General features: G+C 44.7%; 2 protein-coding genes and 2 long non-coding RNA genes across 4 annotated transcripts; 1 reads left to right on the top strand and 3 right to left on the bottom strand.

The window, feature by feature from the left end:
* Positions 1 to 1,619: 1,619 nt before the first annotated feature.
* Positions 1,620 to 10,265, bottom strand: LOC147108114 (uncharacterized). Its single transcript, XR_015080524.1, has 2 exons — positions 9,614 to 10,265; positions 1,620 to 6,992 (listed from the first exon to the last, which is right to left on the bottom strand). It is a non-coding gene; the product is annotated as an uncharacterized LOC147108114 (long non-coding RNA).
* Positions 10,266 to 35,637: 25,372 nt separating this feature from the next.
* Positions 35,638 to 43,262, bottom strand: LOC147108113 (uncharacterized). The gene is made up of 2 exons (XM_086004601.1): positions 37,263 to 43,262; positions 35,638 to 37,104 (listed from the first exon to the last, which is right to left on the bottom strand). The coding sequence occupies exons 1-2, from the start codon at positions 37,324 to 37,326 to the stop codon at positions 36,155 to 36,157; spliced, it is 1,014 nt and encodes a 337-aa protein (XP_085860727.1). The 5' UTR covers positions 37,327 to 43,262; the 3' UTR covers positions 35,638 to 36,154.
* Positions 43,263 to 44,219: 957 nt separating this feature from the next.
* LOC147108112 (uncharacterized) lies at positions 44,220 to 59,461 on the bottom strand. Its single transcript, XR_015080523.1, has 4 exons — positions 59,372 to 59,461; positions 58,568 to 58,701; positions 55,451 to 55,583; positions 44,220 to 45,971 (listed from the first exon to the last, which is right to left on the bottom strand). It is a non-coding gene; the product is annotated as an uncharacterized LOC147108112 (long non-coding RNA).
* Positions 59,458 to 120,642, top strand: rnf126 (ring finger protein 126). The gene is made up of 9 exons (XM_086004600.1): positions 59,458 to 59,573; positions 84,879 to 84,940; positions 89,159 to 89,222; positions 96,998 to 97,239; positions 97,676 to 97,744; positions 101,387 to 101,456; positions 103,290 to 103,383; positions 107,812 to 107,927; positions 116,572 to 120,642. Exons 1-9 carry the CDS (start codon positions 59,502 to 59,504, stop codon positions 116,722 to 116,724), a joined length of 942 nt encoding a protein of 313 aa, XP_085860726.1. The 5' UTR covers positions 59,458 to 59,501; the 3' UTR covers positions 116,725 to 120,642.
* The last annotated feature ends 23,537 nt before the right edge of the window (positions 120,643 to 144,179 follow it).

The raw sequence follows: 144,179 nt of genomic DNA, 5'->3' as shown, positions 1-144,179 counted from the left end.
GCCTCAGGAAGCAAGGACTGTAAAGTTCTAAGCCTACATTAGTCTGCTTTAGTGGAATCGGGTCGCACCGTTGCTGTGATGGGAGTTCCATCTGCCACAAAGATGTGCCTCTGACCCTGACTAATTTCCTGGCCTTGGAGTTATTTGCATTGTGTGGGCAAGCTTCGCTGAGGAGTCTGCCTGGATCGTGGCTGGAGATTAACTGCAAAAGGCCTCAGAGTGTCTCCAGTTAGCCATATTCCTGTCAGTAAAAAATTGATGAATATTTTTTAATTTTTCTTGAATTTATTGCCAAACACTACACAATCAATTGGTCAGTGATTGATTGCACAGGCAATACATTTTAAATGACCCTCATTCTGCCTATAATGATGCTGAATAGGCTGAACAGGCATCCCCTGCGCTGGGCAGTTACACAGAATTTACAGCACAGGAAGAGGCTATTCGGCCCAACTGGACTATGCCGGTGTTTACTGTTTATGCTTCACACGAGCCTCCTCCCACTCTACTTCATCTACACCTACCAGCATAACCTTCTATTCCTTTTTCCCTCCTGTACTTATCCAGCTTCCCCTTAACTGCATCTCTGCTATTCACCTCAACTGCTCCTTGTGGTAGCGAGTTCCACATTCTTACCACTCTCTGGGTAAAGAAGTTTCTCCTGACTTCCCTATTGGATTTATTAGTGACTATCTTATAGTTATGGCCCCTAGTTTTGGATTCCCAACAAGTGGAAACATTTTCTCCACATCTACCCTATCAAACCCCCTCATAACTTTTAAAGACCTCTATTAGGTCACCCCTCAGCCTTCACTTTCTAGAGAAAAGAGCCCCAATCTGTTCGGTCTTTCCTGTAATTTATAACCTTTCAGTTCTGGGGTCATCCTTGTAAATCTTTTTTGCATCTTCTCCAGTGCCTCTATATACTTTTTGTAATATGGAGACCAGAATTGTGCACAGTGCTCCAAGTGTGATCTAACCAGGATTCTATACAAGTTTAACATAATTTCTCTGCTTTTCAATTCTATTCCTCTAGAAATTAACCCCAGTGCTTTGTTTGTATTTTTAATGCATTTGTAACCTGCATTGCTACTTTTAATGATTTGTGAATCTGTACCCCTAGATCTCTTTGTTCCTCGACCCTGTTTAGACTCTGTGAGGTAAACTCAAGTGTCAGATTCAGGCCTTGAGGTTCTGGGAGAAAATGAGTTACATGAAGACATTGAGCGATGAGTCCGGAGTTGAACACAATGAGAGGGGAGAAAGCATGTAGGATGGCGCATTTCCAGTTTAGGAGAGGACATTCCAGAAGAAAACTTATTAATAAAGAGACAAGAAAGGTTGCAATAGAGAGAGAGAAAGAGGTTGCAGGTGAAAGGTCAGAGCAGGATTGCCTATTAGATTACAAGCTTTTTCTTGCAGGAGTAGAACAGATGTTAGAAGAGTCTGTTCAGGAGCAATATTCTAATCTTATGAATCTCTTCAATGTTCTCAGTTCTGAAAATTCTTCAAAGATTAGTGTTACAACTTACTGAAAAATGCCCTACCTCCCTCCCTGACTGAAGATATTCTAATGTTCCTATTACGTCTGTGAATGATTGAGACACGGACAGCAGGAGTTGAACAAAACAAGTCTTTACTGATGGAAGTCAATAGTGAAACTGAAAACAACAGAGGCTCACTAGCGCCTTTTATACAGGGGTGGTCACTGCCGGTACTGCAGTCTGAGACCAGTTATTCTCTTAAAGGTACATACACAACAGTTCCATGTTTCCAAAACAGTGAAATTAATTTTTATTGAGTTTGACCAACTTTCTATCCAAACAGAATCAACCAAATGAAACAATATGACAGCAAAATACAGGGATCATTTGAAGAACTGCTCACTCTCCACAGACGCCTGTGCCATATTAAACACAGCTTTTGATTGTGGGAAAACGTTTGATAATTTATGTTCTTTTTTTACTGTCTGGTTTCTCCTCTCCCACAAAATGCATTGCAATATATTATGCTGACCACATTGTGGGATTACGAACATTCTTAATTGCCCTCAGTAATGCTGGTGATTCAAACAGTGTCTACACCTCCACCGCCATCCTATTAAAAGCTGGCATCGGCAAAAAACGTTCAGCAATTGTTACACAAGGTTCATTTACCCTGATATGTCACCATAAAAAATTAATGCATATATAAAGTGATGCAGCCCATTGGTGAATCTACACTGCATCATAGGGTGTGACTCACTATGACATGAGTTCTCTATCTTGATTATGTTGATGAGGGGAGGCATAGAAAAGAAGCAAAACACTTTCTCACCTTGGGACACTCTCATGTACGTCTTCTCATCCTTGTTTTCAAATCCCTCCATGGCCTCGCCCCTCCCTATCTCTGTAATCTCCTCCAGCCCCACAACCCCCCCGAGATATCTGCGCTCCTCTAATTCTGCCCTCTTGAGTATCCCTGATTATAATCACTCAACCATTGGTGGTTGTCCCTAGGCACTAAGCTCTGGAATTCCCTCCCTAAACCTCTCCACCTCTCTTTCCTCCTTTAAAGCTACCTCTTTGACCAAGCTTTTGGTCATCTGCCCTAATTTCTCCTTGTGTGGCTCGGTGTCAAATTTTGTTTTATGACTCTTCTGTGAAGCACCTTGGAATTTTTACTATGTTAAAGGCACTATATAAATACAAATTGTTGTTGTTGTGGTTCACAGCTGGTTAAAGTGCTGTGCCAGTAAAGGACCAGCTCCTTCAGCTGGGAACTTGAGTACTGCTTGGAGGAATCTAAGGAGAAGGAACAAAAGTATTACGAAGCAAACTTTATGGAGACTATGGGCGCAATTTTGCCAGCCCAGGGGAGGTGGGTATGGAGGCAGGACTGCCGGGAAAATGGCAGAATCTGGGGGCGGGTGCCCACCTGCCCCCGTGCCATCTTGCCAGGAGGCGGGTACCTGACCCGCGCCGGGTACCGTCTCCTTGGAGGCGGGAGGGAGATTTACCCACACAGGTGCGGGCTTCCCGAAGGCTGCGAACCCCGCCAGGGTCACCGAGGCGAGCAGTGGGTCTGCGGGGGTCAGAAGGGTGCAAAAGTGCATTGTGAAGGTAAGTGATGGGTGCAATTGTGGAAAGTGTTAGAAAAAGAGTTGGGTATGCGGAGAGTCTCGCATCTCCGCGGCAGAGATGATAGATGGCTGTTACATTCTCCAATGCAACAACCATCTCTAATTTCTGCTTAAGAAAGAGGTTTGATGAGTCTTGAATTCAAGAACTCATCAAACTACAGAGAATGTCACTGTTTGACAGCTTGGCAGCTTGACGTTGACATGCTCTGCAACCGGCTTTCCCTTAATTGGCCTGCTAAGCCCGCTGGGCGGGCTTAACAAGGTCAATCAAGGGAAAATAGCATGGGTTGGCCACAAGTCGATGGAGGCGGGACATCGACCCGACAAGCAGCAGTCCCGCCTCCAACGCGCCCCCATTGTCGAAATCGCCCCCAGTGTCTGGAAAAAGATGAGCAGCCAGACATTATAGTTTGGCTGCTGTTGTCATAAATTCAGGTAAGCCTGCAAACTACATATACATAGAATAAAAGTCTTGCATCTAGTGGGTCAGTCACAGTTTGTACTTACCACATTTGAAAGTGTAAATTAACTGGGTGATGTAAGATAATGGAATTGATTATCAAGAGTAAACTTTAGGATTACCTCTACAATAATGACCTAATAAATTTACAGATGATACCAAATTAGATGGGGCAGTGAGTTTGGAGTAAACAGTCAAGATGAATTCAGAAAGGGAAGATGCTCCCTGACTAATCTCCTCAATTTCTTGAAGAACTGACAATCTAACTGGACTGTAAAAGCCCTATGACATGGTATATCTGGACTTCCAAGGGCTTTGGATAATGTTCCACATGAAAGGCTATTAGTTAAACTCAAAGTTGTGGGGATTCAGGTTAAATCTGGGAATGGATAAGAAATTGGCCAAAGGGTAGAAAATAGCAGGTACTTCTTAGAGTAGCCATGTCGGAATGGGGGAATGTACTGATTGGGCTGCCCCAGTACTCATTGTTGGAACCATTATTGTTTCTATTGTTAAGTTACATCATGGATTCAGAAGCTCAAAGCAAATTGCTCAAATTTACCAATGATACCAAACTAGGAAGGGTAGTGGAATTGGAGGACAATTACAGAAGGAGTTGGACAAAATATGGCCAATGTTGGAAGAACAACGGCAGGTGAAATAAGTGTAAAGTATTGCATATAGAAGGAAACAAAGGGTGACATATGCACTCCATAAATGGCGCTGAAATAGCTACAGGTGAAGTTGAAAGAGATTGACGAACCTTAGTAGACTCAACGCTCAATATGTCCAACAAAGCCAATAGGGTGTTGAATCTCACAGCTAAAACAGTAAAACAGAAGTCAGAGGAAGTTGTAATCAAAATGTACAGTGCGCTGATCAGACCACATCTTGAATACTGAATCCAGTTCTGGTTGCCAAAAAATAAGGGGGCCATTCCGGTCCTGGAAGCAGTACAGAGAAGAGCCATGGTGCTGATCCTTAGTGTCAAGGAGTTATGAAGACTGGAGCAATTGGACTATTCACCCTGGAAAGAAAGCATCTAATAGGTGCTCTTAAAGACATATACAAGACTGTAAATGGTATTGAAAAGGTAAATACAGAATATTACTTTAAACTAAATTGTAAGAGTACGGCAAGGGGACACAGATTCAAGTTAGTGAAAGGAAAATTTAGGACTGATATTAGGAAGATCTTCACATATGGAATAGACTTCCAGATAGACGAATGGAGGAAAAAACCTGAACTCATTATATAAACAATTAGATGCAGTAAAAGGGGTCTGTAGAGTTCTTCTGGATGGATGAGCTAAGATAGGCTGAATGGCCCTACTTTGATTTGTAGGCCAAAACCATGAAGTTGGTGGTTAACACACGATGTGGGTCAAGAAACTCATTAACTGCTTGTGAAGCTGTTGAACCATAATATTCATGGTTGAACAATGCTTGCTTTGCTAGATTTCATGAATAGCAAGTGTCAGAGGGCAGCTCAGAGGAAGCTGCATTGTGTTTGTAGATTCTTCACGTTGCATGAACAAAACACTCTTTTAGTGTCAAGACATGTTTACCATTACCAATTCTGCAAAGATAACCCCAACTAATAAATTTAACAGCATTATAGCCATCAGGGAAATTAGAGAGGGGAGACTTCCATTCTGTCATTCTGGGCTGTATTCAAACACAAATTCCAGAGGTGAAAGTATAGCAAATTGTGAAAGCTGGAGATCTGAAACAAAACAGGAAATGGGTGGGAGTGAAGATCATTTGTCAGAACTGCTCCTTTAAGGGCCTTTTACATTGTAGGCCGGACCTTGGGAGAGCAGCCTAACAGCGCGCCTCTCCTGAATTCGAAATCATGCCGCTGATCGCCCTGTGAGCCAGCAGCAAAGCTGGGAGTGCTTGCATTGGCTGGCCGTAGCACTTTGGCCAGAACACGCATGTGTCATGATATCAGCAAGCAGATGATAAACACAGCTCCGTGTGATATTATCATCACGGTGCAGCACTATGTTTACTACCCCCATTAAGACTGACCGCAGCAAGGAAACTCCAATTGAACAGGTTCCAACAGATTTACCTTGATATGGATGCCAGCTGCAGGAGATCCATACGATAGGAGCCAATGGCTGAAGAACAATATAAAATGGCTTTACAGTGCTGACTAGAGCAAAGAGTATGCTGGGGAGATGTGTGTGTGTGTGTGTGTGTGGCGGGGGTGTGGTGCAGGTCACATAGTACAGAACGTATGCAAGAGAAGGACAGGTAAAGACCAGCTGGTCCATTAAGACTGTCCTATACAGGCATCGTGTAAATTCTGTGCACCATCACCCCCATTTGACCCCCCTCCCCAACCATGCAATCTCCAGGGAGAGGCAAAAATAAAGAGAGAAAAACCTTAGACCAATTTAGGAAAAAAAAACCCTGGGACCCCCAAATGTGATCAAACAAAGTTCTGTACAAATTCTAAAAAGGCCACAATAACTGGATACAGATATACTAACTACGTTTACAAAGAGAAATCTACATGTCTTGGGTTTAATAGCTTTTAAGTCAATTAAATAGATCTTAAAAATAGCTGAAAAGAGGTGAAAAGTGCTGGATGTATACAAAGTTTAAAGTATTTTAATCCACTGGACCACCCACTTACATTATGCATCATTTTATGCAACACTCCTACACCAGATATTTATATTTACTCTCGTAGAAAGAAACAGATAAAGCCAGGAAAATGTTACGTAATAGACAATGAATGTCTTTTTGTAGACTTATAAGCAATGAAGATTACTTTAAAGTAAATAGATGTATAAATAGTAAATACTTCACATGAATCAACTCTTTAAAAAAAGTGAAAATCATAAAACTACAGCCTACTCTTGATAATTCAGCCATTTAAAAATGATCCAGTAATTCAAATTAAGCAATGTAAATGACACATAACCATAGGAATTTAGTGTTTCAAAAAATTGAAATGTCAGATCATTTGAATTAAGCAACTTTGCATTAAGAGTACACTCTTGTGAAGTAAATAACAGAGAGTTTTCACATATTTTACCTCTTAGCACAAAAACATATGTACAGAAAGCTATTAAATGTTGGGCCATTTTGATAGTTTAATGTCTGTTTCAAATTGTTTAAAAAATGACACATAATAAAAGGATCTCATTACTAAAATTCTAAAGTTCAGCCAAGCTTTAAAAAGAAAATGTTACTTTTAAAAAGGCTGGAAGGAAAAACAAAAACGACTTGCGAACAGTGCAATCAACTTCCTTCAGATTGCACATCTCCAGTGCGCCCAATCTCCAATCTTCTCGCCGTGCGATGAGTGAACCACTGTGTACCTTGATCTCCTCCCTGCTCCGGGACAACGAAGATTTTGTTTCTTCCAATTCCTCAAAACCACAGCTTCATCTGTCTAACCAGAATATATCAGCTCTTAGCTTCGATGATTCTATCCTTAACCCTCTTCTTCTATTAACTTTCTAGGTCTCACTATTTCCTTTCGCCTCAAATGAAATCCCCACATTTCCTAGCATTACATGGAATCTACAGGACACAAACAGGCCTTTTGGCTCAGCAGTTCCACACAAGCCTCCTCCCATACTAATTACCTCTTCCCACCCTGCCCATGTACGCACAAAGTCTCCCCTTAAATCTGTCAATAATTCAACTACTCTGAGTCAGAAGGTTGTGGTTTCAAGTCCCACTCCAGAGACTGGAACACATGAAGCTAGGCTGACACACCCAGTGCAGTACTGAGGAAGTGCTGCCCTGTCGGAGGTGCCATCTTTCAGATGAATATAGATTGAATATAGTTCCCCAGAGCAATGAGTTACTAAGTGCAGGTGGAAACAAGGCCAAGGAGCCTGCTTAAAAAATTTAAATAACGCTGACCCTGGAAACTTTGGCAGGGTTAGCAGCAGCCTGGTCAGTTGAGCAGGTACAAAGCCCGCTCTGTCACTCCAACACCACAAATTGGGCAGAAGGAAATCATGGCTAACATTTCTTCACTTGTACTAGAGGAAAAAAAAGTAAGTCCCTGAAAGCCTGAAGGGGAAATTAAAATGCTTAAACTGCAAAATTGGTGCCTTTCTAGGGGCATCGGCCCCACGCTCGCCCCTCACGCCTCGGGGCAATAATTACTGTTAAAAAGTTGTAACTGTGCTGTACAATGTTACTTTTTACCCTTTCCTGCATTCATTTACCATTTCACGCCTGCCCTCTCAAGTGGATGTAAAAGATCCCACGGCACTATTTCGAAGAAGAGTGGGGGAGTTATCCCCGGTGTCCTGGGCCAATATTTATCCCTCAATCAACATCACTAAAACAGATTATCTGGTCATTATCACATTGCTGTTTGTGGGAGCTTGCTGTGTGCAAATTGGCTGCCGCGTTTCCTACATTACAGCAGTGACTGCACTTCAAAAGTACTTCATTGGCTGTAAAGCACTTTGAAACATCCAGTGGTCGTGAAAGGCGCTATATAAATGCAAGTCTTTCTTTACTCCATCTGGCAGTGGGTTCCACATTCTCACCACACTCCGTGTAAAGAAATTCCTCCTAGTCACTTTATTTGATCTGTTAACCGCTGTTATATTTATGCCCCCTTTCTAAGGGAGTGCAGATTAATTTTTTTTTTTAATTACCTTTTTCTTTCAGGGTCTAAGCCAAGATCCTGGCAGCACAGGGCGTTTTCATGGGCCGTATTTTTCGATGCCTACGGGTGTGTACGAGCTGTGTACACACCTGTAGGGACATCAGAAATGCCGGTTTCAGGCATGCGAAGCACATGCATGGAAAACCGGTATTTCTGATCTGTCAAGAATCCTCTTGACAGATCGGACACCTGCCCTGGAGAAGGGCCTCTGCGGGCGGAGAGTTCCGCTTTCTGGAGAACCGCCGCCCGCAGAAAACCCTTAGAAATCTTACGCCTGGTAAAAGCACGCGCAAGGCCTGCTTTTACCAGCATAAAAGTTTAATAAAATGTTTTCACTCATTTATAATTTATAAATACTTTTTAAAAAGGTAAGTTTATTTTTAGCCCCGTAAAAAACTTTAATTTTTTTTCAAAAAATTTAATTTTTGTTTAAAATATTTAATTTATTGTAATTTGAACTCATTTTAAAAACGTGATGTTTTAAAAAAAAATGATTTAATGTTTTACTGCGTTTTTGGGGTGATCTCCATTCATATATTTGACGGGTCTATCTGTCAAGTGTATGAAGGGAGATTCCCTTTTCCTCTTGGCTCCCTATGGCCCACATGACCCCCAGGGACGCTTGCGAACCACATGCGCCTCTGGGATACGTGGGCCCTGCGCATTTTGAGTTTGGAGAGGCCCAGGAGCGGAAGTATACGCACCTCGGGAGCCCTTAGGTAAGTCCGTAGAGTTTTTACAGATCGGAGGCCTCTGCACGCAGGAAGCCTTCAATCGGAAAATATGGGCCAATATTTATCTTGCAATACAGAAATCACTATTCATAAGCTACCAAAACCACCTTGGAGCACTCAATGCTAACACTGGGAAAGTGCATCATTTGCCAGCATTGACATTGATGAACACCGAAAAAAATATGGAAAATCAGGCTCAAAGTTTGATATGGTTTGTTTTCTTTGGAACAGAGGAGGCTGAGGGGAGACTTGATTGAGGTGTATAAAATTATGTGAGGCCTAGATAGAGTGGATAGGAAGGACCTATTTCCCTTAGCAGAGAGGTCAATAACCAGGGGACATTGATTTAAAGTAATTGGTAGAAGGATTAGAGGGGAGTTGAGGAGAACTTTTTTCACCCAGAGGGTGGTGGGGGTCTGGAACTCACTGCCTGAAAGGGTGGTAGAGGCGGAAACCCTCATCGCATTTAAAAAGTACTTGAAGTGCTGTAACCTACAAGGCTACGGACCAAGAGCTGGAAAGTGGGATTAGGCTGGATCGCTCTTTTTCGGCCGGCACGGACATAATGGGCCGAATGGCCTCCTTCTGTTTTTAAATTACTATGGTACTATGGTGATGTTAAAAATGCAATTCTGCAAAACTTACCTGATTCAAAAACTTAATCAAATCTCCAAATACTTCAACAAAATCTGCATCCCAAAAGCAAAATACTGTGGATGGTGGAAATCGGAACTAAAAACAGAAAAGCAGGCCAGGCAGCATCTGCGGAGAGAAAAACAGAGTTAACGTTTCAGGTCGATGACATTTCATCAGAACTGGAAAAAGTTAGAGATGTAACAGGCTTTAAGCAAGTACAGAGGCAGGGAAAGGGGGGGGGGAGGGAGGAAAGAACAAAAGGGAAGGTCTGTGATAGGGTGGAAGGCAGGAGAGATTAAATGACAAAAGGGATGATGGTTCAAGGCAAAAGGGGGTGGAAATGGGACAAGTAAAGAAACAAAAGATGGGTCTAGCGGAGGTGTAAATGGGAATAGCAGAATCATGACCGACAACTGCTGTCTGAAAAAATGGAAGTAATGTTTATGATCTTGAAATTGTTGAACTCAATGTTGAGTCCAGAAGGCTGTAAAGTGCCTAATCGAAAGAAACAGGGTGCTGTTCCTCGAGCTTCCATTGAGCTTCATTAGAACAGTGCAGGAGGCCGAGGACAGAGAGGTCAGAGTGGGAGTGTGGCCAGGAACTAAAATGACAAGCTCAGGGTCACGCTTGTGGACTGAATGGAGGTATTCCACAAAGTGGTCACTCAATCTGCGTTTGGTCTCCACAATGTAGAGGAGACCGCATCGTGAGTAGCAAAATCTGTATTAACCCGTTTGAATTGCAATCATCACTCAGAAAAAAACAAAATAAAAGTAAATCAATCCGTTATGATTCTTTCTTGATGACCTCGACCTTTCATCACCCTACTAAGTTTTGTTTCTCCTTAGTTTGTTGTAAAATTTTCAGAAGTATTCCTATTCCATTCCAACATCCATCATCGGCAGGAGCATCTTAAATACGCTGTATAGTTTGATCAATATGAAAGTGTAGGAATACTGTTTGACCACACACAACTTGGATTGCCATAAGCTCTCCCTAATTTATTTAATCTCTTGAGGGAAACAATATTTTTGGCTTGAAACATTAACCCTACATTTCTCTCCCCTGACCTGCTGAGTGTTTCCAGTATTTTCTAGTTTTATTTCAGAAAATTGATGTTTTTAAAAAAATGATCGAACAAATTTTTGGAAATTATATTATTTATTTATTATCTATATATAATACAGGGAGCAATTTGAACAAAAGGTACTCCCATAGACCTTCCTTTTCAATTAGTTAAAATAAGTGCCAAGCTATATTTTCTAAACTGCATATGAATTTCAATTTGAATTTCCCAGGTCCCAGATGGAACCCAACAATGAAAAATATGGGGGGGGGGGGAAATTCAGTATCGCCCCATTTGGGGCGCTATTATTGGCGGTGCGCAAAGTTTAGCGCCTGGCGCTAATTATCACCTCCGACAGCAAACTTGGCTTTTATCGCCCCTGGAGGTGATTGGAGCGCTAAATCAGGTCCTCTCTTAAGGCGCTAAGGCCGAGGAGCGGGGCGCTACCTCACAGCGCTGGCAAAGCTCATGTGATGTCAGTCAGCAATGGAACACAGACACACTGGCACCATCCAATTCTTAAAGGGGAGTTCTGACGAATGGTCATCGACCTGAAACGTTAAATCTGTTTCTCTCTTCACAGATGCTGCTTGACCTGCTGAGTTTCTCCTGCATTTGTTTTTATCTTAAAGGGGAGGGTTGATCTTGCTCTCCATCCACATCCTGCTCATTGCAGCCTTGAATCTTGGCCTGAATCTCGGCCTGGAGAGACCTGTACATCAAATCTGCTGGAAAGAAAAATGGAGAACCAGAGGAAGAGCTCAGAGTGCAGACCCCATAGTCTCTTCTAAATCGATACAAGGGCAAATCAAAACCAACCTGCAAATTGCTGCTCAGTACCCAAAACTCCTTCACACAGCGTTGAATCTCTCCAGAAGTCTCTCTCTCTCTCTCAGAATGCGTGGTGCAAAAATGTCACCGACAAAAAAAGGCAGGAAGTGGTCGCCTTTAAGTAGCGCTCCCCTAGTCCCTTTCTGACAGCATAACGCTCCCCTCAACCTGTCATTGCTAGCGGCAGGCGGTAAGGCAGGGGGCGCCACTCAATTTCCGGTCCGGGGCGCTAACGGGGCGTTGCGCACTTGACTGAAGTCACGATCTGCCGGCGCAGGAGATCGAGTATTGTTTAGCGCCGCCGCAAAATGTCCGGTCAATTTCGTGAGAGACGCAGATATCGCTGCGCCCGGGCGCTAGTTGGTTTGTGTCCCACTTAGCGCCCTCTTAAGGCGCTAACGGGTGGCGCTACCAACTGAATTTTTCCCCCATGATATCTGATTGGGTGAAAACGGTTTTCAAATGCAATTTTTCTGCAGCCAAATGAAGCGGAGATGTGTGAAGATGGATATGGTTACATCGTAGACATAAAGAGGTTAAACATTGACTTGATTTTTGATCTTTCTTATCTGCAGTGCCTGATAGCATGCCAAACGAGATAACTAGTCTTCTGTGCACCACGGTGGGTACCAGCTCTCAGTTCAGTATTACAAGACAGCACATGGAATCATTCATCGTAAGCATAATAATAAAATGGGAAAGTTCACGTTTATTGTGAAGAATTGTCTTGAACTGAGTGCAAGCCTGTGGGTTTCACAGTACAGGAAACTCTTTTTTATCCGGCACCGACGGGACCGGCGTGGTGCTGGTTGATCAAAAAGTCCGGATTACAGAGAGGTATACTTACCAAGGTACGAGAGCCCCGTACACGGCCACAGGTGCAGGAGCCCTGGTTACACGGCACTTGTGCAGGAGCCCCGGTTACATGGCACTTGTGCAGGAGTCCCGGTTACACGGCCACAGATCCAGGAGTCCCTGCTGCACGGCCACAGGTGCAGGAACCCCAGTTACATGGCCGCAGATCCAGGAACCCCGGTTACACGGCCACTAATATATAGTAAAACTTACCAGAACCTACTCCTGAATTTTGCCGGTTAAGAGAGATTTCCGGATATTTAGGTGCTGGTAAAAAGAGAGTTTCCTGTACTAGGCACAAAACAGAACAGTGAAAAATTCTGACGTGATGAAACTGATATCTTTTACGTTTCCTCAGTAGACTATGTCGTGGGCAGCATTGACATGATAAATCTCTCCCCAGGTGAAGCTGGCTGTATAAATTCATGAGAATAAAAAAGTCAGGAGTGTATTATGTTCAACCTCATTAATAGAGATATTTATCGGATCACACTACTCGTTATGACATGTCACATTTAAAATATGTATATTTTTGAATGAAATATTAATTTGAATGAGCATATTTGTAGTTTTTAGTCATTGCAAATACTTTGTGCGGTCACTTTGCCATTGTGATATCAAGCTCGTGGAAATATTTTTGATTCCATTGATACTCAAATCACAGAGATGTTATTCTACATGCTTAAAGTGCCCTCTGCAGGCAGGTTGATAAATGCAATTACAGAATCTTTTTATTTCACCAAATAAAAATGTCTACAACATATACATTCTAGCAATGATTTTACTGCTGTATTTATGGGGATAGTTTATCTTTTACCTAGTTACCTTGTACAAATTTTCATTGCTCATAATTTCTTTTGATGCACACGATATTGTAAATATTCAGCTAGTGACAAAATCTAACAATAAGTGTCCAAAGTAAAAAAAAAGTTGTTTAAATGGAAAATGACATCCGCGTTAATCACAAGGCTAACAGCGATAAAACAATCTCCATTGAGAGGTACAGGAATTATTTTATTACGGTGTTGAGAGATATTCGTAATAATACACTAGTTAAAACATGGGACTTAATTGGTCACACAGGCACTATATTATAATTAAGGCTAACATTTTGTAGATTGTTTTTTGGACTTTGCTGTGGTTTGTTTTGTTTCTGTTCTCCCCTCCCCCAAAGAAAAAACAATTTTTCCATAAAAATAGAGCTAGGTCCTGAAATTACATGGTCGGATATTAGAGTTGGTGGGAGAACTGTATGCTGCAAACAGAACCTATCCGACTTTCTTTCCATTTAGGTTAGTGGAAGGAAAGTCTGGTGTGTTCTGTGACAGGCGTGTGATCCCATTGTTTCAGCCTGTTCTTGCCCCACAGAATTTATTTCTTTCTATCTCGACTCTATTTTTTCTCCCCTTGTCCAGTCTCTTCCCACCTACATTCGCGACTCTTTCGACGCCCTCCGTCACTTTAACGGTTTCCAGTTTCCTGGCCCCCAACCATCTCGTTTTCACTATGGATGTACAATCCCTCTACACCTCCATCCCCCACCAGGACGGCCTGAGGGCGCTCCGCTTCTTCCTTGAACAGAGGCCCAACCAGTCCCCATCCACCACCACCCTCCTCCGCCTGGCTGAACTTGTTCTCACATTGAACAACTTCTCCTTTGACTCCACTCACTTCCTCAAAATAAAACATGTTGCTATGGGAACCCGCATGGGCCCTAGCTATGCTTGCCTTTTCGTGGGATATGTGGAACATTCTTTGTTCCAGTCCTACTCAGGTCCCCTCCCTCACCTCTTTTTCCGGTACATTGATGACTGTATTGGTGCCATTTCCTGCTCTCGTCCTGAACTAGAAAATTTCATTCACTTTGCTTCCAATTTCCACCCTTCCCTCACCTTCACATGATCCATCTCTGACTCTTCCCTTCCCTTACTCGACTTCTCTGTCTCCATTTCTGGGGATAGGCTATCGACCAACATCCACTATAAGCTCACTGACTCCCACAGCTACCTGGACTACACTTCCTCCCACCCCACTTCCTGTAAGGACTCTATTCCATTCTCCCAGTTTCCCCATCTCCGCCGCATCTGTTCTGACGATGCCACCTTCCATACTAGTGCTTCCGGTATGTCTTCCTTTTTCCTCAACCGAGGATTCCCCTCTACCATGGTTGACACGGCCCTCAACCGTGTCCATTCTATTTCCTGCACTTCTGCTCTCACCCCTTCCCCTCCCTCCTGGAACCACGCTAGGGTTCCCCTTGTCCTCACCTTTCACCCCACCAGCCGCCACATTCAACGGACCATCCTGCACCATTTCCACCACCTCCAGCATGATCTCACCACCAAACACATCTTCCCCTCCCCACCCCTTTCAGCATTCTGAAGGGACCACTCGCTCCGCGACACCCTGGCCCACTCCTCTATCACCCCCCACACCACTTCCCCTTCGCCCGGCACCTTCCCGTGTAAGCGCAGGAGATGCAACACCTGCCCTTTTACCTGCTCTCTTTCCACTGTCCAGGGCCCCAAACACTCCATCCAGGTGAATCAGCGATTTACTTGTACTTCTTACAATTTAGTATATTGTATTCGCTGCTCACAATGCGGTCTCCTCTACATTGGGGAGACCAAACGCAGATTGGGTGACCGCTTAGCGGAACACCTCCATTCAGTCCGCAAATGTGACCCCGAGCTTCCGGTCGCCTTTCACTTTAATTCTCTGCTCCACTCCCACTCTAATCTCTCCGTCCTTGGTGTTGTATCTATGCTTTAATGCGTCCAATCAAGCATGTAGATACGTCAAATTAAATCAGAGTCAGGCAGACAGGCTTCTAACTGTGATCTTTACTTTATTGGTAAAATGGCTGACTGCAGCTGGCCCGGGTAATTCCCATAATGCAATGCACATTACATTACCGTATTAACTGGTGTTAAACTCGCACATTACATTACCGTATTGACTGGTGTAAAACTCGCAATCAATACACGACATCCCCCTTTTCCTTGGAAACAAACTTGCAGTTTACAAACAGTTGCTTACAATAACACTGCATAACTTATTTGATTTATAAACTTTTTACAAACTTGTGTCTTACCACACAACTAAATAATTCCCAGGTTTAAACATTTAACATCACCCATACAGTTCTCGCACAGTTTATGTTGTGACATAATCAGGCAGTCTTTGGGGTTTTCTTTTAACCCTTTGAGGTCTGGCTGTACTGGGTATGTCTGACATGTTGGTGGCAGTGGGTATTGCCTGTGTCACAGTGGTATGTGTGTCAGGGTCTACTATACTGTCCTCAGTCCCTTGTGTTTCCTCCTGCTCATGGAGTGTCTCCTTTGGTCCATTGGTTCTGTATTTCTTCACAAACGTAGTGTTTCTCGAGTAGCGTGCTCCTTCTGGAGATTCCACTACTACTTGACTCCCTGTTTTACTCAAAACTTTGTGCGGTGTGGCATTAAAAGGAGTGGTGAACTTGTCCACTTTGTCCTGCCGTACCAGCACCATGTCGCCAACTTTCACCTCTGAGTATTGTGTTCTCCGCTGTTCATCTGCGTACAGTTTGGACTTGCCTTTTTGTTCTGCATCCCGGTCACGTACTTCCATGTCTGCGCGCGACTCTGTGATGTCTGGCAGCTTTCCTCTCATTTTCCGTTTAAAGAGCAGCTCTGCCGGGCTCTTTCCTGTCGTGGCATGGTCAATGCTCCTGTACACAGTCACATATTTTCTAAGTTCACGTTTCCAATCTAGTCCTTCTGACTGAGCAATTCTGATTCTCTTCATCAGCGATGCATTCTGGCGCTCGACTTCTCCGTTAGCCTGAGCCCATTTTGCTGTCATTTTCAGGTGTTTGATCCCATTGTTTTCACAGTATTCTTTGAATAATTCAGATCTGAATTGGGGACCATTATCAGATTTGCAGGTGATTGGCAAACCATGACGGCTGAAGATTGACTCTAAACTATCAATAACCTTCTCTGTTGTTGTGGAGGTCATGATGTCGTATTCATAGTAGCGACTATAATAATCAACTACCACAAGAATGGAGTGGTTGGATGGCAAGGGTCCCAGTAAGTCTATAGCTATATCCTGCCAGGGGCCCTCCGGTAATGGTGTTGGTCTCAATGGTTCAGGTGGGTCGGGTCTGGCTACTATCTGACAGCCGTGGCACGCTTTACAGTGTTTTTCAGCTGCCTTGTCCATGCCAGGCCACCAAACCTTGGTTCTGAGATGTTGCTTTGTTCCAACTATTCCCAAGTGTCCTTCATGTGCTAACACCAGGGCTCGTGCGTGTAACACTGTGGGTAGCACGATGCGTGTTCCCCGAAGAACTAGGTACCCCACTACGCACAGCTCGTTTGCAATTGCTGCATAAGCTTTACAGTTCTCAAAATGTCCATTTGTGATTGCCTTCCGTACCTCAATCAGCTCTGGGTCGGTAGCAGAGGCTTCCTCCACCTCTCTAGTAGTGAGTGCTTTTGGTGTCGCACTCACAGCTACAAATCTCACGTATTCATCTGAGCCATGAGAATGTCTCTCCTGTTTTGCTGTCTCCCCCAGCAATCGTGACAGTGGGTCTGCAATGTTTTGCTTGCCTGGAATGTGTATCACCTTAAAATCGTACGGCTGTAATCTAAGTACCCATCTCTCTATACGGGCACAGGGTTTAGAGTGTGGGCCATATATCACTTGTAATGGCTTATGGTCAGTTACCAAGTTAAATTTTCGGCCATACACATATGGATGCAGCCTCTCACAAGCCCATACAAGAGCTAAGGCCTCTCTCTCTGTTTGAGAGTATTTCCTCTCACAGTCTGTTAAACTACGACTTACATAGCATATTGGCACCTCTTGTCCCTGTTGGTCCTGAACTAGTACTGCACCTAAACCTACAGGACTGGCATCTGCTATCACCTTGGTTGGTGCGTCCTTATCAAAATATGCTAAAGTGCCGGCTCTGGCCAACTCTTCCTTGAGTGCACTGAATGACTGTCTCTGTTGTGATCCAAATTGAAATGGTGTGTCTTTTCTCGTCAGGCGTCGCAGTGGCTCTGATAGAGTTGCAAACTGCGGGATTAATCTGCTACTGTACCCAACGAGTCCCAAGAAACTCCTCACCTCTGTAGCATTCTCTGGTTCCCGAGCTTCTGCCACCGCTCGCACTCTCTCTGCTGTTGGTCCGATGCCCTTTTCAGACAACAGGATTCCCATGAAAATCAATCGGTCCATGTTGAATTGGCACTTCTCTGAGTTTAGTGTCAGTCCACTTTCCATTAGTCTGGTCTGTCGTGCGTTTCCTGGTCGTGTGCATGCACGATAATGTTGTCTGAGATGTTTTCAACACCCTCTATTCCAGCTAAGGCATTAGCTATCTCATGCTGATATTGCTCACTAGCTGAAGATACACCGAATATCAGCCTCTTGTACCTGTATACTCCGTTATGTACTGCAAACGTTGTGATTTCTCGTGACTCAGGGGTCAGTTCTAGCTGGTGATAACCCCATTTCAGGTCTAGCTTACTAAACACCATCGAGCTTGTTATGTATTGTGTGTTCTATTGTGTGTTCTCCTCCCACCTCTGGTGGCGCTGTCACAGGAGATAAATGGTTGGGTGTTCTCTGTTAAGTTTAGTTCTCTTTGTTCGGAACTTTCCAGAACTTCCTTTCCTTCCAATAAAGCACTTCATGTTTGAATCTCTGAGTTCTGAGTCCTAAATTGTGTCTAGGTAGAAAGGTACCGACACAACAGAGCCATTCATACCTTGGAGTATCTCATCAACGGTGGGGATTGTATATCGTTCCCTCACTATTGCCTGGTTTGCTCGCCTCATGTCTAGGCATAACCTTACATCCTTACCCGCTTTTGGTACAATAGCCACAGGATTTACCCATGGGGTGGGACCAGTTACAGGTTCAATAATGTCCATGTCCCTCAATTGTTTTATTTTGGCCTCTACTGCCCCCCTTAAGTTGAATGATATACGCCTGAGTGGCTGGGCCACAGGCTTCACTCATGGGTTGATATACAAACTGATCTGTTTTGTGTTCAGCCTGCCTACTCCCTGGAACACCTTTGGATACCGCTGTTCTAGTAGCTGTCTTACATCTGCCACAGCTGAGACATCTGCGCCTATTTTTAAAACTCCCTGTTTCATGGCTGTCTCCCTTCCTAGCAACGGCTCTCCATGGCCTTTAACCACAATGAACTCCGCCTGCTCAGTTCTCTTACCTATTGTAATCCCACATGTGAATACACCTTTAACTGACAGTGGTCGGCTAGAAGCATAAGAGAATAACTTTCTTTCTGTCTTAGGGACATGTGACTGTCACTTAATGTGTTCTGACTTTAATCCTTCCCATGTATTCTCATCTATCACATTATTAGTTGCACCCGAATCAATTAACATTCTCAGGTTTACTCCCCCCACACAAAAGGTAAGTCTCTCTGTCCCGTTATTTCCGGTAACAGCAAATGCAAAGTTATTTTGTTCCTCTACATTGTTCACACTGTGTTTCTTGGTACCCTTTGTGCGGCATACTTTGGAGAAATGATCCTTTCCCTTGCACTTATGACACGTTTGTCTGCGTGCTGGGCATTTCGGATCTCTGCCCATGTGGTCTGTGTGTCCACGTCTGTAACATTTCCTTTCGTTCCTATCACCATTTCCCTTTGGTTTCTCTGTCGAGCTTTTCGCATAATACCCTCCTTTCTGTGTAACACGACGAACAGTATCTGTCTCCGCCTTCTCTGTACATGACATGGCTGACATCTGCTCCTCGACGTTTTCACATTGTGAGGCCACTTGTAATGTGCGGGCGAGCATTAGACCATGCCCTTCCTCTAGCAATTTCCTCCGCACACAGGCTGATGTGCACCTACTCAGGATAGCATCTCTTATTTGATTATCCGCCCCCCCCCCGCCCCCCAAAAGCACAGTCTTTAGCAGCCTGCCGCAAGCGAGTAGCAAATTGTTGCACAGTCTCACCTGCCTTCTGGGACAACTTATGAAAAGTCTGTCTAGCAAATGCTGCATTAACCTGGGGCACGAAGTAGTGATTCAAAGCACTAACTGCCGCCATGTAGTCTGCTGGCTCTCCTGTGTCTGGTAGAGTCGAAAAGATAACCTGGACATCTGGTCCTGCTAGGTGTAGAAGTAGAGCTCTCCTCCTCTGCTTTGTGGCAGCTGTAGAGGTATCGTCGATAATGAGTCCTTTGCCGTCGGCATAAAGCTCAAAAGACATTAACCACCTCGTCCATCTTGGACCCAACGTAGCTGGCTCGGTGAAGCATGCAAAATTTTGAATGCCGGTCTTCTCCATCCTAGCTAACTAAAACTTGGGCAAACACCTTTTTAAAAAGATTCTCTCCGTTATCCTCGTCGCCAATGTTGTATCTATGCTTTAATGCTCCAATCAAGCATGTAGATACGTCGAATTAAATCAGAGTCAGGCAGACGGGCTTCTAACTGTGATCTTTACTTTATTGGTAAAATGGCTGACTGCAGCTTTCCCGGGTAATTCCCATAATGCAATGCACATTACATTACCGTATTAACTGGTGTTAAACTCGCACATTACATTACCGTATTGACTGGTGTAAAACTCGCAATCAATACACGACACTCGGCCTCTAACGAAGCTCAACATAAGCTCGAGGAACAGCACCTTATCTTTCGATTAGGCACTTTACAGCCTTCTGAACTTAACATCGAGTTCAACAATTTCAGACTATAACCTCGGCCCCTATATTTTTAAATTTTTTTCCCCTTGTCTTCTCACATGGCAGCTGTTGATGATTCTGCCATCGCCATTCACACCTCATCTAGTCATCTTTTGTTTCTGAACTTGTCCCTTTAGGGGAGGGCTTTCATTCAAGAATTGAGACAAAGAACTTGATGCCCAATTGGGTACTGAGGTTTTAGGGGAACCTCTATAGGTTAAATGTTCATCAATAATTTGGCCTCAAGCCCACCCCTAAAAAGAGAATAAAAGCAACACCCCAAGGGCTTGTCCACTCAGACGGTGGAGGGAAGAGCTAAACAAAAGTTGGGCTGGTTGAGCGCTCTTTCAAGAGTGATCCCATGCTCACCATCTCGGAGGTTCTAGACAAAAGGCCGTAAGCCAGAGAGCTGTTCACGCACCCCAGCCGTCTGTCCGATCGGGTCTGGTACCAGCTGCTTGTCACGGTCATGTGTTTTTGCTGTATTACTAGTGTGTTATATTCCATCCTAAACTCCGATTAAACACAATGGGGGAAAATTTTGGTTGCTTAGCGCCTCCTGTTAGTGCCCTAAGAGGCGACCAAGAGGTAACTAGCGACTGGGCGTGGCGGTGTTTGCGCCGCTTGCAAAATTTTGCGGTAGCGCTAAACTCTACCACCCTGATTTCCTGCACCCACAGATCATGACGTCAGTCGAGTGTGCAATGCCCCGGACCGGATATTGAGTGGCGCCCCCCTTCTTTTCCGCCTGCCATAATCAACGACAGGGACACTGGAACGTTTTCCAGTCGGTGCGGGGCTGGGGGAGTGCTATTTAAAGGTGCCCTCTTCCTGCCTTTTTTTGTGGGAGACTTTTTTGCACCACTCATTCTGACAGAGATTCTGAGAGAGAGAGGAGAGAATTCTGCAGAGAGTCAATGTTGTGTGAAGTAGTTTTGGCTACTGAGCAGCACTTTTCAGGTTCTTTTGGATTTGACCTTCATTACTTTGATTGTCAAGAGACTATGGGGGCTGCACTGATTCGGGGCATCATCCTGCACCTGCAAAATCGGAGACATCAGAGACGCAGAGAGTGGCAATCATGGCCAGAGGGAGGAGGGCCAACAGGCCTCTGCACAGGAGACCTTACCCTCCCAGGGTATTCCGGGAGCAATTCTCCTACATTCATTTGTCTGAGGAGCAGTGTTTGTGCAGGCTGCGCTTCAGCAAGGAGGTGGTCACTGAGCTCTGCCACCTGCTGCAGTCAGATCTGCAGACTCAACCGAGGACCTAGACATCTCTGTTGGTGGCTGTGAAGGTCACAGTGGCTCTGAATTTTTATGCCACCGGCTCCTTTCAAGCAGCTACTGTGGACATCGCCAATATCTCCCAGTTCGCGGTCCATTGCTTTATCCGGAAGGACACAAATGCCCTCTATAAAAGGAGACGCCAGTACATCTCTTTCCCGATGACCCAGTACATCTCTTTCTCAATGACCCAGGCCAAACAGCATGAACGCGCATTGGGCTTTGCGAGGATAGCGGGCTTCCCCATGGTGCAGGGCGCCATTGACTGCACGCATGTGGCATTGCGGGCACTGCAGGAGAATGCAGAGGTTTTCGGAAAACTCCCCCAGAATTCTGCAACTCCTCACCAAAGAGTGTACAGAGATTGAGTTCGCGAGTTTGATACAGAAGTACTATGTGAGACAATTCTAAAAATATTTAGATTTATTAAAGAACTGACATGCAGTTAACAGCTGGTGATTCAATCGCAACTTTAATGGTTCTAAAAACAAATAGCTTACAATTCTTATTCTCAAATCTTAACGTCATTACATTTTTACATTTCTACTTATTCTTATTCCAGGATATCCACCAAAATCAAATACCTTTGATTACCCGAGACTCAAAGATTTGTAGGCTTTCTGAGCCTGTCTCTGAAGCTGAGAATCACTTTGCCCCTTCCAGCAAATTCTGTCTTCCTATTTGAAAGTTCTATATTTACATTCTTTCTCAGTGGTATATCCTTTGAAGTTTTCTGCTGATGTAAGCTAATTATCTCATCATATTTCTGTTGACCCTTTCCATTCTTACAGTCAATTCAGCTGCTGCATGCAGACTTGTGTCTTTACCTTTAGGTGTTCAAAACTTATCATAAAAAATGATTATAACAGATGTATCTATTTGATGCCATTCTTATGAAGGGCTTCTATTCAATTCTTAAGTCACCTCAGCTGGTTGTACGCAGACTTCGTGTCTCCTAGTTGTTCCAAGTTCAACACAAATACAATGGGGGGGATTTTAACTCAGGTGCGGGATGGTGTCGTGTTATCCGAATTTCGTGTTTCCCACACGAATCTAAATGGATGTGGGAGATTGATGCAATTTTAACTTAAGTGGCCAATTGATTTCCAGCATGTGGGAAGCCTTTGCAAATGGGTCTTTCATGACTGAAAATCCCCTCCGATGATCATTGCTGCTGAATTTAAGGTCCACAGCAAGCCTTGCTTCTTCTGCAGACTGCCAAGCTTCTTGACTTTGCAGTGTGAGGGAGCTGCAGCAAAAATGACAAGCGGGAAGGCAAGATCAGCTCCTTGCTTTGACGAGGTGGCACTGCAGGCATTAGTCGATGGGGCTAGGGCCAACAGGGAGGTGCTCTTCCCTTCATCAGGGAGGAAGAGGCCTCCCACTCAGACCAAGGCAGTGTGGATGCAGATGGCTGAGGAGGTCAACTCCTTGGGAGTCACCCGCAGAACCTGGATACAGTGCAGGAAAAGATTTCATGACCTTCAGCGCACTGGAAAAGTGAGTATGAATTTCCCATCACCCTCAATCTGATCCCCATTGTCCTTCCTCACCAGCACTCTTCCTTCACATCCCACTTGACACTGACATCCATGCGCCCTTACCCATTCCATCTCTCTCTCTATGCTCACATTCACATAACTATTCCACCATGCAGCCCTCACACTCCCTATCACTCTGATGCTTTGAACACAACTGACAACACACAGGGAGGGCCCTTGGTCTTGCAACCTCACTCCATCTTTGTCTCCTTCTAAGTATCTATGCTTTGCAAACTCTACACTCACTCCTTCATTCTCACTCAACCTCCACTTGTCTCCCTCATTGCAGGAAAAGAGAGCTCACAACAAAAGAAAGCGAGCCAGGACAGGAGGAGGGACATCCTCAATAGCCCACCTGGCCCCCTGGGAGGAAGCTGTCCTGGAAATTATGGGCATTGAGGATGATTCGCGCATGGTGGACGGACTGATGGGTGCAACACAGCAGGCTGGTGACAGAAAAGTTTCCCATCTCTCTCTTTGACATTGCATGAGTCACTGATAATGATTGTGAAGCTGTAACAGATGGACTTATGAGCATCTGCAAAAAGCTATGTGCTTGTAGCCTTTGCATCACATCTCTGATTCTTTCCTTTACTCCCTCACAAGCATCCGTCCCCCCTAGCCAGGAAGAAGAGGCTGAGCAGCCAGACTCCTCAGAGGAAGTTGCAACCTCTGAGGGTGCAGCGTCACCAGAAATCTGCGCACCCAGCACCAGCGCAGACACCCCCACCTCGGTGGGACCTTCAGGACATAGGGTAGTGTTGTCACCTGGTGTATCACAGCTCACAAGTGAGCATCAGCAGATTGTGGAGACACGGACAGCAGTGGAGAGTCCTAGTTGGAGGGCGCAGGACCCTGCCAGCTCGGCTCAGCAGCATGTCGACCCTCTGCCTCTGGGTCCACCCATGAGATCAGTGGTGATGGAACTCCAAGAACAGATGCAGGAGTCTCTGGCAGGTTTTGTCTCTAGGGTCGCTGCGAGTGTGGAGCGAATGAAGGAGTCCATAGCGACCATGACCAGAGCCTTTGTGGAGTCATTGGCGCATGAACGCATCACCACGGAAAGGATGGCAACCTCCGTGAAAAGGATGGCTACTGTAGAGGAGAGGATGGCTACCGTAGAGGAGAGGATGGCAACCGTAGAGGAGAGGATGGCAACGGCCATAGAGGAGCTTAGTCACCAGGGTATGGAAAACATGGTCATTGTTCAGAATAGAATGACATCTCTTGAGGAGCGATGGGCATCTATTGAACAGAGAAACCAGACCTTCATGGAAGTCCTTCTGAGTAGGACTGCCATTGCAGATACGGGTCCCCATGGCCCCCCTGATGTGCAGCAAGGTGCTCTCCAGCCACTTGCAGGCGCTGAGGGGGACCTGACCCATGAGAGGGAGGTTGGTGGCAGACCTCAAGGAAGTGGGGGTTCCTCTGCAAGGGCTCACACTTCCATGCCACTGCAGAGCCCTCGGTCAGAGCCCCACCGGAGTCCACACCCAAGTGAGATAGGCGTCTCAACCCCTGCACAGCCGCAGGAGCAGCAGACTGTTGACGAGCCCTCACAGGCTCGCCACCCCAGAGGACACCCGCCAAAGGTGTCGAGACAGGAGCAGCAGCAAAGTGAGCAAGGGGCCTCCACATCTGCTGAAGCCACAGGGGATGCACCACATAGGAGCACGCGTAAGAGGAAACTTCTGCACAAATAGTCACAAGGGTAGTTACTTGGGTGCAATTTTGTGTTTACTGCAAAAATGCCATCACTTCGGTAATGTACATAAAATTTCTGATGGCAAATGGTGCAGTTGTATCATCTGTCATTTCGCTAGTGGGACTTCCACATTGAGGGCTTAGGCATACTTGCAACTGTCAGTATGGTGGTCAGTGTGCTAGGAATCCTCTTGTTCTTGGCCATTGTCAATGCTCTGGTAAGAAGCTGCGAGGCAAAAATGTTTAATTGACTAGGCTAAGCAAATCTGGCCAGGATGGGTGCATCCCTTGCATCCCGGGCAGCAATGTTGTCACGCGCTGGCGCCTTCTGGCCTGTGCATCTTCAGTTGGGTGACTAGCAGCTTGACGCTCCTGCTGCTGTTGTTCCTGGTTCTGCTGCTGCCGCGGCTGGTGGTTAAGCTCCTCTAATGCCCAGATGGGAAGGAAATAAATGGCTCCCATGCTTCTGGTATATGCCTCCATTGAGGAAGCGCTGAGTGAAGGTGGCGAGAGGGGTTTCCCAGGAGGTCACACTGGAGATGGGTGTGAGGCTCCAATTTTCCACAGGTGTGGTTAAGCCTTCTAAAAGTTGCTCCAGACCTGAGACCACTAAATCCTGCCAACTCCAAATCATGGCTGATCAAATCTCTTTAATGGTTGATCTGCAGTTGATAGTCAGCAATCCAATAGTGCTCCCACCAGGTTTCACATTCGTGTTTCCCACCAGGCGTGTGTCGTGTGGGAAAAGGGTTAAATTCGCAAGGGCCTTTCAAAGTAGGATTATAGAGGCCATTTAGTGGTTGTTAAGGGCCTTAAAGACCAGTCCCACCTGTTGGATGCGGGACGGAGTCGGGACCATCAGACATGCCTGAGTTAAAATTGCTCGGAGTTGGGAACCAGGCAGGGGGGGGGGGGTCCCGCCCATCAGTTTTTGCGATGTTAACCCCCCACACGCCTCCAAGCCCGACTGCACGGCTCAATGAAAATCGAGCCCAATGTGATTGCTTGGTGTATCTATTGATGTCATATTTATGAAAGTCTTCTGATGGTATCTTTTTACAACATGTAAATTAAAAACACTTCAACCATGTATTGTCTTCTTAGCTACCTCAGCTGGTTGTACCACATAATCGTGTCTCCATGTTTCATTTGATGTTACTTTTACAAAGGCACATGTTTCGTTAATTTTATGTGTTTTATTTCAAAGTGTTGGTTTATGACACCTTTAACTGGGCATTCCATTGTGTTCCCTCCAAAGCTCAGACTTTCTGGAAGCTCCAACCCTCTGCGTCAACAGGGCTATTGTTTCAGTGTCAACAACTGATTCTTATCTCAAAAGCTTGTATGCTGTTTACAGCTTTGTGTCGTTGAGGCTTTTAGATTTTTAAACCCAGTTTGTCATGTTTAGTAAGGCTAGAATTTTTCATAGAATGGTGTATTTTTCTGAATAGGTATGGCTCATTCCTTCACATAAACACAACAACTTTTTTATTTTACAAACGCTGTGTGTGTCATTTATTCATGACAAACTAATAGAAACAAACACAAAAAATCAATAATTAACATAACTGGTTCTCACAACCTGGAGATAATGGCCAAAACACTAAACAAAAGTTATCAGACGAACCTCGGCCTTTAATAAAAACATTCCCAACATTTCATCAGACCTCCTACTTTTTGCCCTTCAAGGTTGACCTCCTTCCTTTGACCACTTGCCCCCTTCCCACCCTACTGCTCCTCCGTAACGGGGCCCCAGTGGCTGCAGCAAGGCTGGTGGAAGACTGCTGAATATCAGATCTTGAGACTACAGTTGCCCTTGAAGGTCGCCCTCGACCAGCTCTGGGCCTGCAGGGCCCGGCTGCAGACTGCACCAATTCTGCATGGGCGGCGGCAGTCTGGGCTACAGGCAGTGGCAAGTGCAACGAGGAAGTGACAGTGGTGGCAGCAGGAATGCTGTCATCTTGAGAGAGGACAACACCTCCCTGCTTGACTGACACACTGGCACTCCCACAGGGCAGCACCTCACCATCCGGAGCAATCTGCTGGAGCACAGATTGCTGGCCTGCTGCGGCGCGGTGAGAGCCCCGAGGCAATATGTCCGAACCAGCAACAATGGCAGCAATCAGTGCTTGTGTGGCCTCAATCTGAAACTGCATGAGAGCAGTCTGAGATTGGATCACGGCAGCCAGTGACTGAATTGCAGCACTAAGCATTTACGTGGTGTCCGCCTGTGCTGCAGCGTAGTTCTCCACACTCCTTGCCAGTGCATCAATGCATTCGGGCACCCTTCCTACCCATGAGCTGAGTGTGCATGTCCACCGCCTGGGTGCTCATTTCAGCAATGAGCCGCTCCTCCTCTGCGTCCAGTGGAGCAGGACTCGCTGGCCGACTCTCCCTCCGGGGAGAAGGCCCCCGAGCTTCCCTACCCTCATCACGTTGCTGCAGCCCACTGGGTTCTGGAGCTTCACCCTCATCAGACCCTTCCCCCCTGCTCCTCTCCAGGGAAGGCGTGTTCCCAGTGTGGGAATGGGCTTCCTCAGGAGAGGGTGGCGCTGAGGCTCCAGCTTCCTCTTCCTCCTCGCCTGCGGCTTCGTTCCCACTGGCAGCTTGAGAGCCCATCTCCTCACCTGGTGAGTCACCATCTGAAAGCAGGGCTTTAGCGTGAGGACAGGGGGGCAGTAAGGGAGGAAGGAGTGGAGCGATTTAGTAAGTTGGATTGAAAGTATAAAAGGCTGGTGTTGTGAGGGACATGGAATGAGAGAGGAGAGAAAGCTGATGACCTTACCATTGCTGTCCCAAACAGGGTCGGCCTCTCCAGGGGTGATGGGACCGATCACCTGGCTTGCCACAATCCTGTGGATGCTCGCCTCAAGATCGCTGAAGGGTTGCAGCTGAGGCCACCCTCCACCCATCCGTTGCTGCTGTCTCCTGTTATGAGATAGCTTGGCCTGCAAGAAAAAGGATGGCATCTGAGTAAATATGCAGCCATGGTCTTGTCTGATGTGCCTCCCATAGTTGAATAGCCCTTAATGTATGCAGCCATGGTCTTGCCTGATGTGCCTCCTGTAATGTATGTACCTTTAAGGGGAGAACTACTTTTTACAGCTCCTGTATACTGTAGTACCGGCAGTGACCACACCTGTATATAAACCCTGAGTAGTGATCTGTGCAGTTAGTTCTAGAGTAACCCTCATTCAGTAAACACCTGTTGATCGTTCCCTGCAGTCTTTTGTCTGATTATTGAAGGACACATTAAGATACACGGATCTAACATTGGCGACGACGCAGATTCGAACCTACCTGCAACTCTGCATCACCTCCCAGGGATTCGCTCCTGGAGAACAGTGGAAGGAGGTCGAGTCCAGAAGCACGGGCGTCGACCACGGGCATCCAGCGGAGATTTGAGCATCGCAGGGGAGGCTGTCGAGAGCCAGGCTTGGCTTTCCAGTCACGGTGGTCCAGCGAAACGGGCTGGTAACAGGTACTGCGCAGACCCTTCCCGGACAGCGGCGGCTAGAGCCGACCGAGCGGCACAGAAAAAGGCTGAGCAGCGTCGACGGGGGAGAGAGAGAGGGCAGAGCGCACAGGGCGCAGCCGGTGTTCAGGACCGAGCGGTGTCAACGGGGAGAGACGAGAGAGAGCAGAGCGCAGCCGGTGTTCAAGAGCCGAGCAGCGTCAACGGGGGAGAGAGGCGAGAGAGAGCAGAGCGCAGCCGGTGTTCAAGGGCCGAGCAGCGTCAACGGGGGAGGGAGGCGGCCAGGAAAACGCGAGGCACTGCCATTGCCACGAGGACCGCAGAGAGCGGCATTGGCAGCAGCGCACGAAACCCACAGGGCGTCGCCATTTGCCACGAGGACCGCCGAGAGCGGCGTTGGCAGCAGCGCGGGAGACGCCATTTTAAGCCGCAGCGGGGAAGAAAGGAAAGCGTGGGAGACACCATTTTAAGCCAGTCTAACCACACCCAAAAATGCCGAAGAGTGGCAGTATCACAGCATTCGACAATGAATTCGAAGATTGGACGACATATGTCGAACGCATAGAAGTATACTGCAAGGCGAATGAAGTGCCAGATGACAAGAAAGCACTGGTATTGTTGAATTCAATGGGTGCAAAAACGTATGGCTTACTATGAAACCTAGTAACCCCAGAGAAGCCAGTAGAAAAGGATTTTGAAAACATAGTGTCAATCCTACAGGACCACTTAAACCCCACACCGCTGCTGATAGCACAAAGATTTAAGTTTCACAAAAGGAACCAGCATAAAGATGAAAGCAATGCTGAGTATTTAACGGAACTGCACAAGCTATCGAAACACTGCCAGTTTGGAACGGGACTAGCAGATACTTGAAGGGACAAGTTTGTGTGTGGGCTTCAAAGTGAAGGAACCCAGAAATGGCTTCTATCAGAAAAGGATCTTATGCTGGACAAGGCTTTCAGCATTGCAGTATCACACGAAGCAGCCGCACGGGGCGCTGCAGAGATACAACGGAGACCGCAAGAATATGGCACAAATGAAAAGTCATACGGAACAGTGAAGTGCTATCGCTGCGGCAGAACAACACATGACCATAATGATTGCTGGTCCAAGGACAAAGTGTGCAGACAGTGTGGAAAAGTAGGACACATAGCAAGAGTCTGCAGGTCGGGAAAGAAAACCAGCAGCAAGAAATCTCCACAGGAGAAGTACAAGAAGGTACATAAGGTGACGGAGAGTAGTTCAGATGAACAGAAAAGTGATACAGACTCCGGAAGCAAGGAGCTGGGTTGTCTGAAACTACATAATGTGATCAAAACGGAGGATTACCAAACTATCTGGGTCACGCTCAAGATAGCAGGAGTCCAAGTGAAAATGGAATGGACACAGGATCAGCCCTAACAGTCATAAACCGAAGGGACTACAAGCAGCTATTCTCACATATACCCTTGAGAGATACAAAGATTGTCTTGAAGACGTACACGGGGCAAAAAGTCTACCCCAAAGGAAAAATAAGGGTGAACGTTATATATAATGGCAAGGAAACACCAAAAATGGACCTATATGTATTGCCAGATGGAGGACCACCACCACTAGGACGTGAATGGATCCGGAAGATACAGCTAGATTGGCATTCCATACAAGCACTGACTGTAGATGCCAAAAAGGATGACGACGTCACACCTGGATGACTGTCAAAAATGCTAACTGACGCACAAGTGTTCCAGCAGGGACTTGGAACACTAAAAGGCATAACAGCAACGATCAAAATAGAGGAAAATGCAAGCCCAAAGTTTTTTAAGGCCAGACCGGTACCTTATGCGATCCGCCCAGCCGTCGAAGCAGAGCTGGAAGGTTTGGAACATTCAGGAGTACTGTCCAAAGTGGACTGGAGCGAGTGGGCTACACCCATCGTTCCTGTAATGAAGAGGTCGTTGAGTAATATGCCTGGGGAACCAAAGAAGGTTCGCATCTGTGGGGACTTTAAGGTGACAGTGAACCCAGTCCTTCACACTATACAATATCCGCTTCCGCAGATTGAAGATATTTTCGCCTCGCTATCTGGAGGGAAACGCTTCACTAAGATTGATCTGGTTCAGGCGTACCTGCAAATGGAGGTAGAAGAAGCCTCGAAACAGTACCTCACGATCAACACTCCTAAAGGTCTCTACCAATACAACCGGCTGGTGTTCGGGGTAGAATCAGCTCCGGCTATTTGGCAAAGGGCAATGGAACAAGTCCTGCAAGGGATTCCAGGGACCCAGTGTTATTTGGACGACATCCTGGTCACGGGCGAAAATGACAGTGATCACCTCGCCAACCTGGAGCAGGTGCTCACTAGATTGAAGGAATATGGGCTCCGAGCTAATCGCCACGAATGCGAGTTTTTCCAGAAGCAGATCTCATATTGTGGCCACGTTATTGATAAAGAGGGGTTACATAAGTCCCCCGAGAAGATTGAGGCAGTAGTCAAGGCTCCAGCACCGGAAAATGTGTCACAACTGAGGTCGTTCCTCGGGCTGGTGAACTACTACCATAAGTTCTTGCCGAATTTGTCTACCGTACTACACCCACTGAACACCCTACTGCAAACGGGGGTACCATGGAAGTGGAGTGACGAATGTAAACGAGCTTTCCAGAAGAGCAAAGCATTGATCACATCAAAAGAGGTGTTGGCTCATTTCAACCTAGCACTACCAATTCAGTTGGCGTGTGATGCATCACCCTATGGCATTGGAGCGGTGCTGTCGCACAAATTCCCAGACGGCTCGGAGAGGCCAGTAGCCTTTGCGTCTCGGTCACTAACCTCAGCCGAGCGTAACTACGCCCAGATTGACAGGGAGGCCCTCAGCCTAGTGTGGGGAGTGAAAAAGTTCAATCACTATCTGCACGGGCAGAAGTTCACCTTGCTGACTGACCACCAACCACTTGTCTCCATCTTTACTCCAAAGAAGGGCGTTCCGGTGATGACTGCGCAATGGCTACAAAGATGGTCCCTTTTTCTAGGGGCGCACCAATATGAAATCGAGTATAAGGGCACGAAACAGCATGGAAACGCTGATGGGCTAGCATGCCTGCCACTGCCTACTGCGGAGGAAGCACCAGCAGTGGATCCTGTCGAAATATTTCATTCGACTATAATTGAATGCTTGCCAGTAACTAACGCTGGTATAGAGAAGGAGACCCGAAATGACCCGACGCTGTCTCGGGTATAGGATTTGACGGTGAAGGGATGGCCAGCACATGGCGACTCACTGTTGCCAGCATTCTCATCCAGAAGAGAACAGCTGTCAGTATGCCAGGGGACCTTGATGTGTGGATCCCGAGTGGTAATTCCACCCAAGTTAAGGGAGAGAGTGCTCAATGAGCTTCACGAAGGTCATCTGGGAGGGGTGAAAATGAAAAGCCTTGCTAGGGCTTATGTGTGGTGGCCGGGTCTCGATCAGCAAATCGAGGACCTGACAAAGAGCTGCTCAGGATGCCAGAAGGTCCAAAATGCACCACCACATGCCCCTCTACACCCATGGGAGTGGCCCTCATCTCCATGGCAACGGGTGCATATTGATTTTGCTGGTCCATTCATGGACTCAATGTTTTTAATAGCCGTGGATGCGCACTCGAAATGGCCTGAGGTGATCAAAATGTCCTCCACCACCACTGAGAAAACTATTGTAGTCCTACGGACCATTTTTGCCAGGAACGGCTTGCCAGAGCAGATTTTCTCTGATAACGGACCAGTTTGTGTCCGAAGAGTTTCGAAGATTTATGAAAAGGAATGGGGTAAGGCATTACACATCCGCTCCGTATCATCCAGCCACAAATGGATTGGCTGAGAGGTTCGTACAAACCTTTAAAAAAGCAGTAAAGGCCATGTGCAATGACGACATTCCACTGCAGCATAAGGTGGACAATTTCCTGTTAGTCTACAGAAATGTGACACATGCACTCGCCAACCAGGCCCCGGCCATGATGTTCTTTAACCGAAGGTTGAGATCTCGCCTGGATTTGCTCAGACCAAATGTACGAAGAGATGTTGAGAGTAAGCAATTCCAGCACATCAATGAGAAGCCGACAAGGAGCTTCAATGTAGGGCAACCAGTCTTGGCCCGCGACTACCGAACAGAGAATTGGCAACCAGGAACGATACGCACACGGCAGGGGCCACTAATGTACACAGTAGATGTTGGGGAGAACATTGTGAGATGCCATGCTGACCAGATCCTAGAGTCACAGGAACGAGTCAACCCCATGTCTCGGCCATACGTACCTGGTGAGGAACCCGACGTACAGGTCGCATCTACCTCAGAAACAGTAGCATTGGAAGCTGATGAACCAACCGACGACAGGAGGCCAGAATCACCTCCGCACCAAGAGCAAGACACTCGGGGAAAGGCGCTATCCAGAAAGGACCAGGAAGCCTCCCGAAAGACTGAATTTATAAATAGACTATTTTCAGCTAATGTTGCATATTAAAAGTGTTAATTGTAATTAGTTTGATATTTAATTGTTAAATGAGTGTTATGGTACTGTTAATCTAAAAGGGGAGGAATTGTAATGTATGTACCTTTAAGGGGAGAACTACTTTTTACAGCTCCTGTATACTGTAGTACCGGCAGTGACCACACCTGTATATAAACCCTGAGTAGTGATCTGTATAGTTAGTTCTAGAGTAACCCTCATTCAGTAAACACCTGTTGATCGTTCCCTGCAGTCTTTTGTCTGATTATTGAAGGACACAACATTAAGATACACGGATCTAACACCTCCCAGTTGAATCGCCCTTATTGTATGCAAGGTGTGGAATGTGTGTGTGTGTTTTATGAGATGGCCATAAGTCTTGGATGAGTGTTGGGTATTGGGGTTTTAAGACCCTCTGGCCATAGAGTGAGGTTGAGATGGTTAGATGGAGAGGTATTGAAAAGCAGCCACTCACCCTGGCAACCCGAGCGAGATCGTTGAACATTTTGCGACATTGCGTATGGGTCCTGGGTACCACGCTCCTGGAGGAGACGTGCTGAGCCACCTCCCTCCACACTCTCCTGTAGTCGTGCGGCAATGGCCTCCTGCCACTCTCAGGGTACAGTATAGCTCTTTGGCGCTTCACTGCACCAGCCAGAGCCTCCAAGACCCAGTCGCTGAAGCGCTGAGCTCGTTTCCTGACTCTCTCCAAAGTCCTTGGCTGGAAAATTTAGGCACAGGTCTGTCCACGACGAGATTCAAGCCTGCAATGAGCTGGGTGTGACTGGAGAGCAAGATTGACCCTCCCCTTTAAGAACTGGCCGGCGCCAGCGTGTCTGTGTTCCATTGCTCACTGACATCAACCGAGCTTCGCCCGCGCTCTGAGTTAGCGCCTCGCTCCTCGGCCTTTGCGCCTTAAGACAGGTGTGTAGCGCCTGATTTAGCGCTCCAATCATCTCCAGGGGCGATAAAAGCCAAGTTTGCAGTCGAAGGCAATAATTAGCACCAGGCGCTAAACTTTGCGCCTGGCCGATAATTGCGCCCCAAATGGGGCGATGTCGAATTTCTCCCCCCATAATCCCACCATATTGGTTTGCATTTGGTCCTATTTACCAGAGATATGCGAATCTCTACAAGGGGCGGCATTACCCATTAAAGCAAGAGAATTTCAGGGCTGTAGTGTTTATTTTGGTTTCAAAAATTCTGGTTTATTTCCAGATAAACTAGCATAGGTTGATGAATCTTCCATTTTAAACACTTTCATGGGGAATTTAGTAAGCTTTCTCACTTAAATCAATTAGGTTTAAGAAGGTGGATCCATAATGTTACACACCAGAGTTTCATTTTAAAACATGTTGAGAGATAATGGCCTAGAAATTCAGTGGGTTGCGCCAGCCGCTAACGCCATAAAAGGGCTATATTTCCGGCGCTAGACACTTAGCGCCTGAACGCAGTCCGATCTGCGCCGACGCCCAAATTCAGTTGACATTTAGCGCCGGCGCAAAGTGTTTGCGCCCGCAGCTTATGACGTCATATCGTCGCGCAACGCTGTTTGTGCGCCCCAAACCGGAAATTCAGTGGCGCCCGCCCAGTGTGGGTGTGGCGCTGCTAAGAACTGAGAGGTGGAACGCAAAAGAGGCCCTGTGGGCCTCGGGGAGCGCAAATTAAAGGGCACTTACACTGACCTATAAAGCCCAGCCATTTTGCTGCAATGACTTTACTGCTTTGGATTTCTGGACAGAGACCAAGGGACAGAGGTTACAGATTTGGGACAACTTAGGAGAGGTATTTTTGGCTTCTGGCCAGTGCTTTGACATTTGATTCATTGTGATTTATCTGTTCTCAACTTTATTATGGGGGCTGTATGGGGGGCCAACCCTCAGTTGCAGCATTATGTGCGAAGGGCTCGCAGACGCTGTGAGAGAGGGCCAGCCATGCCTAGACGCAGAGGGGCCATCAGGCGTTGGCAACGTAGGCCTTACCCACTCAGGCAATACCGGCAGCAGGTGTCCTATCTCACCATGACTGCGGCGCATTGTGTGAAGAGGCTGCGCTTCAGAAGGGAGGTGGTTGCAGAGATCTGCCAGCTGCTTCACACAGATCTGCGTCCACAGCTGATGTGCAGGACGTCTCTCTCGGTGGAAGTGAAGGTCACGGTGGCTCTGAACTTTTATGCAAGCGGCTCCTTCCAAGCCGCTGCTGCGGACATAGCGAACATCTCCCAGTTCGCCGCGCATCGCTGCATCCGGCAGGTCACCGATGCACTTTACGCGAAGAGACACCAATTCATCTCCTTCCCCATGACCCGACAGAGGCAGGAGCAGCGTGCAGTCGGATTTGGCAGGATCGCGGGCTTCCCCATGGTGCAGGGCGCCATTGACTGCACGCATGTGGCTATGCGGGCACCTATCCACAATGCCGAGGATTACCGCAACTGGAAGGGCTACCATTCCCTAAATGTACAGCTGGTGTGTGACCACAGGCAGCGCAACCTAGCTGTCAATGCCCGCTTCCCAGGAAGCAGCCATGATGCATTTATCCTGCGCCAGACTACTGTGGCTGACATGTTCGAGGCACAGCCTCCACCAAGGGGATGGCTTATCGGGGACAAGGGCTACCCTTTGTGTACATGGCTCATGACCCCGCTCCGCGCGCCCAGGACCCCAGCGGAGGAGGCATACAACGAAAGCCATCAAGCCACAAGGAACATCATCGAGCAAACGATAGGCGTCCTCAAGCAACGGTTCCGCTGCCTGGATCGTTCCGGAGGATCTCTTCAGTATTCGCCGGATAGAGTCTCCCAGTTCGTCGTCGTGTGCTGCATGCTGCACAACCTGGCTATCCGCAGGACTCAGGCACTGCCACCTGGCATTGCACCACCACCTCAGGAGGACGAGCAGGAGGAGGAGGACCAGCCCAGGAGGGAGCGACAAGGGCCAAGGGCCGTCCGCCGGGGGCTTATTGATCGACACTTCTAGGCCCCCTGTCAGGGAATGGCCTGTGGCAATGAACGCACCTGAGGCAGCCGCTCCGCAAGCCCTCAGCCGGTTAACGCAACAACAACTTCAAATATGACACCTGGACATGCTGAATAAATCAAAAGCTTTATTTCACAAACTCAGGGCCCTTCCCACATGAAACAGAAAAACAGACAAGACCCCCAAAAAACAGTCAAAAACATCTGTCACTCCCAAAACCTGGGGAGGACTAACAAAACTTGCCCATCCAAAAGGCCTTCAACAGCGGCCTTACAAAAATAAGCCCCCCCCCCCACAACAGAGACACCCCCATGAAAACAAAAAATGCCTTGATCCTCGGCCTTAACAAAATAATGCCCCCCACAACACAAGCCCCCCAATATAAAAGAAACCGCTCTCGCCACACTCTAATGGGTGTGCCGAGAGGGCGAGTCCTTAGACAGGCTTCTCCGGCCCCTGGCCGACCTGCTGCTCCGCCTCAACCTGGGCCCTGCAGGTGTGGCGAGGCTGGGGGAAGGCTCATGAGGGCCACAAAGCGTGTCGGCAGATGCCCTTGGGGGTCGGCCTAGACGAGGCCTGGCCCGGGAGGGGCCGGCTGCTGACTGCTGCAGCTGTGGCTGGGCAGCATCAGTCTTAGCAGCAGCTCGTCGCACCTTGGCTGGGGGAGTGGCAGTGTCGGCAGCACCATTGGGGGCAAGCTGGCTGATGGCAGGTGCGCGCTGCTCGCCAGAGACACTGGCACTCGGCCGGGCTGGCAGTGTAGCAAGCGCAGCAATCTGGGGGAGGCCAGACCGCTGTGCTGCAGCAGGGCGGCGGGTGCCATGGCGATGCCTCCGTGCCACAGCGAGTGTGGCAGAAGTGAGTGCCCGAACTGCCCTGGTATGTGCCCGCATCAGCTCTGCCAGTGTGTGGACGGCACCACTCATCTCGCGAGTCGCGTCCTGCGCTGCCGCCAGTTGCTGCACACCCGCGTCCTGCGCTGCCGCGAGTTGCTGCACACCCGTCATGCGCTGCGGCCAGTTGCTGGACACCCCTGTCATGCGCTGCCGTGAGTTGTTCGAACCCCCTGGCCTGTGATACCCCGAAAGCCACCACACTCTGAGCCAGGGACTCAATGGCGTGAGGCATCTGTTCGACCACCCCCATGAACTCTTGGTGGCGCCGCTCAGACGCCGCCGACATCTCATCAAGGACGCGCACCTCCTGGGCGAGGACCGTGTCCGGACTGGAGGGTGGACTCTCCCTCCGGGGAGAAGGCCGCTGAGCTGGCCGACCCTTCCCGCGTGCGTCGACCCCACTTGGGCCAGGTTGTGCCCTCCCCTCCAACACCTCCCCCCTCTGGGGAGAAGGCTGGCGTGCTGCCGGACCCTTCCCGCGTGCGTCCACCCTACTGGGACCAGCTTCGGCCCTCCCCTCCAACACCTCCCCCTGGCTCTCCTGCAGGCCAGACTTCTCCCCTCCATTGCCATCCCCTGGCGCGGAGGAGGGTTCCCCCGATGTGCCGCCTTCCTCCTGGTCCTCGACGTCCTCCTCCTCCAAGGGCCTGGCTCTCTGCGCTTCAGGGACCACCTCCTCCTCACCAGCTGAAAGCAGGAAGGCACAAGAGTAGCTTTAGAGTGAGGACAGGCCGTCAGCGAGGGAGGCCTGAGTGGTGCATTATGTGCATTTGTCGGTCAGTGGGAAAGGATGTAGATCTGAAGCGCGAGGGCAACGAGAGAGGTGCAACCGGTCATGTCCTTACCAGTGGGTACCAGTACAGGGTCCGCCTCGCTGATCGCGACAGGGCCAGTCACCCGGCCACGCATGAGTCGTGCCACGCTCTCCTCCAGATCAGTGAGCGCCTGGTACTCGGGACGGCCTCCACCAGTGACAGCCTGGCTCCTTACATTGCTCGCCAGCTTGGCCTGCAAGAGAAAGGACGGCCTCTAAGTACAGTGTGGTGCCCTGTCGCTGTGTGCACTGCCTCCCATGGTGGAATAGCTTGGCCAGTGTGGTGCCCTGTTGCTGGGTGCACTGCCTCCCATGGTGGAATAGCTTGGCCAGTGTGGTGCCCTGTTGCTGTGTGCACTGCCTCCCATGGTGGAATAGCTTGGCCAGTGTGTTAAGTGCAGAAAGTGCTATTGATGAACATGCAAGTGCCATTGCTGCGGGAGGAGGGCTGCCCATTAGGCCTTTGAGGTCCCTTTGCCCATAATGTGAGGTGCACATGCAAGGATGAGGAGGCATAGTGGTTAGCACTGTTGCCTCACAGCGCCAGGGACCCGGGTTCGAATCTGGCCTCGGGTGACTGTCTGTGTGGAGTTTGCACATTCCTCCCCGTGTTTGTGTGGGTTTTCTCCGGGTGCTCCGGTTTCCTCCCACAGTCCAAAGATGTGCGGGTTAGGTTGATTGGCTATGATAAATTGACCCTTAGTGTTAGGGGGATTAAATACGTGGGGTTACGGGGATAGAGTGGGATATGTGTTGGTGTAGGGGTTACGGGGATCGGGTGGGATATGTGTCGGTGCAGGCTCGATGGGCTGAAATGGCCTCTATCTGCACTGTGGGGTTTCTGTGATTCTGTGATTCTATGACACTGGAAAGGGTACTCACCTTCACCATCCGAGTGAGGTCGTTGAACTTCTTGCGGCATTGGTCCGCACTCCTGGGGACATCACAGGTGGATGACACCCTGCGGGCGATTTTGCCCCAGGCTCTCCTGTACTGGCTCCTGGGAGCCTTCCTGCCACTGTCCGGGCACAGGATCTCTCTTCTCTTCTCCACACCATGAATGAGCACACTCAGAGCATGCTCTGAGAAGCGCTGCGCTCGCTCACGGGCCCTCTCCATTGCTCCAGGCGCTATTTTGGCACACCAGTAATGCTGAGGCCTAGCTGCAGGGCTCCAGTATGCAGGGCGTGGCAGCAGTCAAAGTTGACCCTTCCCCCTTTAAGAGCTGGCCGGCGTCAGAGTGTCTGCTGTCAATCAAAACATGACCGCACCTGCGCTGCGCCCGGCTTCGGCGTTATTAGGCCGCATCGCCGGCTTAGCGCCGGAACACAGCATTTCAACGCCAGTTTCAGCGCTCGGCCAAACTTAGGACCAACTCTACTGAATTTCGGCGATGTGGCCTACTTTCCGGCGGCCGCTAACTTTAGCGAGCGCCCGACTTTAGCGCCCCAAAAGTGTCCAGACTGAATTTCTAGGCCAATATCTTATAATAAACTTATGCTTGCCACAAAACAATTTCATTATAGCAGGTGTTGCACTATATCTGCACCTGGCAAATACACTTTCTTTGTCAAATTAGTGTAAACTCCCTTCAGTTCCCACTCATTTTTTCTGGTCTTTCAAAGCCATGCACCAACTATGACCAAGAGAAAAGCTGCGAATGAGGTTCTAGCCCCTGGTCACCACAAATGTCACTCCAACCCATGTCGGAGCTAAAAATTCTCCCTAGCATTGTGTTTATCCCACGTGCAAAGTCAGGTACCCACTATGACTTTGCCTGTGGGATAAATGTAATGCCTGAAGGAATTTGTAGCCATAGGTATTGCCAGAGGGCATCCCTCAAGAAGACTGCCTTGCCACTTGGAGTTTCCTCCCTCCTTCCATTCCAGGGGGAGGTGCCATTCCTCGGCTCAGAAGGAATATGATTTGAGTTTGGGAACTCAATGGCACGGAGGAATGAAACACATTCCAACATATAGGACCACAATTCTGCCTGAGAACTGACAATTACACGTTCAAGTAGTGGCATACCTCATATTTAATTTCTTTCAAATGCCTATTTTGTAATATTAATTGAATGCACTCTTATCCCCACAAGAGATGTAACATCGTGCCGACACACTTATTCATAGAATCTTACAGCACAGGAGGCCGCCATTCGGCACATCATACCTCTACCGGCAATCCTCCTGCCCTTGCTAATCTTCACTAGAGGCCCAATTCTAAACAACTCCCTCTCCTCTACCAAACATAATTCTTCCTGTATGGATCACCTTCTTAGGTCCAGCATTCCTAATCTTGGGCTAACTATTTACCCCTGTTCCAGAATCCCACTAAAGATAGCTTCTTGCATACCTTAACGACGACATTCTACAAAGGCCAGGAAAAACTTTTGGAAAACTGGAGGGGAAATTCCATCCCTTGTACAGTTTAAAGAGATTTGAAAGTGATCATTTTTTAAAAAACTTTATGCATGTTTAAATGCCAACCTTGCATAATGGCAAACACAACTGGCTGAATTGAAAACATGTTTAATGTCATATAGTAAATGCCATAAAGGTATGTTTTTTGAACTTGCTCAAGGTTAATAAAAATACATCAATGCACTATTTACCATCTAGCTAGACAGAACATTCTATACCACTGAGGGTGCTACAAAACATTACTGTAGCTAGTTATTTGTTCCAAATATGCTGTCAGTGGCGAAGCAAAAGCGTTCACCGCTGGCCCCGAAGAAAGCTGCCTACAGAGCTCTCACGATCTGTGAGGCGCGAAGTTTGCCTTTCTCGACCTGCAAGTGATTTCAGCGCAGTTTAGTGGAAGCAGCCAATCACATTGCAAAATTGTCACACACAGGGAACCAGGAAATGAGAACCTGCTTTTATCCCAACTTTTTAAAAATGTTACAGAGAGCAAAACGATGATTGGGGCTCTCACATGGGAATAAGGTAGAATCTGAAATATGAATAAATTTAAAAAAAAAATTTTTTGAAAGGTTCTTAAAAATTGTAATTTTTATCATAATGGAGATATTTGACACTCCACAAAATGAAAGTTGTTTTTTCAGGGTCATAATGTTTGTTTAGCAGTCAATACGCTGTTAAAACCCTAGTTACACCTAATCCAAAAAGGCGTAACATTTGATGGGGTATTTCACAGCGATATTACCGCAGAAAAGCCCAAGTTTTTGTCAGTTTCACTGATTACACTATGGCGGGGGGAGGCGGAAGGTGTCCACAGCGCAGCCTGTGTCGGAGCTGTGAATGACTGACCGCAACTTCAGGATTTCCGCGTTTAGATGCGCATGTGCTAGATCCTGAAGTTGCGATCAGTTGCGGCAGTTAGTTTGCCGTTATTATCCGCCGCAAATTCTGGCCCATTATTTCTGTTAAAAAAACTGCACAGGTCTAAAAGGTGCATATAGATGCAAAGACTTTAACGGACTGTGGTGGAGGGGTGGAAGGTGGCGGGGGGACAATGACCAAAGAGTGATAAGGTTGATCTGAGAGACAAAAATACCTAAGACTAGGAGCCAGGTACATAACATTAAAATGATTAATTAAATTTGATGAAATGAGGGAGCAACCAAAGCAAATAAAGTGGGGGAGGTCGTTCAACTTAGCAGAAGACGAGTGGAACACCTTTAAAGATACACGCTTGGAATATCTGTGGGAGGTTCTCCTGGCCCCACCATAACTTTGACGGAAGACCAGTGGAAACAACAGCAACTACTTGCATTTATATAGCACCTTTAACCTAGTGAAACATCCCAAGGCGCTTCACAGGAGCGTTATAAAACAAAATTTGACACCGAGCCACATAAGGAGATATTGGGGCAAGTGATCAAAAGCTTGGTCAAAGAGGTAGGTTTTAAGGAGCATCTTAAAGGAGGAAAGAGAGGTAGCAAGGCGGAGAGGTTTAGGGAGGGAATTCCAGAGCTTAGGGCCTTGGCAACAGAAGGGACGGCCACCAATGGTGGAGTGATTAAAATCAGGGATGCTCAAGAGGCCACAATTGGAGGAGCGCAGATATCTCGAAGGGTTATGGGGCTGGAGGAGATTACAGAGATAGGGAGGGGGGTGAGGCCATGGACAGATAACTGCCTAAAAAGACATTTTCCCAGACTTTTACGCTGAAGTCGTGGCAGCCGATCAGTAGGACCCCATGGAAATTCAGGGCGATAATATTGAGCATGCAGAAAAAATAAATTCCTAAATCCAACAAATTCAGACAAAGCTAAATGGATTAACAAACAAATTAAAAGTGAGATAAAGAGGAAAAATGGGCTGTAACAATCCTACAAGGAGAAAGGAGAAGCAGCTCATTGGGAAAAATATAAGAAAATGCAGAAACATGTTAAAAGCCTATTCAGAGGAGCAAAGAGAGACCTGGGAAAAGGCACAGCAGCTGAAGCTAAGCATAACTAAAAACATTCTTTCAGTACCATAACAGGAGGGCAATCAGAGAACAGATGAGAGTTGTATCATGGGTGACTTTAATCTACATATAGATTGGGCTAACCAAATTAGTAACAATACTGTGGAGGAGGAATTCCTGGAGTGTATACAGGGTGGTTTCCTGGACCAATATGTCGAGGAACCAACTAGAGATCAGGCCATCTTAGACTGGGTATTATGTAATGAGAAAGGTTTAATTAGCAATCTTGTTGTGCGAGGCCCCTTGGGGCGGAGCGATCATGATATGATCGAATTCTTCATTAAGATGGAGGGTGAAGTATTTGACTCAGAGACTAGGGTTCTGAATTTAAATAAAGAAAACTCCGATGGTATAAGGCACGAGTTGGGTAGGATTGATTAGGGAATGTTACTCAAAAGGTTGACGGTGGATAGGGAATGGCAAACATTTAAAGATCGCATGGATGAACTACAGAATTTGTTCGTCCCTGTTTGGCATAAAAATAAAACAAAAAAGGAGAATCAACCGTGGCTAACAAGGGAAATTAGGGATAGCATAAGATCCAAGGAGAGGACATATAAATTGGCCAGAAAAAGCAGTAAACCTGAGGATTGGGAGCAGTTTAGGGTTCAACAAAGGAGGACAAAGGGATTAATTAAGAGGGGGAAAATAGAATATGAGAGTAAGCTTGCAAGAAACATAAAAACTGACTGTAAAAGTTTCTATAGATAGGTAAAGAGAAAAAGATTGCTGAAGTCAAGCGTAGGTCCCTGCAGTCAGAATCAGGGGAATTTATAATGGGGAACAAAGAAATGGCAGACCAATTAAATACATACTTTGGTTCTGTCTTCACAGAGGACACAAATAACCTCCCAGAGATGTTGGGGAACATAGGGTCTAATGAGAGGGAGGAACTGAAAGAAATCAGTATTTGTAGGGAAATGGCGATAGGGAAATTGATGGGATTGAAGGCCGATAAATCCCCAGGGCCTGATAATCTACATCCTAGGGTACTTAAGGAAGTGGCCCTAGAAATAGTAGATGCATTGCTGGTCATTTTCTAAAATTCTATGGACTCTGGAACAGTTCCCATGGATTGGAGGGTAGCTAATGTTACCCCACTGTTCAAAAAAGGTGGTAGAGAGAAAACGGGGAATTATAGACCGGTAAGCCTGACATCGGTAGTGGGGAAAATGTTAGAGTCCATTATAAAAGATGTAATAGCAGAGCACTTGGAAAACAGTGACAGGATCAGACAAAGTCAACATGGATTTACAAAAGGTAAATCGTGCTTGACTAATCTACTGGAATTTTTGGAGGATGTAACTGGTAAAATAGATAAGGAAGAACCAGTGGATGTGGTGTATTTGGACTTTCAGAAAGCTTTCGATAAAGTCCCGCATAAGAGATTAGCATGTAAAGTTAAGGCACATGGGATTGGGGGCAAGGTACTGACTTGCAAGAGAACTGGTTGGCAGACAGGAAACAAAGAGTTGGAATAAATGGGTCTTTTTCCGAGTGGCAGGCAGTGACTAGTGGGGTACCGCAGGGATCGGTCCTAGGACCCCAGCTTATTCACACAATATATATTAATGATCTAGACGAGGGAATTAGATGTAATATCTCCAAGTTTGCAGACGACACAAAGCTAGGTGGGCGTGTGTGCTGTGAGGAGGATGCCGAGAAACTCCAGGTTGGGTGATTGGGCAGATGCAGTATAATGTGGATAAATGCGAGGTTATCCACTTTGGTGGCAAAAACAGGAAGGCAGATTATTATCTGAACGGCAATAGATTAGGAGAAGGGGAAGTGCAACGAGACCTGGGTGTCCTTGTGCACCAGTCGCTGAAGGTAAGCATGCAGGTGCAGCAGGCGGTTAAGTAGGCAAATGGTATGTTGGCCTTCGTAGCGAGAGGGTTCGAGTACAGGAACAAGGATGTCTTGCTGCAGTTGTACAGGGCCTTGGTGAGACCACATCTTGAGTATTGTGTGCAGTTTTGGTCGCCTTATCTGAGGAAGGATGTTCTTGCCATGGAGGGAGTGCAGCGAAGATTCACCAGACTGATACCTGGGATGGCAGGAATGACGTATGAGGAAAGATTGAGTCGATTGGGCTTATACTCGCTGGAGTTTAGAAGAATGAGAGGGGATCTCATTGAAACTTATAAAATTCTAACAGGACTAGACAGACTAAATGCAGGAAGGATGTTCCCGATGGCCGGGGAGTCCAGAACCAGGGGTCACAGTCTAAGGATAAGGGGTAAGGCATTTAGGACATAGATGAGGAGGAATTTCTTCACCCAGAGAGTGGTGAACCTGTGGAATTCTCTACCACAGAAGGCAGTTGAGGCCAATTCATTAAATATACTCAAGGAGGAGTTAGATATATTTCTTAAGGCTAAAGGGATCAAGGGATATGGGGAGATCACAGGGACAGGGTACTGAATTTGGATGATCAGCCATGATCTCATTGAATGGTGGAGCAGGCTCGAGGGGCCGAATGACCTACTCCTGCTCCTATCTTCTATGTTTCTATGTAAAAGACACGAATAGGCTTGAAACTGCTGACGAATATAAAATAGTAATTTTTTTTATTCGTTCCTGGGAGTGGGGTGTCACTGGCAAGGCCAGCATTTATTGCCCATTCCTAGTTGCCCTTGAGAAGGTGGTGGTGAACCGCTGCAGTCCGTGTGGTGAAGGTACTCCCACAGTGCTGTTAGGGAGTTCCAGGATTTTGACTCCGCGACGATGAAGGAATGACGATCTATTTCCAAGTCAGGATGGTGTGTGACTTGGAGGGGATCTTGGAGGTGGTGGCGTTCCCATGCGCCTGCTGCCTTTGTCCTTCTAGGTGGTAGAGGTCACGGGTTTGGGAAGTGCTGTCGAAGAAGCCTTGGCGAGTTGCTGCAGTGCATCTTGTAGATGGTACACACTGCAGCCACGGTGCGCCGGTGGTGGAGGGAGTGAATGTTTAAGGTGGTGGATGGGGTGCAATCAAGCGGGCTGCTTTGTTCTGGATGGTGTCGAGCTTCTTGAGTGTTGTTGGAGCTGCACTCATCCAGGTAAGTGGGGTTTATTCCATCACACTCCTTACTTGTGCCTTGTAGATGATGGAAAGGCTTTGGGGAGTTAGGAGGTGAGACACTCGCCGCAGACTACCCAGCCTCTGACCTGCTCTTGTTGCCACAGTATTAACGTGGATGGTCCAGTCATGTTTCTGGTCAATGGTGACCCCCAGGTTGTTGACGGGTGAGGGATTCGGCAATGGTAATGCCGTTGAATGTCAAGGGGCAGTGGTTAGCCTTTCGCTTGTTGGAGAAAGTCATTGCCTGGCACTTGTGTGGCGAGAATGTTACTTGACCACTTATCAGCCTAAGGCTGAATGTCGTCCAGGTCTTACTGCATGCGGGCAAGGACTGCTTCACTATTTGAGGAGTTATGAATGGAACTGAGGACAGTGCAATCATCAGCGAACATTCCCACTTCTGACCTTATGATGAAGGTAAGTTCATTGATGAAGCAGCTGAAGATGTTTGAGCCTAGGACACTGCCTTGAGAAACTCCTGCAGCAATGTCCTGGGGCTGATTGGCTGACCTCCAACAACCACACAACCATCTTCCTTTATGCTAGGTATGACTCCAGCCAATGGAGAGTTTTTCCCCGATTCCAATTGACTTGGTTTTACTAGGGTTCCTTGATGCCACACTTGGTCAAATGCTGCCTTTATGTCAAGAGCAGTCACTCTCACCTCACCTCTGGAATTCAGCTCTTTTGTCCATGTTTGGACCAAGGCTGTAATGGGGTCTGGAGCCGAGTGGTTCTGGCGGAACCCAAACTGGGCATCGGTGAGCAGGTTATTGGTGACTAAGTGCTGCTTGATAGCACTGTCGACAGCACCTTCCATCACTTTGCTGATGATTGAGAGCAGACTGATGGGGTGGTAATTGACTGGATTGGATTTGTCCTGCTTTTTGTGGACAGGACATACCTGGGCAGTTTTCCACATTGTCAGGTAGATGCCAGTGTTGTAGCTGTACTGGAACAGCTTGGCTAGGGGCGCGGCTAGCTCTGGAGCACAAGTCTTCAGCATAACAGCCTTTGCTGTATCCAGTGCGCTGAGCTGTTTCTTGCTATCACGTGGAGTGAATCGAATTGGCTGAAGACTCGCTTCTGTGATGGTGGGGACCTCAGGAGTAGGCCGATATCGATCATCCACTCAGCACTTCTGGCTGAAGATGCTTTCAAATGCTTAAGCCTTGTCTTTTGCACTCACGTGCTGGGCTCCGCCATCATTCAGGAAGGTGATATTCATGGAGTCTCCTCCTAGAAACATAGAAAAATAGGAGCAGGAGTAGGCCATTCGGCCCTTCGAGCCTGCTCCGCCATTCAATATGATCATGGCTGATCCTCTATCTCAATACCATATTCCCGCTCTCTCCCCATACCCCTTGATGCCTTTTGTGTCTAGAAATCTATCTATCTCCTTCTTAAATATATTCGGTGACTTGGCCTCCACAGCCTTCTGTAGTAGAGAATTCCACAGGCTCACTACCCTCTGAGTGAAGAAATTTCTCCTCATCTCAGTCCTAAATATCCTACCCCGTATCCTGAGACTGTGACCCCTCGTTCTAGACCCCCCCAGTCAGGGGAAATATCCTCCCTGCATCCAGTCTGTCTAGCCCTGTCAGAATTTTATACGTTTCAATGAGATCCCCTCTCATTCTTCTAAACTTTAGTGAATACAGGCCTAGTCGACCCAATCTCTCCTCATACGACAGTCCTGCCATCCCAGGAATCAGTCGGGTGAACCTTCGCTGCACTCCCTCTATGGCAAGTATATCCTTTCTTAGGTAAGGAGACCAAAACTGCACACAGTACTCCAGGTGTGGTCTCACCAAGGCCCTGTATAACTGTAGTAAGACATCCTTGCTCCTGTACTCAAATCCTCTTGCAATGAAGGCCAACATACCATTTGCCTTCCTAACTGCTTGCTGCACCTGCATGCTTGCTTTCAGTGACTGGTGTACAAGGACACCCAGGTCCCTTTGTACATTAGCATTTCCCAATCTATCGCCTTTCTGTTTTTCCTATCGAAGTGGATAACTTCACATTTATCCATGTTATACTGCATCTGCCATGTATTTGCCCACTCAGTCAACTTGTCTAAATTGCCTTGAAGCCTTTTTGCATCCTCCTCACAACTCACAATCCCACCTAGTTTTGTGTTGTCAGCAAACTTGGAAATATTACATTTGGTTCCCTCATCCAAATCATTGATATATATTGTGAATAGCTGGGGCCCAAGCACTGATCCCTGCGGTACCCCACTAGTCACTACCTGCCACCCCGAAAACGACCCATTTATTCCTACTCTGTTTCCTGTCTGTTAACCAATTTTCAATCCATGCCAGTATATTACCCCCAATCCCATGTGCTTTAATTTTGCACAATAACCTCTTATGTGGGACTTTATCAAAGGCCTTCTGAAAATCCAAGTGCGTCGGCGGGTGTTTCAGCGGCAGCAGCGGGGCTATAAAAGGCCCCAGAGACCAGGTAAGGCCTCAGTGCGTCGGCGGGTGTTTCAGCGGCAGCAGCGGGGCTGTAAAAGTCCCAGAGACCAGGTAAGGCCTCAGTGCGTCGGCGGGTGTTTCAGCGGCAGCAGCGGGGCTATAAAAGTCCCAGAGACCAGGTAAGGCCTCAGTGCGTCGGCGGGTGTTTCAGCGGCAGCAGCGGGGCTATAAAAGTCCCAGAGACCAGGTAAGGCGTACCAGTCTCCAGTCTGGGAACTCTGAGGGAAGGAGAGAGGTAAAAAGTAATCCAAGTGTGACGTCACCAGAAAGCAGGTAAGTGATTGGTTGGTAAGTATTTCTCCCTTTTTAAGCTTAAATCTCTTTGGTTTATAGTTTCTAAGGTGTGATATTCATCATCTATAATCGGGACAGAGGGTATTTAAAAATATCAAATTTAATTAATTACATAGAATGGGAGATCAGGTGATGTGTTGCTGCTGCAATATGTGGGAGCTGGTGGACACCATTGATGCTCACGGTGATCACATTTGCAGTAAGTGTTGGCTGCTCGAGGAATTCCGGCTCCGTGTTGAAGAGCTGGAGTCCGAGCTTCAAACACTGAGACACATCAGGGAAGGGGAGAGTTACCTGGACTCTGTGTATCACGAGGTAGTCACACCAATTAGATTAATTAATTCAGATGTAGTCCGTGGCCAGGGTCAGGATGGTGTGACTAGAAGTGAGGCAGGTACGGGGATCCAGGAGGTAGTGTTGGAGGAGCCGCAGCCCTTGCACTTGTCCAACAGGTTCGAGGCTCTTACTCCCTGTGAGGATGGGAACAGGGACTGCGGGGAGGATGAGCAACCTGGCCACAGCACCGTGGAGCGGGGGGCCATTCAAGTGGGGGGAGTTAAAAGAAATGTTGTAGTGGTAGGGGATAGTATCGTTAGGGGGATAGATAGAGTTCTTTGCAGCCGAGAGCGAGAGTCCCGAAGGCTGTGTTGCCTGCCCGGTGCCAGGGTTAAGGACATCTCCTCTGGACTGGAGAGAAACTTGGAGTGGGAGGGGGAGGATCCAGTTGTCGTGGTCCATGTTGGTACCAACGACATAGATAGGACAAGGAAGGAGGTTCTGCTGAGGGAGTTTGAGCAGCTATGGGCCAAATTAAAAAGCAGAACCACAAGGGTAATAATCTCTGGATTATTACCTGAGCCACGAGCGAATTTGGCTAGGACACATAAAATTAGTGAGTTAAATGCGTGGCTCAAAGACTGGTGTGGGAGAAATGGGTTTTGCTTCCTGGGACACTGGCACCAGTACTGGGGCAGGAGGGAGCTGTTCCATTGGGACGGGCTTCACTTGGCCAGTGCTGGGACTAGAGTCCTGGCGGATCATATAACTAGGGCTGTAAACTAACTAGTGGGGGGGAGGTTCCTGGAGAGCAAATAATAAAAATGACAACAGAGAAGGTCATAGACTTAGGTAGCAGTGGGGAAATTAAAAACCAGAGCATGTCAGGAAGGGGCAGAAGGTATGGAGTAAAAGGTAAAGTAATAAAAAGGGCAAAAGCAGGAACTAAGTGTCACAAAACATATTTGAAAGTTCTCTATCTGAATGCACGTAGCATTCGTAACAAAATAGACGAGTTAATGGCACAAATAACTACATATGGGTATGATCTTGTGGCCATTACAGAAACATGGCTGCAGGGTGACAATGCCTGGGAATTAAACATACCAGGTTATTTAACGATCAGGAAGGACGGGCAGGAAGGAAGGGGAGGTGGGGTGGCTATGTTAATAAAGGAAGGAATCACTGTAATACAGAGAAATGATATTGGGTCAAAAGATCAGGATAATGAAAGAGTTTGGGTGGAGATAAGGAATAATAAGGGGAAAAAAACACTAGTGGGCGTAGTCTATAGGCCTCCGAACAGTTGCAACTCTGTTGGACGGAGTATCAATCAGCAAATAGTTGAGGCTTGTAAAAAGGGAACATCTATAATTATGGGGGATTTTAACTATCATATTAATTGGACAAATCAAATTGAGGATGAGTTCATTGAGTGTATTAGGGATGGGTTTCTTGAGCAGTATGCAACTGAACCGACCAGGGGCCAAGCAACCTTAGATCTGGTCCTGTGTAACGAGACAGGATTAATTAAAAATGTCCTAGTAAAGGATCCCCTTGGAATGAGTGACCATAACATGGTTGAATTCCATATTCAATTAGAGGGTGAGAAGGTTGGATCTCAAACAAGCATGTTAAGCTTGAATAAAGGAGACTATGAAGGTATGAGAGCGGAATTGAGTAGAGTGGATTGGGAAAATAGATTAAAGGGTAAGACGATACATGATCAGTGGTGTACATTTAAGGAGTTATTTTACAACTTCCAAAAAATATATATTCCACTGAGAAGAAAAGGGTGTAAAAGAAAAGACAGCCATCCGTGGCTAAGTAAAGAAATTAAGGATAGTATTCGACTAAAAACAAGGGCATATAAGGTAGCCAAATCTAGTGGGAGGATAGAGGATTGGGAAAACTTTAAAAGACAGCAAAAAATAACAAAAAGATTGATTAAGAAAGGGAAGATAGATTATGAAAGTAAATTAGCAAAAAATATAAAAACAGATAGTAAGAGTTTTATAGTTATATAAAAGGAAAAAGGGTGGCTAAAGTAAATGTTGGTCCCTTAGAGGATGAGACCGGGAAATTAATGGTGGGAAATATGGAGATGGCAAAAACACTGAATGAATATTTTGTATCAGTCTTTATATTATGTCTGTGTATAATTGAGACACGGACTGCAGGAGTTGATTATAACAAGTCTTTACTGAATGGAGACAACCTGGAAACTGAAACTACAGAAGCCTGCTAGGGCCTTTTATACAGGGGCGGTCACTGCCGGTACTGCAGTCTGAGACCAGTTATTCCCTTTACAGTAGAAGACACTAAGAATATCCCAACACTGGACAAACAGGGGGCTAAAGGGGGGGAAGGAGCTAAACATGATCAAAATCACTAAGGAAGTGGTACTCGGTAAAATAATGGGATTCAAGGCGGATAAATCACCTGGACCTGATGGCTTACATCCTAGGGTCTTGAGGGAAGTGGCGGTAGGGATTGTGGATGCATTGGTAATAATTTTCCAAAACTCCCTGGACTCAGCAAAGGTCCCGGCAGACTGGAAAACTGCTAATGTAACACCCTTATTTAAAAAGGGCAGTAGACAGAAGGCTGGAAACTATAGATCGGTTAGCCTAACATCTGTGGTAGGTAAAATTTTGGAGTCCATTATTAAGGAGACAGTAACTGGACATTTGGATAATCATAATTTAATAGGACAAAGTCAGCATGGTTTTATGAAGGGGAAGTCATGTTTGACAAATTTGCTGGAGTTCTTTGAGGAAGTAACATATAGGGTGGATAAAGGGGAACCAGTGGACGTAGTGTATTTAGACTTCCAAAAGGCATTTGACAAGGTGCCACACAAAAGATTATTGCTTAAGATAAAAAATCACGGGATTGGGGGTAATATTCTGGCATGGATAGAGGATCGGCTATCTAACAGAAGGCAGAGAGTTGGGATAAATGGTTCATTCTCAGACTGGCAATCAGTAACAAGTGGTGTTCCGCAGGGGTCAGTGCTGGGTCCCCAACTCTTTACAATCTATATTAACGATTTGGAGGAGGGGACCGAGTGTAACATATCAAAGTTTGCAGATGATACTAAGATGGGAGGGAAAGTAGTGAGTGAGGAGGACATAAAAAACCTGCAAGGGGACATAGACAGGCTAAGTAAGTGGGCAGAGATTTGGCAGATGGAATACAATACTGGAAAATGTGAGGTTATGCACTTTGGCAGGAAAAATCGTAGAGCAAGTTATTATCTTAATGGCAAGAAACTGGAAAGTACTGAAGTACAAAGGGATCTGGGGGTCCTGGTGCACGAAACTCAAAAGGTTAGTATGCAGGTGCAGCAAGTGATTAAGAAGGCCAATGGAATGTTGGCTTTCATTGCTAGGGGGATAGAATATAAAAATAGGGAGGTATTGCTTCAGTTGTACAAGGTATTGGTGAGACCGCACCTGGAATACTGCGTACAGTTTTGGTGTCCATACTTAAGAAAGGACATACTTGCTCTCGAGTCAGTACAAAGAAGGTTCACTCGGTTAATCCCGGGGATGAGGGGATGGACATATGAGGAGAGGTTGAGTAGATTGGGACTCTACTCATTGGAGTTCAGAAGAATGAGAGGCGATCTTATTGAAACATATAAGATTGTGAAGGGGTTGGATCGGGTGGATGCGGGGAGTATGTTCCCGATGATGGGTGAAACTAGAACTAGGGGGCATAGTCTTAGAATAAGGGGCTGCTCTTTCAAAACTGAGATGAGGAGGAACTACTTCACTCAGAGGGTGGTAGGTCCATGGAATATGCTGCCCCAAAAAGCTGTAGAAGCTACATCATTACATAAATTTAAAACAGAAATAGTCAGTTTCCTAGAAGTAAAGGGAATTAAGGGTTACGGGGAGCGGGCAGGAATTTGGACATGAGTCTAGGTTCGGATCGGTCATGGCCCTGTGGGTAGCGGAGCGGGCCCAGGGGCCGTGTAGCCTGATCCTGCTCCTATTTTGTGTGTCTAATTCTGTTAGATTCAGGAGATGGTTCTGTGATAGTAGATTGGCGGTTAGGATCAGATCAGCCATGATCTTATTGAATGGCGGAGCAGGCTCGAGGGGCCGATTGGCTTACTCCTGCTCCTATTTCTTATGTTCTTATGTTCTTACATCCAGTGGTTCTCCCTTATCTATTCTACCAGTTACATCCTCAAAAAACTCCAGTAGGTTTGTCAAACACGATTTCCCTTTCATAAATCCATGTTGACTTTGTCTAATCCCATTGATATTTTCTAAGTGTCCTGTTATCACATCCTTTATAATAGACTCTAACATTTTCCCTACTACTGATGTTAGGCTAACCGGTCTGTATTTTCCTGTTTTCTCTCTCCTTCCTTTTTTAAATAGTGGGGTTACATTTGCCACCTTCCAATCTGCAGGAACTGTTTCATAATCTATAGAATTTTGGAAGATGACAACCAATGCATGCACTATTTCCATGGCTACCTATTTTAGTACTCTGGGATGCAGATTATCAGGCCCTGGGGATTTATCGGTTTTCAGTCCCATTAATTTTTCCAGCACTATTTTTTTACTAATACTAATTTCCTTTAATTCCTCCTTCTCACTAGACCCTTGGTTCCCTAGCATTTCTGATTTGTCTTTATTTGTGACAATTATTTCTGTCCTCTTCCGAAGACAGAACCAAAGTATTTGTTTAATTGCTCTGCCATTTCCTTGTTCCCCATTATAAATTCTCCCATTCCTGACTGTAAGGGGCCTACATTTGTCTTCACTAATCTTTTTCTTTTTACATACTTCTAGAAGCTTTTACAGTCAGCTTTTATGTTCCTTGCAAGTTTACTCTCATACTCTATTTTTCTCCTCTTAATCAATCTCTTGGTCATTTTTTGCTGAACTCTAAACTGCTCCCAATCCTTAGGCTTGTTACTTTTTCTGGTAACTTTATATGACTCCTCTTTGGATGTAATACTATTCTTAATTTATTTGTTAGCCGTGGTTGGGCCGCTTTTCCTTTTGTGTTTTTGCGCCAGAAAGGAAAGTATAACTGTTGCAATTCATGCATTCCTTAAAATGTTAGCCATTGCCTATCCACCGTCATGCCTTTTAATGAAGCTCCCAATCTATCATAGCCAACTCACTCCTCATACCTTCGTAGTTTCCTTTGTTTAGATTTAGGACCCTAGTTTCAGATTGGACTTCTTCACTTTCTATTATGTTATGGTCACTCTTCCCTAAAGGACCCGCACAACAAGATTATTAATTAACCACTTCTCATTGCACAATACTCGATCTAGAATAGCCTGTTCCCTAGTTGGCTCCTCAACGTACTGATCTAAAAAAAAAATTCGTACACACTCCAGGAATTCATCCTCCACAGTATTATTGCTTATTTGGTTTGGCCAGTCTAGATGTAGATTAAAGTCACCCATGATTACTGTAGTACCCTTGTTACATGCATCTCTAATTTCCTGTTTGATGCCATCCCCTACATTACCACTGCTGTTTGGAGGACAATAGACAACTCCCACCAATGTTTTCTGCCCCTTGGTGCTTCTTTACACCATCCAGACTGATTCTATTTCTTGATTTTCTGAGCCAATATCCTTTCTCACTATTGCGCTGATTTCATCCTTTACTAACAACGCCACCCACCTCCTTTTCCTTTTTGCCTGTCCTTCCTAAATATCGAATATCTTTGGATATTCAGCTCCCAGCCTTGTTCACCCTGCAGCCATGTCTCCGTAATCACAATTATATCGTATCCGTTTACATCTATTTGTGCTGTTAATTCGTCTACCTTATTATGAATGCTTCATGCATTCAGATACAGTGCCTTTAGATTTGTCTTTTTAACATGTTGAGACATCTTAACATTTTTTTGTTATATGGCCCTATTTGTCTTACCACGTTTTCTTACCCGGACCCTATTTGGTCGTGCACTCCTTTGTTTGTACGCTCTGTCCCTTCCTGACACAATCTGGTTATCCTTACCCCAATCACTTTCCTGCACTGCTTCCTTGTCTTTCCTCTTTAGCATTCTAGATTTCTCTCCACCGGGACCCTCCCCCCGCCTATTTAGGTTAAAGCCCTATCTACCTCCCTAGTTATTTGATTCGCTAGAACTCTGGTCTCAGCATGGTTCAGGTGTAGTTCGTCCCAATGGAACAGCTCTCTCTTTCCCCAGTACTGGTGCCAGTTCCCCATGAATCGAAACCCACTTCTCCCACACCAATTTTTGAGCCACTCATTCATCTCCCTGATCCTATTGACCCTTTGCCAATTTCCTTCGGTAATAATCCAGAAATGATGACCTTTGTGCTTCTGCTTTTTAATTTAGTTCCTAGCTGCTCAAACTCTCTCAGCAGAACCTCTTTCTTTTCCTACCTATGTCGTTGGTACCTACGTGGACCACAACTGGATCCTCCCACTCCAAGTTCTTCTCCAGCCCGGAGGAGATGTCCTTTACCTGGCACTGGGTAGGCAACATAGCTTTTGGGACTCACGCTCCTGGCTGTAGAGAACAGTGTCTATCCCCCTAACTATACTGTCACCTACTACAACCACCTTCCTTTTTACTCCCCCCACTTGAACGGCTTCCTGAACCACGGTGCCGTGGTCAGTTTGCTCGTCCTCCCCGCAGTCCCCGCACTTGTCCACAAGGGTTGCAAGAACCTCGAATCTATTGGACAAGTGCAGGGACTGAGGCTCCTGCAATACTACCTCCTGGATCCCCATACCTGCCTCACTCGCAGTCACACCCTCCTGTCCCTGACCATGTGTCAATTCTAAAGTATTTAATCTAAGGGGTGTGATTGCCTTCTGGAGCAAAAGGTCCAGGTAACTTTCTCTCTCCCTGATGTCTCGCAATGTCTGCAGCTCGGACTCCAGCTCCTCAACTCGGAGCCGAAGTTCCTTGAGCCGCAGACACTTACTGCAGATGTAGTCACCCTGGACAAAAATGTCCACAAGCTCCCACATATTGCAGCAGCAACGCATCTCCTGTTCTCCCATTATTTTATTTATTTAATTTGTTAGTTTAGTGTTAATCAAATTATTTACCTCGTTTAGTTTATTAAGTAATTAAATTAAGTTTAGTTTTTAAAATTTAGTTATGTTATATGTTAACTTAAAACTTGGTCCACAGTTACTACCAATCACTTATCTGCCTTACCTGTGACGTCACACTGCCGTTTTCTCTTGTTGATGCAGGTCTGCTGCTGCTTTTATCCCCGCTCTCGGGCCTCGGTCTGCTCCCGCTCAGGTCCGCTGCCGCCGCTCTGCGGGAGAAGTTAAGGAAAACAAGCACCTCCTTCCTCCACTTCACCGAACACCCACACTTACCAAACTCCCAGTTGTTCACTCTGTGCTGGCTGCACTCACAGGGCCCCTGTGTTTATACTGGTTGTGACTCAGATGAGTCACCACTGCTCTGCTACTGTTTCAGGAACCAGTTTAATCCAGTTAGCTAATGAACTAACTACAGCAGCTCTCCAGCAGGAGAGCTTGTTTGTTTGTCGCTGCTTAAGCCTGAAGAAACTTAAAAATGTAAAGTTTAAATTTTAACTTAAACAGTTGCTCTTACTTAAGAGCTAATAGCAATTAACACTAGATTTTAAAAGAGATTAACCCTTAAAACTCCCACACTTACCAAACTCCCAGTTGTTCACTCTGTGCTCGCTGCACTCAGTTAGTTGTTTAATTGTCCATCACCATTCACGACTGGATGTGGCAGGACTGCAGAGCTTTGATCTGATCCGTTGATTCTGAATGAATACTTCCTCCTAGTATTCACAAACAAAGACATGAGCAACATTCCATCTCCAAACAATGATACCCCAAGTATAATAATCGCTATAAATGAGCTGGGAGTCCTAAACAGGCTAAATGGACTCAAAACAAATAAATCCTCAGGTATAGATTGTATTTATCCCAGAGTGCTGAGAAAGAATAGGAAGATCGGTGAGGCACTGACTATCTTTAGGAGGGAGTCAATGGACACATGGAGAGGTATCAATAGATTGGAAAAAGACTAATGTGCTGCCCATATTCAAAAAGGTTGACAAAACAGACACAGACAACTATTTGGTTAGAAGTAGGACTCAGGATTATTAAAGTAACTGCAGTCAGAGTTTATTGAATATTACATGGAAAATTATGATTCCTGTTGCTGAGCTGCTGGGACTAAGGAAATGTCACATCAAGAAAGACACTTGCTTTAGGAGGTGTAGATTTTGCCCTCAAGTTACTTTGGGCGGCTAGTCGGCGGAGCTGCCTGTCAGTCACCCGATAATCCCAGCAAGAGGCTAGGTCCATTTTGAGAACTGGGCCTGATCAGCAATTAGCTGGCCGGCTGTGGGCAGAAAAGGAGCACCCCAGTCCACTGAAATCTCGGCCGGCCTGGATGGCCTCCAGGCCAGAAGATGTTAGGTCTGTGGTTGGGGGTGGGGGGGGTCTGATTTCGGGATTGGGGTGGGTGGCAGGGGGGTTTCTTGAGAGCAGCAGCGACCCAGGTTGGTTTTGTACAGCCTGGGGGAGAATTCCTGCTGCTCCCGGCCCCACAAAAATGAACACAAACTAACCTTTCGGCAGGACCGCCAGCAGGTACTGGGCGGAGTATGAGCAGCGTGCGATAGGACTCCGATTTGACTCAGGCGAGTTTTGCGACTGTCCAGTAATAGGCCTGGGGGAAGATTGCGATGGCAGGGACAGGGCAGCAAATCATTCCTCAACATTTTCTGGGTCTTACCGCCCCATTTCCACCAGGCTGGAGAGCTCAAAATCTATCCCAAGGTGTTGAATGTAGAATGCATCATTAGCTATGCATTAGTTTTCCTTGATTTACCTTTAAGGTAAAAATCAAAACTGGGTTGGAGGCGACCAAAGTATGAATGAGACTTTCAGCACCTGCGGGGGTGAGGTAGGTACAGAGACGAGCAATATTTCAGAGGTTGAAATAAGTGATTTAATGTTTTGACCTGTTCGAACAGAACATCGAAGCTCTGCATGGTTGGGTTCAGTCTGTGTGTGAAACTGGGGAGATGGAATCGGACGCTAAGATACAAGGTTTCAGGCATGTGCTGCACAGAGTGGCTCAGTCTTGCTCTTGTGAGCTAGAAATAACTTTCGCTCTAGACAGAGGGGCGAGCCAGAGTTTAAAGAGTATAGGGTGTGAGCTGGGACACAGGTTGGAGCAGGTTGCAAAGGCAGGATGAAGCTAAGTAATGGACGGCTTTGTAGATGGGAGTTGAAGATATTGAATTAGACGCACTGGAGGAAAGGGATCCATCAGTGGTTGGTGAGGAGAGGGGTGGTAGGTAAGCGGGACTTAGTATAAGATGGGGATGTAGAAAACAGAGTTCTGGAAGAATAGGAGCCTGTATAGAGTGAAGCTAGAGATAACTCTAGCTCATTCGTGACTTGACACCAGGCAGGTAGTTGGACAGCACAGTAACAGTCGTGAAGTTAAGCAAAACTGGGGGTGCTGAGGTAAAGCTGGGTGTTGTCTTTATCGACATGGAAGTTAACTCCATGCTTAAGGATAATGTTGCTTTGAGGCAGTATGTAGATGGCGAACGTGAGAGGGACGAGAATGCAACCCTGGGGTACGACAGAGATGATTGGAGAAGTTATTGCAGGAGATGTGCGGGCCATCATTAAGCCACTTAGAAATTAAACCATAAGAGTGGTACCATGAAGGTGGACTATGAGAACAGGCAGTGGAGACGGAGGGAGTGATTGACTTTATCAAAGGTCATAGGAAGGTTTAGAAGGATAACATGCCAAATTCCCAGGCGTACACGATATTGTTGATGACTTTGACTAGGGTGGTCTCAGTGCTGTGGATGGATGGAAATAAAACTGAATAAATTTAAACAGGGAGCTGAGAGAGAAGTGGGTGCCAAATTGGGTGATGATGATGCCTTCAAGTACCTTAGAGAGAAAGAAAATGTTAGAGGTGGGGCAGGAGTTGGAGATGTCGGATGGGTTGAGTATTGGTATTTTAAGTAGAGAGTTGTTGGAAACAATTTTGAAGGGGAGAACATTGTCAGAGGAAAATAGATTACATCATTGACCACTGGGCCAAGGAGAGGTAGTTGAGGCCAAAGCCATTGTCTTTAGGCGCCGCCACAAACTCCTTACCCTCACTGATTCCATCTCCCTCCATGGCTACTGTCTCAAGTTGAACCAGACTGTTCACAACATCGGCATCCCCGAGCTGATTATCTGACCCCTTATCCTCTCCATCACGGAGACCATCTACTTCCACCTCCACGACATTGCACACCTCCACCTCTAATTCAGCCCACCTGCTGCTGAAACACTCATCCATCCATGCCTTTGTCACCTTCAGTCTTGACTATTCCAGTTCTCTTCTGGTCAGCCTCCCACCCTCAGTGCATCTAAAACTCAGCTGCCCGTAACCTATCCTGCACCAAGTTCCACTCACCCATCACCCCAGTCATCGCTGACTTACATTTGGCTCCAGGTCCCCAATGGCTCAAATTTAAAAATCTCATCCTGATTTTAAAATTTCTTCAGGGCCTCACCCACTACTCCCTAGCTCTGTAACCTCCTCCAGACGTACAATGCCACTCCCACTGAACTCTCCGTTACTCTGACTGGCTTCTTGTGCAGCCCTCCCTCACTCCCTTCGCATCGACGCGCGCATCTGTGCCTTCAACGGCCTAGACCCCAGGCTCTGGAATCCCATCCCCAAACCTCTCTGCCTCTCTTTGCTTCTTTAAAGGCCCTCCTTAAAACCCACCACTTTGAAGAAACTTTTGGTCAACTTTCCGAATATCTCTTTCTTTGGCTGGGTGTCCAATCGGCCTCTGCGAAGCACCTTGGAACGTTTTACTGCAGTAAGCGATGCTGTATAAATGAAACTTGTTGTAGTTACTGAAAAGGTTAAAAGATAAAAAGTATCATTAAAATTGGGAAAATGTCTGAAGTAAGATTTATAATCAAACTATGAAAGAGGAGCTCAGAATACCCATTTAATTACAGGGAGCGGTGTTGATTTTGTGATACAATTGAAATACAATACGCCACATTTAAAAAAACTGAAAACGAGTGACACTTGCCAATAAAACTTAGAATCATAGACTGGTTACAGCACAGAAGGCGGCCATTCAGCCGTCGATCCCGTGCCGGCTCTCTGCAAGAGCATTTCAGCTAGTCCCACTCCCCCGCCCTCTCCCCGTAGCCCTGCAAATTTTTTTCCTACAGGTTATTATCCAATTCCCTTTTGAAAGCCACGATTGAATCTGCCTCCACCACCCTTTCGAGCAGTGCATTCCAGATCATAACCGTTCGCTGTGTAAAAAAGTTTTCCCTCATGTCGCCTTTGCCTAATAAAGAGTTAAGTGACAATGGTAACAAAACACACTCTCCCAAATAAAGAGTTAAATGAAATTGGTAACAAAACACACTCTCCCAAATAAAGAGTTAAATGATAATGGTAACAAAACACACTCTCCCAAATACATAAAGAGTTAAATGATAATGGTAACAAAACCCACTCTCCCAAATAAAGAGTTAAATGATATTGGTAACAAAACCCACTCACACACAAAAGCAGATAGATACACTCTCGTGTGATTGACAGATTCAAGCACGTCACAATCGGCGTATGAAGTAATGCTTTTGACACGCCAGGGCACCCGTACCGTACGTCACTGTGGCGGATTTACGTGAATATGGCGGAGGCTTCCTCACAGTCTCGCTATTTCTGCCACCGCTGTTCGGCCGAGATTCTCCCCAGGCTGCCGGTGAGTCAACCTTTCTCCTCCAAGCTGCGTTTTTTTGGATGTCGATCGGTTGTGTGTATGTGTGTGGGGAGGGGGGTTTGGTTAGTGGCGGGCGGGAGTTAGGGTGGGGAGAGGGAGCGAGCGCCGAGCCGGTGCGCCTCGGTTCCTGGGTAACACGAGCCGGGCCCGAGTCGCTGCCCAATCGCGTCCCCCTTCTGCCACATAGCGCTCTGGCTGCAGTGCGCAGGCGCGGGCGGCGTGGCTCGGCTCTGCCCGGCACTGGAGACACAAACTTCCTTCTTCTGAAACTTTTTTTCTGAAACTTTTGTTAGAGACTCGCATTTATATAGCGCCTTTCCCCCGTGTGTCAGTTAGTGGGCAACACCCTCGCCTCTGAGTCAGAAGGTTGTGGGTTCAAATCCCGCTCCAGAGTACATAAATCTAGGCTGACACTCCAGTGCGGTGCTGAGGGAGTGCCGCACTGTCGGAGGTGCTGTCTTTTGGATGAGACGTTAAACCGAGGCCCCGTGTGCTCGCTCAGGTGGACGTAAAAGATCCCATGGCACTATTTTGAAGGAGCGCTGGGGAGTTATCCCCGGTGTCCTGGCCGATATTTATCCCTCAACCAACATCACTAAAGCAGATTATTAGTTCACTAACACATTGCTGTTTGTGCAAGCTTGCTGTATGCAAATTGGCTGCCACGTTTCCTACAGTACAACAGTGATTATACTTTAAAATAAAAAGTACTTAATTGGCTGCAAAGCACTTTGGGATGCCTGGTGGTCATGAAAGGCGCGATATAAATGCAAGTCTGTCTTTCTTTCATGACCTCAGGAAGTCCCAAAGCACTTTACAGCCAATGAAGTGCTCGACTGCCTGCCTCTCTCCCGTGGTTATGTTTGCGCCCGGGTGTTCCTGGAGATGGAGCACGCGGTGTCCGCTCGTATGCTTGAGGCCTTCCGCGATCGGTGGGCAGCGGAGGGACTGGAGTGCTTCACCCCCCCCCAGAAACAACATTTTGATTTGATTTGTTAAGTTTCATTTAAATTTGGTTGAATTTGCGGTTTATTAGTTGTGCCCCATTAAAAGAGGGCACTTGCTTACTTATTGGTGATGGGACAAAATTTCAACATAAAAGGTGTAGGAAACGCTGTAGCCAGTTTGCGCACAGCAAGCTCCCACAAACAGCAATGTGATAATGACCAGATAATCTGTTTTAGTGATGTTGATTGAGGGATAAATATTGGCCAGGACACCGGGGATAACTCCGCTGCTCTTCTTCGAAATAGTGCCATGGGGCCTTTTATGTCCGTCTGAGAGGGCAGACGAGGCCTTGGTTTAACGTCTCATCCGAAAGACGGCACCTAAACCTATGTGGTAGCTCCTACTGAGACCAGATTAATTTTGTGCTAAATTGAGCCTTTACTTACATTTCACTTGGTTTTTTCCCCCCCTCTCAAATCTATTTCTAGATTATTAACGTTTAAATGAACCAGTATTAAAGTTCATCTGACACAATTTGAAGTAGCTGTTCAGGCTCCAGACACATTAGCACTAGTTGTATTTGAACAGTTGGTATCTAATCAACCGTTGTAAGGTTGTGTAAGTTTTATGTGGTTAAACATGTTTCATTATAATTGTAGAAACAAAAGCACGGTGGCATAGTGGTTAGCACTGTTGCCTCACAGCGCCAGGGACCCGGGTTCGAATCCGGCCTCGGGCGACTGTCTGTGTGGAGTTTGCACATTCTCCCCGTGTTTGCGTGGGTTTTCTCCGGGTGCTCCGGTTTCCTCCCACAGTCCAAAGATGTGCGGGTTAAGTTGATTGGCTATGATAAATTGACCCTTAGTGTTAGGGGGATTAAATACGTGGGGTTACAGGGATAGGGTGGGATATGTGTTGGTGTAGGGGTTACGGGGATCGGGTGGGATATGTGTCGGTGCAGGCTTGATGGGCCGAAATGGCCTCTATCTGCACTGTGGGGTTTCTGTGATTCTGTGATTCTGTGAAAAGCAAAATACTGTGGATGCTGGAAATCTGAAATAAAAGCCGAAAATGCTGGAAACATTTCGGGCAGGTCAGGCAGCATCTGTGGAGAGAGAAACAGAGCTAACCTGAAACATTTTCTGTGTTTATCTTTTAATTATGATTGTTATTCCGTTTAAACTGAATGCAGGTTGGCGTCCTATTTGTAACCAGGCTTTATCTGTTTTCTCTTGCCAGCAGAATTAAAATGTTGGATAATTTAATCCTAACATTTGGATTTATTTCACTGTAAATTTGTTGTATTTTATTTTTGATATAATTACAATGAATTGGAATATGAAAAGAGCAGAAATGAACAGATAAATTAGTGTCATTTTCTGTTTCACAAAGGGGAATCCCCAGTTGCGTGATTTACTGAGCTGTCTTTCTCTAATATGGAAAGATCTACAGCTTTCTCCTTTCTTGGAAATGAGTGACGCCGTGTGCCACTACTGTATTTAGTCGGAGCAGAATCTGGCAAGTCTCTCTACAGATTTTCTTGGAGCGCCACCTAGTGATCACTGGAAATAAATCAAGGAAGTAGTGACAGCGCTAGTACTTGCAGAAATACATTCCTTTCCTATTTTGTATTTTGTGTGTTGAGGACAAGTCTAATAGTGCCCATCAGGCGTTGTGAAAGATACGGGCTTTAGTAATGTTAAGGAATGATTGTGTATTAGCTGGGGGGGCGGGATAGGCGGGGAGGGGGGTAGATTTTCACCATCTAAAAGTATCTTGAAAAGCAGTCTGTAGTTAAGCATAAAAATAATGAAAAGTACAATCCACGAAATATAGCTCCGATCTTTTCTAAGATTTACTGTGAATGATTTGTCTCCTGTTGCTGAAGCAGACATTAAAAAAAATTGTGACCATTGACCTAGGCCGTGAATAGTCATTGCCATAGTTAGTTAAGCTTTCTGTTTCGATTTGTAGTTGCATTTTTGTTTTTCGTATTCTAGAACATTCTGTCTTGGTGATTGACAGGGGTGATGATGACTACTCCCACTTCAAACAGTTACATAAGAATAGGTGCGAGTCAGCCTCGCTCCAGTGGTAGCACTCTCGCCTCTGAGTCAGAAGGTAGTGGGCTGAAGTTTCACTTTAGAGACTTGAGGACCTAATGTAGGCTGACATCCCTGCACTATCAGAGGTGCCGTCTATCGAATGACATGTTAAACCGAGGCCCAATGTTTCGCCCTAATTTTTTTTTTTAGTACGCGGTCCCTTTAACTGGTTGCGCGGCCCATTCAAATTTTCCTGCATGCGCGGTTTCTTCCCTGTAGAAGCCGGTGAGTGGCCTGCGCAGGACCTCCAGACCACCGTGCAGCTTAGTGGGAGCGTTGCCGGGCCCCCATCTGCCCCCTCCGGTGGACGTAAAACTGGCAATTTTCGAAGAGGGGTGGGTGGGGGGGCGATGTGCATGTGTGTTGAGGGTTCTCTTGGTGTGCTGGCCAACATTTACCCCCCAACCAACATCACTGAGACAGAGTACCTGGTCATTACCGCATTACTGTGTGGGACCTTGCTGCACGTCAATTGGCTGCCATGTGTCCTACATTATACTTCAAAAGTGCTTATTTGGCTGCAAAGTCCCTTGGAACGTCCTGAGGTCGTGAAAGGCGCTATATAAATACACATTCTTTCTTTGTATTGTAGATAGTGCTTGTGAAAGGTTCTTTGGAAGTCTCGGGAAAGCTCAAATGCTATTCTCTAGAAAGTGCCAGCTCATGACATGTGACCAGTTACCCGGTTTTACTTTTAGTTAATTGTGTGTTTTGTTCCTGGTAGTATTGTACTACATTTCATTGCACGCCCACTAATTCTGTGCCATCTTGCCCTTGCAAATATGGACTACTCCCTGTCATTCCTCTTACACTTTTGAATGCACTTGTATTAAAATCAGAGGCTATGAATGCTCCTTTCCATTTGTCTTTTGTTTCTGCCGTAATAGTCTAATAGTGATAACTTTAAGGGGAAGCTAGATAAGTACAGAAGCGAGAAAGGAATCGAAGGATATACAGGTCGAGTGGGAGGAGGCTCGTGTGGAGCATAAACACCGGCACAGACCAGTTGGGCTGAATGGCCTGTTTCTGTGCTGTAAACTCCATGTAACTCCAGGATGACTGGAGACTGAGACAGAACTTGGCATGCAACTACTTTTTGTCACTTCACCCAGAGCCAGTATTTCCATACTTTTCTCTCCCCGGGGGAGAACTAAATACACATGGAATCATGAACCCATTTAATTTTGTGGAATCATGAACCCATTTAATTTTGTGTTAAAAGATGTTTTGAGTTTTTTAATTCGACACCATGCATAAACAGAATATTTTGAAAGTATTGCAGTGGTAGTGATACCATGAGTGTGAAAGACCTCTAATTGGAAGGGCTGCAGGTGCAACTGAATGAACATCCTTCCCCCAAGTGAATTTAACCTAATAATACACTGTTGCCATATTCGTATGTTATACTTGTTAGTGTTTAGTGAAAAAAGGTTAGAAGTATTTCTTTAAATTTTAAAATGTGGTTGAGTATTTCTGTACATAATTCAGTACACTAGTTTCCATGGCAGTCTGGCTTCAGGATCCATTCTGTTATTGGTATTCCTTTGTTCTAGTGATGTCTGTTTGTGAAGGGTTACTCTGCTTTTATGAAGTGAATAATTGCACAGTGCTTTTAACAGTGCAGCTTGTGATTGGAACAGTGAGCATTGTTTTCACTTGCAGAATAACATTCACGGTGTGAAATAGCATTAATGTGTATAATAGCAATGACAAGGTGTAACTAGCTGCAAGTTATATGAATTTGGTTAGGATTACATTTGCACTGCATTTTGATTCAGGTAAACTATAAATTTGAGCTGTGTGAATTTATTTCTACTGCTAGGGAGGCAGTGGATTAGAACCTTTTCCTGTGGAACCTTGATTTGAATCCAGTCCAGATTGAGGAGTTGTCTCCCCTCCATCTCCTCCCAGTCTGAACCCAGCTCGCAATGAGCCTGAGTCCATTGTACAGCCTGACCAGAAGCAATAAGGATGGTGGTAGGGTGACACTAGTGCAGTACATTGCTCTTTTGAGATGGGAGTCGATGTTCATTGCTGCAGCAGTACAGAGGTTGCTTTACTGTGCATTTATCCAGCCTGTACAACATCTAAGTTAAGATTACTGTATGCCAAAAAGTGTATTGTTCACATTGAGCATAACAACAACAACTTGCATTTATATAGCTCCTTTTTAACGTAGCAAAACGTCCATAGCAGCTTAACAAGACCGTTATCAAAAAAGGAAATATCAGGTCAGATGACCAAACACTTGGTCAAAGAGGTAGGTTTTGAGGAGTATCTTAAAGGAGGAGGGAGAGGCGGAGAGGTTTAGGGAGGGAATTTCAGAGCTTCAGGCCCAGGCAGCTGAAAACACGGCCGCCAATGGTGGAGCGACTAAAATCAGGGATGCGCAAGATGACAGAATTGGAGGAGCACAGATCTCTCCAAGGCTTGTCGAGCTGGGGGAGTGTCACAGAGATAGGGAGGGGCGAGGCCATTGAGGGATTTGAAAAAAAATGAGGATTTTAAAATTGAGGCATTGTCAGATTGGGAGCCAGTGTAGGTCAGCAAGGACAGGATGATGGGTGAACGGGACTTAGAGCGAGTTAAGATACGGGCAGCAGAGCTTTGGATGAGGACAAGTTTATGTAGGGGATTGATAAAGGCAAAAGTAAAAAATTACTATAATTGTGAAAAAGCTAGAGTACTGTAGATTTTTTTGCAGCAACATATTTAAAGTAGTGTTATACTTCCAAGTGCATTTTCTGTTATTCACTATAATTAAAGTGTTGACTGAGACTACAATACTGGATGTTAGTCGTTTTAGATATTAGGTAGGGAATTTAACCCAAAGTGCTTGGGTCAAGGGAAAAGCTAAATCATTTAAGAGTGTTGTCTCCAGGAGTTTTCACTAGTCAATTAATGGGCCCTGTATCAATAGGCTTGTGTATTTACTACATGAATCCTTTTAGACTGATGTGATTAAATTGAAGCCATTTACTTTATCTGGTGTTTAGGGCTGTAATGGAAAATTGCTTGGATTATCAATGAGCTAATTGCATGATTTTGGTATTTTTGGTTTATTAGCTGGCGACGACTATAACTTGTGCCAAAGATGATGCCAATGTAGCCAAACAATTTTCTTTATACAATATAAGTGACACACCAGTTCATGACCTACCTGACGCTAGCTGAAATAACCTGTCACATCTTCCTCTGCACCCTTTCACCCCTCAAGGTTGTGCCCCTCTACCTAAAAGCTGATGTGAGGGACCATCATTTTGGATGGCACAATGATTTAGTGGAGGCCTGACAGATGGGATGAACGTTTCCTCTCTGGCAATCTCCTCGTAGCGTCCGATTGATGGGTGATATGAGAGGTGAAGATGATTTCACACTGATGCAGTGGAGGGTACTCTTAGATTAAAACGCAATGGCCGAGGTTTTCCGCTTCTGCACTTTCACCAGCCTGTGATGTTTCCTCCCATTCATTTTAATGGGTGGAAAATCCCGTGCTAGCAAGATGATAAGGCATTATTGCACCTGGCTATGCTGTTCCTGACCTACGAATCCTTGATGCAGGCAATTTCATAATCACGTAAATACATCCTGGGGGGAAAAAAGACACACAGCTGCTACTGCAGAGCAACTCATTTTTGACAGATATGAACAAAAAGATAGTGAATGAATGCAATTCTTGTTACAATTTAAAAAAATTAATCAGACGTTTTCTCCTTTTGAACTCTTAATTGTCCTTGCGTACACATAAGCAAGCATACAAAGATAAACTATGAGGAGGTATTGAAACTATTCGCAAAGTTATCAGACGTAACTGGGCACCATTCAAACATTGCACCATATCAAAAGGCAACAAAAACCGTTGCGATTAGAATTTCAGTAAAGCACAGTGGAGACCATCTACATTTTTGTCTTGTATCCACTTCAACTGGGGGGAAAAAAACTTAGAAACACAAGCGTAGATTTTGTTCTTTCAAATTTGAGGTGTCTGTAGAGGGTATTTTCAGCTGTGTAATATAAGACAAAGTACTGATGGTGCTCTTAGTGAGAGCAGTTTGAGAGATTAAAAGTAGTACAGATTAAAGTTAAATCTAGTGACAACACTTAACACTGGTCAGTATTTGTCCAGCTGAATTATATGGTTAATGTTTTTTTTAAAATTTGAAGTATTTCATTCTGTTAGCTGGTTCATTGGTGGATTTGGTGCAGTTATTGCTCGTCTCTAGTTTGCCCCAAGAAGGTAGCGGTTTGTTAGGCTGTTTCAAGTGGCATTGCGAGTCAACCATATACTGAAGGCAAATGGTATGTTGGCCTTCGTAGCGAGAGGATTCGAGTACAGGAACAAGGATGTCTTGCGGCAGTTGTACAGGGCCTTGGTGAGACCACATCTTGAGTATTGTGTGCAGCTTTGGTCGCCTTATCTGAGGAAGGATGTTCTTGGCCATGGAGGGAGTGCAGCGAGGATTCACCAGGCTGATTCCTGCGATGGCAGGAATGACGTATGAGGAGAGATTGGGTCAATTGGGCTTATACTCGCTGGAGTTTAGAAGAATGAGAGGGGATCTCATTGAAACTTATAAAATTCTAGCAGGACTAGACAGACTAGATGCAGGAAGGATGTTCCCGATGGCGGGGGAGTCCAGAACCAGGGGTCACAGTCTAAAGATAAGGGGTAAGCCATTTAGGACAGAGATGTGGAGGAATTTCTTCACCCAGAGAGTGGTGAACCTGTGGAATTCTCTACCACAGAAGGCAGTTGAGGCCAATTACATAAGAACATAAGAAGTAGGAGCAGGAGTAGGCCATACGGCCCCTCGGGCCTGCTCCACCATTCAATAGGATCATGGCTGATCAGAACCTAGACTTACGTCCACTTCCCTGCCCACTCCCCGTAACCCCTAATTCCCTTATTGGCTAGGAAACTGTCTATCTCCGTTTTAAATGTATTTAATGTCGCAGCTTCCACAGCTCTCTGAGGTAGCAAATTCCATAGATTTACTACCCTCTAAGTGAAGAAGTTTCTCCTCATCTCAGTTTTGAAAGGGCAGCCCCTTATTCTAAGATTATGCCCCCTAGTTCTAGTCTCACCCATCAGTGGAAACATCCTCACCGCATCCACCCGATCAAGCCCCCTCACAATCTTATATGTTTCGATAAGATCGCCTCTCATTCTTCTGAATTCCAATGAGTAGAGGCCCAACTTACTCAACCTTTCCTCATAAGTCAACCCCCTCATCTCCGGAATCAACCGAGTGAACCTTCTCTGAACTGCCTCGAGAGCAAGTATATCTTTTCTTAAATATGGAAACCAAAACTGCACGCTGTATTCCAGGTGTGGCCTCACCAGTACCCTGTATAACTGAAGCAAGACTTCCCTGCTTTTATACTCCATCCCCCTTGCAATAAAAGCCAAGATTCCATTGGCCTTCCTGATCACCTGCTGTACCTGCATACTAACCTTCTGTTTCATGCACCAGGACCCCCAGATCCCTTTGTACTGTAGCACTTTGCAGTTTCTCTCCATTTAGATAATAACTTGCTCTTTGATTTTTTCTGCCAAAGCGCATAACCTCACACTTTCCAACATTATATTCCATCTGGCAAATTTCTGCCCACTCACTTAGCCTGTCTATGTCCTTTTGCAGGTTTTTTATGCCCTCCTCACTCATTGCTTTCCCTCCCATCTTTGTATCGTCGGCAAACTTGGATATGTTGCACTCGGTCCCTTCCTCCAAATCGTTAATATAGATTGTAAAGAGTTGGGGTCCCAGCACTGACCCCTGCGGAACACCACTAGTTACTGATTGCCAACCCGAGAATGAACCATTTATCCCAACTCTCTGTTTTCTGTTAGATAGCCAATCTTCCACCCATGCCAGTATATTACCCCCAATCCCGTGATTTTTTTTATCTTGTGCAGTAATCTTTTGTGTGGCACCTTGTCAAATGCCTTTTGGAAGTCCAAATACACCACATCCACTGGTTCCCCTTTATCCACCCTGTTACGTCCTCAAAGAATTCGAGCAAATTTGTCAAACATGACTTCCCCTTCATAATACCATGCTGACTCTGTCCGATTAAATTATGCTTATCCAAATGTCCTGTTACTGCTTCCTTAATAATGAACTCCAACATTTTACCAACCACAGATGTTAGGCTAACTGGTCTATAGTTTCCAGCCTTTTGTCTACCTCCCTTTTTAAATAAGGGCATTACATTAGCAGTTTTCCAATCTGCTGGGACCTTCCCTGAATCCAGGGAGTTTTGGAAAATTACCACCAATGCATCCGCAATCCCTACCGCTACTTCTCTCAAGACCCTAGGATGTAAGCCATCAGGTCCAGGGGATTTATCCGCCTTTAGTCCCATTATCTTACCGAGTACCACCTCCTTAGTGATTTTAATCGTGTTTAGCTCCTTCCCCCCCCCCCCACCCCCCTATAGCCCCCTGTTTGTCCAGTGTTGGGATATTTTTAGTGTCCTCTACTGTAAAGACTGATACAAAATATTTGTTCAGCGTTTTTGCCATCTCCATGTTCCCCACCACTAATTTCCCGGTCTCGTCCTCTAAGGGACCAACATTCACTTTAGCCACCCTTTTTCTTTTTATATAACTGTAGAAACTCTTGCTATCTGTTTTTATACTTTTTGCTAGTTTACTTTCATAATCTATCTTTCCTTTCTTAATTAATCTTTTAGTTATTGTTTGCTGGCTTTTAAATGCTTCCCAATCTTTTATCCTCCCACTAGATTTGGCTACTTTATATGCCCTTGTTTTCAGTCGGATACTATCTTTTATTACTTTACTTAGCCACGGATGGCTGTCTTTTCTTTTACGCCCCTTTTTCCTCAGTGGAATATATTCTTGAAAGTTGTGAAATATCTCCTTGAATGTACACCACTGCTCATGTACCGTCTTACACTTTAATCTATTTTCGCAGTCAACTTTAGTCAACTCTGCTCTCAGACCTTCATAGTCTCCATTATTTAAGCTTAGTACGCTGGTTTGAGATCCAACTCTCTCGCCCTCCAACTGAATTTGGAATTCAACCATATTATGGTCACTCATTCCAAGGGGATCCTTTACTAGGACATTTTTTATTAATCCTGTCTCATTACACAGGATCAGACCCAAGATTGCCTGCCCCCTGGTTGGTTCAGTAACATACTGCTCAAGGAACCCGTCCCTAATGCACTCTATGAACTCTTCCTCAAGGCTGCCCTGCCCAATTTGATTTGTCCAGTCAATATGAAAGTTAAAATCCCCCATGATTAAAGCTGTTCCCTTATTACAAGCCCCAACTATTTCCTGATTTATACTTCGACCAATAGAGTTGCAACTGTTAGGAGGCCTATAGACTACGCCCACTAGTGACTTTTTCCCCTTATTATTCCTTATCTCCACCCAAACTGTTTCACTATCCTGATCCTTTGACCCAATATCATTTCTCACTATTGCAGTGATTCCATCCTTTATTAACATAGCCACCCCACCTCCCTTTCCTTCCTGTCTGTCCTTCCTAATTGTCAAATACCCCTGGATGGTTAGTTCTCAGTCATGGTCACCTTGCAGCCATGTTTCTGTAATGGCCACCAGATCATACCCATGTGTAGTTATTTGTACCGTCAACTTGTCTATTTTGTTAAGAATGCTGCGTGCATTCAGATAAAGAACTTTTAAATATGTTTTGTGACAATTTATTCCTGCTTTTACCCCCTTTACTACTTTACCTTTATACATTCTGTCCCTTCCTGACACACTCTGGTTTTTAATTCCCCCACTGCTACCTTGCTCTATTGCCTTCTCCGCTGACATTTTTATTTTTCGCTCTCTTGAAACCTCCCCCCCCCCCCCCCCCCCCCCACTAATTAGTTTAAAGCCCTCTCTACAGCCCTAGTTATTCGATTCACCAGGATTCTAGTCCCAGCACTGGCCAAGTGAAGTCCGTCCCAACGGAACAGCTCTCTCCTGTCCCAGTACTGGTGCCAGTGTCCCAAGAAGCAAAACCCATTTCTCCCACAACAGTCTTTGAGCCACGCATTTAACTCTCTGATTTTATTTACCCTAGCCAAATTTGCTCGTGGCTCAGGTAGTAACCAGAGATTATTACCCTTGTGGTTCTGTTTTTCAATTGGTCCCCAGCTGCTCATACTCCCTCAGCAGAACCATTCATCTATATATATAAGCGGCTCTTCTGTCTGTCCCGATGTCTGTCTGTCTGTCTGTCTTCTATACGTTTGAAAGTTACAGAGCGTACCGACGCGTGCGTCGCCTCAAAAGAAAGCTTGCGATTCCGGACCGGTCATAGGCGTATTTACGTTTCGGCCGGACAAAAATCCCGCCCGCGGTATCCAAAAACGTTCAGCGTTCCGCTCATTAGCATCTCATTAGCGACCGTGTGACGTCGAGGTCCACCAATCGGACGGCGGGTTCCTTCCTACAGTTGAGTGTCGAGTGACTCGACGATTGACCAATCCTACGCTTCGGTGACCTGACCGGTCGACCAATCGGTGCGTGTGTGGGCGGGCCTTATCCTTCTGAACCGAGGTGAGTGGCCGCCATCTTGATTTTTCACACTTTTTCCCCCACACTTTCTGTGTGTTAGGGAACTAAGGTAAATATTTTAATGATGTGTTAGGGAATTAAATAACAATTTAATAGGGGGGGGGGGGAGAGCCTCGGGAAATCGCGGGGGGGGAGGGGGAGAGCCTCGGGAAATCGCGGGGGGGAGGGGGGAGAGCCTCGGGAAATCGCGGGGGGGAGGGGGGGGGAGAGCCTCGGGAAATCGCGGGGGGGGAGGGGGAGAGCCTCGGGAAATCGCGGGGGGGGGGAGAGCCTCGGGAAATCGCGGGGGGGGAGAGCCTCGGGAAATCGCCGGGGGGGGGAGAGCCTCGGGAAATCGCCGGGGGGGGGGAGAGCCTCGGGAAATCGCGGGGGGGGGAGAGCCTCGGAAATCGCGGGGGGGGGGGGAGAGCCTCGGGAAATCGCGGGGGTGGGGGAGAGCCTCGGGAATCGTGGGGGAGAGCCTCGGGAATCGCGGGGGGGTGGGGGAGAGCCTCGGAAATCGCGGGGGGGGGGGAGAGCCTCGGGAAATCGCGGGGGGGTGGGGGAGAGCCTCGGGAAATCGCGGGGGGGTGGGGGAGAGCCTCGGGAAATCGCGGGGGGGGTGGGGGGAGAGCCTCGGGAAATCGCGGGGGGGGTGGGGGAGAGCCTCGGAAATCGCGGGGGGGTGGGGGGGAGAGCCTCGGGAAATCGCCGGGGGGGGGTGGGGGGAGAGCCTCGGAAATCGCGGGGGGGGTGGGGGGAGAGCCTCGGGAAATCGCGGGGGGGGTGGGGGGAGAGCCTCGGGAAATCGCGGGGGGGGGTGGGGGGGAGAGCCTCGGGAAATCGGGGGGGCTGGGGGAGAGCCTCGGGAAATCGTGGGGGAGAGCCTCGGGAATCGCGGGGGGGGGGGAGAGCCTCGGGAAATCGGGGGGGGGGGAGAGCCTCGGGAAATCGCGGGGGGGGGGAGAGCCTCGGGAAATCGCGGGGGTGGGGGGAAGAGCTCGGAAATCGTGGGGGGAGAGCCTCGAAATCGCGGGGGGGTGGGGGAGAGCCTCGGGAAATCGCGGGGGGGTGGGGGGAGAGCCTCGGAAATCGCGGGGGGGGTGGGGGGAGAGCCTCGGAAATCGCGGGGGTGGGGGAAGAGCCTCGGAAATCGTGGGGGGAGAGCCTCGGGAAATCGCGGGGGGGGTGGGGGGAGAGCCTCGGGAAATCGCGGGGGGGGTGGGGGAGAGCCTCGGGAAATCGCGGGGTGGGGGGACCTCGGAAATCGTGGGGGAGAGCCTCGGGAAATCGCGGGGGGGTGGGGGAGAGCCTCGGGAAATCGCAGGGGGGGGTGGGGGGAGAGCCTCGGGAAATCGCGGGGGGGGGTGGGGGGGAGAGCCTCGGGAAATCGCGGGGGGGGGGTCGGGGGGGAGAGCCTCGGGAAATCGCGGGGGGGGGGTGGGGGGAGAGCCTCGGGAAATCGCGGGGGGGTGGGGGGAGAGCCTCGGGAAATCGCGCGGGACGGGGTGTGGGGGGAGAGCCTCGGAAATCGCGGGGGGGGGTGGGGGCGGAGAGCCTCGGGAAATCGGGGGGGCTGGGGGGAGAGCCTCGGGAAATCGTGGGGGGGAGAGCCTCGGGAAATCGCGGGGGGGGTGGGGGGAGAGCCTCGGGAAATCGCGGGGGGGGGTGGGGGGGAGAGCCTCGGAAATCGGGGGGGCTGGGGGGAGAGCCGAAATCGGGGGGGCTGGGGGGAGAGCCTCGGGAAATCGTGGGGGGAGAGCCTCGGGAAATCGCGGGGGGGGTGGGGGGAGAGCCTCGGGAAATCGCGGGGGGGGTGGGGGGGAGAGCCTCGGGAAATCGTGGGGGGTGGGGGGGAGAGCCTCGGGAAATCGGGGGGGGTGGGGGGGAGAGCCTCGGGAAATCGGGGGGGGTGGGGGGGAGAGCCTCGGGAAATCGTGGGGGGTGGGGGGGAGAGCCTCGGGAAATCGGGGGGGGTGGGGGGGAGAGCCTCGGGAAATCGGGGGGGGTGGGGGGGAGAGCCTCGGGAAATCGGGGGGGGTGGGGGGGGAGAGCCTCGGGAAATCGGGGGGGGTGGGGGGGAGAGCCTCGGGAAATCGGGGGGGGTGGGGGGGAGAGCCTCGGGAAATCGGGGGGGTGGGGGGGAGAGCCTCGGGAAATCGGGGGGGGTGGGGGGAGAGCCTCGGGAAATCGCGGGGGGGGGGGCGAGCCTCGGGAAATCGCGGGGGCCTCGCGCTGACCGCGCATGCGCCGCCCGCCCGCCCACAGCGGCCGTCCATCAGCCGCGCGATACGCGGGGGACCTCAGCTCCGGACCTCAGGCGCTAGGCAGGGGGAGGGGCCGGAGAGAGGGACAGAGGGGAGGGGTGTGGGGGAGGGGAGGGAGGGATAGGACAGGGAGAGGACATGACAGGGAGAGGGGGGGGACACACAGGGGCAGGGAGACCAAGCGCCCCAAAATTGCCCTCGCAACGCGGGGCTCCCCAGCTAGTTAAATATATTCAAGAAGGAGTTAGATATATTTCTTAAGGCTAAAGGGATCAAAGGATATGGGGAGAAAGCAGGGACAGGGTACTGAATTTGGATGATCAGCCATGATTCCATTAAATGGCGGAGTAGGCTCGAGGGGCCGAATGGCCTACTCCTGCTCCTATCTTCTGTTTCTATGTGCACTGGTGTCACATAGGCTAGCTTAGGCAGGGATGGCATATGCCCTTCCCTGAACAGTTGGTTTCTTAGGATTTAAAAAAATTCATTCATGGGATATGAGTGTTGCTGGCAAGACCAGCATTTATTCCCCAGCCCTAGTTGCCCTTGAGAAAATGGTGGTGAGCCGGCATCTTGAACTGCTGCAGTCCGTGTGGTGAAGCTACGCCCACAATGCTGTTAGGTAGGGAGTTCCAGGATTTTAACCCAGCAATGATGGAGGAACTGCGGTATATGTTCAAGTCAGGATGATGCGTGACTTGGAGTAGAATTTGGAGCTGATGGTGTTCTCAAGCATCAGCTGCCTTTGTCCTCTAGATGCAGGAGGTTGTGGGTGTGGGAAGTGCTGTCAAAGAAGCCGTGGCGAATTGCTGCAGTGCACCCTGTAGATAGTACACACTGTAGCCACTGTATGCCAGTGGTGGAGGGAGTGAATGTTTAAGCTGGTGGTTGGGGTGCAGATCAAGCAGACTGCTTTGACTGGATGATGTCCAGTGTTGCAGCTGCACCCAGTCAGAGAAATGGAGAGTATTCCATCACACTCCTGACTTGTGCCTTGTAGGTGGTGGAGAGGCTTTGGGACAATGTTCCCGCTAAGCTGCACAGCCCGCAGTGGTCTGAGAGGTCCTGTGCAGGCCACTCACCGGCTTTTACATTGTAGGTACCGTGCAAGCGCAGAGGTTTGAATGGGCTGCGCATTAGGGGAGGCAGGCCGTGCAGAAGGCAGTGCAGTCTGTAGGTGAGCCGCTTGGTGCAGAATAGCCAACCTTAGACTGCTTTAGTAACTGCGACATTTATGTGGTTGGTCCAGTTGAGATTCTGGTCAGTGGCGACCTCCCCAACCTCGCGCTCAGGATGTTGATGGTGGGGTATTTGTCATCGAATGTCAAAGGCAGGTGGCTAGGTTCTCTTGGAGATGGTCATTTCCTGGCACTTAGGTGGCAAGTTACATACATGCCAGACATCAGCCCAAGCCTGGATGTTGTCCAGGCCTTGCTGCATGCGGGTACAGACTGCTTCATAATTTATCAGATAATGAATGGAGCTGTACACTGGGCAATCATCAGAGAACAGCCCTACTTATGATGGAAGGAAGGTCACTGATGAAGCAGTTGAAGATAGTTGGGCCTAGGATGCTGCCCTGAGGGATGTGCCCTGACGAACTACAGCAGCGATGTCCTGGGGCTGAGATGATGACCACAACCATCTTCCTTTGAGCCAGGAATGACTCCAGATGCTGGAGAGTTTCTCCCTGATCCATATTGACCAGATTTATTGGGCTTCCTCGCCACGCTCGGTTGAATGCGACCTTAATGCCACTCCTCACCAATTTTTTTGGGCTGCGCGGCCCCTTCAAAATTCCGCATGTGCGTTTTTTTTTCCCATTTAAAAGCCGGTGAGCTCCAGAGCACTGCGCGGCCACGCGGCTTAATGGGAACATTGCTCAACACACCTCTGGAATTCAGCTCTTGTGTCCATGTTTGGACCAAGGCTATAATGAGGTCTAGAGCCAAGTGGTCCTGGTGGAACCCAAATGGTTATTGGTGACTAAGTGCTGCTTAATAGCATTGTTGATGACTCCTTCCATTTTTCTGATTGAGACCAAGCTGATGGACAGTAATTTGTACTCGTACAGCTTGGCTAGCGGTGCGGCTAGTGCTGGAGCACAGGCCTTCAGCCAGGATGTTGTTGGAACCCATAGTCTTGGCTGTGTCCAGTGCACTCAGCTGATTTTTTTTTTTTCTGGAGTGAATCGAATTGGTTGAAGAATGGCACCTGTGATGGTAGGGACCTCAGGAAGAAACCAAGAAGGATAATTCATTTGGCACTTCTGGCTGAAGATGGTTGCGATTGCTCAAGCCTTGCCTTTTGCACTCGCATCATTTTGCTCCGACATAATTGAGGATGGGGAATTCCTGCAGCTGCCTCCTCCAGTTAGTTGCTTAATTGCTCACCACCATTCGCAACTGGATGTGATAGTACTGCAGAGCTTTGACTTAATCCTTTGGTTGAGGGATCGCTTAGCTCTGTTTTATAGCATGCTGCTTCTGCTGTTTAGCATGCATGTAGTCCCGTGTTGTATCTTCACCAGGTTGGTACGTCATTTTCAGGTATGCCTGGTGCTGCTTCTGGCATGCTCTTCTACAATCATCATTGAGCTGGGGTTGGTCATCCAACTTGATCGTAATGGAGGCGTGAGGGATATGCCAGACCATGAGATTACAGCTTTCATATTTTTCCTGGTGCTAGCCCACTGTTACTAGATTTATTGAATTTAGTTTTGCAACTTGTCATGGTGGGATATGAGCTTATGACCTGTGGGTTGCTAGTCTATCACCAGAACCACTACACTAACCTCTGTGAATGATGTTGAGTTAAGATATTTGGGCACAAATGGTGAGCACTGACATTTGAGTTACTGGGTTCAATTTGGGATATAATGTGCATGTGAGTAGATAAACTTGCTGTATGAGGAATTATAGGCTCAAAGTAAGATCCAGTTGTTCAAAGGTAATGAATATGGTCGTGTAGTAGTTTATGTTACTGGACTAGTAATCCAGAGCACGCGAGTTCAAGTCCCACCATGCCAGTTGGAGAATTTTAATTCCGTTTAATTTAATCTAAATGTACACTCTCTGGAGCCGCAAACCTACATTTCGTTGTACTGCACTTGTGCACTAACAATGACAATAAAAGTTGATTTGATTTGATTTTTTTTTTAAAGTAAAAATTAAAAAGCTGGTATCAGTAAAAAGTCATCCTGAAGCTGTTGTAATAACCCAGCTAGGTTACTAATATTCTTTAGGGAATATTAACTGGCCTATATGTGACTCCAGTCCCATACCAATGTAGTTGACTCTAAACTGCTCTCTGAAGTAGCCTAGTAACTAGGATGAGCAATAAATAGCATAAAGGTTGTTACTTACAGTAAGATGGATACAGAATCCGTATGGATTGAGCTAAAAGATAAGGGATCCATCACCCTAATAGGGTATACTATAGACGATCAAATATTGGAAGGGAATTGGAGAAAGAAAGACGTAGGCAAATCTCTGAAGTGAGTAGCAGGCATAGAATAGTAATCATGGGAGATATAAACTGGCAGGAAGAAGTAGCGAAAGAAGAAAAGGGAATTGAGTTTCTACAATGGGGCACCCTGGATGAATAAAGAACTAAAGGGAAAATTGAATTGAAAGAAAAAGACATACAAGAAGTACCTGGATACTAAAGGAGAGGAGGGCAGAAGGGAATACGAAGAAGTTTAAAAAAAAAAAATAATCAGGCAAAGAGAAATTACAAACTCAAATTATCAAGGAATATAAAAAAATAATAACATGTTCTATAGACACACAAATAACAAAAGGAAAATTAAAATAGGGATAGGGCCACGAAAGGATGAGCAAGATAAACTCACAGGTAATGACAGAGAAATGGCAGAAGTATTGAATAACTACTTTGCCTCCAGTTTTTATAAAGAAGGTAACGAAATAGACACCACTTGAGGATGAGCTTAAAAAGAACATTAATTAATACAGTAGGGATAGAAAGGGAGAAAATAATTGACAAACTGGCAAAACTAAGAGGATAAAACCCCAGGTCTGAGATATGTATGTGTCTTGTCAGCTAATGTTGTTCCTATATACAAAAAGGGAGATAAACAAAACCTTGGAACTAAAAAATAGTCAGCACGGATCCTGAAAGGCTAAGTCATGCTTAACCTGAGAATTATTTGAAGAGGTAATGGAAAGAGTAGACAAGGGTAATGTAGTAGATGCCATATACTTGGTTTTTCAAAAGGCCTTCGATAAAATACCACACGGTAGGCTAATGACAAAGGTTAAGGCGTGTGGAGTCAGGGGACAAATAGCTGGATGGATAGTAAATTGTCTAAAAATAGAAAGCAGAGAGTATGGGTAAAGGGTAGTTATTCAGATTGGAGGAAGGTAGAAAGCGGTGTTCCACAAAGATGCTGAGACCACTGTTATTCCTAATTTACATTAAAGATTTTGATTTAGGAACAAGTAACTCGATATCAAAATTTGCAGATGATACTAAACTTTGGGAGGGAGGTATAACTAATACTGAGGAAGAATGCAGCATAATAAAAGAACTGGGAAGTTAAGTGGCAAATGAACTTGAACATAGAAAAATGGGAGGCGATGCACTTTGGTAGGAAAAATAGAAACATCACCTGCACCTTAGAAAATAAGAAACTGAATGGGGTGGAAGAGCAAAGGGATATAGGTGAAATAATCATTAAAAGCAGCATCGCAGGTCAGCAAAGCATTGGGATTTATTTCTAGGGTATAGAATTCAAAAGTAGTGAAGTTATGTTAAACTTGTATAGGATACTGGTCAGGCTGCACTTGGACTACTGTGAATAGTTCTGGTCTCCATACTATAAAAAGGGCATAGAAGCACTAAAAGTGCAAAACAAGATTTACAAGGATGGTACCAGAACTGAAAGATTACAGCTATCTGGAAAGATTGAACAAGTTGGAGCTTTTTTCTTTTAGGAAAGAGAAGACTATGAGGTGACCTGATGGAGGTCTTAATTATGAATGGGTTGGACAGGGTAGATTTGGAAAGAATGTTTCCACTTGTGGGAGAATCCAAAACAGGGGGCCATAAATAAAAGATAGTTACTAATAAATTCACTGGGGAAATGAGACATTTCTTCACTCAAAGTGGTTAGAATGCGGAACTTGCTACCACAGGAAGTGGTTGAGGCAAATAGCTTGGATGCTTTCAAAAGGAAACGAGACGAGTACATGAGAGAAAAGGGAATAGAAATATGCTGAAAGGCTGAGATGAGCTGGATAGAATGGGAGGAGACTGGTGTGGAGTACAAACACCAGCAGAGACTGGCTGGGCCGAATGGCCTGTTTCTGTGCTGTATATTCTATGTAACTTGTAAAAGAGAGACTTGCATTTATATAGCACCTTTCACGACCTAATGATATCCCAAAACACTGTACAGCCAATGAAATACTTTTGAAGTGTAGTCACTGTTGTAATGTAGGACACGCAGCAACCAATTTGCACACAGCAAGGTCCCACAAACAGCAATGTGATAATGACCAGATAATCTGTTTTTAGCGATGTTGATTGAGGGATAAATATTGGCCAGGATACCGGGGATAACTCCCCCTGCTCTTTGAAATCTTTTTTCATCCACCTGAGAGAGCAGAAGTTGGTTTAACGTCTCATCCGAAAGACGGCACCTCCGACAGTGCTGCACTCCCTCAGTACTGCCCTGGAGTGTCGACCTAGATTTTTGTGCTGAAGTCTCGGGAGTGGGACTTGAGCCCACAATCTTCTGACTCTGAGGCGAGAGTGCGACCAACTGAGCCACAGCTGACCTGACTGGTGCAGCTAAGTAGCTTTAAGTAACTAGCAGTAGTTATCATTTTTAATTTTCATTTATAATTATTCTTAGCTGTGGCATTAGCAGCCATAAAATAATCTTGTCTTGGTTAGTTTATGATGCAATCAAACATACCTTCTGCATGCTCTGTTTCAGAAACAGAGACCTTTTTAAATGAGTGAATGGGAGAAGACGGCAAACAAATTTATTGTTCATACTTGAGATTAAAAATACAGATTGAAAAGATTCACACAGTGTTGGATTAGTACACTGCCTCTTTATCCTTTGGACCAGACCAATGGTACTATTTAATGCTCACCATATCTTTTGGATTGCAATAAAATGCAAACATATTTCACTTTCCACAGATGTAAAATATGCAAGACAGGTACTTAGTGCAGGAATAGAATTGCATTGTGTGCCTACCTCAAAATAATCCAAAGATTATTTGGTTCTAAAATATTTCACATTTTAAATAGATGGAAATAACTGGATTTGTGATGCTGTAAGTACAGGGCAGGAGTGTAGTGACTAGCTGTGGCGCTGAATACAGGGGAGCAGTGCAGTGACTGTTTTGCATGTGCATGGGAAGGGTACGGTGGTTTTGTTCTGCCATATGTAATAGGCGAGGAGTGTATCAGAGTTAGACATGGGAAGGACATGTTTTCTGTCTAAGTCAGCCAATTTTTAAATGTTTCCTTCTTGTTGCCAGAATTTAAAATGGTATGTGTACGATTATAATTGCAACCTTCTACACTGATTAAATGTTTAGAACAAATTGTATTTTTTAATCATTTAACAAAGTATCGTTGCAATTTAATTTCTTGCCGATTCTACCTTGTGGGTGTATATAGAAAGCAGACAGGAAAGTGATCAAGGGCTTGTTGGGAAAACCATGTCAAAGCTGCAAATGTATGTTTTTTTGATGCATGTAGCCATTTGTTGGGTAAGTATGTAACTTATCCTCCAATTTCCTCTCCATTTCTGTGGAGAAGAACTTTGCTCAAATGTTACCTTGAGAATAAAGTGTGACTTGTACGGGGAAGAATTTGTCTTGTACACAGTACTGAATATACATGAAATTTTCCATGAATTTGTCATGTCTATTTCATGGAATTGGGCACAATTATGTACTTTGTCCCATGACTGATGTATTATATAAATTGCATTTACCATAGCTTGATTGATTAAGGAAGCGATTGAAGATTTGCTAACTATTAAATCAGCTATGCGACTATATGCTGATAAAAGGGATTATGGGCATTTTCACTATGTTTTAAGGCAGGCAGTGTAATTGTTGCTGTGATTGGCTGCCACAACAGTGTAAAACCAAATTATGGCCACTCCATGATTTTAGAATTTTGTTTTGTCTTCTGCACATCTCTATTTTAAAGCTGACCATTTTTAAATGTCATTTGAAATAAGTAAATTCTAACTTAGTAAAATGTAACTGATTGTTTTTGGTTTACTTTCACATTAGTTAAATGTATGGAATCTATTGACTGAATATAAAGACAGGGGAATTTTACCGTGCTTTTGTGTGGTCATTTCTCAGCTTTGCTTTTTATCAGAAAAAGATTGCTTGTGTGGTTAAACAATGGCCCCTAATTTCCACCAGGAGGCTTCCCGCGTGCAGAGGCCTCCTATTGGGAAAAAATTTACGCTCTTACCGGAGGGCTCCCGAGGTCCGGACACTTCCGCTCCTGGGCCTCTCCACAGTCTAAATGCGCAGGGCCCACGTATCCCAGGGGCGCAGGCGGTTCGCAAGCCTCCCCGGGATCACGTGGGCCAGGCCAGCCAATAGAAGGGAATCTCCCTTCATACATTTGACAGATAGACCCGTCAAAAGTATGAATGGAGATCGCCCCAAAAACACATCAAAGCATTAAATAATTTTTTAAAAAACCATCATGTTTGTAAAATGAGTTAAAATTACATTAAATTAAATATTTTAAACAAATTAAATTTTTTGAAAAAAAGAGTTTTTTATGGGGCTAAAAATAAACTTTTTTTAAAGGTATTTTTTAAATTATAAATGAGTGGGGAAATTTTTTTTAAAACTTTTTTTCAACTCTTATGCTGGTAAAAGCAGGCCTTACGCCTGCTTTTACCTGGCGTAAGATTTCTAAGGGTTTTCTGCAGGCGGAGGTTCTGCAGAAAGCGGAACTCCTCCCTTCCCCCCCCCCCCCCCCCCCCCCCCCCCCACAGAGGCCCTTCTCCAGGGCAGGCGTCCGATCTGTCAAGAGCATTCTTGACAGATCGGAAATGCCGGTTTTCGGTGCATGCGCTTCGCATGTCTGAAACCGACATTTCCGATGTCCCTACGGGTGTGTACACACCCGCAGGCATCGGAAAATACGGGCCCATATGTTGCCTAATTGCATACTACACGTGCTGGTTATTCCCGTTGCTGAACTGTAATTGTATATAAGTAATTATTGGGCCAGAAATTAGGATCGGGTGCTTGCCGCGCATACGAGCCCCCGATCTGCACTCACCCTGCGCGCCGACATCTGAAGCCCAGGCCTGCTTGCATTTCCTGTCACAGGCCCGGTTCAGATGTCGGCGCAATGTGCTTACCTGATCCAGCGGCGTAGTTAGTGCGATGTGCCGGCTGGGATCAGGTGAGCACTCTGCAGCCAATCAGGGGAGGGGAAACTCATTCATGAGTTTGATAGTAAAGACTGTCAAACTCATGAAAAGTACGGGCGCCCAAAAGACTAGTTTAACTTTAAGTAAAATTTTAAAAAACATCCCAAAAATTAAATAAACTATAAATAACTAAAAAAAACTATTTAAAACAATTAATAAAATTTTTGAAAAAAATATTTTTTTACGAAATCGGGTCTAAAAATAAACTTACCTTACTGTAAAGTCCTTAAAAACAATGAATCTGTGGAAAAAATGTAATAATTTTAAATAATAGACCACTTACCTGCAAGAATCCACTCCTTACGCCTCCTTTTTTCATTTCTAAAAAGTTCAGTCGCTTGCACACGCGCAAACCTGTCAAAAAGAAGGAAGTTCAACGTGTGCGCGCAGAGTCCTGCGCGCACGCGTTGTACCTCTTAACCCCTTGGTTCGATGGAGAGGAAATGCCGGTTTCCCGCGCATGCGCTGTGCATGCTGAAATCCGGCACTTCCAACGGGCCCACGCGTGAGTACCCCGTCCGTACTCGCGCGTTGGGACCGGAATTACTGGCCCAATGTGTTACTGAGCTATGGAGTTACTGGAATTCATTCAGCCTATTATCAGCATGCAATTGCCCATCAGCTGACTGAATAATCACCGGCTGTAGTGAATGAGTGTGAATTTTTCTTTGTAGTGACATTGGCAAATAAAAGATAGGGTCAGTGGGCTGAATGAAGATGGCTTACTCCAGGTCAAAGTCTGACCGCTACCAGTTTCTATTGGCTATACCAATAAATAAATTGATAATCTTTTAACTAGAAATTATTTCAAAATGAAAATGCCGGTCTGGGTCTGTCTGTCTCACTAAGACCTATAAAACTAAAATTACTTTGTGCAGCTAATATCACGCTAGCTACTGCACTTGGGATATTGCTGGACTGTCAAGGTCGTGACTGGACCAGAGCCACAAAAGCTGCTGGTGCTCGCGCCAGAACCTCATGCTAATGTTGGGGATATTCAAGCTGCAGCTGTAACTCGACATTCTATTTTAATCCAAAAGTCTGAATGGAATACCAGCAACAAAGCTCATTCGGTCTGTGAACTCTCTCCCAGACAGCATCATTGCCTGGATGTTCCAACGAAGAACTAACCATCACTTGTTTAAAAAAAAACTAGGGGAATACTTTGAAATATTGTCTGATTTATAAAATGTGCATCAACTAATTGAAAAACAAAAAGAATCTTGACAAAACAATAATCATCAATTAGCTGAAAACATAATTTGGAAGATGGCTTAAAGCTTTTACTTTACTGCAATTGGATAAGAACATAAGAATTAGGAGCAGGAGTAGGCCATAATTCAATAAAATCATGGCTGATCTTCGACTCAACTCTACTTTTCCTGCCCGATCTTGATTTCCCCTAGAGTCCCAAAATCTGTCTATCTCCGCCTTGAATGCACAACGATTCAGCATCCACAGCCCTTTGGGGTAGAGAATTTTAAGATTCACAACCCTCTGAGTGAAGAAATTCCTCCTCATCTCAGTCTTAAATGGCCTACCCCTTATCCTGAGACTATGCCCCCTAGTTCTAGACTCTCCAGCCAGGGGAAAGAACCTCTCGGCATCTACCCTGTCAATCCTCCTCAGAATCTTATGGGGGGAAAATTCAGTTGTTTGCGCCTCCCGTTAGCGCCTTAAGAGGGCGCTAATGGGGCGCAAAGCAACTAGTGCCCGGGCGCGGCAATGTTTGCGCTGCTCGCAAAATTAACTAAACATTTTGCAGCGGTGCTAAACACTACCGCCACGATCTCCTGCGCCGGCAGATCGTGATTTCAATCGAGTGCGCAGTGCCCCGGACTGGATATTGAGTGGTGCCCCCTGCCTTACCGCCTGCCGCTAGCAACGACAGGTTGAGGGGAGCGTTTTTCAGTCAGAAAGGGACTGGGGGAGCGCTATTTAAAGGCGACCACTTCCTGCCTTTTTTTGTTGGTGACATTTTTGCACCACGCATCAGAGAGAGAGAGAGAGAGAGAGAGAGAGAGAGACTTCTGGAGAGATTCAACGCTGTGTGAAGGAGTTTTGGGTATTGAGCGGCACTTTGCAGGTTTATTTTGATTTGCCCTTCCTTGCTTCGCCAGCGCTCTGAGGTAGCGCTCCGCTCCTCGGCCTTTGCACCTTAAGACAGGTGTGAAGCACCTGATGTAGCGCTCCAATCACCTCCAGGGGCGATCAAAGCCAAGTTTGCCATCGGAGGCGTTAATTAGCGCCAGGCACTAAACTTTGCGCCCAGCTGATAATCGCGCCCCAAAAGGGGCGATACTGAATTTTTCCCCTTGTGTTTCAATGAGATCACCGCTCATTCTTCTAAACTCCAGAGAGTAAAGGTCCAATCTACTCATACTTTGGCCCAATCTGCTGAGGTGTTGAGCCTGCATTTCCTATTCTTCTCTATTAACTTAAAAAAAAAAGTAATAAAGAAGGGTACTTAAATTTTAAGTCCACTGAGTAGGCTATGTGGACTTTTTTTGCAGCAGTTTCTTTGCTTGTATGGTTCCCTTCTTCTTAAGACCACCATTAAAAATATTTGACACATCGACAAGATCCTTCGCAAGATGAGCACAAGGAGAATTGGCAAGTCAGCCATCTTGTGCCAATCATCTACCTACCTTGTAGCAGATGGTTTTATAGCAGCATCAGTAGAGGGTTGTCTGCCAACCATTTTAACAGGGGAAATGATGAGTCTGAAAGATATAAATGTCAAACATTTGGCGGAAGAAAAGATACAGATTGACTGTATTTGCTATCAGACTGTATTTCTACTCTAGCCTGTAGCTGTAGTTGTACTTCTGAATATTGTTACCCGGGACTAATATGCACATTATATTTAAAATAAAAACTTAAAAGATTTTTTTGGCGTTCTTTAACAGAGTTTCAAATGTTACTCTGTTTTCGTTTCCTCATGATGTTATTTTATTCTATCCCCAGGAATATACATGTCCAAGATGTGATTCTGGTTTTATAGAAGAATTACTTGATCAAGCACCAAGGTAAAACAGCATCATTGTACAGCAATGTCATAACTAGCTTTTTAATTTAAAAAAAAATTATAGATCCTGCAAGAAACTTCTGTGACATCAAAATAACGCCCCCCAAAATATGTTTTGGACGAGAGAGATAACCAATAGATTATAATTTTTCAGCCAATCTAAGTGTAGAACTGTAATCGTGTAGTGGTTTCCTAGTATGAGTATCAGAATTGAATTTGCAGAGTACTTTTGGTATGACTGTATTTTGTGATTTTCCATTTCCCTGTTCCCACCAAAAAAAGAGAGTAAGCTGTCTGTTGTGTTTGTAAGAATATTAGAAGTGCTGAACTTTATCGTGGTACTAGCCCTGTATATGCAGAGATTTCTAGTGTCCTTTTGACTTAGCACACCACAATAATGTTAAGCAGTTACAGAATAACTCGCTTTTGAGCTGCCTCCTTCAATTCCCCGCACTCAGTTTGGTACCATGTAAATTCGATCAATTTGCTTAGAGTTTCTGAATCCAAGTCATGGCTCCTCTCCCATTTGTTTTCTACCCTTCTGCCAATTTCTCATCCATTCCCAATTTTTATCCTGAAACCCCACAGCTTTGAGCGTAACTAGTAGCCTTTTGTATAGAACTTCAACACACATAGAACTTTACCACAGTACTCTCGTGGTTTTACTTCCTCAAAAAAGTTAGCTGGTTATCCCAGACTCTCCACAGTGCTTCCAGATCCGCGAACTTCCCTCTCACCCACCCCCCCCCCCCCAAAAAAATATTGCGAGTCCATAATACCCCAACCAAGCACTACCAGACTCCAGGCCTCCTCCTCCGTGCTCTTAGATCTTCATGGCAGCCCACGAACAGCAGTGTCTCCGATAATCCTACTTGGTGTAACATCCCTGTTCTGGTAAAACCTCTGACACAATGTGAGCAACATTATGGAACACCAGCAAGTAACATATAAAAATCTTGTATATAGAGTATAGTTCCTGTAAACACACTTTCTTCTTGTTGCACTTTAGCTTCACAGTTTAATATATCCTCTGATTCTCTGATCAACGGTTTGGGAGATTATAAGCATACCGTGTATATGGTCAAAGTACAGTGTACAATAAACAAAAATATGGCAATCATTTCACAGTGTTCAGTTGCAGGATATTTGCTGTTAATGAGGGAAATTGGCAGATTGGCCTGGAAATTTAAAGGCATTTGTTAATCTGCAAACGTTCCCCCTCCCAACAACAATTAAACTGTTAATTGACCCCAGGCTTGTGCTTATTTACAAGACTTTGGAAAGTCTTAGAAAGACAGGCTGGATAAATACAGTTCCAGCTTAAGAATATTGTACCATATAACCCACAATGTATTATTTTGCTGCCACCATTGTCTAACTTACTGTGAACATGGGAGATTGCTAGTATAGAAAAACATTTGTCTCTGTAACCTGAATATATCTGCTAGATGCTTGATGGAACACTGATTCACACTATTACATTTGTAGGCTGTACTTAATGCCCATCTCCATTTTCTGATGGAGCAATTTGAGGTCTTTTTACCGTATTTTAATTGAGTACTACAGGAAACTTTGGTTTATCCGGAGGTTAACTGTCCGGAATGCTCGAGCCACCGGCAAAAATCAGGAGCCGTTTCGTTAGGTTTTTTTCTTTTCGTTGCTTTTTTTTACCAGTCAGACTCTGCAAGGTCTCGCTGAAGCTGTTGCTAAGCTACAGAGATGCTTGCAAGGTACGGCCGACTGTTTAGAAGCTGTTGCTAAGCAACAGGGTTTGTTGCCAGATACGGAGCTCCAAATCTCCGTATGTTTCAACATTAGCGCTGGTTTGTCCGGCAGTTTTGATGGGACGGCAACAGTTCGGTCCCGTCAGTGCCGGATAGCACAAAGTTTCCTGTATCTTGATCTAATGTACACTGCAAATAATGCTTGACACCTGAAAGACGATGTAAAAGAGAGTTATTTATATTGTGCTGAATTTATTTATTATGAGATTGTGAAGCAAGAAGAATAATGAATGGCCTAGTTTTTTTTTGAGAGCTCTTCTGTATTCTGCACAGAATGCTAATGCTAATGTTACTGCTTTCAAACTTGCTATGTTTTTGAATAACATGGAATACTCTGATGCAAAAATTCTCCACAAGAAGGTACGGCGCAAGTTGCTGATCATGCTGACTCCTCTATGCATTATCAATAGTTGGCCAGTGCATTTTATGGTGGCAGAAATTTCTGTTCTGTTTATGCCACCATGAAAACGTGAAGTTCACTTAAGTTCCACCAGCTTGGAAAGTATTTGACCTCTGTTTGAACTGAGTATTTAATAAAAGTGTTTAATTTTGGGGGTGCAATGAAGTCTATTTTAATAACCTTTTGTGGTATCCTTTTCCTTGCGGACTAGATGCAGTTGTGCTAAGAGCTGATGGAGAAAGTAAGTTCGTAGTTGGGAAGGGTCTGTGTGTTGAACACAGCTGCAAAGCTTTCATACCCTACTTGATTTTTCCGCTCGTCTCCCCTATGTTCTTGCCATGGAAGGAGTGCAGCGAAGATTCACCAGGCTGATACCTGGATTGGCAGGAATGACGTATGAGGAGAGATTGGGTCAATTGGGCTTGTACTCGCTGGAGTTTAGAAGAATGAGAGGGGATCTCATTGAAACTTATAAAATTCTAACAGGACTAGACAGACTAGATGCTGGAAGGATGTTCCCGATGGTCGGGGAGTCCAGAACTAGGGGTCACAGTCTAAGGATATAAGGGGTAAGCCATTTAGGATGGAGATGAGGAGGAATTTCTTCACCCAGAGAGTGGTGAACCTGTGGAATTCTCTACCACAGAAGGCAGTTGAGGCCAATTCATTAAATGTATTCAAGAAGGAGTTGGATATATTTCTTAAGGCTAAAGGGATCAAGGGATATGGGGAGAAGGCGGGAACAGGGTACTGAATTTGGATGATCAGCCATGATTCATTGAATGGCGGAGGCTCGAGGGGCCGAATGGCCTACTCCTGCTCCTATCTTCTATGTTTCTATTCTTCACTCCAAAGATAAAAGTTCTTCCAGAGTACATGTCAAAAAAAATTACTGTAAAGCTGCTACTGCACATCCAATTGTAATGCAAACATGAGTTTCTACCTTCAGGAGTGGAGAGATGAAAATTGGCTTGGCCGAGGGGGCAGTTGGTGGGTAGGAAGAGGAACTACTTTCTCGTGGAATTGATGTAACGGTCAGGGAAAAAACCTGTCTGTCTGTGTTTATATATTTTATTCAAGTTGTCTGGCTTAAGATCTTGTATGGCTCAAAGGTTTGTCATTAATGCACTTTCCATTATGTTCTTTTTGTGTGTTCAACCTGAGTGTTAGTTGTCAGTAGGACTAGAACACATGACTACCTGAAGTGATTCTCCTCATTATCTTCCAAGCTGATGAGATTTTTTTATGTTATTATTGCTGATTGTTTGGGCATTACTGGTTTCCCACCCCCCTCTGCTCCGACTCCTCCGAGTCAGTGTCAAGTGCTGGATATGATGCTGATCTGCAGCATTTCCAATGGAACTGCTTACGCTTTGGAATTGTTGTCCACGAATCAGCTTCCTAATGAGAGGAGGAGCCAAAAATGGCAGGTCTCTAAGGGGAACGTGGGGTAAGCAACTGTGCTAAAAGTACTGAAAAAAAAAAAAATCATCTTGCCTATGCTGGAGGGGGAAGGAAGTACTTTGTGTTGATTGAAGGTCCTCCCTATGCTTTCCTTTTCTTTTAAATAATAACTAAGGATAGGCTAGTTCTTAGTCAGTTCCTTTTTACAGAACCTGCTGATTATGTTGCTATTTAAATTAAAATGAGCCATAAAACATTTTTTTTAATGAATGGCTGGCCACATTGAACGGTCATGAAAGCAGCAGACTGCAACCTTGCAAAGGATATTTGCAACTGAATGTGAAAGGAGAATCTCGAGTTGTCCATGGATCTGATGACATTTGATGCACATTATGTTCAGTTCTTCTTGGGAACTTTTAGGATTTCGAAACAAAATTGAGCAAAATAGCTCCTAACTGAAGCTGGTGTTACTATGTTTACCTTTCACATGGACTCTGAATGTAATCCAGCAGTTGGTACAGACAAAGCAGCCTGCCTTATTGTGCATTAATCTGTAATAGCTAGTTGCAAATCCTTATAGAATCTATACATTATGACATTGTTAATTATGCAATATTTGGAATTCTTGTAGAAATACTGAAAATGGCTCAAGTTCAACACCTTCCACAAGTGACCAGACTCGACAGTTATTTGAGGTTGGTAGCATGATTTTACCAGGGTTTCAAGTATATTTAATTACTCTGCAGTGCATAATTATGTTCTTATGAATGTGTTGTCTCCATTCCTAATTTGTTTTTTGATGGAACTACATTTTCAATGAATACTTTGTTTATTATAACTTTATTAATCCTTTAAAAACTCAATGGTATCAGTTCACCTTGTTTTAGTCCTAGTAAATACAGAAGTATTCATTAAAATGTGTGTAAAAAAAATCACTTTTAGAACATGATGGTTTAGATCATAAATATCTTATTTTGAAAGGATCGGTGGCACAATTCACTAATAAACTAAGCATGTGGTAGGATGCCACTCTTGCATAGCTCTTTACTTCATTTGTACACCACCAACCACTCAATAAAGGATGCAGCTAATAGCTTTGACTGGTTATTAAACAGTACTGTAGTTATTTATATTGAGCCATCTAGGACCCAATACTTTAAAGGTTTCCACTCCTACCACAGCACTGAAAGGGCTTGAAGCAAAGTTGCGAGCGACAGCCCTTGTGACTGTGACCATGGTGCACTATCCCTCCTTATCCTCATCAAACTTTCTGCAGCCTTTGACACGGTCAAACATATACCATCCTCCTTCCAACGCCTCTTCTCCACTGCCCAGCGCAATGGGACTGCCCTTGCTTGGTTCGATACTTACTATCCAGCTGTAGTCAGATCATCTCCTGCAATGGCTTCTCATTCTGCCCGGGCACCGTTACCTCTGGAGCTCCCCAAGGATTTCTCCTTAACCCTTCCTCTTCCTCATCTTAAGGCTAAAGGGATCAAGGGGTATGGGGAGAAAGCAGGGACCGGGCACTGAATTTGGATGATCAGCCATGATCGCATTGAATGGCGGAGCAGGCTCGAGAGGCCGAATGGCCTACTCCTGCTCCTATCTTCTATGTTTCTATCTACATGCTGCTCCTTGGTGACCTCATCTGAAGCCATGTGGTCATGTTCCACATGTATACTAATGACTCTCAACTCTACCTCACCACCACTTCTCTCGACCCCTCTGCTGCCTCTGTTGTTATGCTGTTTGTTTGACATCCAACTTTGTTGGGAAGACCGAAGCCGCCATCTTCAGCCATTGCCACAATCTCCACCGATTCCATTGCATTGGCTCCCGGTTCCAACGGCTCACATTTAAAATGCTCATTCTCGTGTTCAACTCTCCATGTTCTTGCCCCTCGTTATCTCTGTAACCATCTCCAGCCATACAACCCTCCAAGAACTCTGTGTTCCTGCAACTCTGGTCTCTTGTGCACCTGAAATTGCCTTGCCATTGGCAGCATGATTTCAGCCATCTAGGCCCTCAGTTTATTAAAATTACCTCCCTAAACCTTCCTCTGCTCCTTTTAAAGATCCTCTTTAAAACCCACCTCTGACCAAGCCTTTAGTTATCCCTCCTAATACCTCCTTTGGTTTGTTGTCGTTTTTTGTCTGATTACGCTTCTGTGACGTGCATTGGAGTATTTTTTCTGCGTTAAACGCACTATATAAATTCAAGTTATTAAGCCAAACAGACTTAATGGCCAGATATTTATCTTCGTGAACATTCACTAGCTACCACTATGCAGCAGCAATAGATGAGATTCCACGAGGTTACGTAGCAGCCAACAATCTTGCCACCAACCAAAGATAAATGCCCTGGCTTGCTGGTCATTTCATTTACTATTCTGGGGAACGAGACTCAAATACTAAATGTGCAGTACAGGTAGACTATCCTTTATCCGAAAACCTCGGGACCAGCCGTGTTTCGGTTTTCGGAAAATTTCGGATTTCGGAAGGTATTTTATAAGACTGGGAAATTTGTCGGCGGGGGTCCACGGGGGGGTCGGGGTCGGCGGGGGGGTCCACGGGAGTCGGGGTCGGCGGGGGTCAGGGGTGGGGGTCAGCGGGGGGGTCAGCGGGAGTCGGGGTCGCCGGCGGGGGTCGGGGTCGTGCGCCACTCTGGTCATGTCGTGCGCACGACTTACGCTTAACGAAAAAACCTTCGGTTTTTAGAGGGTTTCGGTTTTCGGAAGTTCGGATAAAAGGTAGTCTACCTGTATCTCATCTTACTGAGAGTGGTGAACCTGTGGAATTCTCTGCCACAGAGGGCGATGGAGGCCAGTTCATTAAATATATTCAAGAAAGAGTTGGATATATTTCTTAAGGCTAGAGGGATCAAGGGATATGGGGAGAAGGCAGGGACAGGGTACTGAATTTGGATGATCAGCCATGATCTCATTGAATGGCGGAGCAGGCTCGAAGGGCCGAATGGCCTACTCCTGCTCCTATCTTCTATGTTTCTATGGCAGTGACCTAAGACAGTCAGAAGTTAGCTGGTCATAATTGAAATCTACCACCTTAATGAGCATGAATGAGGCATGTTACATAGCTAATCTAGCCTATTGAATGGCAGATTGTGTGTTGGTGGCAGTAAAAGATGTAACATGGAGATGAAGACTAAGCAAAAGTTGTCCCGGTTTTACTGAGGAAAGAGCAGAACTGTTATTTTAGTCCAAACAGCTAATTTAAATTGAAATATACCTTATTTTTGGAATGATATTGACTCTACAAGTCACAGAATGATGAGCATACCCATGGACTAAGAAAATAAACATAGTTTCTAAAATTCTATGGTGCAAAAGATGGAGGTTGATAGTGCCAAATCCTTGAGCGAAGACTAAATCATAGCTGCAGTACACAGGCACAGATTTGTGATGTGCTATCCAATGTTCCCTCTAATTTTTTCTGGCCCTTTTAAGGGGCTGGCAGGCCATTCAAAATACCGTGCACATGCGGTTTTTGTATTGAAAAGCCGGCTGCGCGAGATCCTTGGAGCACTGCGCGGCTTATAGGGAACGTTGGTGCTGTCTGTTGGTGGGAGGACCCTTCACCTGGTGTTAGATCATACATAAAACAAGAAGGCCTACAACAATCCACTAAAGCCACATGTGACGGATGCTGACCCTTCAGGAAGCCCAACACTACCTCAAAACTCCCTGGAGGAGGATATGCATCTGTCTAATCAGGCCATTTGTTTGTTGAGGCCCAGATGCACACTGGAGAGTCAATCTGTGCACCACACTTGTCTCCAGCAATTGTCTCCCAAATTGCCCAGAATGCTGTTTTCAGGATGTCTGTGAAGACCTTTCCACAGAAGTTCTGGGTTAGCATCCAGTTCCATGGCTTATGTTGGTTTCTGAACTTGTTCAACCCAGTGGAGGATGTTTTGAATTTGGGTCCTCTCAAAGCTTGGCAACTGGTACTTTGTAAATCTTCAAATTAAACCATAATTTGAGTGCAGCAATCATGCCAATATACCACATATGTTGAAACAAAAGCAGAACTTCCATTTGATAGATGCCCTAATTTACCCGAGTTATCTTCATTTATAGTTATTACCTTGGGTTATAATGAAAAAGATTACACTTGGCTTTACAAAAAAAGTTGATATTTTACCAGTAATTCTCTATTGTTGAAGACTTTTTTACTTATTGTTTTAGAGCCTTTTTCTCCTTGCATTCCAGTTAATCACACCTAGTTCATGGGTAGAATGGAGCTCTTTGTGTGTTTGTTCACATTCTAAGGTGCAGCTGTAACAGTTTATAGAATGCTTAGTCACACATGCGCTGTTGGCCTTTGGGGACTTGCTCTCTGTGTATCACGTAGAGGGTGTCTTGACTTGAGCCAGCTATTTCCTTCATGTAACTGTTGCATTTTTCCATGTCTTAAAATATGCACTCAGAATTCCACACTAACTTAATGTAATGCAAAGGCTCAGTGTTGCGTGTTTCCACTTGTGGGGAAGAGCAAAACTAGAGAGCATCAATATAAGTTAGTCACCAACAAATCAAATAGGGAATTCAGAAGAAACTTCTTTACCCAGAGAGTGGTGAGAATGTGGAACTTGCTACCACAGGTTGAAGCAAATAGTATAGTTGCATTTAGGGGGAGGCTAGATAAGCATATGAGGGAGAAGGGAATAGAGGGTTATGCCGCTAGAGTGAGATGAGGAAAGACTGGAGGAGGCTCGAGTGGAGCATAACGCCGGCATGGTCTGGTTGGGCTGAATGACCTGTTTCTGTGCTGTATGTCCATGTCATCATCATCATAGACTGGTTGGGCCGGCATGGACTGGTTCTGTGTTGTAATTTATGTGTAACTTAATAGTATTAGCGCATGATGCCTCCAAAACGTATCAACATGGTGCACATGCTTATTTTAATTGACATGTTTGGAATGATATTTAAAAAGACTTTCATTGTGCTGACTTTAGTCTCCAGTGTAGATTAAGGCCAAGTTGAGTATATGATTTATAACTGCAGTAGAATAAGACACGCATTATTCAGGAATTGCAGTGTAGCTAAAGTTAATTAGATCCACCTTAAAATAATTAGTCATAGTGTGTTTGTTCCATCAGTATAAAATATTTAATCTCCCTGCTAGAGAGTGCAGCTTAACATAACAAGCTGCCTTTTACCACTTGAAGGAGACAGTGTCTTCTGTGTGCTACTTTTTGCAAAATTGGATACTCGTTCTCTTTGCAAACACTTAGAATTTCATTACTAATAGGGAACTGAGGAAATCTCCCTCGTGGTGGTAAGTCAGTGCTATGCTTCCTCCTGTTATCTCCAGCATCTGTAGTTTTTTATTTTTCACAACCCATTTGGAGTACTTTCCTCAGACTGATATTTACCATGTACAGTGATCTCTGACCACTCAGTCTCGCCCATATCTACAGTATAGTATTTGTTTGTAAAAATTCCAAGCTCTGATGGCTTTTTTAATTGTTTTTGGTGGGGGGAGGGAGGGGGTGGTAATTTCAAAGAAGCAATACTAATCCTTTTGCCTTCACCAGTGCATCTGGCTGTTTGTATCTTTTCACTCATTTTCTTTTGGTGCAAAGATAATGATGAGAACTTGTACAGTTGCCTGTTCAGATGTTGCCACAGACAAGGTTAAAACTATCAGGGAAGCCAGGCACCACCGTTCACTGTGCACGTGAAAATGCTGCCACTTAGCGAGCCAGTAATCTGGGGGAAAAGTTTATTTTGCTGTGCCTTAGACTACTGTTGAGTACAGTGATATTTATCAAAATTCTTTACTTACTGAAGGGAAGAGGCAGAAGCAGATGAATGGCTATCAAATTAAGGATGGACAAGCTGGTATGAATGACCTAAAAATAATTTCAGTTCCTGTAAAAGTGATCATATGTTTACTCCAAAACACTACAAGAGCATACATATTTAACCCAAAAGTTAGCTGTAAGAAAACTTAATTGTGCCCCTATATGTTTAGAAAGTTAGCGACTTTTAAACCCTCAAGAACTACAGCTGTGGTGGTTTAGTTCTGTGATGTTATAGAAATTAACAAAGTCTTTACATGTTGTTTACTTCCTTCCTCGTTCCATCTTTCCAGTAACATTGGCGAGTTACATATGCCGTTTTATTCTTGTCCCAGTGGTTATACTGAGATACAAGCTAAATATGTGAATCTACATGGCTATATTAATGGAGCTGCTGCAGCCAGACTGTTGTCAGTGGGGGGGGGAGCTTCACACAATCACAAAGGCAATAGTTGAAGGGCATTTGTGGCATACAATACTGTAAAGGATGTGATAAATGGAGTTTGGTGAACGCAATTAGTTATTCTGTCAGAATAAAGCAGCATCCATCTGAATCAGTGACAGAATACAACTAGCCTGAGGTGGGTTGTTCTTTCATTGCTGCTGATTTTGAGTGTATGAATCAGACTGAATACATGTGCATTTCAAAGTTCAATCATCTCTGCATTGCGGTAAACGTATAGTGCGTCAAAACAGAATGTTCCAAGTTTGATCCCTGGTCTGTGTTGAGTAAGTTAATTTGAACCAGGGTTGCGGCAAGAGTACTTGAGTTAGCCTCAGGTGTTTGCTCTTGATTGCTATTTAGTGACCTCTGCTCAAAGCGCACTTGTGTGACCATCTGGTAAGAACAAGATTGTGTTCACCTACGCAGACCCTTCCTATTGAAAAGCTTGCTGACACTCATTGTTAAGATTCACACATGAATTATAGCCACTTAGATGAGATAGAAAAGGGGGACCAGAGTCTCTGGAACTATGTCCCAGCACAGAAGTAACCTCTTTAGGAGCGGTAAAGGTTGGCAAAGAAGAGAAAGTTTGCATTGTATATACACCTCTAGAATGTTGTTGAAAACTGGTGAAAATTTACCTCAGAATAGCATAACTGCTGAAGATTGCTACTGTGCTAAACCTCACCAAGTTTAACCCAGAAGAAAGCTTTATGCTGCCACCAAATACAAAAAGGAAAATGTTTTGCTCCAATGCTTTCAGATAATTTTTTTAGAATTTTTAGAAATATAGATGGAAAAGGAATAGTTCCATGCTTCCTTCCTACTCCAAAGGACAGTATTAGGAGTAAGAATACACAGTCTGATGTTTACGGCTAAGTGTTTGTTCCTTCTGTTAATTACTCTTGCAATGAAATTTAGTGCTTCACCGCTAAATCCATTTTGCATGGTATTGTATGTTTGTAATACTTTCTGTTATGGTTTGGCTTTTACCCAGCACTTGGTTGTCCTCTACTCATGGGACAAACATGGATCCAGAGTCCGTTTCCTTTGATCTAAAATCTGCACCCAATTTATGTGTCTTGTATGGGTTAGTGTGCTCAGGGTTAACAAATAAGCCCTAACCCTGGTGCATAATTCACTGAAGGACGCATGGGATGCCCAAATATTCTCATGTCTTTGAAAGATGAAAAACGCATCTATGATGGACCAATGTGTGTAGGCTAGAACTACTTGGTCAGATTATTCATGGGATAATTAACCCAGGAACAAACAATATTGCAAGGTACTGAATCAACACAGTACTTTAACAAAATTGGAATTAGTCCATAAGCAGTTAAAATGCCACTTTTAGAATGTATTTCTTGCAGTGTCTGGTAAACACAAGATTTTTGGATAAAGCTGTCAGATTTGCCAGATGTGATATTCTATATGGACAATGTGAGCGACACCTTCATCTGTGGAGTTCAGATTTCCCATCAGAACTATGGAATATAGGAGAATGCTCTAGTACTTTGACACCTTTTGGACTGCACATCATCCATGATAATCTGAATGATGGGTGATCAATGTAATATAAACCAGGTATGCCCTTGTCTGGTTTTTGAGTACCTATTGATGCCTTGACCATTTACAATTTAATGAGCACCTCGAACAAACTCCCCTATATCCTGACTTATTTCTAGATCAACCACCTTGGCCTTGTTCCATAGACAGCTAGTCTCCTGATCTTCATTTTAAAGTTAGGTAAGGGAAAACGATTTTAACTCTAGCTATTTCAAAACTGAAATAAAATACAAAAAACTCTCATAACATCTTACATTTTTTTGAAGTAATGGAATTAAAAGAATGTGCACTCTGAACACTTGTGACCACATTTTAGATTGAGATACTGGTTTAAATGCTGTAAAACATTTTGTCTTGTGATTTTGCTTCCCCTATTTCTGCTCCTCTTTCTCCCCCCTCAGAATAGTTTATTTTTTGGGGAGGTATTGCACAGAAACCAGGTACTTCCCCCTGCAGGAAGAGAAAATTGAAAATCTAAACCTCTAGAGGCCTAGGAGAACATTACCGAACTACTTTTGGGAAATGGCTTAGGGGGGGGGACCAAAGGAAAAATTGCAAAAATGTTTTTTTTAATGACAACCAGAAAATGTTTATTCCTAATCTTCCTTTTAAAAATTCTGTTTACTCCAGGGTTTAGACCAACACTTGCTTTCCTTACCGCAAGGAAGCTATGGACAGTTTACATTTGGCATTTTGGATGATCCCTTTTCCTTTGGGGCCAACCAGCCCTCAGAAGAAAACAGAGACTCTGATAATAGGAGGGAGCGGGAACACCAGTCCCGGCCACGGTATAGTTCCAGGCAACCCAGAGCACCCCGCTTCCCATCACGGCGTCCTACAACACGAAATGAAGGAGTGCCAACTCTAGAAGGGTAGGTGTACCTCCCGGAATTTCAGAATCCAACAGAGGAAAGAAACTCGCTTGTATTGTGAAATGTTGACTTTGATACCTGTCTTCAGCCGTAGCTTATTTATATTAAAGCTGCTATTTGGTGTCTATTTGACTGCAGCGTCTAGCTCCAGGAAGATTATTGGTGGCATCTATATGAAAGTTATGTAATGTAAATATGAGTTGGAGTGAGGGATTCACAACAATGAACTAAAAGAATGTGCACTCCGAGCACTCTGACAGCATTTTAGATTGAGATACTGGTTTAAATGGAGGTGCATTTTGATGCATGTGGCATAATAGAAACTATGATGGTATATGTTGAATTATGCATGATTGAAGCCTACACTAGTGTGCCTGCAACTAGTGTAGTTTGAAATGATAAATCTCCACTCAAACTTTTCTTTGGTTTATTACAGAATTATTCAGCAATTGGTTAATGGAATCATTGCACCTACAGCCGTGCCAAACTTGGGACTGGGTCCATGGTAAGCTGTATTCCAAAGCTACTGAAAAGATTTATACAGGAGACTTTGGTTTATCCGGAGGTTATATGTCCGGAATACTCGATCTAACGGCAAAAATCAGGAGCCGTTTTCTATAAGTTTTTTTTAGTTCTCGTTGCTTTTTTTTCCCCAGTCAGACACTGCAAGGTCTGTAGCTATAGCAACAGCTTCAGCTAGAGACGCTTGCAGCTGTTGCTAAGCAACAGGGTTTGTTGATTCACACAGAGCTTTTCAGTTCCGTATCTCTCAACATTAACGCTGGTATGTCCGGCACACTTGATGGTACGGCACCAGCTCGGTCCCGTCAATGCCGAATATCAGAAAGTTTCCTGTATTGAAGTTTGAATGCCTAGTTATTGAAAATTGTGACCATCTGTTTTGAGACCTATTTGTCTAAAATGAGCGGGCAAATTTTTATTCAGTTTTTTTCGTGAACTAACCTCACGACAATTGCTAAGACTTTCCTGAAAATAGTAACGGTGTATGCCATTATTGGAATGCAGATTGTTTAGGAAATTCTACATGTAAGATCCCAGAAATAACCAGAATTCGATTGAACTGGACATTAACCCGAACAATGCATGCGTAAGGAAACAATATCGGCAAAAGCAACATTCTAATGGCCCAGAAATTCCGATCGCAGGCCTCCCGCAGGCGGAGGGAGGGCTGCAATCTGGAAAAATCTGCGCCAAGACCCGAGGGCTCCCGGGAGGCGCAGAGTTCCGTTGCTGGGCCTCTCCAAACTGCTGGTGTGCAGGGCCCACGTATCCCAGAGGCGCAGGCGGTTCGCAGCGTCCCTGGGATCATGTGGGCCATGGGGAGCCAATCAGAGAAGGGAATCTCCCTTCATACATTTGACAGGAAGACCTGTCAAATATATGAATAGAGATCACCCCCAAAATAGGGTAAAACTTTAAATAAATTTTTTTTTAAATCACATTTTTAAAATGACTTTAAATTACAATAAATTAAGTATTTTAAACAAAAATTTTATTTTTTGAAACAAATAATTAAAGTTTTTAATGGGGCTAAAAATAAACGTACCTTTCTTTAAAGTATTTTTAAATGATAAATCAGTGGACATGTTTCAAAAACTTTTTTTCAACTCTTATCCTGGTAAAAGCAGACCTTGCGCCTGCTTTTACCAGGCACAAGAATTGTAAGTGTTTTCTGCGGGCGGAGGGTCTCCAAAAAACAGAACTCTCCACCCGCAGAGGCCCTTCTCCCAGGCAGGTGGAAGATCTGTCAAGAGCTTTCTTGACAGATCGGAAATGCCGGTTTCCAGCGCATGCGCAGTGCATGCCTGAAACCGGCATTTCCGATGTCCCTATGGGTGAGCACACAGCGCGTACGCACCCGTAGGGATCGGAATTTCTGCACCAATGTGTTTTCAATATTTTAGTTGAGGAAATAAACGTGTTGTTTTGAGGTGACTGAACTAATTGTAGCACATAAAGCTGCAGACACCTCAGTCACGTTGGCCTAATAAATAGCCACGATTATAACTGACCATTAACTAGATGAGTTATCACTTTTGAGATTACCGGATCTGAAACATGACAGGGCAGACAACTTCAAGCTGAGATTATTTAGCGAGCACAATCATCATGCAGTATAATCCAACTGACGATAACTTTTGCCAGTTTCTATTTTATTTTCCAGTATATTGCTTCATCAAATTTGCATACGGTGATTTCAAATTGTCCCATTTAACACTAATCTACTTTGGAAAGCAGAAGGGAGAACTGGGGTCACCGTTCTGAATAAAAACTACAAAGGCGATTTAGTACCGTTACTGAATTGTAGCAAATATTGGCCATTGGCTGTGCTGCTTCCGATTTGCCGCCATGCTTGCTGCGGCGTATTGTAACGAGAGATGCAAGAAAATACAATGGGAGTTATCTTCTGCGAAGCCGGCACGCTTGAGCTCGAAATTTACAGTGTATGTTGTGATCTCCTCCCAAGAAAATCTGGGTCAATGTATTTTCAGTCACACCTTTATCAAGTACCAATTGGATATGAGTTGGGTATATGTTGGCTGTCATCTTGGTCAATGTCTGCAGTCACCTGAACCTGCTGCTCCCCAGTACTGGTTTTCTGCTTCTGGCCTCCACCCCATGTAGGCCTGTCCTACGCTCTACACTGCACCACTCCCCCTGTCCTCTGCGTCAGCTAGTTTGGCACAGTTATGGGACCTTCCTGGCTGGGTGGTTCAGTGTAAACTCATGTGCATTCGCTTACTAAGCCCATTTACTGTTGCTTTGATCTAAATAATCGGCCTTTTGAGATAAGTTCATAAAAATACCCTTTAAAAATACTTAAAACAAAACCTATTTTAAAAAAAAAATTTATAAAGAGAACCCTCCAATGCTTTGGTAGGTAAATCTGCTGAGACGTGATATTGAGCTATACAAATCCGAAAGGTCTCCGATTCAATCACAGTGTTGAGCTGGTGGATCTGAATTGGCCTCCACATGTATAGGCTAGGGTGGGAATTGCTATCCAGTGATCCGTTGCTGGCATTGGGTATATATGAATTTTATGAGAGGACAGACTCATCCTCTAATGTCCTGTTCAAACAGCAATGCTCTCTGATCAGGCTCACCGGAAATGGTCACTTGGCTGAGGTACAAAGGGCTATTAGCAATGAAACCTGTAACCCAGCATCAAGAGAGACGGGCAAAGGAGGCGGAAGGAAATTATTTTTTATTTTAAATTGAAGGTGTATTTTTTATTGCAATTTTAATTGTTTTAGAGCTTAATGTTTAGAATTCAATTAACAATGACCCGTATTTTCTGATCGGGGGCTTCCTGCGTGTGGAGGCCTCCGATCTGGAAAAAATCTGCGCCCTTACCTGTGGGCTCCGGAGATCCTGACATTTCCATTCCTGGGCCTCTGCTCTACGAAATGCGCAGAGCCCAGGTATCCCGGGGCGCAGACGGTTCGCAAGTGTCCCTGGGATCACGTGGGCCATGGGGAACCAATAAAAGAAGGGAATCCCCCTTCACACTTTTGACAGGTCACTCAAAAAAACATACTAAAACATTAAATAATTTTTTTTAATCACGTTTTTAAAATTAGTTAAAATTACATTAAATTAAATATTTTAAACAAATATTTAATTTTTTGAAAAAATTTGTCTTTTACGAGGTTAAAAATAAACTTGCCTTTTTTTAAAAAGTATTTTTAAATTCTAAATGAGTGGGGGGGAAAAATATTTTTTTACTTTTTTAAACTCTATGCTGGTATAAGCAGGCCTTATGCCTGCTTTTACCAGGCGTAAGATTTTTAAAGGTTTTCAGCAGGCGGAGGTTCTGCAGAAAGCGGAACTCTCCACCCGCAGAGGCCCTTCTCCAGGGCAGGTGTCCAATCTGTCGAGAGGATACTTGACAGATTGGAAGTGCCGGTTTTCAGCGCATGTGCTTCGCATGCTTGAAACCAGCACTTGCGAGGCCCCTACGGGTGTGTACACAGCTCGTACACACCCGTAGGGATCGGAAAATACGGGCCTATATATTTTGCTAGTTAAGCACAGGCTAACCAGAAATATGTTCAGTATAATTAAAATATCATTATCCATTTTGTATACTGATTTTTAATGTAAAGTTTTCGGTACTTCATAGGGGTGTCTTGCACTCTAATCCAATGGACTATGCATGGGGAGCCAATGGCTTGGACACAATCATTACACAGGTAATTAATCCGGTTAATGCAACACTGTTCATGTTGGAATTATGGTAAGATGGGCTCAAGAAAAATGCAATTTGGTCCTAGTTTCTGATAAAGAAGTGAAGGTACTACAACTTTGTGAATGAAAGTTTCATTATGTTGAATAAGTTGAGGTTTTGTCACAGCAGAAAGCAAAAGCATGTTTTACATGTCTGTAAAAGTTTTTTTTTTCTATTGGATTTCTCTCCTCACGCGCCCCCCCCCCCCCCCCCAACCACCCTGATCATCTCATGCAATTTCGTTTCTGCTCATTTTCTCGTGGAAGGCGCTGACTGTTTGTTTGTTTATTGGGCTACAGCTCCACAGATGTCAGTTGGCCCCCAGTAGCTCACCCAAATATCCAATTTTTACATGTGAGCCAAGATGAAATAGAATGTGGCAGCAGGAAGGGAGGGTGTCGTAGCCCCACCAATCCTGTTTGTGCATGACATCCATGCACAATAGTTCAATAGAGGTTTCTGGGTAACTATTTAGGAGCATCAACTCTCACTGTGATTTATCCCCCTCCCTACTCTCCAACCAGCAACACCGAGGACAATTCTAGTGACCCTATTACTGCTGCTGCTCTGGCTGAGGTTAGTTAACACAACGCACACCAGAGATTGAACCTGGAATTTTCCTCATATAAAGCAGGTGAACCATCAGAGGAGCAATTTTATACTTTCTGGATCGCCTATTAGTACTGTAGCCCCCACCAATAGTAACAAAGCGTGACTTCTAAATTGCCACAGTAGCCTTATAATAGCGAGAATGGCTGTTTGCAAATTTTACGATATGTATTTCTGAGCTATGGAGAGTAACTGCACCTTTAATATTATGACCTGGCAAGAGATTCCTGTTTCTGCTGTTATGTGATTTAGAAGTCCTGTCTTATGAAAGAACCAGATCTTGTTTGTCAGCCATCCGTTACAAAAGGTTGTTTAAAGATTGTATTGACTTGTTTTCTCTGTAACAATGCCAAGGTTACTGTTTTGGATTTGGGGCAGCTTGATGTAGCACAACAGTATTCTGTACTGTTATTTTAAAAAATTTGGGGACAACAAATAAGTCAATAAGCACTTTACTCATTTCTTTCAGTTAAAAAGACCTTGCTCATGTGTTATTGGGTCAAGTATACCGTTCAGCTGCATTCATCCTGTTGCTGTTGGGGGTGGTAGAATTGCAGATATTATGGTTCTATTGGCAGTAATCCAACATGTTTATCACTTAGAAAAGGGATTTTTTTTTTTTAATTTTTTTAGGTCAGTCATTTTGACCAGATCATTATAGTTCAAGCGTAACCTTGTGGAAACCTGGATTGTTACAGGAATTTTTTTTAAATTTTTTTTTTAAAGTGGTTTGGCAATTTTTTTTTTCTTATTTATGTTTGGGATATAGGTGTCGCTAGCAAGGCTGACTTTTATTGCCAATCCCCAGTTGCCCTGGAGAAGATGGTAGTAGTGGGCCGCCGCCTTGAACCGCTGTAGTCCGGGTGCTGAAGGTGCTCCCATGTTGGTATTCGGTAGGAAGTTTCAGGATTTTGACCCAGCAACGATGAGGGAACGTTCAAGTCAGGGTGGCATGTGACTTGGATGGGAGCTTGGAGGCAATCACGTTCCCTTGCACCTGCTGCCCTTGTCCTTCTAGATGGTGGAGGTCGCGGGTTTGTGAGGTGCTGCCGAAGAACCCGTAGCAAATTGCTGCAGTGTACCCTGTAGATAGTACACACTGCAGCCATGGTACGCAAGTGATGGAAGGGGTTGAATTATGTTCAATTTGAAATGCTTGAAAATAAAATTAATTATTTCCTTCCTCCAGCTTCTGAACCAGTTTGAAAATACTGGCCCACCTCCTGCAGACAAAGAGAAAATCAAGACTCTTCCCACAGTACAAATAACAGATGAACATGTAGGTGGGTATACTTCAGACCAGTGACCAAATGCCTAGTTATTTTTCCTTCTCCAGTTGTAACTTTGTCAGGAATACGCCACTAAATCAGCTGCTGAAATTTCATTTTTTTATGTACCTTTTATGATTTTAAAATTATACAACTTGGTCATGTTCTAATTATGGGATGATTTTGATCTTTCTGGCTTCATACAGAAATCTTTTATTTTACATTAAGTTGTCTGGTGGTTGAGAAGGATAAAATAGCTGAACTACCTGTAAAATATTTGTATTGTGGTAGAAATTGGTTTCAGATGTAACTGATTTTTCTGCTCGATCCAATTTTAAAGTTTTTGCACATTGTTTCTGCGCTCTGCTTATGGCCGCCTTTAATATGGTGTTGAGGATGTATGCAAAAATAGCCTGAGATGTGTGTAAGCGTGTTGCTTCCCCAGCACTCTCCACTTAATAGCAATTTTTCAATCTTCTGACAGTGGGCTCCAGTTGAGGAACCAAGCACTGCGTATGGAAAACTGTCCCGAGCACATGAATGTTGATGCTCCAGCATATTGTAGAGTGGAGGAGTTTAGATTTGCACTTTAGATCTCCAGTTTAGTAAGCTTCCACTCTTTGTAATTATTTGGTTGAATACTTCCCAGGGGGGAAGAAAAAGGAAGGCAATCTTGAGCCCAAGTCACCATAACCCAATCTCCAAGGAACAGTGTATGGCTTGGAGGAGCTGAAGTGTAGAGGAAAAAAACATTAGAAGTGCCATGGGGACATGCTTGGGATAGCGCATTAAAGAGTATTTGCTTTTCTTGTTGCCTGCTCCCAGTGGTGCGAAAATAGTTGTGGTGTTGTAAGTTGTGTTGTTCAGGGGCGAGTCGAGCAGAATACAACATTTTAAAAATAGCTGAACTACCCATTAATGCACACACACTGCATGTACAGTATTCATTAAGTAAAAGAGGGCAGAAAGTAGATTTTTCATCTGCTATTTTAGTTACTGTAAAAACTAATGTAGGAAGGTCTGTCACCAACGTTCCCCTTAAGCTGCGCGGTTGCGCAGTGCTCCAGGGATCCCGCGCGGCTGGCTTTTCAATGCAAAAAACGCGCATGCGCGGTATTTTGAAGGGGCCGCACAGCGCCAAGAAAAATTACAGGGAATATTGTCTGTCACTAAATGTAATTAAAAAAAAAAAAACTATTCGGCTAGCATCCGCAGATTCACAGATTCTGCCCAGCAAGGGGACAAGCTTCTAAACTTCCTCAGTAGTGATGAAATCCAACTAGTTTATGCACCTTGATTTCTGCTTTCAGATTTTCAGTTCACATAACAATGTCAACAACACATTGAGCCAATTTTTCAACCTGAAAATCTAAGAAGGATGGTAGAGAGATGGGCTTTCATACTGCCAAAGAAGTTTGAGATTTTTCTACCTCGCTGGGCAGATTTATGTTAACAGATGTTCATTGTTGGGTCTTCCGTAATGGATGCTCATTGGAGTGCAAGTACAGGAAACTCTCTATTTACCGGCACCTAAATAACCGGAAATCTCTGTTAACCGGCAAAATTCAGGAGTAGGTTCAGGTAAGTTTTACTTCATATTAGTGGCCATTCCTGGATCTGTGGCCGGGGTTCCTGCACCTGTCGCTATGCAACAGGGACGCCTGGATCTGTGGCCGTGTACGGGGCTCTCGAACCTTTTACTATACCTCGCTGTAATCCGGACTTTTTGATAAACCGGCACCACGTCGGTGCCGGATAAAAAAAGAGTTTCCTGGATTATTGAGTCTTAAGTGTCGAGCATAAGGTGTGGTGTTGTCACTCCTACAATGCAAGTAATGATATGCAAATAGATCATACAATTTTGTTCTCATTCAGAGAACCATTACCATTTTAACTCCTTGAAATTGGAACCGAGTGATCCAGTGGGTTAGCCGATTGTCCTTTTACCTCTGAAGCCTCTTAAACCAATGGAGAGTAAAATTGAGCGAGTTATATAACAGGTGGCAGATCTCCCGTGGAAGTGGAAAGTTCCGCCTAATGAGTCTCTCTTTCCCCCATGGCTCTGAAGGTTCCATGTGAAATAATGGCTTGGAATTTGCGGTTGTAATGACGGCGAGACTGTCCGCGTTTGCCTTCATTACTCTAAAACTGACAGCAATTTCTGGAGTCTGCACTTGCGCATTTAAAAGCGAAAATCCTGAAGTTGCTGTCAGTGATACCCTGCTCCTCCACAGGGGGCGGTGTTGCAGTCATGGCAGATGGAATCAATTAGAAATCACTAGATTGCCGTGAACTTCCACTTTTTGCGCACTGTTCTCCCGATTAAAAACCTTGGAAATAGTTAAACCTTGTTGAATGAGGTGTAACTGAATTTGTAATGGCATACTAAGTCATAATGCTGCTGAACAACCTCTGGCCCTGAAAAACTAATTTTATATTGTAGAGTCTCATTTCCTCCATTCCATGGTAAACTTCCATAGATTTTTGAAATAAAATTATTTTTTATTTTTTTTTAAGTTTTTGATAATTTAGCTTCTACTTTAATCCCATGTGTATGTCCCAGTCTTTATTTCGCTTTCTGTAAAATTATAAAAAGTGAATGATAAAACCTGCTCATTACTTTCTGGTTTGCTGGCTGTGAGAGTTCTTTAATGTGATTGGCTGCTTGGCCTGCTTGATGACATCACTGTTACTGGATGCCAAAGATCCCCTATAGATGGCGCCAGAATGAAATGAATGTCTGAAAAGGTGAAATCGACGCCACAGAGCCTGCTAAAAGTTTGCGGGCAGCTTTCGTCACTTTGCCGCTGACCGCAAAATCCGATCCATTGTATTATCGTAATGTAGCCACGGTAATTGCGCCTTAGCAAACTGCTGATTGAATGCCTGACATCTCTGGGAATGACAAATGGCTAGTGTTAATTGCCTATTCTAGACGGTTGCCCACAATAACCGTGAGCAATATAAGTTGTGAGGACTGTATCAGCATCAAGCACTCAAAGGTCAGCTATAGCACAGCCAGATGCAGAAGAAAGCTCTGCCCCAGTATTGTGCATCAAACAACCACAGCACCCCCTATTGCAGCAATGTGGCATTTTTCCATTTCCCATGCCAACCATTGTGTGTCAGTTAGTTCTGAGTTGGGGATAGTTTTGTGCTGTAGACTCGTGCTCAAAAGGAACTGTACTGAGACTGTCCAAACTCATTTTCACATAGGGCCCTTACTGGAGACTTTCATTCCATCAGTCTTCGCTGGATTTGTACCCAGGTTGAAAAGGTGAATGGTGACTGGCTAAACTACTGCACCACTCTGTATCCCAGGCAGTAATTCGGTGTGAACAAAACTGCTCCCGTTTTTGTCATTTGCACCCAACAGTTTAAAATAGAAACATCAAGTTCTTGTGCATTGCATTTCAAGTCTGTATGTTTCGGTACTAGTGGTAAGATGAGACAATCTGGTAGGTTAAGGGTGACAAAATAGAATTTCTGTTTCAAGGCAGAAATTTCTGAAATGTGAATTTCTGGTGATCCAGCAATGATACATAGGACCTGAGGTGAAATGATATTTGTAATTGGATGCAAAATGCAGTAGTACTTGACCCACTATCACAAACTGCCATTGTATGTCTTCTAAATGTTTGACGAATTATAAGTGCATAAAATTGAGATGCTCACATATAACATCACATAATACACTTAATATTTAACAGGTGTTGTGGAATTCTGCAACCACTGAGTTCATAGTATGTCCCTGGAATTGGAGAGTACACCATATGTGATTCCATCCCTGAACACTTTCAGCTCTCTGCGGTTCTACTCATAGATGAGCCCAGAGATGCATTTGATATCACATTGGCAAGCTAGACATCGGCTGACTGTTTTGGTAATACCCTGGATGTTATTGCAGAACACTTGACAATGGTGCATTGCCAATTTTTTGCCTCCTTTACCTCTGCAAGACGTGATGGTTGTTCATCTAAATTGCAATTACCTGCAGCCTAGGTGTTGCAGGCAGCACTTCTTCATGGATCTGGAGGCCGTGGGTGAAAGCCCAAGTGCTGCCTGTTTTGAATTGATCTGCATAGCTTGTAGTGAATTTAGTTCTGGGTCAGGCCTCCATTAGAATTCTTTCTACGAGTGCCTAGGTTGGTGAGGAATCGAGAGCTCCTCTTATTAAATTAAAATGAAAATGTACTGATTGTAATTAGTTGACAAAAATACTTTTGAGGTAATCACATTAAAATCTGCAGCCTGCTGCTAAATTGCTGCCTCCCCCTCCACCCCTGCCCATAAACAACCTTTGAGATGGGACTTAAGGTCTGTAACAAAGAATTTGTGAAAACTAATTCAGTCGGACAACCAGCTGGGTTGTGTTTGTTTCCAGTGCAATATTTCATGGAACAGATTTGGCAAATTGAATGTATAACTTTTCTTTCTCGACAGGTTCTGGTGTAGAATGCCCTGTGTGTAAAGAAGATTACAGTGTTGGAGAAACTGTGAGGCAACTTCCGTGCAACCATTTATTCCACAATGATTGTATAATACCGTGGCTAGAAATGGTAAGTAACAATACTACTTTCAGCTCACGTGTTCCAGTGAACAGATTTATATACTCAGACTTGCAGAGGATCAGTGCAGTTTTCCTGTTGGCATCAAAAATGATGTACCTGTCTATTTATAGGCTACAAATCCAAGGAAACTTTTTTTTTGTCTCGCTGGGTCAGCTGATCCTATAAATTTTCATTTACTATGAGGCTGCGGGATTAATCCTTCAGGGTCTGTAGAAATTGTAACCCATATACAGGAAACTTTGTGTTATCCGGAGGCTAAATGTCCGGCAAGCTCGAGCCACCGGCAAAAATCAGGAGCCGTTTTGTTAGGTTTTTTTTTTCTTCTCGTGGCTTTTTTTTCCAACAGTCAGGCTCTGCAAAGTCTCTCTGAAGCTGTTGCTAAGCGACAGACGCTTCCAAGGTACGGCCAACTGTTTAGAAGCTGTTGCTAAGCAACAGTGTTTGTTGCCAGATACAGAGCTCTCCGTATGCTTCAACATTAACGCTGGTTTGTCCGGCAGTTTTGAGGGAACAGCAACAGCTAGGTCCCGTCGGTGCCGGATAGCACAAAGTTTCCTGTAAGCGTATTTTTAAATAAGGGAATTCAAAGAGCTGATCAGTAATTTTTATTTGTATTGTGCTTATTATACACTCATCTCAACTACAGCATTGTATTTTTACAGGGTTTTTTCCCCTGGTTTGTCCACTGGTTTGCTCCCTTTCCCTTTTTTTCTTGATGTCTTTAGCCCCTTTGCTGGGGATCCACAAGAGGCAGGCATTATTCAGTACCTTGTCCAAGTAGCTTTCCTTCATGTGTGAGCCTAGAAATTATTAGCAAAATTTGAGAGCGCACGGAATTTGAAGTAACCTTGTGACACAGGTTGGTAACTTATTGGGAGTTAGGAGACAGAGTAAGGTTTAAGGGAACATTCTCTGATTGGCGGGATGTGAGAAATTGCATTCCCCAGGGTTCTGCACTGGGGCTTCAGCTTTTCATCATGTATATTAATGACGTGGATGCAGGAATAGAGGCCTAGAAATTCAGTGGGCTTTGCGCCCAGTTTTCACCCAAAGAGGGCTTTTGCACCACTTGCTGAGCTTTCGCCGATATTCAGCGCTGCGGTAATGGCGGCGTTAGCCAGTAGCGCTGCGCCGCCACCGATGACGTCATCGGTGTGCGCAGTGCCCCGCTACCGGCCCGACCACCATATTGAGTTGCGGCCGCCTCTTCCGCAGCGGCCGCAAACAGCGATCAGAAAACGGGGCCGTACTGTAGCGTTAGTGGGGCGAGTTAAGGCGGATATGCGGCCGGCTGCTTTTTCGGCGGCCGCCTGCCCGCACCTCCTTCCCCGGCCTCCTCCCACCCCCCCCCCCCCCCCCCGCGGCATTGCCAGCTGTTTTCCGGGAGCCCGACACTTCTCCGTGGTGCCGGGCTCATTTGCCGGCACTAGCAAGCGGCGATCTCGCTGTTGCAGGCACCTCCCCCTTAAGAGAGGGAGGAAGGCCTGCAGTACCGCAGCCTGCTGCTCCGCAGCGGGTGGCGCTGCGGCACCTAGCGCGCCGATATTCAGTTTCAGCGCCCCAAGCGGGGACGCCGAAACCCTTGAATAGCGGCCGGCTTCGACGTGGGGCGCTGAAACTGAATTTCCGGCGGGCGCAAGTGGCTCCGCGCGCAGCGGTAACTTCTGGGCGCAAGCGAGCTGGCGGGCCCAAACTGAATTTCTAGGCCAGAGAGTTGTATATCCAAGTTTACAGATGACACTTAGTTCGGAGTCACAGTAAGTTGTGTATCTGGGAGCAGAGAGTTACAATAGGACAGAAACAGACTAAGTGAGTGTGTAAAACTATGGCCAATCGAGTTCAATGTGGGGAAGTGTGAGGTCATCCACTTTGGATCCGAGAAAGATGAATCGCAATATTTTCTTAATGGTGAGAGACTAGGGAGGAGCAAAGCGATTTGAATGTCTGTGCACAAATCACTAAAAGCTAGCAAAAGTGATGAAGTGATGGATGGTTCAGTGACAGTGTTTTTTCACACCCTAAGTGGAGGTACTGCATTCAGTTTTAGGCACTAAACCTCAGGAATGATATATTTATCTTGGAGGAGGTACAGTGTAGATTCACCAGAATTCGAGCATAAGAATTAGGAGCAGGAGTAGGCCATACGGCCCTTCGAGCCTGCTCCACCATTCAATAATATCATGGCTGATCTTCGACCTCAACTCTACTTAGAGAATTCTAAGGTAGAGAATTCCTAAAATTCACAACCCTCCGAGTGAAGAAATTCCTCCTCATCTCGGTCTTAAATGTCCGACCCCCTTATCCTGAGACTATGCCCCCTGGTTCTAGACTCTCCAGCCAGGGGAAACAACCTCTCAGCATCTACCCTGTCAATCTCCCTTAGAATCTTATGTGTTTCAATGAGATCACCGCTCATTTTTCTAAACTCGAGAGAGTATAGGCCCAATCTGTTCCAATCTCTCCTCATAGGACCACCTTCTCATCCTAAGGATCAATCTAGTGAACCTTTGATGCACCGCCTCTAAGGCAAGTATGTCCTTTCTCAGATAAGGAGAACAAAACTGTGCACAGTATTCCAGGTGTGGTCTCACCAAAGCCTATACAATTGTAGTAAGACTTCCTTACTCTTGTACTCCAATCCCCTTGCAATAAAGGCCAACATGCCATTTGCCTTCTGAATTGCTTGCTGTCCCTGCATACTAACTCTGTTTCCTGTACAAGGGTACCTAAATCTCTCAACGGCAAATTTGAATAGTTTCCCACCATTTAAAAAATGTTGTATTTTTCTATTCTTTCTACCAAAGTGAATAACCTCACATTTCCTCACATTATACTCCACCTGCCACCTTATTGCCCACTCACTTAACCTGTCTATATCCCTTTGCAGGCTCTTTGTGTCCTCCTCACAGCTTGCTTTGTATCGTCAGCAAACTTGGATACATTGCACACGGTCCCTTCATCTAAGTCATTGGCCCGTAATTTCCGATAGGAGGCTTCCCGCGTGCGGAGGCCTCCTATCGGGGGAAAAAAATCTACGAACTTACCTGAGGGCTCCCGAGGTCCGGACACTTCCGATCCTGGGCCTCTCCACAATCGAAATGCGCAGGGCCCTCGTATCCCAGGGGCGCAGGTGGTTCGCAAGCCTCCCTGGGATCACATGGGCCAGGCCAGCCAAAAGGAGAAGGGAATCTCCCTTCATACTTTTGACGGGTCTATCTGTCAAAAGTATGAATGGAGATCACCCCAAAAACACAAAACATTAAAAAAAAATCACGTTTTTAAAATTACATTAAATTAAATATTAAACAAAAATGTAATTTTTTGAAAAAAATAATTTAAGTTTTTTACAGGGCTAAAAATAAACTTGCCTTTTTTTTAAAAGTATTTTTAAATTATAAATGAGTGGGAAAATTTTTTATTTCTTAAACTTTTTTAAACTCTTATGCTGGTAAAAGCAGGCCTTACTCCTGCTTTTACCAGGTGTAAGATTTCTACGGGTTTTCAGCGGGCGGAGGTTCTGCAGAAAGCGGAACTCTCCACCCGCAGAGGCCCTTCTCCAGGGCAGGCGTCCGATCTGTCAAGAGCATGCTTGACAGATCGGAAATGCCGGATTTCAGCGCATGTGCTTCGCATGCCTGAAACTGACATTTCCGATGACCCTATGGGTGTGTACACAGCCTGTACACACCCATAGACATCGGAAAATACGGGCCATTAATATAGATTGTAACTAGCTGAGGCCCAAGCACTGATCCTTGTGGCACCCCACTAGTTACAACCTGCCAAACGGAAAATGATCTGTTTATCTCTACTCTCTGTTTTCTATCCGTTGATCAATCCTCTATCCATGCTAATATATTACCCCCAACCCCATGAGCCTTTATCTTGCGTAGCAACCTTTTATGTGGCGCCTTTTGGAATTCCACTTATATTACATTCACTGGTTTCCCTGCTAGTTACATCCTCAAATAACTCGAATAGATTTCCCTTTCCTAAAACATGTTGGCTCTGCCTAAGAATGATACTGGAGCTCAGAGGGTTAAGTTATGAGGACAGATTACATAAACTTGGTTTGTATTTCTTTGAGTTTAGAAGGTTGAGGCGTGATCTAATTGAGGTGTTTTAAATTATAATGATTCGATAGGGTAGATACAAAAAAACTTTCCCTGGTGGGGGAATCTAGAAGAAGGGGACAGCGTCAGCTGTGGCTCAGTTAGTAGCACTCTTGCCTCTGAGTCAGAAGGTTGTGGGTTCACGTCCCACTCCAGGGACTTCAGCACAAAAATCTAGGCTGATACTCCAGTGTAGTACTGAGGGCGTGCTGCATTGTCGGAGGTGCCGTCTTTCGGATGAGACGTTAAACTGAGGCCACGTCTGCCCTCAGGTGGACATAAAAGATCCCATGGCACTATTTTGAAGAAGAGTAGGGGAGTTATGCCCAGTGTCCTGGCCAATATTTACCATTCAATCAACATCACTAATACAGATTATCTGGTCATTATCACATTGCTGTTTGTAGGAGCTTGCTGTGCACAATTGGCTGCCGCGTTTCCTACATTGCAACAGTGACTGCACTTCAAAAGTACTTCATTGGCTGTAAAGTGCTTTGCGACATCTTGTGGTCGTGAAAGGCGCTATAGAAATGCAAGTCTTTTTATCTTAGAATTAGATCTAGGCCATTGAGGAGTAAAATCAGGAAACACTTTTTCACACAAGATGGTCGCAATTGGAAAGCTGCCTCCCCCACAAAAGGCTGTGGCTACTGGGTCAATTAAAATTTTCCAAGATTAAGATCGATTTGATTTTCGTTAGGTATGGGTATCAAGGGTTCTGGAGCAAAGGTGGTTAAATGGAGCTGAGGTACAGATCAGCCATGATCTACTGTAATTGAAAGGCAGAATAGGCTCAAGGGGCTGAATAGCCTACTCCTGTTCCTATGTTTCTTGACTTAGATTGCGAGAGCATTGCAGTGAACATTGATTCTGTCCTTGCCTAATGTTCAAACTGCCTCTTCCAACAGGGGTTGTTGGATAGCGATCAGGAACTGAAGCCCTTACATTTTTTTTCTTCTTGCTTTCCCCTCGCCCCCCCCCCCCACTCACTATAGAGGATGTTCTCCAGGTAAATGGGCAATGCAAAGCATGTGTTCTGCTTCCGCTAGAGCTGTACTTTCTATTATAATACTCACAGCAGTTAGCTTTTCTTTGCTCGAGCATTTCACTAGGGAGCAAACTGTCCATCCTTCCTTCACTTGAGTGAAATGCCTTGTTTAGTGAACTTGGTGATCTCACTTAGTGATCAAGACCTAAAGAAAGGTTGTCAGACCCATGTATTAATCACCACTGGGTAACAAACCAAGATGACCGGTGCAAAAATTAGAAGAGCCAACTGCTGTCATAATATTTAGTTTATTTGGTGTCTGGAATGAGGGACTTCAGCTATGTGGAGAGACTAGAGCGACTGAGGTTGTTCTCCTTGGAGCAGAGAAGGTTAAAGGGAGATTTAATAGAGGTGTTCAAAATCATGAAGGGTTTTGATAGAGTAAATAAGGAGAAACTGTTTCCAGTAGTAGAAGGGTCGGTAACCAGAGGACACAAATTTAAAGTAATTGGCAAAAGAACCAGGGGCGAGATGAGGAGAATTTTTTTTACACAGCGAGTTGTTATGATCTGGAATTCACTGCCTGAAAGGGTGGTGGCAGCAGATTCAGTAATAACTTTCAAAAGGGAATTAGATAAATAATTGAAGGGAGGCAATTTACAGGGCAATGGGGAAAGGACCGGGGAATGGATCTAATTGGATGGCTCTACCAAAGAGCTGGCACAGGCACGATGGGCTGAATGGCCTCCTTCAGTGCTGTATCATTCTATGATTCTATGAATGTATGTGTGGTGTCTCATTATTTACTTCTGGGGCTCGCATGCATGTTGGCCTCTCTCTTTTTCAGGGGGGCGGGAATGGTGCACGCGAGCCTGGTAGCGGGTGGCGCGATGGGGACGTGGAGCTCCTGCCGTTAAGACCGTGCGCGTGTGTGTGCATGTGTGTTCACTTATTGTGCACAACTAACTGGAAATTCAGTTGTGCACACTACAATACTGAATCTGTTGGTAAAAACAGTTATGTTTGTTTCTTACCAAGTAGGCCAAAATGAGGGTATTATTGTGATATACTGCTAATTGACCTTCACTTGAATTTAAAAACATTAAAAGTGATGCAGATTTGGCAACTAAAAATAAACAAATTAGTTATGTATTTAACATATTAAATCTGTTCTCTGCCAAATATAATTTCTATATTGCAGTGGGTGGAAAGAAAAGACTTCCGCTCCCACAAATTATACTATTAAATATTATAAATAAACTGGATTCTGCATGTTAATATTCTTCACATATCTGTAGCCTGGCTCCGACTGTAGCTTTAATGTTGGTTGGTAATCTTTTGTACTGACTGGAAAGAGGATCGGTCCTGATCACGCTGACTGTTAATGTTGAACCGGGAGAGAAAGAATGCAGTTAGTGACAGCACTCAGAGTAGTTGGAGAAAAGCCTTTAGTAGGCTATGGAAAGCGGGAAGGCAGAGGGAATTACAGAGGCATGATTATTGATGAACCACCAGCGGAATGCTGAGGATTGGGAAGTATGAGGATAGCAGTGTCAGAGGAGCGAAGGTGTGAGTGGGCTGCAGCTTACGAAGGTAGATTTTTATTCATTCCTGGGATGTGGGCATCACTGGCGAGGCCAGCATTTATTGCCCATCCCTAATTGCCCTTGAAGGTGGTGGTGAGCCGCCGCCTTGAACCGCTGCAATCCCTGTGGTGAAGGTGCTCCCATATTGCTATTAGGGAAAGAGTTCCAGGATTTTGAACCAGTGACGATGAAGGAACGGCAATCTATTTCCAAGCCAGGATGGTGTGACTTGGAGGGGAACTTGGAGGTGATGGTGTTACCATGCGCCTGCTGCCCTTTTCCTTCTAGGTGGTAGAGGTCGCGGTTTTGGAAGGTGCTGTCAAAGAATCCTTGGCGAGTTGCTGCAGTGCATCTTGCAGATGGTACACACTGCAGCCACAGGAGGGAGTGAATGTTTAAGGTGATAGATGGGGTGCCAATCAAGCGGGATGCTTTGACCTGGATGGTGTTGAGCTTTTTGAGTGTTGTTGGAGCTGCACTCCTCCAGGCAAGTGGAGAGTATTCCATCACACTCCTTACTTGTGCCTTGTAGATGGTGGAAAGGCTTTGGGGAGTCAACAGGTGAGACACTTGCTGCAGAATACCCAGCCTCTAACTCACTCTTGTAGCCATGGTATTTATGTGGCTGGTGCAGTTAAGTTTCTGGTCAATGGTGACCCCCAGGATGTTGTTGGTGGGGCATTCGGCGATGGTAATGCCATTGAATGTCAAGGGGTGCTGGTTAGACTCTCGCTTGTTGGAGATAGTCATTGCCTGGCACTTGTGTGATGCGAATGTTGCTTGCCACTTACCAGCCCAAGCCTGAATGTTGTGAAGGTCTTGCTACATATGATCATGGACTGCTTCATTATCTGAGGAGTTGCAAATGGAACTGAACACTGTGCAATCATCAGTGAACATCCCCATGTGATGGAGGGAAGGTCATTGATGAAGCAGCTGAAGATGGTTGGGCCTAGGATACTGCCCTGAGGAACTCCTGTAGTGATGTCCTGGGGCTGTGATGATTGGCCTCCAATGACCACAACCATCTTCCTTTGTGCTAGATATGACTCCAGCCAGTGGAGAGTTTTCCCCCCTGATTCCCATTGACTTCAATTTTACTAGGGCTCCTTGATGCCACACTCTGTCAAATGCTGCCTTGATGTCAAGGGCAGGCAGTCACCCTCACCTCACCTCTGGAATTCAGTTCTTTCGTCCATGTTTGGACCAAGGCTGTAATGAGGTCTGGAGCCGAGTGGTCCTGGTGGAACCCAAACTGAGCATCAGTGAGCAGGTTATTGGTGAGTAAGTGGCACTTGATAGCACTGGGGGGGCAACTTTGAGAGAGTAACCGGGGGCTGAACACAGATGTTAGATTGTTATGTCCCTGCATGCATCATCCACTCCAGACTTCTTCTCACTCCTGTTCCTTCCATTCCACAATTGATTGATGCAATTGAGGGCAGAAGTATAATGGCTGGAATTCTCTACCTAATGTCCTCTGCCGGGCCACCTCACTCCCTGCTTTCAAAAACTTGCTCAAAATTCTATTCTTTGGTGCCTTTGTTCCCCTACCCTAGCTTCTCCATTTCATTTCTTTTTCCCCATGCTATCCATTATATTCCCTCTGTCATCATTGTAAAGAGCACCCTTGAGATGGATTTTGCAAGTGAGAAGCACAATATAAATGCACGCTGTTGAACTTTGTTCCCAGAATGATTGTAATAAAATTGATTTTTTTTTTAATGGTCAAATGAAGCAGAACGTGTCAATCAAAAAGGAAAAAAATTGCAAATGCTGGAAATCTGAAATAAAATTCGAAAATGCTAGAAATGCACAGCAAGTCAGTCAGCACCTGTAAAGAGAAAAGACCATTATGACATTTTGGGTGCGTGCCCTTCTTCAGAGTGGGTATTTTCTACTGCCACAGCACGTTTTATAAAACATTTCTCTCTCTTCACTCCTAGCATGACACCTGCCCAGTGTGTCGAAAAAGCTTAAGTGGGCAAAACACAGCAACAAATCCTCCTGATTTATCGAGGATGAACTTTTCTTCATCATCCTCCTCCTCCTCTGCCTCAAGTTCACCAAGTAATGAGAACTCAACAAACAATTCCTGAATTTAGAGAAGAAACATCTAGGGTTACTGTTTTCATACGCAACAGTGTTTGATGACTACCGTGAAACATTTTATAATTTAAATTATTGTATTATGCATGGCTCAAAGAAAGCCAGAGTAAATCGAGTTTCTTAACAAAGAACTCTTTTCTAAAATCTCAACTCGAACATGAATACCCACATTTTTTTTTTTTTTTTCCAGACTGCAAGATTTGTTTTATAGATTTAACTTCTGGGACCGATTTAAAACTTTTTTTCTTATCGACGAGCTGCTATGTTCATTTTATTTCATCTCACTGGGGGTGGAAAAGCCCCGTGTGCACATTGCTGTAATCGCACTGCTGTGAATTATCTTAAGCAGTGGAGGATGTCTGCTGTTCCTTTCTTCACAAATATATTTAAATCTTTAACCATTGTAATGTGTTTTAAGATTAATGCAGCTGTTGAACTCTGGGTATTTTCATTCAGTTTTACAGTCCTGAATTTTGTTTTTCTCCTACTGAAAGGGATTATATCTTTTTTTCTTGCTTTTTTTCCCCCCCCTCCGATTGGCCATTTTATAGATACTGTGGAAAGCTTAATGACAGCCAACATCCTCCCATTTTTGTTTAATAGAAAGTGGGGGGCTGTTTGCTTCAAATCAAAGGACTGGGGGTGGGAGGTGGGGGCTAAAAAAATATATTTGAAAATTTATCTTAAAGCATTGAAGTGGTAATTGATTACATGCCTGCTTTAAAAAAAATCTTTTTTTTTAAACAACCATTCCTTGTGTTGAATCTGAAAATATTTGAATCATGGAAGATGTGCAATGCCTCTACTGACCTAATTGGAGCGGTTTAGGATGCAGTCCAGCAGCATTTCTTTATCCGCAGCTGAGCTGTCAGTCACCAGTCACTTCCTGTTTAAAAAAAGCCGGATTGGCTCACTGCAAAGCATTTTGTAAAACTGGGTTTCCTGGCGAGACATGAAATCTGAAGATGTGCCCAAAGGTATGCTTGTCAGTAGGTAACATGCAGTGCATAGAAATGTGATGCAAGCAAATAACTAGTAAACTTGTGGCATTTACTGAGTCTGTTTAATACAGTGTCGCCATCAGTTGTATACAAGTCAGTGAATAATCATTTTTTTATTTTTTAAAGTGTTGTCCTCCTTGACTTTGCATATGAACAGCATTTCTTCTAGTAAAGGGGCAAACCTAAATGATCAATGATGTGAAACATTATTTCCAACTTTGATAATTATAATGACGGAAGCTTTTCTTCCTTAAGAAACTTACATTTTTTTCCACTGACTTTTTAAAAAATAAACCTGTATATCTATACTTCAGCGATACATAACTTGCAGGTTAAGAGAAATGTCTTTTAGTGTATAGTTAATGAGGCTGATTAAAGTGATTTGAAGTGTATTTGTGCTTTTAACGGAGAAGGTAAGGGTGTACCGTCAGTGTAAAGTAAGGAGCGGGTAAGGGGGAAAATATGTTTGTAGTTTGCAATTCCATGTCTGTCTCTTACACTTGTCTTAAGCTTGCTTTATTAAAATCGATACTGAGAGATTTCCTTTGATTTTTTGCTATGCTCCCTGGAGATCTGGAATCCCGGTCTTGAAACTTACAACAAAATCACTTGGTTCACATCAGCAATGGCTTGTTAGTGAATGAGCTTCAGCTGGCCCGCACAGATGTGTGTGCTCTTCAGTTGCAGATGTCTGTCGGGAAGCATTTGAATCTGAAAGCTATACGATCAGCTGAGTAAACACATCTGGGACCTGAAGTGATGAGACTCAGTAAAGCTGGAGAAATTGCATGAAGTTTTAAATCGATTACTGGAGAAGAGGTTTTTTTTCTTAGATTTGATTAGATGGCGCAGTACTTTACCTAGAATACAAACTTCATAATGTGCCCCCGGACAATCTTAAAAGAAGTGCAATATATGCATTAACAAATGTGTATATGAATATACCTGCATATTATTGGGTTATGGTGTATGCAAGAACTTGATTCCATGTCTGAATTTTAAAACAATCCCTGAGGCAAAAATTTTTTCACTACTACGATGTTGACTGTGGTGGTGATTTGGAGATGGAGATAAATCTGCTTTCAGTACATGTGAGGATTTGGTTCTTGGTAACCATTGCAAGTATTCCGTGGCTGGCACTGATTTAACATGTACCCCCTCCCCCCCCCCCCCCCCCAAGAAACAGTTAGAAGTAGATTCTGCCAACTTTCACTCAGAGATGATAGCAGTCACACAAAAATGGGAAAGTCACCATCAAATTTGATTTCTGAATTTTGTGTTGTCTCGCAACTGTTGTATTACCCACTGACAAGTATATCAATGCATGGATTTCTGCTCCAGACTAAAGTATGTACAAAATAGCTTTGGTGCCCTGAATATTGCCAGGTATCTGAAAAAATGTTTTGACACCAATAAGTTTTTTTTGTTCGGGGGGGGGGGGGGAATATATTTTAAAATTTATATTCTGCATTCAGCACCTTTTTTTTGTTTGAACTATTTAGTTGATTTAAAAATAACTTTTTCCCTTCGGCTACTGGCCATGGTTTTGAGGTCATTTTGAAGATGCATTGCACAATGGTAGTAGATTGGCTGTTTTAGGTACAGTATAATTAAAAAAATAAAGACTTGCTTACCACCTTGTGTTTTTTTTCTTAAAATGAAAGGATTGCCTTCTCTTTTACTATGTCTAATGTTCAGTGAAGCATCGGGGCTAATTGACATCTGCTATGTTCATTTACAAACCTGCCTTTTTTTTTCCTGTTGTCTTTCCCTTTTTTCTTGTTCCTCGTCCCTAAATTTCACACTGGTCCTCGAGCAGCAGCACCTTCATGTTAACTGAAGTAGGATAACCTCTGTGCTTAACGCTGAACCTTACGGGTGATTACTGTTGAGATTCAGAAGACTGAAGTTGTGCAATTCATGTAAAGAAACACACGGCCATTTTGACATTGGGTACTGACCTCTCATTGGGGTGCATATACGTTTAGATTAAGGCCCAGTTAGAGGCCATGCAGCCTGGCACTGTTCCAGTATGTGCTTTCCACAAAAAGATGGGCATAATTTAAAAAGTACGGCGTAACATGGAAGTGGAGATAAATTCTCTCAAAACAATGGGTTTTTTTTTCCATTCAGTCCTAAGACTTTACAGTAAATCATCAACCATCTGTATTTATGTAATGACCTAATTACTCCCACCCCCAAAAGAACCAGGCCCGTCTGATAGATGACTATCTTGAGTAGTATTTAATGTGAGTGTGTTCATTTTCCCACCTCGGTAAATTATTTTTCCATCTTTCATAGTTTGAATAATTGGAATTGCAACCCTGATCTGCAAAGACCGTAATATCCAATCGGATGAATCAGTTTGCAAGATTGTATTGTTTAACTGAACAAACCTGTGTAACTATCTGAGAGCTGTTCTTCAGCAATTGCAATATTTGAAATGAGACACAATAAAATAAATGGAAACCCAGATCACTCATTCCTATGTTATGCTGACATCAAAGCTTTCCTTTTCAATCATCTCCACAATCTTGCTTCTTTTCTTTTTAATTTTCCTGTTAAATCATGAAGGGTTTCCTACTGAGATGCACTGCATTGCATTCTGTTCCATGCACATAGAAATGCAGTTTAATTGCAACAAATCCTTAGTAGAAAACAAAGAGACCAGTAACTCTGCACTTCCGTAACCTGATGAACTGACTTGCCAGCGTTTTTACTGTATATGTAAATATTGTGTAGGGACACTATAGGATCGTAATCGGGATTACTGGTGTATGGAAACAATCACCAAACTGGGAGCAAGTCCATGGCATGATGCTCCTAATGTGGAGAAGGTAACTGCAATACTTGTAAATGTATTATAAATATAGCAGTTTCAATTAATAAAATGGTTAAAAATTTAAATATTTATGGGAAATTATTTTTGTATAAATGCATGTTTTGTTCCAGCATGACTGCTGCAGTGGAAGTGCTAGTGTGACGTGTACAATGCCACAGTGAATAGCAGGAAAGTGTTTCTCACCCCCCACGTCTACCAAGGCATGTTGACCGGCTGTTCGACTATTGGGCCATTTTAAATTCTGTTCTTAGACCCACCATTCTCATGTGCAGTTCCAGCAGTGGTCTCTGGGGAGGATTAAAAGGGCTGCTCCCATTGCACCCTACCCCTGCCACCTGAGCGATACTTGAGACCAAGGCCACTCATGGTAAATTTAACAGACCAGGAAACTTGGGACCTTAGTCGTTTTTCTTTTGCTAATTTATCTCCTTTGTCTCTCTGCACGAATCAACAAAACTAAATCCCTCATAGGGTTTGAGGGATTGTAAGATTGCTTTTTTTTTTAAGGCAAACTTCCCAAAACAGTTTATTAAATCTGTTTCTAAGCATTTGGAAAAATCCTGAGGAGATGGCTCGTTCTCTGGTTTACTGCATGCTGTCACTCCAATGCAACAGCGCCACCTTGTGCAAAAGTGAAGTACATCATTTGCAAACAATCATTTATGGGTTTTGGCATTTTTATGATTATAGGTTGTCCTGTGATTTTGAATTCAATAATAATGCACCTTTATCAAGTTGAAACACCTTGGTGCTTTACTCAGTGAATTACTTTTCAAATGCAGTGCCTGTTGTGTAGTACAGGTGAACAATTGGACCAATTTACCAGAGCCAATAAGGTGGGAAGCATAGCATTGGGAGGCTTTATCCAAAAATCATTAATAATGATCGTGTTCTAGAGACTTCTGTAATTCCAGAAAGCTCAAGGCTGGTGGTTACTAAAATGTTCTAATCTTCACATTCCCTTACTTAATTCATCTGTAACTACACCCGATAGTTTTACATTTTCTTCAGACATTTAAAAAAAACTACCTTTAAAAAAAGACTACCTTTAAAACTTTAAGAAATTCATCAATATTAGCTTGAATTCACACACTCCTTTATAAAGCCCAAATTAGCTCAAAAATTCTCCAGTTCGTTTTGTAGCACAGCTGCACCATTAAGTTGTGTAAGTGGAGCAGTTTATTCTTGACCTTCTCTCCAGCAAGGTGATGAAAAGTGCTCGTACAGAAAAATCTCAGCCAATGGTTGTACACTAAAAGAAATAACAAAATCTTAGTCCAGAAAATCAATCCCACTTGAGCTGGTACCTAGCTTTGCATATATTTCTAAAATGAACTGTTGAGAGTAATTTAAGCGGGTTCCTACCAGCATCTGTGTGTCTTATGAAAGTTCGGAGTCATATTCCTACAAAAGATTATAGATAGCAACAAAATTGTCAATTTTTTAATAAAGTTATGTAAAATAATGTTAAGACCAGATAAACTCGAGGCAGCAATATTAAAGCATCAGAAGGCAGAGGTGCTGAAATAAATTCTTTATAATATTCTTCACAGATGAAGACTCCTGTCAATTTAGCTTTGGCATGTACTATATGGTGAAAATCAGCAAGGCATGCACTACGAAGAAACTGGGTGGATTAAATGTATCCAAGGCACCTGTCCTGCAAAAGTAATGAATGGGGGAACAAGCAAGGCTCTAGCATTAATATTTAATACAGCAATGTTACAAAACTAATTTGGGTATGATAATGACATTTTGAGCCAATTTGGGTTTTATAAAATGTTAGGTGGCGGTGAGCCGCCGCCTTGAACTGCTGCAGTCCGTGGGGTGAAGCTACTCCCATAGTGCTGTTAGGTAGGGAGTGCCAGGATTTGGACCCAGCGGCGATGCAGGAATGACGATATATTTCCAAATCAGGATGGTGTGTGACTTGGAGGGGAACTTGGAGGTGGTGGTGTTCCCATACGCCTGCATCACTTGTCCTTCCAAGTGGTAGAGGGTTTTGGAGGTGCTGTTGAAGAAGCCTTGGCAAGTAGTGGCACCTTTTGATGGTCACTATAAAACCGGAAGTTAACTCTAAATCAGACTACTGCAGTTTAATGGTGGCTTGTACTTGTGACCATTGTATCAGTGGAGTGCAACTGGTACAGGTTGGTTGCTGACTATATGCCTCCAGAAACAAAACTTCTGGTCTTCACATGGATAGATATTTTTACAATGCACATCTCTTTTTTTTTGTCCTTCACGTTGATGGATTTAAGAAGTGTCCAAAATAGTTTCACTCTTGCGTTTTCCTCAAATAAAAAGTTCAAAGTGAAGTATATAAGTATATTTGAGTACATTCATATAATTTCTTTTTTAAAAGGAACTATTGATTTATTTCTTCAGACTGTTTTATGGCACTGTATAATTCTTCCAGTCTTTTTATACATGCATTTCTGGTGATGTGGCGATAATTTTTACAAATGTTATCTGTCCAAGAACAGGTGTATTATGAAAGGGACATCCAGTACTGAAAGAGAAAAACCAGTCACTTTCTGCAGTTTTGTCAGATTTTAATTGCACTGGCCATCGGAGCAGGGAACACTTTCATCTCGCTGGTTGAGCTGGAAAAGAGCCAAGTGACAAAGGTTGGTGTATGTTGCACAAAAAAAGAACTTGCTTCAGCTGTAAGCTGCTGCCTTTCGTTTTATATACTCTTTTTGTAGGTCTTAATCCTAAATATAAGTAACCCGAGGTTGTAAATAGTTTAACCTTTTTGTGACCTTTAATATCTCTGGTGGGGAAACAAGATGCGTATCTGCATTTCTGCATGAACATGGTTTTTTTTTGGAGGGAGGATGAAATAATAATGTGCAGGAATTGATTAAAAAGGTAACGCCTGGTTTTAGTTTATTCAGACCAGAAAAGGCTTCCCCCACCCCCCCCCCCCCCCCATTCCTCAACATACAGGGGGCTACGTGACCACCACGCCACACGACCATGTTAGAGTGGCATTTGCGGTCAAAAGGAGCGGCAGATTGCAAACCCACTTAAAGAAATGCTTCTGTTTATTTTAGGATCAATGTGTGTAAGTTTAAATTGTAACTTGTATATACCAACAGGTTACAATTTAAACCATGCCGGTCTGGAACTGCTGTTTGACAAGGTAACTGATCTCAGAAATTAGCTGCATTGCATGTGGTGGTGTACTGTAAGAGCATAAGAAATAGGAGCAGGAGTCGGCCATTTGGTCCCTCGAGCCTGCCCCGGCGTTCAGTAAGATCATGGCTGATCTGATCTTGGCCTCAACTCCACTTTCCCGCCCGCTCCCCATAACCCTTGACTCCCCTGTAGCTCAAGTATCTGTCTATCTCCGCCTTGAATATATTCAATGACCCAGCCTCCACAGCTCTCTGGGGTAGAGAACTCCAAAGATTCACGACCCTCAGAGAAGAAATTTCTCCTCCTCTCTGTTTTAAATGGGCGACCTCTTGTCCTGAAACTGTGCCCCCCTAGTTCTAGATTCCCCCACGAGGGGAAACATCCTCCTGTCAAGCCCCCTCAGAATCTTATGTTTCAATAAGATCACCTCTCATTCTTCTAAACTCCAATGTGTATAGGCCCAACCTGCTCAACCTTTCTTCATAAGACAACCCCTTCATCTCAGGAATTAACCTCGTGAACCTTCTCTGAACTGCCTCCAATGCAAGTATATCCTTCCTTTAAATAAGGAGACCAAAACTGTACGCAGTACTCCAGGGGTGGTCTCACCCTGTACAGTTGTAGCAAGACTAACCTACTTTTATACTCCATCCCCCTTGCAATAAAGGCCAACATTTCATTTGCCTTCCTAATTACTTGTTGTGCTTGCATGCTAACTTTTTGTGTTTCATGTATAAGGACCCCCAGGTCCCTCTGTACCCAGCATTTTGTAGTCCCCCTCCATTTAGATAATATGCTTTTTTATTTTTCCTACCAAAGTGGATAACCTCACATATACCACATTATACTCCATCTGCCACATTTTTTGCCCACTCACTTAACCTATCTATATCCCTTTGCAGACTTTTGCGTCCTCCTCACAACTTGCCTTCCCACCTATCTTTGTATCGTCAGCAAATTTGGCTACAGTACACATGGTTCCCTTCATCCAAGTCATTAATATAGATTGTAAATAGTTGAGGCCCCAGCACTGATCCCTGTGCCACCCCACTAGTTACAGTTTGCCAACCGGAAAATGACCCATTTATCCTGACTCTCTGTTTCCTGTTAGTCAATCCTCTATCCGTGGTAATATATATCCCCAACCCCGTGAGCTCTTGTGCAGTAACCTTCTATGTGGCACCTTATCGAATGCCTTCTGGAAATCCAAATACACGACATCTACTGGTTCCCCTTTATCCACCCTGCTCGTTACATCCTCAACTCTTGTGTAACACACTCTTTCCGGCGGTAACCTCAACAGGAGGCCGGAGCTCGCGTCTGAAGGATCAGTGCGACATTCTTGGGCAATGTGCTGTTGGGGATCATTTTGTGACAGCTCCTGGGTTTTGCTGGGCCAGGAGGTATCGAGTCCACTGATGGCCCTTGTAGGGTTGGAGCATTGTCCATTGTGGCACATTGGGAAGCATATATTTGTCCACGGCTCCCCTCTTTCTCGGACGTTCGTCTGGGTTGTGTGTGAGGTCCACCAATGGGTACCAGACCACCTTCACTATCTTTCACCCTGATGTTTTCTGTGTGGAGGATTGTGCTCCACCATAGTGCTAGAGGGGGATGGGGACGGGGATGCACCATCTTGCAACTAGCAGTGACAGTGCACTAGCCTGCATATCGCATAAGGGATTCACTCCCTGGTGAGTGGCTCTTAAAGCACAGGCTCCGATCTGGAGGGACTGTGACTGGAAACACCACATAAAGACTGTGGCATAGATGCATAAGAAATCAATTGCAATAAAAAATTTTAAAAAGGGAAACATGAATCTCTTGGTCATGAGTTTACTGGTGTATATCATGCAGCATTGCACACCGATTGACGTCCCACTCCTGGTAATTAAAATACTTGCGGCGAGCGCAGGCAATGGCAGCGCTGCCGACCTGCCCCATATGGTGGCAGCTGCGTTCCTTGCCGGAGGTGTGCGGAAGCGAGGCGGTCGCCATTTCTTCCCCCCTACAAGACCGGCCTGAACAGCCGCCGTTAAAGCATCAAATTTCTAGGCCTATATTTGTTAGGCCTCCAAAGAGTTTAATGCAATAAATTTGTTCTGTTTTCCTTTTATTGTAATTAAAAACAGTAAAAATATGTTTCCGCGCAGAGATTGGACCGAATATTCACTTTGCACAGACCCTCATTGTGATGGTGAAAATGGGTGGGTATTTGGGTGTCACAACATTTTGAAATGCAATAGCCTGACTTTTCTTTTGGTGGTCATAGGCTTTGTGTGAATTTCAACCCCGATGATCCGAGAGCAACAGACTTTGCAGGATCACATTGTAGGTGTATAGTAAATGAGAGCATCCTTTTGATATTGCTGCCGATCCTTCTGCAGTAGGAGTGGAACCATTGTCACTTCTTGGTTGACCTACTTTAGTAATTGCCCCAATTCTAAACCTGTTACCAGCCACACAGTACTTTAGTTCACATGACACTGATCCTATCTGGTTCGACAGATGGCACTGATTGTATCACTGATGAAAGCACTCCTGTGTCTAATGAGAGTCTCATTATGCTGCAGTCTAAAATTGATCCAACAGATGGTGCTAAGGTTACTGTTCATCTGATGTCTCTCGTACACCAGGGAAATGCAATAGACTCTCAAGATTGCACTTCTGCAGCCTGCCCAGTAGAGGACACTGACCTAGAGATATGTAGGATTGCCAGCTGTAAAGGCTTGCCAGTCAGAGTACCAAGTGGCAGTTTGTACCTACAGAAATTTTTTCAGATGTCTGATAGCCTTGAGGTGGCCAAAAAGGGGAAAAGGAAGGTGACTTAACATTACTGGCATTGTTAGGGGTGAGGATGTAAAGATTTTCCAATAGTAACATAGTAACATAGAGATAGGAACAGGAGTAGGCCATTCGGCCCTTCGAGCCTGCTCCGCCATTCAATGAGATCATGGCTGATCCTCGTCTGAGATCATAGCTGATCTTACCAGTTCAGTACCCCGTCCCCGCCTTTTCTCCGTAACCCTTAATCCCCTTAGCCTTCAGAAATATATCCAATTCTCTCTTGAAAATATTTATTGAATTAGCCTTCACAGCCCTCTGTGGCAGGGAATTCCACAGGCTCACCACTCTTTGAGTGAAGAAATTCTTCCTCATCTCTTTTAAATGATTTGCCCGCTAGATGTAAAGTCAGCGGCTGAAAGTGACTGACTGCCCAAATACTGGTGGCCATATGTAAATTGTACTTCAGTACTACAGTGAGATCACCCATCGGATTTCCTGTTTGCACCTGTGGGCTGCCCATTGCTGAGAACACCAGTCTACAAGAGGAGCTCAGCATCGCCAGGTGGAGGTGTGCTTAAGGAGAAACGTCACAGGATATTTAAATCCCTAAGTTTGCTTCCCAATAATTATTTAGCTAAGTATTTTGTTTACTTTTCATCAAAACCTTGCTGTTAAGAGTCAGTGTTCTGCCGTATGCTTTTGGCCTTCTTTTGGTTTAGTCTGAGACATTCGATAGAAGAGCACTGATGTACGCAATAAAAACAGAAAATGCTGGAAATACTCGGCAGGTCAGGCAGCATCTGTGGAGAGAGAAACTGTTAACATTTCAGGTCGGTGACCTTCATCCACCTGAAACGTTGACTCTGTTTCTCTCTCCACAGAAGCTGCCTGACCTGCTGAGTGTTTTTAGCGTTTTTTGTTTTTATTTCAGATTTCCAGTATCCGCACTGTTTTGCTTTTATACCGATGTATGCAGCAGGGATTTCACTCTTTGTTACTTAGAAGTAAGTGGGGAGAGGGGGTGGGGGGAGAATGCAGGGCTACCAAGGTAATCGGGCATCACAGGACACATCTATCTCCCACTCCAGCTACCCTCACGCCAGTAATTACAGACCAAGGTTGGATATTACTTTTCTGCAAAAAGCTTTTGTTTGGAAACGGTTGCTTGGGTGGATGGTCAGGTGGGGGCGGGGCACCCTCCGCTTGCATGCAAAGCCTACTTTTTAATTTGCTAGTTTTTAAAACCCTGGCATTACAGTGGCCGCACCACAGAAAGAAAAAGTACACTGTGAGATCCTCTTTCCCCACTTGCCTCACTGCAAAAATCATGTTGGCACTGCACTTTGCAGATGAAGCATCAGGATCGCATAAGTTTCATTGGCACGGAGAATGGGAAACCCTGTTAGGTATAAATTTGCGGGGTGGGGGCAATGTAGCTTTAGAGCCAAAGGAAAAAAACTTGTGTGGAGGGGGGAGGGAATAAACAATTACAATGGCAGAGATAGTCAGAGGGAAAGTTAATAGGTGTGGGCATAAAGAAGCATTACCGTAAGAGGGGAAAACTGAGAAGAACAGGCAGTGAGATGATTGGCATAGAACATCGCAGTTCACGAGATGGTGTCAGGACTCCTGTCTCTGCTTTTGTTTCTTTCACCGGTCTATTGAGGCAGACACACTGCCTCTTTCATGCCCTTATATCACCAACAATGCCATTTTTAGTCACTTAAGTCCTTTCGTTTGATTTTATGTAGCATTGTTCACAACCCATAGGCTATATTTTAAATAAAAGGGTAGTGATTATGTTTAAAAAAAAATAGCTGTTTCATAATTTGCAAATCTGAATAAAGAAATTAATTGCGATACAGCAATATTGATTTTTGCATGTTGTACACCAGTGTTCCTCGACCGCAACACTACCAAAATGAAATAAACTGTCCTGTGTGCCAGTACTTCAAGAATGCAGAAGATCCCAAGGTACCTATGGATGAAGGCGGCCATTTGGCCCATCTTGATGAAAGACCCTACATTCTCCTCTTTGCTCCATCTAATTATTTCTTAATTGGTCACTCGTTCCTTGAAGAAGAATCTCCTGATATCAGTCCTAAAGTTACCTATTACTAGTTTGAACCCGTGTCCCCTTGTCCTATTCCCACAGTTTAACTTGTATTCCAGATCAACCTTTTCAGTACCATTTACTATCTTGTATACCTCTGAGATCACCTCTCGCACACCTCCCTTTCCAGGTGAAAAGCCAAATGTCTCTAGTCTTTCCTCAACTTGGTCCTCTTTAACACTAGGGATCAGCCTAGCGCTTCTTCCCTGCCCTGCCTCCAAAGCTTGAATGATTCCTTGTTTCTTGCAACCAGAACTGGACCGAGTACTCAAAGTTACTAAGTGGCAACCATTAACGGAAACAAAAATTCACAGCAGGTCAGTCAGCATCTGTGAAGAGACTGGTTAATGTTTTGTGTGCAACACCCTTCCTCAAAGCCATTAACAAAATCCTATTGAGAATTTTGTTGTTAACCCCAATTCCGCCCTAACCCAACATCCATGTGTACTTTGTAGGTTGAAGATACTGACTGATTTCCACCCCCACCCCAAGCCCAGGGCCCCTGCTCATTCTCGCACCAAGCACGCATCACCCAAATCTTGCAATCATTGAAACTCTGGCAAATACTCGAAGGGGAGAAAATTGCAGGGCTATGGGGAAAGGGTGGGGGAGTGGGACTAATTGAATAGCTCTTTCAAAGAGCTGGCACCGCCATGATAGCCTGAATGGTCTCCTTCTCATAGAATCATAGAAATTTACAGCACAGAAGGAGGCCATTCGGCCCATCGTGTCCGCGCTGGCCTATAAAGAGCTATCCGGCCTATAAAGAGCTATCCACCCTAATCCCACGTTCCAGCACTTGGTCCGTAACCTTGTAGGTTATGGCACCTCAAGTGCATATCCAAGTACTTTTTAAATATGATGAGGGTTTCTGCCTCTACCACCCTTTCAGGCAGTGAGTTTCAGACCTCCAACACCCTCTGGGTGAAAACATTTCTCTTCAACTCCCCTCTAAACCTCCGAACAATTATTTTAAATCTATGCCCCCTGGTTATTGAGTCCTCTGCTAAGGGAAATAGGTCCTTCCTATCCACCCTATCTAGGCCCCTCATAATTTTATGCACCTCAATTAGGTCTTCCTTCAGCCTCCTCTGTTCCAAAGAAAACAACCCCTGCCTATCTAATCTTTCCTCATAGCTAAATTTCCCCAACCCAGGCAACATCCTCGTAAATCTCCTCTGCCCCCCCTCTTAGTGCAATCACATCCTTCCTGTAATGTGGTGACCAGAACTGCACGCAGTGTTCTAGCTGCGGCCTAACTAGTGTTTTATACAGTTCAAGCATAACCTCCCTTCTCTTATATTCTGTGCCTCGACTATTAAAGGCAAGTATCCTGTATGCCTTCTTAAGCACCTAATCTACCTGTCCTGCTACCTTCAGGGATCTGTGGACATGCACTCCAAGGTCCTTCTGATCTTTTGCACTTCACAGTGTCCTACCATTTATAGTGTATTCCCTTGTCAGCCCTTCCCAAATGCATTACCTCACACTTCTCCAGCTTGAATTCTATTTGCCATTGTTCTGCCCACCTGACTAGTCCATTGATATCTTCCTGCAGTCTGCAGCCTTCTTCATTATCAACCACACAGCCAATTTTGCATCATCTGCAAACTTCTTAATCATACTTCCTACATTCAAGTCCAAATCATTGTTATATACCACAAAAAGCAGAGGACCCAGTACTAAGCCCTGCAGAACCCCACTGGGAACAGCCTTCCAGTCACAAAAACACCCTTCGACCGTTACCCTTTGTTTCCTGCCTCTGAGCCAATTTTGGATCCCATGGGCTTTTACTTTCTGCGTGGTATCATTCTATGAAATTTAGTTAAGTTAAAAGTAGTCAGCTTAGAAGCTTAGTGTTACTTCCCTCAACCTACTAAATGGAGTAAAAGTGAATGTGGAAAGTACAATTAATGATAAGCTCCCAAAAAGGACACCTTTACAAAAATATATACCAAAAAATGGATTTTGTTAGCTTTTTAATATTTCCAGGGTAGTATACTCTCAGAACTACCTGAGGCGGTGCGACTTTCCAATGAAAATGCTGGTAAATGTAATGCGACTTATTACACTGGCTGCATGAGTCACAGGTAGTTTGATATTCAGTAGATTTAAATGAAGAGATTCAGTTCGGTTAACATTTGGCACTACAGACAATGTTCTCCAAATATGCAGACTGAGCATTTGAATGATCAAATTGTTTGGATATTGAATGGTATCCATGCAACGACAAGCCAATCATTTTCTCTTTTTCTCAATATGTGTCTTATTCATTTTACCCGTTTACACATTCTTCATTTCCACAGTGCTATATGTTGTAATACCTGGTGCTAGCCTCGAACTCCTAGTAGACTTCTCTGTTCCTTGAACCTAATTTAAAACAATACTGCCTGTATTCTTAAAGGGACCACTCAAAAAAATTACTTTCTATTCCTGTACTCCAGCAAAGAATCCATCGATTCCCACATAATGGCCATACTTAATTCTACTGCAAAGTTTTGGTGAAGGCATAATGCTATTTAAAAAAAGAAAAAGTAAGAAAGACTAGCATTCATGCCCTTAGGGCATCTCAAAGCACTTTACAGCTAATGAAGTACGTTTGAAGTGTAGTCACTGTTAATGTAGGAAATGCAGCAGCCAATTTGTGCACAGCAAGGTCCCACAAACAGCAATGTGATAATGACCAGATAATCTGTTTTAGTGGTGTTGGTTGAGGGAAAAATATTAGCCAGGACACTGGAGAGAACTCTTCTGCTCTTCTTCGAATAGTGCCATGGGATCTTCTACGTCCGCCTAAGAGGGAAGATGGGCCCTCGGTTTAACATCTCAGTGAAAGACGGCAGCTTTGATAGTGCAGCACCCCCTCAGTACTGCACAGGAGTGTCAAACTAGATTTTTGTGCTTAAGTCTCTTGAGTGGTACTTGAACTTACAACCTTCTGACTCCGAGGCAAGAGTGCCACCACTGAGCCATGGCCGACGCCTTACTAGTCAGAGGAGCAATTAAAAATGCTAAATTGAAAAGTAAATTTCTTAGTAACATTAAGTTTAGTTCACCTTGCATAATAGGAACAGGAGTAGGCCATTCAGCCCCTCAAGCCTGTTCCGCCATTCAATTATATCATGGCTGATCTGTATCTTAACTCTATCTACCTGCCTCGGTTCCGTAACCCTTAATACCCTTGCATAATCACTTACCACACTCGGAGGGTTGTGAATCTTTGGAATTCTCTACCCCAGGGGGCTGTGGATGCTCAGTCGATGAGAATATTCAAGACTGAGATCGATAGATTTTTGGGCACCAAGGGATATGGGGATAGGGTGGGAAAGTGGAGTTGATCTAGAATTTCAGCCATGATGCTATTGAATGGCGGAGCAGGCCCGAGGGGCCGTATGGCCTACTCCTCATATTTTTTAGATTCTTGTTAGGACATAAGAACATATCGATGTATGTTTTGAAATGTTCAGTTGACCTAACCTCAACCACTTTTTAAGGGAGCAAGTTCCAGATACAAAAAGGAGCAATTATAATGCAAAAGGAGCAGTGCCCCACTTCCAGCCATGTTTTCAAATCGATAATTGAAATTTATAAGGAAGCTAAGTTATTGAATTCGAAATGTTGGCCTTCATCTGGGTGGAAGGCAAAGGGACACTGCGACTTTAAAATTGTATCAGCATAGTTATATCTGAAGGGGATAAACTTTGTTGATTTGAAAGAATGTTCAGCATCTGGTTTTGTTGTCAGTGCCATGCAGGTAAAAGCAGTGGGCACCGTCTCACTGACAGCTCCGCAGATATTTTAATGGGGTTGCCTGATGACACAGTCGAGCTTTTTGTAATAAACCTTTTTACTGGAATCAAAACCAGAAAAAAAAAACCAAAACAATAGATTCACTGATATGAAACTGATGGGATTTTGTGGCACGCATTGCTGGATTATTTGCCCTTTGACAGTTTTGGAAAGGAATATTCGCTTGATCTGAGGGTAGATCTCAGGAGTTGAAGTGTCCTTGTTGTTCAGGTCCAGCTGATCTTTCAGCAGTAATTAAAGCTGCATCTTGATTTTCAAGGCTGGAATCTCTTGAACAAGGATCTCTTTCCGTCTGTCTTTGCAGTCAACATCACCACCCACAAGTAGGTGAACAGGCTGCCTTTTCAGGGGATGTCAGGACAAGCCCTCAGCATGAAGATGACTCTGAGGCGAGTGTGGTGAGAATCTTCAGATTAAATGACCCCCATGCTAAAACTTGTCACTCTTTTGGTTCTGCGTGTTCGTAACAGACTTTTATGTCCTTTTGCTTTTCTGTCAAACTCTGAAGCAGCAGAATACTTTTTTTTTCTCCCCCTGGCTCTTTGCCAAATTTATATTTAAAAACTGAAGCAAAAGTAAACATTATAGGCCTCGGGCAGTGAAGCAAAGAGGGCGGTATCGGATATGCTGCCCGTTACATGTAGCGCCTGACGTGAACTCCATACACTGAATGGTTTGAGAGAAAAAGGTCACTGCAACTGAAATATAAATGACAAAGGCTGAAAATGCACGTCGGGTAAGTTCGGTCAGGAAGAGAAACGATGCATACATCGGATGTGACCCTTCATCGGAACTGAACTGAAGACCAGTCAAACCTGAATTGTTAACCGGTCAAACCTGAATTGTTAGCCTAGCTTTCTCTTTCAGATGCTGATTTACCTGCTGTGCATTTCCATATTCTGTTTTTAGTTCCCCGGGCAGCGAGTGACTGATCTCGGTTCCCAGCTACTCTGTCAAGTAGAAGGGAGTGGTGGTGGGACGGGGCGAGGAGACGGGGTCCCCTCCACAAGACGTCAGAGACAGTTGGATGGTGAGACGCCCTGCACAGCTTGTGTGTGTCGACTGGAAGCTGGTGACAGACCATTGGCAGGGGAGTGTGATCAGCTAACTGCCCTGGCCCCTTTGCTAGAAGGGCATGGTGCAAAGTGTAGCACATGTTCAAAAAAAAAATTACCACAAAAATATATGTCACATAAACAGAACAGTATGTCTTAGATTTTTGACTAAGGAACCTAGCAGTACTGATGAGTCCCACTGTAATTTTACAATAGACAATATTTGTGCTGGCCTTCAAAAATCTTCATCTGTCCACCTCCATATGTAGTGTTACAAAGTGCATGACTAATATAGAAGCTTCAATCTGCCGAGGTGCTGCAATGATGGATAGAGCCATTGAGCGTGAAGGCAATGACTCGGCATCTTTCATTCCAATAATTACTGAGATGAGTCAGAGCTCTGAGGCGGTGGTGGCCCCATTAAAAGCCAACAGCAAATGGAATTCAATTTGAATGGGTGTTGGGCAATTAAGAAAAACAATTTTTATATAAATTGTCAAAAGTCATAAAGGGGCACTGACGTCGGGAAAATGTGTTTGCATGCATACAACACGACGTAAATCTCATCGAAGCACGTCATTGCGTTACTAGCGTGTGATATAATTGTGATTTTTTTTTTTTTTTTAAACTTTAATCACAAGGATGGTAAGTCAGTAAGTAGCCAAGCCATACATAACAGGAAGCATCCAGGCTTGATTTCCTGTCTGTGTGGAGTTAACTCATTTCAGCCGGAGCTGCAGTAGGAAGACTAAAACTGACCTCTGTCCCCTAGGTCAATAAGGGAAAAATTGTTTCATAGTTCAGGCTCCTGAATGCTATGACGCGAGTCCTGCTGCAAGTGCGTGCTGGAATTGTCTGGTGGAGGCAGGGTCGGGCTCAGCTGTGATACTTTCCACGTTCGACTAGCCGGCTGAAACTTGATGTCCAGGCTCTCGAGATTGCTGCTTGGTTGAGGTACTGGAGGGTGTCTGGCACCTGGTCCCTGGTAGTTGTACCCCAGCAAGGAGTCGGTACCTTCAGGAGGGATGGCAGGGAATAAACAGCATTTGTGATGAAGATGATTGGTTCTTTCGGCTTTTCTCCCTTCTCAAGCAGGTTTGCTTTTTCGTGAAAGACCAGGCTGCCTTAGGTATGTTGCCTTTATCACTGTTTAATTATTGCTGTAGCTGCTGCTGTGCAAAATAATGTTTTTTAAAGGTCAAATTGAGTAGGGTTAGCCTCTTGCATCCCTTTGATTACTGACTGTGCATAAGTAAGAACTTTGCTTTAATTTTGCATTGTTGGTAACAATGTGATTGTGCTAGCAATGATCTGCCAACTATGAATGGATATTTTTCCCCCCTTCATTTCAAACAAAGCAGCACTTCCTGCTACGATAGCAAAATACTGCAGATGCTGGAAATCCGAAATAACAACAGAAAATGCTGGAAAACTCAGCAGGCCAGGCAACATCCGTGGAGAGTGAAATAGAGTCAACGTTTCGGGTCAAAACCATTGAGCCATTGTCTGTTTCTTTACCTGTCCTATTACTATCTCGTCTCACCTTGAATATCTCTTAATGTTTCTTCTTTCATCCCCTCCCCCATTTCCCAGCCCCCAAACTGCCTTTTGTTTCATTTCCCGCCTTTTCTCTCCGTTCTGTAGAAGGGTTTCGACCCGAAACCTTGACTATGGGGTCGATTTTCATTGAACCATGGAGTCGGGATTGGAGGCGTGCGGGGGGGGTGGGGGTTAAAGTCCCGAATTCGGGGGTCCCGCCCCCAACCCGCCTCCATGCAAGTTTCAAAGGTGGCGTGTACCCGCCCCGCACTGGGACCCGCCTACCCGAGGCAGGAAGGGTTTAGTGCCAGTTAACTGCCTGTTAACAGGTAGTTAACGGGCAGTTTTTAGCCTAATCCCTATTTTAAAGCTTGAAGTGTGGGATTCCCGAAGGCTCCAAACCACGCCAAGTTAGAGGAGTCGAGCTGTCGGGTTGAAGGACTTGGAGGGGTCGAGATGTCGGTGGTCAGGTGAGTAATGGGTGCATGAGTGCAATGGTAAGTGTGTTTGGTGTGTCTAAAGTGTGTAAAGAAGTTTAAATTACCTGTACTTACCTTTTTAGCCTTCCTTCCTCTAGGTTTCGGGATTCCATCATCTAACCGGCAAAGAAAGCAGAACGGCTGCGAACTGTCAAAAGTGACAGCCTGCAGCTTTCTGTGCCAGTGAGATTTCTAACTGAGTCTGTGGAGAAGGACTCAGGTTAGAAGTAAGACTGTCAGTGTTTGACAGCTTCAAACAGCTGTGAAACATAGATATTTTGACAGATGAAATTTCAGTCTGTGACGTCACCTGTTGCCGGGTGGCCCTTAATTGGCCTGCTGAGCCCACTGGGCGGGCTCAACAAGGTCAATCAAGTTAAAATCGCGTGGATTAGCCACATCTCGATGGAGGCGGGACTACAACCTCGAAAGTTGTAGTCCCGCCTCCTTCCCGACTTCTGAATGAAAATCACCCCCTATTTCTCTCTCCGGATGTTGCCTGGCCTGCTGCATTTTTCCAGCATTTTCTGTTGTTATTTAGCACTTCCTGCTACCCTGTTATAATAATAATAATAATAATAATAATCAACTTTATTGTCATTGTTAGTGCACAAGTGCAGTACAACGAAATGTAGGCTTGCGGCTCCTGAGAGTGTACATTTAGATTAAGACATTTAAACATTCAACATTCATTTGGCTTGTAATACATTAACATAAACATAATAAAGTGCATTGGCAGATGTGCAGGCTTTAGAGTTTATTTGTGGAGTTCAGTAGGATGACAGCCCTGGGAAAGAAGCTGTTCCTAAATCTGGTCGTTCGGGTGCGAATGCATCTGTAGCGTCTCCCAGATGGTAGGAGGGCGAACAGACTGTGGCTGGGGTGGGTAGGGTCTTTGATGATGGTCCGTGATCTCCGTAAACAGCGTTTCTGGTATATGTGCTCTATGGTCGGTAGCCGGGTGCCGGTAATGCGTTGGGCAGTTTTGACTACCCGCTGCAGGGCTTTCCGGTCATAGTAGCTACAGCTGCCATACCATACTGTGATACAGTTCGTCAGGATGCTCTCTATTCTGCAGCGGTAAAAGTTAGAGAGGATCGGGGTGACAGGTTACATCCCTTCAGCCTCCTTAGGAAATATAGGCACTGCTGGGCCTTCTTCACCAGAGAGGAGGTATTGAGGGACCAGGAGAGGTCTTCCGTGATGTGGACTCCGAGGAACTTAAAGCTGTCCACCCTTTCCACCACAGCCCCATGGATGTGGATGGGGGTGTGACTTCCGCCTTTAGACTTCCTGAAGTCCACAATGATTTCTTTGGTTTTCTTGATGTTGAGGGCCAGGTTGTTATCGGCGCACCACTTCATGAGATGCTGGACCTCCTCCCTGTAGGCTGACTCATCGTTGTTGGTGATCTGGCCTACTACCGTGGTATCATCCGCAAACTTGATGATGGTGTTGGAACCATGAACAGCCACACAGTCGTGGGTGAAGAGGGAGTAGAGGAGGGGGCTCAGCACACCTTTTAAGCTGTGAGGTCGGTCAGCTGGCTGAAGCGGTGACTACCTGCCCACCAGTCAATTTTTCAGGCAGTGTTGCAGGGGTACATTTTCCAATTGCCGCTGTTGCCATATGATCGTTTACAGCATTTGCTAAAATCATCCGTGCAAGCTTATTTTAACACTGGCATTAACTTGTTTGACTATCGGTTGGAAAATATATTCTGCAATCAGCTTCCAATCATGTTTTCCTCCCCACCTAGCTTGAGAAAAAATGAGAAGTGGAACTAGTAGTAATAGGACATTAATCCCCCTTAATTACCATAACATGCATACTTATACACTATCTGCTTATAATGATGATTGGTGATGTACTGGTTGAATTTTTCTGCTGATCCCATTACATTAGAGAGATGCAAGGGCAATTGTTCTTTACCTTGAAGTCATAATTAAATTTTTTGGATGCATTTTAGCTTTAGATTCATGACCTCTCACAAAATGACTGATGAAGTCATTACTGGCAAATTTTTTAATGAAACTTTATCTTTTTCCGTTGCATACAAGTTTCAGCTTCAAATTGAGGATACAGCGACTGCAGGAGTGGATCACAGGACATCACACTGTGCCTCATTGCAGAGAATCCATCTACACATGCTAATAAAAGCCACTTCCAAGGAAGCTAAAAGCGTTAAATCATATCTCTTATATAAGACGGGTTTTATGCCAAATGATCATGCTATGGCAATGGCGAGTCATGCGACTGGTGTCATTTGAGGTTTGTGTAAAACCATTCCTATGTATCATTTTTGAGAAGAAAGAAGGACATACACCATAAGGGTACAGTGCAGTGTGCCAATGACTTGAATGAGACGTGGCGCCTCCACATGACCTGTTGAGTTCCCAATCTCAGCCGTGTGGGCTCAGTAAGGTACGTACCCAGAAGAAGGGAAAGTCAGACGGAGAGTCTCGTGAGCAGTTACTGCTTACTTTTCAGCAGATAGTTTCAGAATGGCATTGGCAAAGGGATGGGAGCAACACAAAGGGAGATGGGGAGAAAAGAAAAACAGTTTAAAAAGGCAATCTCCTCAGTGTTAAGTAATTTGCATTAAATTAGCATTTAAAAAGTGCAGGCAGCAGTCTACATCATCTAATCATATAAATTAACCTCAGGTAGGTTAGAAAAGTGGCTTGAGAGGTCTAATTAGCACCTGAACACTTTATAAAAAAAAATCTGGGTTGACATAACATATAAGTCATATACTTCATGGCGTGTCAAACCCAAGCAAGATTACCCTGAGTCTGACAACACCTCTCTATAGAAATCGCTTTACAGCTAAGCTTGGGAGTATAAACTCGCCCTATATATGTCACGAACAGCAGAATATATCAGAATCTGAACTCTGCATTAAGATCTTTATAATCTTGGGGGGGGGAAATGAGTATTCAGCATAAAAGTTATTTTGTGCAATTCATAATATGTTTCTACTGAACTAAAATGTATAATTACTGTGTTCATTTAAAATGTATGTGTGTGTGCCTGTCACACAGTAGATCATTTCTTTAAAGAGATGGATCGGTAGCCCTTGCATATCAATTGATGTTCAGAAAGCCGATGCTTTGCTTTAAAGCTATGTGGAAGGATTTGCTGTATTGATGGTTGTTTCTGCTGGTTTCAACTGTGTTTAATTCAGTAGTAATTGAGCTAAATCTATTTCTCTTTAAAAGGTGATGACAAAGTAATGAATATAGCTTTTCCAAATCTTAAGAGAAGTATTGTATCCATTTATATCAAGTTCTGCAGGAATATTCACTTGGCTGCAAACCTACATAAAGAAATCATAATGTGTCAGAAAATAAAATGAGCCTGCTAGGATTTCCAGCATCCGCAGTATTTTGCTTTTGTATGTCTGATAAGGGAGGAACCCATTACAGCTGCTGTCACAATAGCAAAATACTGCAGATGCTGTCACTTTTTGCCAGCAGGTGGCAGTATACCGCAGGCTGTGACTGGGATGTCTCAAACAATCAGGAACTTAAACATTAATGCACAAAATTTTCATAACCTGTATCAATCCATTCTGTTAAAAAGTACAATGCAGCTCTATGTTAGCTTCTAATACAGACCCATCAACACGCATGACAGCTGATTTTTTTAGCATATCATTTGCAACAAAACTTACTTTAATATCTGCTCCTGATGAAAAGTTTACACCTGAAATGTTAAACATTTTTTTCTCTTTCCAAATGGTGTTTATTTGCAGAGTTTATTTAATATAATAATAGCAGGGAATAGAATGATGCCTGTTTTAAATTTTAAACGGCTTTATTTTATTATTAAGGGGATGTTGAATACTCAAATAATTACATTGGGTAGACTCCCCTGTTCTTGCACTTGGAGCAATGGGTCACCTGGGCACAGTGCAGAGGGGCAAATCAGGCAGGGAGGATCGCAAGCGTGGTAACAGCGCACCTGATTATCCATCCATCCATTCATTTAACTGGATGGAAAATTGGGCAGGCTCCCTTATGGGTGTCCAGTCCTCCTGAGCTGATTTTCCTGTATTCCTCTGCATCCAGGTAATCCTTTATGTCAAACACAATGAAAGAAAAATCACCCCACGTCTTTCATACATTTCCAATTCAACACAGGGTTGCAGTTACAAGAATGTTTTTTTGAGTATATTTAACTAGATTGGACAGTGATGTGTCTTGTGGATCTGTGCCTTGTGTCCTTCACGATGGATACTTTTTTTTCAGTAGCTTAACTGTAAAATATTATAATGGTTAATAAAAAGTGGAGTAAGTATGGAAAATAACAGTCGATTTTGTAGATCACATTTTGACCCTGGGGATCTAATCTACCAATATATTTTTAATACAACTCTCTTAATAATGGAGTTTTTTTTCTTAACATCAAGAATGGAGATGAAATCAATAATCCTGAGGAGTGGAAATATTCTTGGCTTAAAGTTATCTCATCAGATCTTTTTATTTGGGCATAAGCGGGCTTTATCTTTGCTTAGACCTTAGCAATCGCACATTAGGTGAACCCTGACCCACTCTATTTGCCGATGAATATTTTAGGGATAGCGATTACTAGGTTGAAGGGCCATTATCATCAGCATTTGCAGTTTGTAAGAAAAAATGCCATGCATGTATAAGTACAGAGGCAGTTGCAGGCTGTTTAAAATGGAAGTGGACAAGCCGTAGATATCTTTGAATCAATATGCCTTTTAAAGCTGATCAGAAGTGTTATTATTTTATAGGCCTGAGGTAAAGGCACCAGATACAGTAAAGAAAAATAAACAATGGTCATAAGAAATAGGAGCAGGAGTCGGCCATTCGGCCCCTCGAGCCTGCTCCACCATTCAATAAGATCATGGCTGATCTTCTAGCTCAACTCCACTTTCCTGCACTATCCCCATATCCCTTGATTCCCTTAATATCTAAAAATCTATCATTCTCTGTCTTGAATATACTCAACGACTGAGCCTCCAGAGCCCCCTGGGGTAGAGAATTCCAAAGATTCACCACCCTCTGAGTGAAGAAATTTCTCCTCATCTCAGTCCTAAATGGCCGACCCCTTATTCTGAGATTGTGACCCCTGGTTCTAGACTCCCCAGCCAGGGGAAACATCCTCCCTGCATCTACACTGTCAAGCCCTGTAAGAATTTTGTATATTTCAATGAGATCACCTCTCAATTCTTCTAAACTCCAGAGAATATAGGCCCAGTCTACTCAGTACAAGATGTTTTAAATATTTTTTTGTTTTGTTTGGTTGACAGATCAATGTCACTTAATGGTTTAGTTGTGGGTCATAATCTTTATTATTTAATTTTCAAAAAGTCTCAAAACACTTTGTGAGAGTGTGCTTGTGCATGGTGCGGCAGGGGAAATGCAAGGGGGAAGGGGCTGTTGGTTTGTCCCTATAATTTCACACGAGATGAGTTCTGTGGTTTCTGCTGTGTTTTCCCCAAAAATATAAGGAGCCCAGCAGAGACTTGTAGTCATTTAAAGTCTTTAATTTGCATGCTAATGTATCCATGCACTTAGCATTGTAACCAGCTGTCCACGAGTTCACCGATTCCTCTCCCCTACCAGTACAAATGTCTGCGGACACTTAAGTGCCAGGTTAAATGGCTGGGTCTAGCGGTTCTAGCTCCGAGACGTGACGAGCTGCTTCCGCATTCGGTGCCCAAACGCAAGATGCTGCTGCACACTTCCCCGTGGCTGGGCACAGCGCAAGGCCGACTGCGTGCTGCCTTGGCCGGTGGCAAGGGACCTGAACAGTCTGAAGGAAATGAGACAAAAAGAAAAGAATAGTGTCTGAAGAAACTAAATGGTCTGGGTCAAAGGAGCTCAGGCCGTCTGACACAGCGGGTAATTATGCGTGAAGAAGGAGGTGGCGGGGGGGGGTGGAAAAATGAAATTTATTGAGTCGGTGGCTATTCAGAGCATTTTGAAAGGGGGGAAAAAAAAATACCACAAGCTTTACATTTAAAATGATTAAGGATCTCTTTGAAGACTCGCAGCATGTTCTGAAATATAATTCAGTGGTCAGATCCTTAAGAAACAGCAGGTCGATAAACAACTGATAGAGGGGTGAAATTGGTGAGTCTGGACATTCGTTGTCAGGCTAAATGGCTTTACACATTCGTACACAAATGACATCTTTTAATAAGTCTGCAAACAGTCTCCTTGTATTTTGTTTTAATTTCTTGAGTTTGTATCCTTTACGCTTGCCATCGTTTGTCAAAATATCACAAATCACACCCCTCCCCCTTGATGGTACAGTTGGTAAATGCACTGTCCTGTGTGAAACTCAATCCTACAGACCAGGTAAGCTTGAGATTTGGGAGCAGGTTCATGCTGAGTTAGCAGATCTCAGCCAGGGCAGGACCAGGAGCACTGCAACTGGGCTTTTGTCCATGGGCTAGGGGCGGGAGGGGGGGGGGTGGTGAGGGTGTGGGGGAAACCCAGCCAGCGATTCCTTCTGTGTGGGTCTCTGGTGAGGAGAGGATCAGAATCTGCTGTGATTCACAACTGCCCCCATTACAACAGCCTGCCCACACTCCATTAGGTAACTGAGAGGCAGGGAATGGTACCCTAGAATGAGTCTCTGCCAGCTAGAGGGAGAGGGGAAATGTTACACAGAGGTGACTGTGTCATTTGAGGTAAAATGTGTCAATGAGGCAAAATACTTATTGGGCTCCTGTCAATAATTTTGCTTACAAAAGTACTCTCATCGATTTTTGTTTTGCTAAAATTAACAGGAGAAATGTTGCCCTATTCACTGTCTTACAGGAATGAATATAAATGTGTAGCAATTGGTGCTTTGGGTTATCTGTTTCAATTCACCTAACGTTAATGTTCACAAGGTCACATGACAATTATGAAGGAGACCTTTTGGCCCATCTTGCTTCACCCATCTAGAAAGACTTCACCATTCTCCCACTGCAGCGTCTAATTGTTGCTTAAATGATTTTGACCTCCACTACTTGCTCCGGGAATCCGTTCCAAGTGTTGATCATTCTGTGTGTGAAGAATAATTACCTGATAGCATTCCTAAAATGACCTTTTACTAGTCTGAACCTGTGTGCCCTTGTCTAACCTCTCTCAGTATAATTTGAAGTAATATTCTGCATTTACCTTTTGCATTCTCTCAGCTATCTTGCGTACCTCTAAGGTCATCTCTCACACTGGCCTCCTTACCACACTGAAAAACCCGAGTATCTCCAGTCTTTGCTCATAGTTCACTTAAGTGGGATTGACTGGATCAGATTAAGACCTTTGACAATGGTAAAATAGATTGTACTGCTGGTATTGAAAGCATGGCAGCATTTCATGATCTACAATATGAGCAAAGTGATAACATAACATTTTGAACTATAGCCAAAGGACTTGCGTGTGATGCTAAGCACACAGATGTTTTGGGAACCTCATTTTTTATTTGTCTGGTGAAAAATGACTTGTAAAAATGTAGTAGGTGGATCAAACGGGAGTGATGCACGATGGGGGTGTACTGTGTGACTGAATGCTTTTATCACAAATGAATAGGAAATGATTTGCTGCAATGAAAACACGCAGTTGAAAGGGAAGAAAAAGTAATCGGGAGATGTAGCCCTTTACACATTATCTAGTGTTTTATGTTAATAACTCAGGTGGTTATCGACACAAACACAGATGCCCGAAATATGAGGCCAGATATGGCATTAATGATCACATTTAAATTAGAGGGATGTTAACTTACCATGGGAAAATCCAGGCCTGTATTTAATTCAAAGTCATTCGTTTTTTTGCTTGAAAAAAATTGGATGATCCAATAGCTCAAATTAAGCAGTTTTAATTAAAAAAAAAACACATTTCAATTCAAATTTACAGATAATTCAATCTGAGCAACTTCAAACGAAAAGGACCCAATTGTATAAATCATGGCTAGTGAAAATGCTCGTTTATAATTTTGAATTCAGATAGCCGACATTCGTTTTATAAAATACATTGAAGAGGTGTTCATTAAATATTAAACCTGAGCAATGTATCCAATGCCACGTAAAACCACATACACAGGTTAATTGCTCGATGACAGATTTGAAAAAGACCCCCTCAATCGCCATAGCAATGGGTGTCCCTGGCATCCAGTGTTACTGAAGCACAAATAATGGGCTGGATTGGTGGATGGATTTCCCCCCATTGGCATCAGTTTACAATACACCTACACATGTATGGGCACCTATACCTGGACGTACATATTGTGCACTGCTGGGCCCTGCTTTGGAGACATGAAAAAAATAGCCAGGGATATGGCAGAGTGCATCCTGGAGCAACTACCTGTTTTAATTACACCAACACATTGGCAGAGGCCAGGCAGGAAATCTAGCCACTGTATTTTAAATGTGGGAATGAATAACACAATATTTTATAAAGTACATCAGTGCTCTCTCGTTGAAGTGGTTTAACTATTCATGTTGCTCTTTAGAATAAATTTAAATCTCATCATTTTTTATCATAGATCTAGAGATGGTACTGACACATTTGTGCAGTGATTGCAGTGCAATGGGAGTGCATGAAGTGTGGTTGGTTTTAGATTTAACTTTGAGGAAAGTGGGGGATTGTGCGGGCCAAGGTTTAGACCACATGTCTTTCACCTCAGGAATCCGGGCTTGTATCCAGCCCAGACTG

This window comes from Somniosus microcephalus, chromosome 13 (genome assembly GCF_052327205.1).
Source record: "Somniosus microcephalus isolate GS21.2 chromosome 13, FLI_Smic_1.0, whole genome shotgun sequence".
Classification (NCBI taxonomy): Eukaryota; Metazoa; Chordata; class Chondrichthyes; order Squaliformes; family Somniosidae; genus Somniosus; species Somniosus microcephalus.
The sequence above is the reverse complement of the archived record's forward strand: the minus strand, read 5'-3'. Positions and strand labels throughout refer to the sequence as shown.

Excerpts from the sequence above, each read along its gene's own strand:
- rnf126 (XM_086004600.1), top strand. The coding sequence starts at position 59,502 with ATGGCGGAGGCTTCCTCACAGTCTCGCTATTTCTGCCACCGCTGTTCG. Across the intron at positions 59,574-84,878 it reads AGATTCTCCCCAGGCTGCCG|GAATATACATGTCCAAGATG; the intron begins GTGAGTCAACCT and ends TTCTATCCCCAG. Across the intron at positions 101,457-103,289 it reads TGGACACAATCATTACACAG|CTTCTGAACCAGTTTGAAAA; the intron begins GTAATTAATCCG and ends TCCTTCCTCCAG.
- LOC147108113 (XM_086004601.1), bottom strand. The coding sequence starts at position 37,326 with ATGCGTGGCCGGGTGACTGGCCCTGTCGCGATCAGCGAGGCGGACCCT. Across the intron at positions 37,105-37,262 it reads CCCTGTACTGGTACCCACTG|CTGGTGAGGAGGAGGTGGTC; the intron begins GTAAGGACATGA and ends TCCTGCTTTCAG.